This window comes from Mercenaria mercenaria, chromosome 6 (assembly GCF_021730395.1).
Source record: "Mercenaria mercenaria strain notata chromosome 6, MADL_Memer_1, whole genome shotgun sequence".
Taxonomy (NCBI): domain Eukaryota; kingdom Metazoa; phylum Mollusca; class Bivalvia; order Venerida; family Veneridae; genus Mercenaria; species Mercenaria mercenaria.
Window position 1 is genome coordinate 85,626,564 of NC_069366.1, and position 137,107 is coordinate 85,763,670.

Genomic DNA, 137,107 nt, shown 5'->3' on the forward strand with positions numbered 1-137,107 from the left:
AATCAAAATAACAACAACAAAATCAGAAATAAATTTAATTATTTCAATTCCAGAATGATCCAAAAAAATTCTTTTAAGGATCCTAAAGCTTCAACAAAGGTAACTACAATGCCAACTATAGGGATTTCCGATGGTATAAGTCCCAACAAACTGTCTGGAAATGTCGAATAATTTTTCAATTATTCAACCTATAACATTTAAATATGTGTTTTAGACCAAGAACGTAATCGACTAAATTCAATTACGCCTCACCCGGTCCCTTTTCCAACACAAGTCACAACCGTTTTTAGACTAGCAAGTTGGCCAAGCCTAAAAATAGAAGTTCGGTAGCGATTTATTGGTCGGCGAAATATGGGCTCAAAATGAACCGCTGCCACCAATATTGTAACTGTGGGAAACTTACAAGGTGGAATCAGTCTGTACTTTATGCTAATTGGGACTATAGCCAAATAATATTGTCTAGCAACACCAGCAACGTCTTTTCGTGCTGCCCGCGCCAAGGGAAATCACTCTTGCTGTGTTCCGGGTTCAGGCTATCGCCCCGTAGGCTGTACCAGACCGTACGCGAGCACTACATGAGGCACTTCCGTTATACTTTTTGACAACAATAACAACAATAAAGTCACTTATAAACCGACTGCTACTTAAATCAGTGTAAGTAAAGTTGTTGTTACAACATTATACATGTTCGTTACGTTATGAGATAAAGTTTATCTTGAACTGCATAATCCATTAATTACGTTTAGATGATATTGCATTTACAACTTATTTGACCCCATTTTTTTACGTGAATGACAGCATTCTCGTGCAACTCGTGCAAACAGAGTTCTGAAAAGTATGGTGGAGAATTCAAGGACAAATTATAAATGACATTAAAGTGAGGATAACTGTATATTCGTCCAGTTTTGATCATTGACATGCCTACTGTGTATTAGTAACTTTTGTGAACAAGATTAGAATGTTACTTTTGCACATATACACATTGATTGGACCTCTCAACCAAATTTCATACCTTATTTTAGGGATTTTTAAGACAATATATTTTCAAAAGTTTGTTGAATGTGTTTTGATATTTAAGTGCATTGTAGTTCATGAATACAAAGTTAAAAATTAATAATGACAACATTTCTAGGCCCTTATTGTAAGCCACTAGACTTCTGTAACGATAAATGTTTAATGTATTAAGGGGAATATACTCTTTTAGTTTTGGAATGAGGCATTCCTTGACCACCGTATCTTTTCTTATGCACTACTTTGTAAACAAACTAGATAATGTGTTTTAGCTTACATATGCGAAATGAAAAGCATGACAGTGACCATATTTCACATTCTTTCTTTAAATTAGAATCTGTAGGACATTGATAAATGTTTGGACAAGGTGAAGCACTATTATTTTCGCACCAAAAAGTCTTAATTGTTGACTTTGAATGTACACAATAAGTCTTATATAATTCAACAATAACTTTCTTGTTTCAGTTTTCTCATTTTTATTTTAGTGAGCAATCCTTTGTGTACTTATAACAGTTGAAACAGTATCCATTTCATGTACCAAAACCTTGTACTTTTTTGCAGGTAAATTTTATCATACCCCACCCACTTTTTTTCTAATTTCAAAGTATGCGTCCCCTTAAGTTTATCCACCGAGTTGGAGAAAGGTTTATCCACCCGAGGCTTGCCGAGGGAGATAAATCTTTCGGAGACGAGGTGGATAAACCTAAGTTAAGAAAGACAGTAACCTAATATTCTATTTATCCTGCAGTCAATTAAATCTGTGTATAATATATATTTACTTTCAAAATGTTTTTCTCTACAAAAATAATCCAGAATTTCACTCACTTATGAATTCCTACGCCCTTCAACCGTAGTCTGCTTGATCCAGTTACACACGATTCATTACAATAAAACATTTTTTCATGCCTCATACTTTGCCTTCTGAAATTCTGTGTATTATAAATCATCGTTGCTAACAGGGCATTCGCGTACAAAACAAGCAGAATGGTTTTGACTCGGATAAAATACAGCCGAAAACGACGCTTGAGATGAATTCAAATGCCTGCAGTCTTAAATTTACTCCATTTCCGTACAAGACGATGTGACATAATGAAATTCCTTCCACCATGAATAGTTTAGATACAATAATTACAATAAACGACTGCTTAAATCTGGTTATTTGTGTAAATTTCTACCTAAAAATGAGTGAACGCCAGATAAACAAAGTCAAGGTCGATTCACACAGACTTTAAAAACCGTCACCGTACCATCCGTATGGAGGTTTACAAGGACAGAGTGAACCAATTTTTTATTTTTTTACCGTGGCTGTCCTCATAAAATGATGAAATGTTCGAGCTTCGAACTCTTGGCCCAGTTTACATTGCCTAGATCACATATACTTGAAAAAGTAGTCCGTCAGTTGCATTGACGGTATAAACCTGCATTGACTGAATAAACTTCAAGTTTACACGGCAGGCAGATATCGGCCTGATAAATACATAGTGGTAGGATAAAACGTACAGAGTTCCACAGTCGAGTGAAGTGTTTGAGAAAAGTACTGAATGCAAACGTTTTACTTGGAGGAAAGCACTCATTTTGCTGTTTTCCATGCTCAGTATTCAAGTAATAAGGAAATTATAGGCACAATGTCATCTGAATCAGGATATTTTCTCCATGTATACGTCTGAAAAACTCGCGTGGGTTGGCCACCCTGAAGCCTGAAGGGTGTCCATTCAAAAACGGCAACATAAAATCGTGTATTTATATACATTAAACATCCAGGTAGAGCGATACGATGCGTCCTTTTAGATAAACCCAGCTGTTAAGAAGAGTTCATTATTTAGATCGTAGTCATTAAATGACTTTTATCAAGAAATTTGTTTCAATACTTTGATTCAGTGTAAAAAAACAGACATTTGTAACTGATTTTACACCACTTTCTTGTTACACAACTATCTGTGATTTCAACTTTGCAACCATGTTTAATGTTCTTATGGCGGAAAGACTGAAAATGATCACACGTCACGTGATGGAATAGCGACAGTGCATATCACCAATGGAGAGAATCGTTTTCGATTATCGTTTGTTAATGCTTGGATGAAAATATTGGATGAAATAGAAAAGTAAGTACAAGTTAAGTTAGCTACTACATTTAGTCTTCGGCATGTTTTATATTATACTTCTGTTTCTAAAAGATGTGGTATCTTTACCAAATTTAATGTTTGTATTACAAGATTGTTGAGCATGTACAAGTGTTTTTTTTTTCAGGATATTGCATTTTGAAAAATGCATCATCGAATATTTATTTCTGACGAAATGTATGCCAGAACTTAATGGTAAATAATTAAAATATGACTATGTACCATTTAACCAAACAGATTCTACTTGCGAGGAAAATAATTTTACACTTAATTTTTGGTTGGCGTTTGCGTAAAATTGATGTAAGATGTACAATGGGGTAGGGGTCGATATTTCAAATATCTATATTAAGGTAGATCAGGATTGGTTTTGATATTTTTCTGACTGATATTTATAACGATAAGCTACTACTGAAATAAAAGTTTTCAACATAGCACTATATTATCTAGGAAGTATAAAAACTCTTAGATGCATGGTGATCCCAACATTTTTTCTTTCTGTTTTGAAGCATTTATGTTTGTTATTCAAGCAGCAAAATATTTCTAAAATCTCAAAAGCAGAATTTTTGGATGATGTAGTTATGCCAACATGTAAAAATGAAAGAGATTTGTTAGTGATATTTATACTTATATTATACTGATATCACTTTGTATTCATAGTAACCTATAAGACCTGAAATCACTATAACATTAAGTGGGATATTATATTTTTATAAAGTACTCCAATGTTTTTCAGCTTAACTTAATTTCAGAAATACTTAAACAGTGGGTGAAGAACATACCTTCGCTGCATAAAATGAAAACGAGTTCGGTGACCTGTGCTTTGTCTGCCCTTATTTGTCTTCGAAACTAATGTTCTTCAAGCTTTTTGTGATATAGGGAAAAGGCAGAACTATGGGTCTCACTGATTTTATGGTGTGTTTCAACTAGTATTTTTCTTATATTAAATATGGCCTTTTTATTTATTATTGACAATTGTCTTCAAGAAAATATAGGTTAAAGCCATGAAATTTACCTTATCGGTTAGATTGTTTGTGCTATTGAGAGGTAATGCATGGCACTGAATGAACTCCATAATCTCAAAGAACCAGAGTTCAAGTACATAGAGACGTTTAATGCCCGCTAGACAAACTACGGTGTCACATTTCTGTAGTAATTTGTATAAGATGACAACAAAGCTTTAAACATTAAAACCATTGAACTGATGTAACACTATTTTGATTTAATTTTATTTATTGTTTGAACATCGTTTTCGGTTAAATTTTATTTAACATGGACATGACGTATTTTTAATGAATTTCACGTTTTTTATAACTATCTTATTAATTCTTATTTTGATATTGAAAAGTGTAGTGTTCTGAAGTTGTTTAGAGAATCCTTTTCTTTGGCCGTTGTCAATTACTATAGAATTCTTTTTAGGAACAACGATATAAAAGGAGTAATAATAACAGGTAATGAGAAATACTTCAGTCTGGGTCTCGATGTCGCTTATTTTAACACACAGACTGCAGAGTATGTGGAGAAAACGAGAAATAGCCTAGCAAAGTTCAACAGACGACTTACTCTGTTGCCAGTGCCAACTGTTGCCGCAATTAATGGTATGTGATTCTTGTTTAACAAGGTATTTTGTGTCTATTCTTACAGTTTTAAATCACGAATTAATGTTACCAATCTGTCCACCATGTGCATTTTGATGAAATGGACATATTTGGAACTTTAAAGATTTCAATTAAACTGACAGATTGTTTAGGCTTTACACAACTATTTACATTATTATAGTATCTTCTAATATCATATTATCAAAATATATATTAACAATTCAGGCCATTGTTTTGGCGTGGTGCATTCCTTGCATTGGCATGTGACTACAGGGTGAAACGATCAGATCGAGGCTGGCTGTGCTGGCCGGAAGGTGCACTGAACATGCGCATTCGCCCAAATAGAAGTCATTTATTACGGTGTGGTTACATTCAAAGTTTCAATAACATTTAAAATCACTCGTTTCATTCATTCAAGCTGGTAGTTCTTACATTTATTTATTACAATGCCATTTTGATTATTGATATACTGATTATAAATTCAGTAAAACAGGATTTTTTGTTAAATGTCATTAATTCCTATTTTTCTGTGTTTCTTATTAAAAACGGCCACCTTATATTCGTATCTTTATAGAAAATTGCGTTTTTCACGAAAGGTTTTCCTTAAATTGAAGAAAAAGTAGGAAGAGAATAGAGAGTTGAAAAGTTCCTAGAGAAATTCTAGTCAGTTTGCAGTCTGCTTCCCTCAAAATGACGTATATTTGCTCTTGTCCGCACGTTTAACCCCTACTTTTGGTTTCGATCTGCAGACAAAAATTAACATTGTTGAAAACAAAAACAGGAAAACAGTGGAAAAGTATGAAAGTTGTCTATTTTCTTTGGAGTTCTTGAATAGTACTTTTAATAACATCTTACTTTATTACTTATTGCAACTTGATGAAGAGATGTACTAGTATTTCCGCCATTTTGCTTACTTTTAATGGCATACATCTATGACGAAGCATATTATCATATACTCTTTGTATCAGTATGTGTGAATAAACAAAATCTGAAACAAGTTTCTTTTGTGTCTTTTTTCAGCCTTAAGTTTCCAGTAGGAAAAGCAATACGGGATGCGGTAATACTGGGAAAACGGCTTACTGCACGATATTCACATGCTCTGCAGTTAATGGACATAGTTTCATCGCAGGAGAGTTTAAACGATGACGCTACAAAACTGCTTCATGACGTTCTTGGCAAAAACGGTATTGACAGACAATCATTGAAGCAGATGAAGGCTGACATTTACGATTTCCCTTCCTTTTTTTTGCGTTGCTGTTAATGCAGATTTGCGTCGAAGTTGTTACATTATATCAAAATGGCCAGCAATATCAATTAGCGTCTTCATTTTATTGAAACAGATGAAAAATCGGTTTCAAACTTGATTTGATGACTTGCAGCTTATCAACGTTTCTTCGGTCAAACCTACCTGTATCAACGAAATATTTGTTCGTTGTCTCTCATTGATTTTAATCCCCACGAAAGGCAAAGGGGTATGGTAGCGGTCCCTGTCTGCCCATGCAAGCGTGCTGCCGTCCGTGCGGGACATAACTCCAAAACAATCCAAGAGATGTTGTCAATAATTCACACCATGTCAGATGCCGGCGAAAGAAAATACAGTATACAATCTTACTAACTTTTAAAATTGAAATGTTCTCCCTTTTTATAACTTACTCAACCCCCCTTTGTTCGTAGCATAACTCCAAACCTATTGAAGTGTTATCGTTAACAGTTGTCATTAAAAGAAACTGCAGTGTTTTAGAACTATGACCCTACTTTGCTTAGTTTTTTTAAAAATTATCTCCCTTCTTTGATTTCGTCATAACACTTTTGTCCGGATAATAACTTCAAAACTATTGAAGTAATTTTGTTTAAACTTCATCTCATCATAACTCTAATATGAAAGAGTTTCGTTATGACAGAGGCTATTAAGAAAAGTGTGCTGTGTACAGGAACCATAACTCTAATTTGCTTACTTTTTAATTATCTCCCTTTTTAAACTGTTGTCCAAGACATCACTTTTTAAGTCTTGAATATGTTCTACTGAAACTGCATACAAAGATGGGGTACACTATGGGTAAGAGCAGTGTACGAAAACTATACTTCTTCCTTATTTTGGAATTACCTCCCTTTATTCTACTCATAAAGCTTTATCCGGAGCATGACTTTAAAATCATTGAAGAGACTTTTTGCAAGACCTATTCACAATGACAGAGGATATCAACGTCTAAACATAAAAATACTTCGGGGCATGACCGTGTCAAACATGACTCTTATTATTGCTAGAAGGGAGCGGGGTTTGCACCGTGCTAGTTTCCTGAAAACCATATTTAATGTTATTGATAATACATCAACACCTAATAAGCTAAAGGTATTATTAAGGGTGATTAAATTACCGTTGTACACACATGCATCTTATAGCATGCTTCAGCATTACTCTTAACACAGAGACAGTTTAAATTATAAAAGAATATATATATATATATATATATATATATATATATATATATATATATATATATATATATATATATATATTTCTTCCACTTTCTCGTCTTTTTGGATACACCCATTCCTTAGACAAGTAATTCTCTCTAAATGATTTATTCACTTTTGACCTTTATAAATAAACTATCAACGCATTAGTTTTAATTTCAGATTTAACATCAATGAACCCCGTTTAAGAACTTACTACGAACACTATATTAATTAAGTAGAAAAGAAAACCTCTTATTGGCTGAAAACAGAAATACCGGAGATTGTTTTCCTTTTACAAGATAGCTCATATTTATTTCGCTTATATCTTAAGGACGCATTCATTTAATTTTATTATTGTTTACTGAATTTTATTCGAGCCTCATATTTGGGTCAGTACTGGCGAAACGGCAAAGCAATTATACACATTCCTTTTTTACTAAATTATTTTCACTTTTAGATAGAAATTATTATATCACAACCACGCATGTTCCCCCACCCACACTTCCACACCATTTTTTCCTGCTGTTTCTCAGCCATCTCAGACACATTTTTATTTATTATTCAAGTTTACATCCCACCTTAAGTAAAAGTATAAAATCATGAAACCTGCCGTTACTGTCATGTAACAATGATGTATTGTATAAGGCAAGTTTGTAAGTATCTTACATTGCTGAATGTTCCCAGCCCGAGGGACACGATGGAATGAGAAACCGTGTCTTTAACGAAAACCGTGTCTTATTACACAGGCTGACATATTGGGTAGCGCAAACCTTGTCTTTAAATGCAAGCTATGCTTACGTAGCATCAGCGAAATTTATGACGGGCAGTGGAAGGAACGGCTTCACGGAATTTATACCTTTCTGGAACCGGTTTGATCCAGTTCTGTTGAGCGTGGGTTGCATAAACACAAAGGAATTTCTGATTTTACCCCACCACCTACCCCATGTCCACACTCAAATTCAGTTAGAGAGGTATTCAAAGTTTCTATTTGGTCAGTGGGCCATTTCTAAAGAAACCTCCCCATTTTATTTACTTTATTTACTTTTAAAAATTTATTTTCCTTCGTAAAAAAATTCAGAAACCTGTTTCTGTCATACAACAAACATGTTTCATGACCATTAAGCTACATTTTGTGTTTGTTGATTTCTCCCATAACTGGTCATAAAGGTCTTTATAGTTTTACACACATAGAAGGGTACACGAATTATGTTCACTTTAGATAGAAATTATTACATCACAACCTAGCATGCCCCCTCCCCCGTCCCAGATCACTTTTTAATTCATTTTGTTTAAACATGTATTATTTTATTTTCAAATACAATTTCTCGTGTCATATTACCACAATTAATTACTAAAAAAAAATTCCCCACAGATTTTCAAAAAAACATAGGAATGTCCATCCAAATATTACCAATTTTGTCTCAAAACAGTCTTGCGGAGACGGCCATTTTCAGTATGTTGCCATGGCAAAGATATCTAATTTAGATGAAGTTGCGCTAAACATGTCATTTTGGACGGGTTACCATTAAAGTTGCTTTAATTTGGCATTTTTTGTGACCAATAATGTAGGACCATTGTCTTTGCAATTGCTTTAAACATTAGACGTTTCATTGTCTTAGGTTAATTACGTTAAGACGTGTTTTTGACAACTCGTTACTTTAAGGTCTCAACATTGTGTCAAATCAATAAAATCTATATAATATGTCCGAGTCGTTATTGACGCAGACTGAGGTTCAACTTCAAAAGTGCTTTTATGTGTGTTCTCGGAGCATTTGACAAGTGTATATATTATGGTTAAAGATGCAAGTGCACCTGAGTAATTAATATGTTGAAATAAACAGAAAAATATCAAAGCCTGTCTAGGATGAATATGGTGCGAAGTATACACCAGATTTCACATAGTCATATAATATGTTTATTGATATTTTGGTTGTTAAAACATCGGAGCAGATCTAGATCTACGTTAGGATGTTTAATCACTGGAATTCTTTTGCAAAAATACACGACATGGGCAACGATACATAATAGATTAAAATGTACTAAAACATTGTATACGAACAAGCGCAATAAATATCTTACAATGCAAGTAACTGCCTAGTTGTTTAAATGTTCTGACACGTCTCGATTTGTTCCTTAATAAAATACCACTTGGACTACGCTCTAGTGATATTAACCGTTCGGATCTGCATTCGCTTGATGTTCGTGAGTGGAAGTCGTCGTTTTACATTTTTGGTGAATAGCACAGAGTTTGATGTAAAATAACAATGCAAATAGGAAAACTGCTTACTTTTTGCATAAACAGACAGATCAACATCCTTATTTTGCCTATATTATCATTTTTACTTGACCGATTTTCGTAGACTATCTGTGTAGATAACGTACACACTTTCACAGTCGAGAGAAGTGTTTGAGAAAAGTACTGAGAACTGAATGCAGACGTTTTATGTGGAGGGAAGCAGTCGTTTTGCTGTCTTCTACGCTCTTTATTCAAATAATAAGGAAATTATAGGCAAAATGTCACCTGAATCAGGATATTTTCTCCGTGTATACGTCTGCAAAACTCACGTGGGTTGGCCCCCTGCAGCCTGAAGGTTGAATGCAAGTCCATTCAATACCAGCGACATAATATCATGCATTTGCATGCATTAAACTTCTAGGTAGAGCGATACGATGCGTCCTTTTAGATAAAAAGAGTTTATTATTTAGATCGTAGTCAGTAAATATTTATGAAACGCGCTTTTATTGACTTTTATTAAGACATTTGTTTTAATACCTTGATTTAGTTTATATGTAATAACAGACATTTGTAACATTAGCAGATTTTACAGATACTGTCTTGTTATACAACTCTCTGGGATTTAAACTTAGTAGCCATGTTTAATGTTCATATGACGGAAGGATTGAAGATGATCACGTCACATGATGGAATAGCGACAGTGCATATGACCAATGGAGAGAATCGTTTTCGATTATCGTTTGTTAATGCTTGGATGAAAATATTGGAAGAAATAGAAAAGTTAGTATAAGTTAAGTTAGCTATTACATTTAGTCTTCGGTGTGTCTTATATTATACTTCTGTTTCCAAAAGAGTGTGGTATCTTTGCCAAATTTAATGTTTGTATTAGATGATTGTTGAGGATTTACGAGCGTTTTTTTTTAGGGTATCCGCCATTTTGAAAAATGTTTCTTCGAATATTTCTTTCTAAAAAAACTTATGCAAAAAAAATAATGGTAAATACATGTAATTAAAATATGACTTATAATGTATCATTTAACAAAACAGATTCTACTTGTTGCGAAAAAAGAATCACCCTTATATTTTTTGGTTTGCGTTTGCCTAAAATTGATGTAAGATGTACAATGGGGTAGGGGTCGATAATTTCAAATATCTGTTAAAGCAGTTCAGGTTTGGTTTTTTTCATATATTTCTGACTGATATTTATAATAAGCTACTACTACTGAAATAAAAGTTTTCAACATAGCACTTTATATCATCTAGGATGTATAAATTAAAACAAAAAGAACTAAAAATATCAAAAATTCACCAGTGTTTAAATGTTGTTTTTTTTTTTTTGTTTTTTGTTTTTTTTTAATATATCTCATAGATGCACGGTGACCCCAACATTTTTCTTTCTATATTGATATCACCTTGTATTCATTGTGAACTTGAACACCTGAAATCCCTTTAACATTAAGTGGGATATGATACCTTTTATAAAGTACCGGCAACATTTTTTTCAGTTTTACTTCATTTCAGAATGGCTTAAAATGCGGTGCAAAGAAAATACCCTATATAATAAAAAGGAGCTCGGTAACCTGTGCTTTGTCTGCCCTTATTTGTCTGAGAAACTAATGTTCTTCAAGCTCACAGAAAATGAGAAAACTTCTTAACTGCAGAAAAAATTATCCAACATCCTTAAATGTGAAGTCACATATTCGGCGGATTTGAGTATATCTGAGTTTTTTTTGTGATATGGGAAAAATGTGCAACTATGGGTCTCACATTTTATGATGTGTTTTAATTAAGTTCTTTTTTACCTTAAACATGGTCTTTTTATTTATTACTGACAACTGTCTTCAAGAAAATATAAGTTAAAGCCGTCAGAAAATCCTGAGGCCGCACAGAACGCATCCATGAAATTTACCTTATCGGTTAGATTGTTTGTGCTATTGAGAGGTAATGCATGGCACTGAAATAACTCCATAGTCTCAAAGAACCAGAAAATATAAAAGCAACGGGTCCAAATACATAAAGACATTTTATGCCCGCCAGACAAACTACTGTGTCACAGTACTGTAGTAATTTGAATCAGATGACAACAAAGCTTTAAACATTCAAACCATTGAACTGATATTACACTATTCTTACTTTTTTTAACATCGCTTTGTAGTTCGTTTAAATTTCATTTACCATGCTGGGCACGATTGATTCTGCCTTTGCGACCAGTGTAGATCATGATCAGCCTGCACATCCTTGCAGTCTGATCATGATCTGCACTGTTCGCCATTCAGTCAGTATATTTTTGGTAAGCACCCCTTTTAACAGTTAATGGTACTGTCCAAATTGAAAGATGGACAAGTTCATTATAGAAATTTAGCAGGGTAAGAGTTAAATTTCATTTACCATGGAAATGTACGTATTGTTGATAAATCTCAGATTTTTATAATTAACTTTATTACCTTTGTTTATTACTATGGAATTCTTTTTAGGAACAGTGATATAAAAGGAGTAATAATAACAGGAAATGGGAAATACTTCAGTCTGGGTCTCGATCTTGCTTATCTTAGCACACAGACTGCAGAGTATTTAGAGGAAACGAGAATCAGCACAGCAAAGCTCTGCAGACGACTAATTCTGTTGCCAGTGCCAACTGTTGCCGTAATTAATGGTATTTAATCTTATTTAACAAGATATTTTGTGTCTATTGTTACAGTTTTAGATCATGAATTATTGTCCTCAATCTGTCTACTATATGGATTTTGTTTAAATGGACTATTTTGAAAGTTAAAGATTTTGATTAAATTGATACTACTGTTTGCAGATCAAATTGCCCCTCTAACTTTTTTCTTTATCTTTACGTCACACAAAGCGCGCGCCCTGACTCTGTCTTTAACGTATCGCCGCACTTGCATACATTGTAAAGTGCAATAAGGTGATAATGGATATGTTTTAAAAGTAGAATATTGAATATTTCAACTACGTTCAAATGAAATTAGCGTTTTTGTTTGTTATGACAATTATCATTGACGAAATGTCCAACCACGCAAGGTATACAAGGTTTTATAGAAAAGTATCATTGAACCTTCCAGTTACGCAACACTTGTAGATCTAATTGTCATATCCATAAAAACTGATTTATTCAAACTTCTGCAGAGTCTTCCGTTGCTTAACTATCGAAAATCTAACTCCATGATTATAGATTTAGTTTTTTTATTTTATTATTTTTGGTGGGGTTTAGCTTCTACTTGTATATGAATTTATCTACTATTTATTTGAAGTCGTTTAAACACTATTTCAGTTATTTACATACAGGCAGTTGATAAGCCTTGTCTTCGTTCATGGAAAGAACTAGTTATAGACTCAAATAAGTCAAAATAATTCGAAATTTAGTTTGTTGTATATTTGTATCGGTCACTCTAAAAGGACCAAAATAGCTGAGCATAAATAACAGTACACCGTCATGTAAAGTTATTGGTTTTATCGCTTGCACATTATATGTAACGTTAATCGTGTTAAGGGGAATTATGTTAACTTTTACATAAATTAATGAGGAACTGAATCCCATTTTTGATTAGCCTAAATAATGAGACCTGGGGCCTAGATCGATTTTACATTTTGATTAGCCTGGGAAGCCGTTGATAATATTTGTGCTTTGTCAGAAGAAATCATACCTAATATTTATGCATTAAAGATATCTCTTAATTTGCGCTAATTAGTGTTAATTGGCATTCATCGAGTTTCTGATATTATGTCAATTTGCAGGTAGAAAAAAAAGTTAGAAATTGTCAGACTGGATTCCCAGGCTACATTTTGATATATGACGTTGTCTACCTAAAAGGGATATCAACCAGTCAAAAATATAACGATATTCAACTCTTGAGTAAAATTATTTGGACTACCATTTGATACATGTAAGTTTTATTTGAATTTATTTTATATTCGTAACAAAATCAGCATTTAAACCCAAATCTAGCGATGACAATTTCTTTCGATTGGAGAAAACTACTCGTAGCTGTTTCCTAGGATCACACCAAATTAGTTAGACTATAGAGTAGACTCACATACTCCGTAAGAAATTGCCGACTTGTTTTCAATTAACGAAGCCTGGTCAGTTCCGGGAATCGAATTTATGCCCTTCAATCAACGATGAGCGAATACAACAACTCGAGTCAGTCACGTTTTATAATTATTGTGAAAACTAAACACGAGGTACATTATTTAAAAGAAAAGTCTGCAGCAAAAGGTACTGAAATTTAGGCAGAAAAAGGCCTGTAAAGTATAAGAGGGTTTCTTTTTTTTTCACATCCACGCTACCTAAATGTAGTGTGCATTGTGGCAAGATTCATTTAAATTTTAAATGAAGATTAGATCTAGTACATATGTTACAATCCAGTTAAACACCCGTTCCAACAGTATCTAAGTCATGCAACCTATGTAAACAAGTTCATTGAGTATTTTTTACTCGTACCGGAAAGGCGGAGTTACCTGTATAGACGAGATCCAAAAATAGCTTCAGCATCGCTGCTTTTGTGACGTAAAGGTAAAAGTCTGTCGATTTAAGAAAAGGCGAAAGGGCAATTTGATCTGCAAACAGTAGTAGAACATTAAAGTTTTAAACAACTATTTATATCATTAAAACATCTTTTTATAGCATAGTATCAAAATGTATATCAATTTTTACAGGTCATTGTTTTGGCGCTGGTGTATTTCTTGCATTAGCATGTGACTACAGGGTGATGCGATCAGATCGAGGCTGGTTGTGTTGGCCGGAAGTTGCACTGAACATACGCAATCCTCCATACGTTATTCATTTATAACGGTGTGGTATATCTAAAGTTTAAATAACATTTCAAATGACTGATTTTGTTTATTCATTCCAGTTGTTAGTTTTGATAATATTTATTATCGATATCATTTGTATAATTGAAGCTATCAGTTTTAGTGTAAAACAGGCTTTTGCGGTTTAATGTTATTAACTCAAACCATTCTTCGTTTCATATAAAAAGGCCACTTCAGACCTTATTTTCACCTTTTTCTACACCTATGATCCATTAAAGCTCGTCATAAATAGAGGGAATAATACAAAAAGAATGGGGAGATGAACAGTTCCTAGTGAAATGCCAGTCAGTGATGACAAGCTACCCTAAAATGACGTACATTTGCTCTCGTCCGCACATTTAATACTTACTTTAGGTTTAGATCTGAAAAAAATCTGCCATTGTTGAAAAATAAAAACATGAAAGCGTCTCATTTCATGCATAATGCATTCCAGCAGTGAAAAAGTGCATGATATTGCACTATAAATGGAAAGTTAAGAATCTTTTTACTTTGGACTTCTTTCGAATACACCAAGGAAGAACATTTGACCGAATTACTTACCGTATTCGTTGAAACAAAAATGGATATAGTAGCACATATAATAACGTCATACTTCATTGGTCATCGCAACTTGATGAAGAAATCTATTTACATTGTATTTCAATTTTAGCTGCTGTCCATGCTACACATCTGTGACGAAGCATAAAAAACAAAGACAAATATCAAACAGGGAATGCCATGTACCAGAAACGCAGCCTCCCCTAAACGAAACCCACAGCACACAGACGCGTGCACCACAAACACACACATACACACACACACACACACACACACACACACACACACACACACACGCGCGCGCGCGCATACATACTAAGCCAACACATTAGGACAAAACGAACAAACAAAGGAACACAGTGGGGCACCGCCTTGGAACGGTCAGTGGCAAAACCACCACTGGGGAGTTTAACCGGTTTATGGTGCGCACTCAACCTCACTCTTACCCCCACCATGTTCCAAAGACACGGGACAGTGTAAATAAAAATATTCCCCTCCAGATGAATCTCTTTCACACGTAATGGAAACAAAAAGGCATGGCATGTAAAACACAAAAAGGCTCGTGTATAAATATATAAAAGGCAAACCTAAAGAACCAAAAACCTGTGTACTCAATGCCTTTTCAGAAGACAGAGCAACAAGAGAAACACCCTTAAGGGTCCGACGAAACAAGCCAGAAGACAGATATCAAAATAGTTCAGTCCTGGTAGGATTTTAAAACTGCTTATTATAGAGTCCTCCCCCTCTTCCGTCAGACACAATCAAAGAGGGAAGCGTAGTGTCCAACTGTAAACGGGTTGAACACTAAACATGCGGTATGTCTCAAAACAGTTGGGTCGTAACCTCTTTTAATAAAACGTTTTATAATTTACCAAATACATTTGGAAAATTACCATGACCCAAGATCTTACGAAGTTTGTAAACCACATCCCCATAAAAAACGGGTTTAGAAATACCTTCTTGCAGAAGTGTCTTTAAATTACTATTGAATTTTAAAACTAGATCAGAATTACGATAGTAAAATTTAGCAAAATATTTACGCAGTGTGTAATAACGGTAGCCTTGCTGAAGAAGTTTACTTGTAATATATTGATAACGTTCATTGAAATGCTTGACATGATTACACGCTCTGGCAAACCGGATTAATTGAGAAATATATACCCCATAAGATGTAGCCTGAGATACATCCCCATCCAAATGGGGAAAATTTACAATACTAAAATTAAAAACATCCCTCTTGTCATAAATTTTGGTATGTATAATATTGTCATAAATAGAGAGATGTAAATCTAAAAATGAAGCATCAGTCTCAGAATTGTTAGTTTTAATTAACTGAAGCTCCCTAAGATAAATAGTACCCACCAATTGACCAAAAAAACGGATTATTCATATTAAGAATATCATCCAGATAGCGTGAAGTATTATTAAATGCAGTTATAATATCTGTTTGCGTATCTGGAGAAAGGCTCAACATAAAGTCTCTTTCATAACAATATAAAAACAAATCTGCGACAAGGGGTGCACAATTTGTTCCCATGGGAATACCAACAACTTGTCTAAAAACTGCATTCCCAAACCTGATGTAAATGCTGTTCAATAAAAAGGAAATGGCTTTACAAACTTCGTCACAGGTCCACATTGTATCATGTTTAATAATATTGCTAGTAAAAAAAGCTTTATCAAAATTGCAAGCGAGAAATGTAGCATTCTCTCTGGCAAAAGTCTTTTTGAATTAGGGCAGTTAGTTTTTCATTGATTAAGTTATGTGGTAAAGTGGTAAACAAAGTATAAAAATCGTATGTACTGACTGTAGATACCTTGTAATTATTAATTTTAAACTTATCCAGGATTTCGCCAGAGTTTTCTTATACTTTATCGCAGTATCTTTCCACGTGGGCTTTCACAGCAGTTAGACATGATTTTAATAGTTTTGAAATATTTTTGGTGGTACAAGAGGTTGAATTAGCGATGAAGCGAGCTTTATATGGTTGTTTATGCAATTTAGGAATCCAGTACATGGTCGATAGTTTCATTTGTTGATAGTCTATACGAACTTTTAAATTAGAAACTTCAGTGATGTGATCAGTGACAACTTATTTTCAACAGAAGGACTCAATGTATAAGTTTTAGTGCTATTTAGTTCGTTTTGTAAAACATTAATATAATGTAGGCGTCAAATGATGATAATATTGTTGGCCGCCTTGTCTGTTGGAACTAAGACAAAATTAGAATGAAATTCTTGGATTTCCTTTTTCAGATGTCTTAAAGTAAACTTGGGTTTTGGTTGAAGTAGGTGTTCATTAGTTTGATAAAATTTTATTCGAGAATCAACAATGTTAAAAATGTTTCGTTTCCAAGACGTTAATGCATTGGGATCAGCGTTCTCACGACGACACCATTTAACACAAAAAGTTTCGATGGATTCCGCAATCTGACCGCGACAAGCATCAAAATCAATAGTTGAAGAAATTCTATATTTAGGTCCTTTAAAGAATAAATTACGAATACGTTTGTCTTTAATAATATCAAAATTACCAGTGATGACATGACCTGCATCTGAATAGCAAAATTTTGAGATTTTACATTCGCAGTAAGAAGGGGTATTTGTTTGAACATCTAAGTCGGAAACAATTTTATTGTAATTGAATGTAACATTTCTTACAGGTGTTTTATATTCATAACAGATAATAGGAACTTCGGAGTTTCTGAAATATTTAGGCAAAGAATCAATGACACGTTTATCACGAAATATACTGGGTACATCGATGAAGTCAATACCTTTATTCATGAAATAAATTTTAAGAAAATGTCTCTCATGGTCAGATTGGGTGTCAATATGTGGACGGAGAACGTGTTGTGTGTAACTTTGAATAAGATATGATACAGTGTAAAACGGATCTGTTTGAATAACATACTGGTCCGCTTCCTCGTCTAGCTTTTTAAGAGACTGAACAGATAAAGATGTGAGACGAGAAAGCATTGAATGTCTACCAGAGTTTGAAAGGGTATTAGTATTGCCGATTAAAATATAAAAATAGTTTCATTTTTACTCGTTTTTCAGCCTTAAATTTCCAGTAGGAAAAGCAATACGAGATGCGGTAATACTGGGGAAACGGCTTACTGCACGAGATTCACATGATCTGCAGTTAGTGAACATAGTTTCATCACAGGAGACTTTAAACGATGACGCTACAAAACTGCTTCATGAAGTTCTTGGCAAAAACGGTATTGACAGACAATCATTGAAGCAGATGAAAGCTGACATTTACGATTTCCCTCGTCATCTTTATGCCGATAATACAGCAAAACTGTAGTTTAGTTTCAACCATGCAATGTTTTTGTCTTTGGTTTTTACACCGTCCAACGGTAGACTATGTGAGAATATGTGATTTCAAGATTTTTTTATTCAAGAATTTAGCCCACATGGGCTTCAGCCTTGTAAAGGCGACGAACATTTACATGCAAATACATGTACAAAGAACAGTGCGTATACATGTAATAATACATAACAGACACAATAAAATCTTACTGTAGGTTTTTGTGTTTAACCCTTACCCTGTTAAATTTCTATAATGAACTTGTCCATACTTCAATTCAATTTGGACAGTACCATTAACTGTTAAAAGAGGTGCTTTCCAAAAAATACTGACTGAATGGCGAACAGTGCAGGTCATGATCTGACTGCACGGACGTGCAGGCTGTTCATGATCTACACTGGTCGCAAAGGCAGAATCAGTCGTGTTTAGCATGATAAGGGTTAATATCAATGTCATTTACTTGGAGTGTAGCATACCTGTTTACTACAATATAATCACGAAATCGTGTTTGTTCGATTGTTCGAAAATCAATTGCGATTTATACAAGACTTTTACAAACTTGTTTTAGGTCTTTGTTATGTATATGTTTTTGTTATGTATATAAAAATTATAAGCACCTTTTTCCCGGCTGTCCACCAGATTAATCATTTACAAATTTATGGTGGCATATTTCTGCCACGAGATGGCTAGGGAGCTATCGCGATACTTCAAACAATTATCTTGATAAAGCGAAGATTTTTCCAGTAGTCGAAGATTTCCTGGAAATATTATTGTGATAATTTACATTTTTATCTCGATACTTTTCGTATAATTGCCAACAGATGCCAGCCTGATCACGGCTGCTTATCGCCAAATTCGAGCACCACTGGTACTCCGCTTCAGTAGATTTGCGGCACTTCAGGTGAACGATTTGCGCACATAAATTCGACAAATTTACTTTTGGTAGCTCACTTTTCTTTAAACTATTCTGTTCTTGAAATAGGGTATCACAAGTCTGGCTTCGTAGTCCGACCTGTATATAAACAAAGACTTATCCGGGAAACTATGTGCTTGATTAGTGAAAGGACAAGTGAGGTACAATAAAAATTCTACAGACGTACGAATCAAAATATTGTTCAATGATACCTAAATGCTGTACATAAATGTTTTGTTCTTGCTATCCTTTCCATTCCGAAGGAAAATATAGCAAATAAATCACAATTTTATTCATAACTTAAAATCGTGTTTTCCTTACACAAAGTGAAAAGACATGGCTAGAATATTTCAAAATGTACCAAATGCTTCAATGCGGTACCGGAGATAGAATTGCGCAAAATGATCTTAGTTTGTAATGATATATGCTTATTGCTACACGACATTTGACTTACTATGTCAGATTACGAAAGATAATAGGTAAGGGTAGATTTCTCGGAAGCACAGAGCCTCAGAGACACGCATTTGTAAAGTAGGCCCACAACAAAACGAAGCTGTAACGGAAAAGTATTATAGACGGGCTGCTTCAAACCTTCAGTACATTTTAATTTTATTCAAAATACAGAAAAAGGGGAAAGGATGTGGTAGGGGGTAGAAAGGGTGGTGTTTATGGGGAAGTGGAACAAGGACCAATATTCAAAAGGGAATGCTAGGTTCCTTAATCACAGTTACGCTACAACATAAACCACAACAGCGCAGACACTCTCGTGCAAAAGACAAACACACATACACACATAGCTAACTTACATAGATAAACAAACAGATGAGTAAGATATAGCAACACTATAGGGCACCACCCACGGCACACAAGCACACACACGCACACACATAAGCAGAAAATAACTACAATCGGGCACCGCTTAAGGATTCCGACAGCCAAAATTAAGATGGGCACGATAACTTATTCACAGCAAAAGGAGAGGGGATGCCAAAGCAAAGGAGCGCAAATGCAAAGGGAAAGGATGGGAGGGGGCGATATGGGGAGTGAGGAGAAAGAGGAAAGAAACGCCAACAACAAACAAGACAACATACGCAACACAAAATACAAGACGGACAGAAAACAAGTTGAAAATAGGGGCACCGCCTTGGAACGGTCAGTAACATATATAAACCAAACCAAAAGGGGGAAGATGCAGTACGACACGCCTTGAGGTGAGTTACTGGAGCTTACCCATAAATATTTTATAAAACAGGGTTATTGTGGCTTAAATAATATTGACATATTCGAAAGTATGCTGTACACTGCAGTGAATAATGACATAAAAACGATACGACCGAAGTGTTCTAATCACTGTGTACTAAAGGTGACATATATTCTACCTACAACACTTACATATATTAACTAGATCTTGATTTGAGTCTGGATAGCTTGATTGTATACCATTATAATATATATCTATGATTTTATGTTCATATTAAAAATGATAACATACACAAAATGTTCTATGTCCGTAGATGTAAATAAACCTGTTGCAAACTACATGTATGCATGCACATAGTTCTATATTTAATTGTTTATTAAATATCGGAACAAAAAGTCTTACAACAAGCTCTTGTCACGTAAATGCTTAGAACTTTGAAGACATGTAAAGACTTTGCTTTCTTGGTAAAAACCAACGTTCCCTACTGAGTCAACGCCAAGTCCATATGCCAAGTAATACTTCCAAGGACTGGTCATTGAGTTTCATAGATGTATCATGCTTCAAGATGAGGTACTGATTGTAGGTTCTACCTAAAAGAGATAAATGTTATTGTTATTGATCGCGGCCATATTGAATAGGTGAAGTATATGCGCGCTGGGGAAAATATTTCGTGATGGACCTGTGAATTCTTTACTTATGGGTGAAACAGGTCTCATAAGCGTAAATACGACTAGCTTCTATTGATTATAAAACATACCGTACGATTTGTTGTGAATTAACTGTTGTTGTACTTTTAGTAGTTCAACCGCCACCCTTGTTTAAGAGCAACATTTAAAAAACACGTTTTTTTTTCATCCTCAAGTAATAAGACATAGAGCGCCTACTTCACCCGATTTACATTAGGAACATTTTCATGCGTTTTGGGCTTTATCGTATGTTTGACATGGGATTTTTGAACCGTCCAGAGATGTTGGAAATGTTTGTCTCATTGTTTATTTTTTTTTAATAAAAATGTTACTGCTTTCATTGTCTACCACTTTTTTCCACCCTTGCCTGAAAAAACAGTAATGAGTTTGTACACTGTTCAGACAATTGTGCTCTGTTGAAATTTAACCAAACACAAGTTTACCTGCATAAACAGAAAGCATGATATGTCACCATGCGCGCCTCCAGAGGGGTTGGGGACCTGGGGTCCGGACCCCCTCTGGAAAATCTTTAAAAAAGGAAAGAAGACAAGAAGGAAAGAAAATGTTTTTCGAAAAAGGCAACATTAGGACTGCATGTAAAGTATACGCGGTTGCTGCTACATACAACCCCGACATAATTCATATTATTTATCTAAAAGAAACTAAGAATTTTACCTTCAAGAAAGCTTGATTTTATCATTTTCCCAAATTTAACAGAATAGTCCATAAAACTGTCCCAGAATGCAAAAAAAAATGAAGTGCTAAATTTCAAAATTTCCAGGGAGTGGGGGGGGGGGGGCAGGGGATCGGACCCCCTCTGAGAAAATTGGCTGTGTCCGTGCATGGTCACTATACCTGTCCAGTACAGGACATTATGGTAAACGCTTCTTTCCTGCACAAATGACAATTTCGCAACTTCTGTCCGGTTTGTACAAATTTCTGGCCGCGATAAACCATTTGACTTGTATTTATATTTAAAATGATAGGCATAGTTGAATGCCGTTTAACAGTATACGCAAAACTATGTATGCGCAATTCTATCTCCGGTGCCGCAATTTGAGCACTGGATACATTTTGGCCCATTTTTGCAATGTCTTCGCACTTCCTGTGAATTAAACATTATGTAAAATACGATAATATAATAAAATATCTGATGTTTTATTTGCTATATTTTCCTTTTGAATGGATAGTTCATCATGAAAATAACATTTATGTACAGCATTGTGGTTCAGTATAAAACTGCTTTCAGAATTTTCATCATCTCTCACTTGTTCTTTCTCTGTTTAAGAGGATATTTTACATGATATATATTTACATGTATACAGGTCGGACTATGAAGCCGGATTTTTGATATCCTATTCCAAAATTAAATAACACAAAGAAAAAGAAACCATTGACCGTAAATGTGTCTATGTTTCGTGCGCAAATGTTTTTATTTTAGATCAAATAATCAAAGGAAATGTGGTGCCTGAATTGCGCGAAGAGCAGCCGTGCTGATGGACTATTTAGTAGCTGCGTACTATTATATTTTACGCAGAGTGTTTAATACTGATTCAGTATTTTGTGCAATGAGGGATATTCTGGTCGATCACTATTCATATAATAACCCGTTTTGTCTCGACCGTCTCTACTAAATATGACAAAGGATGAAAATACAAAAAAGCAAAGTAAATAGAAAATTGAAATATACCTGTTTTAAGTAATCCAGTATTTTTGAAACTAAGTGTTTTATCTTTCAATAGATTAGAACTGAAATACTTTTAAATATGTGCAAACAATATATAGATATATCACCAACACTGTCGTCTGTTTTTAAAACTATATTGGAATTATGATAAGCCTGATGATTTCGACTACTAAACTAAGAGACCGCAGATTCGAACCCAGCGACTAACAGAAATATCTACATGTAACAAAATAAAGAACTGCTTCGTTTGAACTTGGAATATTGTCACATCTACTCGAAATTGAACGTGGTAGGTGGAAAAAGCCAGTGAGCACCCTGTATACTAATGAAAGAAAATGTCCTTTCTGTATTAGACTGCCTTCATCCATCAGGCTTCAGACTGGCCAAGCCTCATGACTTTTTGATATCGTGCACACGGAGAAAACATCTCGATTCAGGTGACATTTTGCCTATATTTTCCTTTTTACTTGACAGATTTTCGTGGACTGTGTAGCTAACGTACACACTTTCACAGTCGAGCGAAGTGTTTGAGAAAAGTTCGCAGACGTTTTATGTGAAGGAAAGCACACATTTTGCTGTCTTCCACGCTCTTTTTCAAGTTATAAGGGCGAAGGCATGTCCATTCAATACCAATGACATAATATCATGTATTTGTATACATTAAACATCTAGCTAGAGCGATACCATGCGTCCTTTTAGATAAGAAAAGTTCATTATTTAGATCGTAGTCGGTAAATATTTATGAATGCGCTTTTACTGACTTTTATTAAGACATTTGTTTTAATACCTTGATACAGTTTATATGTAATAACAGACACTTGTAACATTAACTGAGTTTACAGACATTGTCTTGTTATACAATTATCTGGGATTTAAACTTAGTAGCCATGTTTAATGTTCTTATGGCGGAAGGATTGAAAATGATCACGTCACGTGATGGAATAGCGACAGTGCACATGACCAATGGAGAGAATCGTTTTCGATTGTCGTTTGTTAATGCATGGATGAAAATACTGGATGAAATAGAAGAGTTAGTATAAGTTAAGTTCGCTACTACATTTAGTTTTCGGCGTGTCTTATATAATACTTCTGTTTCCAAAAGAGCGTGGTATCTTTACCAAATTTATGTTTGTATTAGAAGATTGTTGAGCATTTACGAGTGTTTTTTTCCAGGGTATCCGCCATTCTGGAAAATGTTTCTTCGAATATTTCTTTCTAACAAAACTTATGCCAAAAGCTAATGGTAAATAATTAAAATATGACTAATAATGTACCATTTAAAAAAAATACAGATTCTTCTTGTTGCGAAAAAAATCAACCATATATTTTTTGGCTGGTGTTTGCCTAAAGTTGATGTAAGATGTACAATGGGGTAGGGGTCGATAATTTCAAATATCTATTAAAGCAGTTCAGGTTTGGTTTTGATATTTTTCTGACTGATATTTATAATGATAACCTACTACTACTGAAATAAAAGTTTTCAACATAGCACTTTATATCATCTAGGATGTATAAATTAAAACAAAAAGAACTAAAAATATCAAAAATTCACCAGTTTTTAAATGGGTTTTTTTCTAAATATATCTCATAGATGCACGGTGACCCCCAACATTTTTCTTTCAATACTGATATCACCTTGTATTCATTGTGAACTGTAAGACCTGAGATCCCTGTAACATTAAGTGGGATATGATATGTTTTATAAAGTACCGGCAACATTTTTTTCAGTTTTACTTAATTTCAGAAAGGCTTAAAATGCGGGCGAAGAAAATACCCTATATAATAAAAAGGAGCTCGGTAACCTGTGCTTTGTCTGTCCTTATTTGTCTGAGAAACTAACGTTCTTCAAGCTCACAGAAAATGAGAAAACTTCTTAACTGCAGAAAAAATGATCCAACATCCTTAAATGGGAAGTCACATATTCGGCAGATTCGAGTATATCTGAGTTTTCTTTGTGATATGGGAAAAAGGTGCAACTATGGGTCTCACATTTTATGATGTGTCTTAATTAAATTCTCAAGTGTTTACCTTAAATATGGTCTTTTTATTTATTACTGACAACTGTCTTCAAGAAAATATAAGTTAAAGCCGTCAGAAAATCCTGAGGCCGCATAGAACGCATCCATGAAATTTACCTTATCGGTTAGATTGAGTTTGCTATTGAGAGGTTATGCATGGCACTGAAAGAACTCCATAATTTAAAAGAACCAGAAAATATAACAGCGCCGAGTCCTAAAACGGGGAGATATTTTTATGGCTGCTTGACTAACTACTGTGTCCCAGTTCTGTAGTAATTTGAATCATTAAACATTAAAACCATTGAACTGTTATAACACTATTTTTATTTGATTTTAACATCGTTTTCGTTTAATTTTTATTTATCATTGATATGTTCCTATCTTTAATTAATTTCACATTTTTGTAACTAACTTATTATTCATTTTTATTTTTATTTTGAAAAAAAGTAATGTTCTGAAGTTGTTTAGAGAATCCTTTTCTTTGGCCGTTGTCAATTACTATAGAATTCTTTTTAGGAACAATGATATAAAAGGAGTAATAATAACAGGTAATGAGAAATACTTCAGTCTGGGTCTCGATGTCGCTTATTTTAACACACAGACTGCAGAGTATGTGGACCAAACGAGAAACAGCCTAGCAAAGTTCTACAGACGACTTACTCTGTTGCCGGTGCCAACTGTTGCCGCCATTAATGGTATGTGTTCTTATCTATCAGGGTATTTTGTGACTACACTTAAGTTTTAGATCATACATTAATGTTATCAATCTGTTTAATACATGCATTTTGATAAAAATGAACAATATGGAAGTTTAAAGATTTTAATTAAACTGACAAATTGTTTAGGCTTTATACAACTATTTTACATTATTATAACATCTTATAACATAGTATCAAAATGTATATCGACATTTCAGGTCACTGTTTTGGTGCTGGTGCGTTCCTTGCATTAGCATGTGACTACAGAGTGATGCAATCAGATCGAGGCTGGCTGTGCTGGCCGGAAGTTGCACTTAACATGCGCATTCGTCCACATAGTATACATTTATTACGGTGCGGTAACATTCAAAGTTTCAATAACATTTAAAATTATTCGTTTCATTCATTCAAGCTGTTAGTTCTAACATTTATTTATTTTGATCATTGATATATTGATTATATTTTCAGTAAGTTAAACAGGATTTTTAGGTTAAATGTCATTTATTCCAATTTTTCCTTTTTTCTTTGTTTCTTCTTTAAAACGGTCACTTGACACCTTGTTTTCGTATCTTAGAAAATAAAAACACGAAAACCGTTTTATTTCATGCATAATGCTTTCCAGCAGTAGAAAGTATGAAACTAATATATATTCTTTGGAGTTCTTGAACAGTACTTTTAATAACACCTTGCTTTATTGCTTAGTACAACTTCATGAAGAGATCTACTAGTATTTCCGCCATTTTGCTTACTTTAAATGGCATACATCTATGACGAGGCATATTATCATATACTTTTTGTATCAGTATGTGTAAAGAAACAAAATCTGAAACACGTTTTTTATGTCTTTTTTCAGCCTTAAGTTTCCAGTAGGAAAAGCAATACGAGATGCGGTAATACTGGGAAAACAGCTTACTGCACGAGATTCACATGATCTGCAGTTAGTTGACATAGTTTCACCGCAGGAGAGTTTAAACGATGACGCTACAAAACTGCTTCATGACGTTCTTGGCAAAAACGGTATTGACAGACAATCATTGAAGCAGATGAAAGCTGACATTTACGATTTCCCTGGCCATCTTTATGCCGACAATACAGCAAAACTGTAGTTTAGGTTCAACAGTGCAATTTTTTTGTCCTTCGTTTTTACACCGTCCAGCGGTGGACTTTGTGAGAATATGTGTTTAATTAATAGCAACGACCGACATCTACTTGGAGCGTAGCATACCTATTTTCTTGCACACCGGACTGGCGTTTCCGGTGATTTTACCCTTGCCGGTGTAATGAAGTATTTCGACCCCAATAGAATAACGACCCCCGGTCATTGTTCTATAGAAAATGTGACTCCTTTCCTGTAAAATATTGACTCCCCTTATAAAAAACTGACTCCCTTTGAAAACTCTATAGAATAACGACCCCCCGGTCATTATTCTATAGAAAAACTGACCCCTCCAAGTAAAATACTGACTCCCTAAAGATGACTACCTTCGAATATCAAAGAATAACGACCCGGTTATTATTCTATAGAAAAAGTGACTCCTTCCATGTAAAATACTCACTGCCGAAATTACTACATTCGAACTCTCATACAATATCGATTCCCGGACATTATTCTATTTAAAAAGGTTACTCTTTCCGTGTAAAACACCCGCTCCTAAAAAGACTTTCGACGATAATATCTATTAAAAAGTGATCCCCACCAAACCTAACGGACAATTTTACTAGCTCTACAACTCTAATACCCTCCATTGCGAATAGTTAACATTTTGATTGTACTACTACTACTGGTGCCGCTACTTCTATTGCTATTACTACATGTACTTCTTCTTCTACTACTACTACTACTACTACTTCTACTACTACTACTACAACTGCTACTACTGATACTACTATACCTGCTTCCACTAATACGTCTTGTATATCTACCTCTCCTTCTCCTGCTGCTGTTGTTGCTGTCACTTATTCCTCTGCTGCTGCTGCTGCTGCTGCTGCTGCTGCTGCTGCTGCTGCCACTGCCTCTGCCACTGCAACTACTACTACTACTACTACTACTACTACTTTCTATTGTTGCCGCTACCGTACTTTACTGCCACTGCTAAGTATTGCAACTTCTATTAATACTAAGTTCTATGCTAGCAGTTTCTTGTGCAGTTTTCTTCTGAAGAATTACTTTATACCGAAGTTTGCAGAGATTATTGACACTGGTGTGTTTTGTGAACGTATTGTGAATTGTTATTTTCCTGAAAAAAAATATCTGGGGCTAATGGTCAAACGAAGGACTGACGGACGGACGGACAAGGGCAAATCTATATGCTCCCCTCCCCCGAGTGGGGGCATAAAATGCAGCAATTAGGCCTTAGATACATGAGTTATCACTAAATTTGACCAAATGACCGGGTGTCGTTTTTTTTATGGGAGTCAATATTCTTCGTGAGGTTCAGTTTACTTCACGTGGAGGAGTCATAGTACTATGCTCTGGAGGTCATAATACTATGACCGGGGGGTCACTTTTTCTATAGAATAATGACCGGGGGGTCATTATTCTATGGGGGTCGAAATACTTAATTACACCGGCAAAACCCATCTGGCACCCCCATGCCAGATGACTCTCGCGCTGTTAATGACAACTAGTGGTTCATGCATTGATACTATATTGATTACGTAAAAATACGAAAAAAGCAGGTACCTTGATAGTTTCTCTCCGTTCCTTATAGTATAGTATAATATATTTCTCGATTCAAAATACGTTAGTTTACCGTAAGAACATAACGTTACGCTACAAACGATAAAACTAAAGTGGAACTTTGTTATTGTGCGTAACGCAAAACATCATGACGTCACTTCTGTTTACGGACGTTAATTTCCCGCGCTCTACTATAAGAAAGAGTGCTACAAAGAAAGTATTTCTACCTGTTATTTGTAAAATACGGTATGCAAGAAAAATAATCTGCCAGAATAAAATGATAACATGTATACGATATGCAAGAAAAAATGTCAGTCATGTGTTTACGAAAATCGGATGGAAATATCCTTCCCTCGGCCACCTGAGCATGGGCGGTAATTCGGCAAGCCTCATTACCGCCCAATGCGCAGGTGCCCTCGGGACGGATATCTCTATCCGATTCGTAAACACATGACAGATATTATTAATCTACAATGTTATCACACAATTGTGTTTAGAAATAACTATATTTAGTCAATATTGTTTTTAGGTTATCACATGGCTTTTTGTGGCATTTTTTTTGTGATACATAAGCATTTCATTCTTTTTATTATGCTCTGTAAAGTAAGTGTATGTACACGGCAGATATAACCTATGGTTTGTACCTACCAAAGGATTTTGCGTTGCTGATAATGCAGATTTGCGACTGAATTGTTACTCCAGCAATATAAATAAGCGTCTTTATTTTATGGATACAAAAGGAAAAATTGACACAGATTTCAAACGTAATTAGATGACTGACTGCTAACAAAGGTGTCGTCTGTAAAAGATATCCAATGGGCATCTTTTACTGGAATATTTTATTTCAAATGTATAAAATCCTCATCTATTGTATTTATCTGTACTAAATACATATATGCTACGTTCATATTCAAATGGCATGCAATAACAGTTGATCAAAAAATATCCAGTTTTATAATGGCAATACACATTCATACTGTATTTATTTAAACATGTATATACTGTGTACTATTTTAAACCCACAGTTCGTTTTCGTAAACGTCATGTTTGTAAACATTAAAGATTGCGTTTTGTAACCTTAACTCAGGGTTCCATAATTTAATGTGTCCTGTATAAGAAAAACGTGAGTTCAAGCTAAAACAAAACAAAGTAGAAAGGTCATTTTGCAAGTAGAGAAAATTTGGTTTGAAAACGTGTAAACATGTATTACCTAGTAAATGAACTTGTTGATTTATGTTTACATATTAACTATATGGTTGACCATGTTTTTGAATTACCCTATCCTGTATTAACGAAATATTCGTTCCTAGTCTTGAGTTTATTGTCAATTTTAATTCCACTGCCCCAAAGGCAAAGAGAGTATGGTAGTGGTCTCCGTCTGTTAGATTGCACTTCCTTTTGACAGTCTCTGTCATTGTGTGAAGTGTTGACAAAATCCCTTCAATTGTGTTAGAGATATGTACCGTATAAAATGTGCAATCTATCTATCTATCTATCTTTCTATGGTTACTGCCTCACGCCTCTTGCGAGTATGATGGGCAGGGTGCACGCCGGGTATTAGTGAAGAATAAAAGTAAAAATGGAAGAAGTCTTCCAAGCATAGTGAAACTATGAGACAAAGCATGATTGTTAAAATGTTAAAAACAGTAATAGAGTAAAAGAAGTTTAAAAACAACTGCTATATTTAATACTGGAACAGGGCCACTGCCTGCTTGAAGGATTCAAGATCAGACAGAGTCGCAATATGCGGGGGTAACCTGTTCCACAGAACTGTGGTGTGAGGGAAAAGAGGTCCGAGTTGACATCTGACTGTGCGTCGCTGGACCATTTTCAGCTTATGTATGTTAATCTGTGTTGGAGGGGGGAGGGGGGCGGGACCATATAGATGAGGCGTATTCTAATTGTGGTCTGACCAGTGTTTTGTATGATAGTGATTTGACGTTTTCGTGATTTGATGGATGTTGCGTTTAAGGAAACCTAGTGTACTGTTTGCATTTGTTGTTATTCTGTTGATATGTGTGTTCCAGTTGAGGTCGTGGCTATGTCGACACCAAGGTATTTTGCATCCTTAACTGGGGACAGTGTTTGACCATGTAGCTTATAGGGGAACTGGATGGGCTTTCTGCTACGTGCGATGTGAAGGACCTGGCACTTGCTGGAGTTAAATTCCAGGTCCCACATTTTTCCCCAAGTTTCTAAGTTTAGTAGATCATTTTGTAACCTTTGACAATCTGTGAGGAAGGAAACTGCAAGGTACACGGCTGTGTCAAGACTGCACAACCAAGATAAGGAAGGGGATGTACTTTTCTAACGAATTTTGACTGTGTTAGTCTTTGTCAATTATAGTTCAGTAGTACTTATATTAATGTCATTCCATAAGAAAAGCCTGAATTACTTAATTTATACTTACGTTAAGAATAACTCCATCTCTGATGTGCAACCAGAATATGAGAATGAAATTTTAAAAGTACCGGCAGTGGTAATCTTACTTGTATTAATCAGTCAGTGAGCATGAGTATGTGTAGGTGAGAAGTTACTTGAAGAAAACAATTTCTTGACAAATACCTGATTAACTACCTTTAAAAATGATTACCAACTTTTGAATGTGGATAACGTGATGGACCTGAATATGTACTTTTATCATTATGTAATAATTTACTTTAAGCATGTTGTAAAACTGAATCTACATTATACACTGTATGCACGGAAGGTAAGGTTATATGTGCAATATACAATTGCAAGTTCATGGTTTTATATTGTGTATCTTTTGTACATGGAGAAATGACATACCTGACTAATGTAAAAATATCGTGCTATTGAGTATTGCATGTAATTGCCATCTGTAATTGTATAAATTCGGCACCCTGACCATTCTGAATTCACATGTTGTGAGCAACTCTATTAATATTACTATGTTCATAGATTTGCACGTACGCATACACGTAAACGAATGAAATCATAGCCTCACTATAACTGTAGAGCTTCTAACATACTATAACCGAACATTCATTTATAAACATTCTTATATGCTTGTCTCTGTTAAAACACTCTTACGCTAGAATGACGTCGCGTTTACGTGCGGTGACGTCAAAGTTTTTGTTGCGACCAAGAAAGAGCGCTTCTATATTTTATCTACTGTTTTAGATTAAGGGCATATTAGAATCGAAATAATTGATTGCAAAAGAGTGTTTTAACACTATCTATTATACACTCGGACGGTAATACGTCGTACAAATAATTTCACTCGGGCTGCGCCCTCGTGCAATTATTACGCCCAACGTTTAACCGCCCATCGTGCATAAATAGTGTTAAAGCATTCTTTTGCTATAAATTATTTCTTAAATAAGTAAAAAAAATGGCTGCAGAACTTGAGTACATTATGGATGCTTGAAAGACCTGTCAAAACATCTATGATATGATGTTTTCAGCAAAATGTCTACCTTTGACGTAAACCATGTAGTTTATGTAGAAGAAGCTTTTTTTTTAATTTTTATGTAAATGTATAATATAGTGATAAGGGCCCAATATTTTATACTAATGGAAAAAAAATATTTTAATAAAAAGATCCTTTGGCAGTATAGAATGCAAACAAGCAAAATAATAGCAGACTCGGTTTGACTGAGTCTGTTCATGTGAGGTAATGAAATGTGCAACATAGCACCTAAAGGACCAGAAAATATAACAATACTGAAGATAATATTTAACCCTTACCCTGCTATGTTTCTTAAATGGACTTGTCCATAATTCAATATGGGCAGTACCATTTATTATTCAAAGGGGTGTTCACTGAAAACTTACTGACTGAATAGCGGATGTGCAGGCTAATCTTGGTCTGCACTGGTCGCAAAGGCAGAATAACCTGCCACCAGCAGGCTAAGGGTTAAACATTTCAGTGATATATTGCCATGTATCAGCTATGTAGAGCCAGTGAGCAACTAGTCAGTAACCATTGCTTGCTTGACGTAGGAAGCTGACAACAAGAAAACCGAGTCCACATATTGAACATTTTAAGAGTTATTTTCAATAGCCTCAAGTATAGATTAGATAAACATCTGGTCAGAATTCCTATGGGGTACATTAAGTTCAGTCATAAAATAGAAAGTCACATTCTTCATCAAAAGGAACTCCATGTTTTAGTAGTTTTATTATTAAGTAAAATGTCCTTTTTTTCACTTCTATATAGAGAATCTGACCACTATCAATAAATGGCCGGGGAAATATTGTTCGGATCGTCTTTTCCCTCTTCACATAATTGTCATTTTGAGTTACATTTTGATAAACAAAAAAGAAAAAGTATTTTTCTCGTCCTTTACTCAACGTACACCTTTTCAATTTTATGACCCTCTGGTTTTTCGACATACAGATATTATAAATGACATGTATATTACCAGTTATGACACATAAAAACTCGTATAGTACATATATGTTGGAAAGAAACAATCAACGGAGTTACCTGTGAAACAGACCTCAAAATGAAGAAAATCATATTGGTTTTAGTGTCAAATCACAATTTACAATTTTTTAATCAAACATTACCATATGCTATTTTCAGCTAAATGTAAAACAATTTGATGCAACAATGTTCCACAGGAGACAGTTACTTAACATTTCTTAAAGCACCATATCTGTTGCATACTGTAGGCACTCTTTGTTCACACTACTTTACTGTATGGCGGAGGTGGTGCGCTTGGGCCAGGAAGAGAGGTGTTCGGTGGATATGTTGGATCTTCATATGCCGGAGGCGGAGGATAAACTCCACCTGAAAACTGCTGCTGTTGCTCCTGTTGCTGTTGCTGCATCAACATTTGTTGCTGTAAAGCGAGTCGTTGTTGCAAAAGTTGGTTCTGTTGCTCCAGCTGACTGATATGTTGATGATTTGTATCTGTCGTAAAAACGTTCACATTACTATGTAGTACCATACCCCCAGACCTATCATGAGTCCCTTCACTCGACCTGGAAAAAGCAGTCGAATTGTCAGTTATGATAACAGTTCGTCTGCCTCGTCTGTTTATATGGACCCCAAAATGTTTACCGTACGCACACACTGTGCACATCGAGACTATGGTCACAAAACAGGTCAGAATACATCCCGCCAGTATGATTGCAGCTAGGGTTCGATTTATATCTTCCGCGTCAAGCCCCCAAATTCCAGTTAAAACACCTCCAATAAAACATGCTGGAAGTAACAACATTGACATTGTATATTGGCAGGAAATCTGAAATAAAAATAAATGAAAAACATCTCCTTTTTACTTTTGACTTACGTTAGTGTTGTTGCTGCTGCCGCTGTTGCTGTTACTACTGTAAGTTTGACTGTAGCAAACTACTGTTTGGCTAGCAAACATCACCTAATCTTTATACATTCAGATTAAAAGTATTTAATTAACTCAGGCCAGCAACTTAGATATGGGATATTGGCACCCCTAGAGAAGTAATATAACCGAGGGACCAGCCGAAGGGGATATTACTTTTTCGAAGGCTGACAATATCCGATATAATCATAACATGTAGCGCTATTACATACATGTATATTATACCGAAACACTTTAACACTTTGTATTAAGAATCTCAATGGCAATGCTTTTATTTACATTGAAACAGGGTAAAACAGAAAGTCTCCATCCTGACCTCAAAAAAAATTGTGGAGCAAAATATATACAGATGTTGTCCATTTTACTCGACCTGGCGGGGCAGAGTTTCGCGACGGTCCGACGCATTCTTGTGCAGGATATGTAGTATTCGGCAAACTGATTTCTTATTCAGTGGCCATCAATGTAGCGTTGAAATTTAGTCGTTTGTTACGGAATTAAACAATTATATTGCTCTACATATTCTGCTCATTTGCATAAGTTAAAAATTAACTACGCCTCGCCAGCTCGAATAAAACGCACACTATAGTATTGGTACTTACTTGCGGGGCCAGACGCTTCATTTTATCATCGTCATATGATTTACCCATTGCTCCTATAAAAACACTCATGCACACAAATGCAGTCAGTAGGGCCTGAAATAAGCCATGTTTTTAAACATGTACCGCTACTTTATACACGCAGTAACATAACATTTCCATATTTGCCAAGGCAATCATTCAACGTTTTCGTATTAAACTTCGTGAAAAATTCGAAGTCTAAAAATACACTTTATTTTGAAGAAACAAATAAAAGTTAAATAAATTAAATGAATAAACAATTAAAAGCATTTTCATTACGACAGCCCTGTGATTTACATTGAAATACAAAAGGATTAAAATTTGTTTCGACCATTCTTAATATCTGTTTTCATATTTAGGTTTATCACTGTTTCTACAAAATCTAAATACCAGTGGTAAATCTTGTTCGAAACTCAATAGTTATCAGAGCTTTTTATGTAAAATTATTCTGTCTAACTTTAACATATATTCCATAAATATCTTCGCTAGCAGCTGAGATCGTTATAAAATACCAAACTGAATAGAAAATAAAATATATAAGAAGATCTCAAGGCAACATGGAACGTAACCTAGCAAAACAAATAGCAGACTCGATTTAGCTGAGACTGCTCGTGAAAGGCAATGAAATGTACAACACTCCTCACGCCCCCTTAACACCAGCTAGAGCGGATTTCTATTATAGTAAAGGCCTTTAATACATGTCCATTTTTGTATTGTTCCTGAATTAATGATAAATTTGTCTACCTTTTGATACAAAAGTAGTTAGAATGAATTGTAAATACTCTATGTCGTTAAAACACTGTTGTAAATACGTGATATTGTCAGACCGAAGAAAAAAAGTTGTGTAAGAAGACCCAAGATGTCCCTCCTCATGAGCGGGCAACTGCGTAGAACCACCGATCTTCCGTAAGACAGATGGATGGCTTCCAGAAATGAAATGAGGCAGACATGAAATGAGGCACGAACCCACATCGATGAGAGGCAGGTGATTCGAAGTCCATGACCTTAACCACTCAGCCAATGTGGCACCAAAGGTAAAAAGTGTGTAACATTTACCACTGGTCCAACTATAAAACCGCCAACGTAATACGGTGGTCCAAACGTGTCGGCGTCATGATGTTTGATACCAAGACCCGCGCATGCCAATATAACTATACTTAACACACCAAGCACGCCTGCCAACACCTTAAATCGTAAAAAGGCAGTCCTTCTTTTGTCACCTACAATACATGTTTTTCAGTGAATCATTGGAATAGTAGAATGAAATATACAGTCAAATGTATCTGGTTAAAAAACTATTTAATTGATAAAAACAAGATCGAACTGTAATGTTTATTTTAACAAAAAGAAAACAATTTTAGAAATGTTGTACATGATGCCTGCAAAGACTAGATACATTTCGAGATAGCATTTATATTCATAAATTATATATAATACAGTAAAAACATGTGCATAACATTACTATCATAACTATGATTTAATTTTTGGTGATTTCTCCTATTCATTATCGAAAAGAAATCTAAGGATTGCCAATAATTGCCAATTAACTTTGGTGCGTTATGACCTCTGTCTCTACATTGATTGTTAGGGTAGTCCGACTGTGATGTCGTCATTACTGGCGTGAATGATTTCTAGGTTTGCCAAATGAAATTGATAATTTTCCTAGCTTGAATGGAAAAGAAATCACACATGCCCCTGGACATACATTATTTTGAGACAGACAGGCATCTTTATAGAACCATCGAGCCAAATGAATGGTTGCATCGCATCCCAAGTTCTTGCATGGTTCGGACACACCAGATGTACACGTCAAGAGAATCGCAAGTATAAATTTCATTGCAGATATGATATTTTGTTGTTGTTGTTTTTGTTGTTGTTGTTGTTGTTATTGTTTTGTTTATTTTTGTTTATGTGCTTGTTATGTTTTGTTTTGATTTGATTTGTTTCACCGAAAACGTAGCACAAAATAAAGTTTATCAATAATAAATGTTTATAAATTTAACCTGAGTGACATGTAATTTGAGAAGATCGTCAAAGAATTTATCTGGTTAAAAGAAATAGATATTCACCAACCTTCCGTGCTCATGCCAGTGTTTATCGTCTGCTCTGTATTTTAGTTATATCCTAAACAGTCCGAATATTAAAAGTAAATAACGCCTGAAAATAGGTTCCTTATTTTCATTCCTTTACCATTATCACTTCCTTTATCAAAACAAAATCTTACAAGTATGTGTTCCAAAATCAAAACATTCAAGATAGTCTATATTTAATGCCCTACTACAAAAACAAAAGGTATTGTTATAAATGAAATATGATACTCGATATTATGCCAGTATATAATATATATCTGAGTGTACATATTTAAGTCAATTATAACATAACATAACTTTATTAGCATTATAACGAACATGTACCAGTGTTGGGCCAAAACATTCAATAAAAAGCAAAATTATCTTACATGTGTTCCAAACTGTCAAAATAGTTTGAGAAAGTCGCGCGATTGCTGTTTAGTATTCTTTAAAGGGTGCCTTCATGTTTATGTTTTAAAAGTACTGTCTTAATGTAAAAAAAAAAAAACGAAGTGATTGAATGATATGTATGATATGTAGTCTTTGTAAACTAGCCACTGGACTGAAAATAAAGAATTTGTCTAAAAATTTCAGAGTTTTGAATTTTTTCTTTTATTCTATATAATAGTGACATATGTAAGTCTGTTTTAGAGATGTTTCATAGAACTGATAGTAATACTATATATTTAATATGATAATTGGACATATGATATAGATGCTACATTATTTAAAAAGAAAAAAGAAACAAAGACTAGGAGCTAGTCTAAAAATATGCAATCTCTAATGTTTTATTTCAAAAGTGTAAACATTAAACGTTGCTCAAAAGAGAAACGATATAAACAGTCGATTTCTGATTAATACCTATAAAATAACATTTATTTATCACTTTTTAGATTGCTCGTATCTTGCAAAAAAAAACTGAGGCCTATCCAATGTTATTAACATAAATCTAAAAGTCTTATGCTTCTTGATCCCTTCACTCTGAGACTCCGAACGTATCATACTCCTTAACACTTCTGTTCCTGCTTACAGCTGATAAATCATATTAAATATTTTACAACATCTACGCATTCTAGCACCATCAGTTGCATGTGTATATTTGGGGTATCTGTAGTTCTTATAAATAGAAAAAACTATTTTCCTGTGTAAAAAAAAGAAAAAGAATCGGTTTAGAGCAAATAAACTTCAATAGCAACAATTTACTTTAAGTTCAGTCCCTTTTCGGGATACACGTACATTCCACAAGGGCAGTCTTCTTTTCAGTAACAACATTGAAAACATTAACAATGATTATTTCTTTATACTCAAAGGTTTGTTTTTACGTTTTATAACAAGAGCATGCATGTATTTTTCAGATCTGAATTAAAATTTCCAAACATTTTAAGACAGATAGAACAGCATAAATATATTAGCATATCAAAGTCATAAATGAACATTTAAGAGCATTTCCTGGAGTTGTTACTGCGCAATCTGATCTGTTACCTACCGGTTCTCCTTTGGGGTTAAATATGAATTTGGTTGCAGATGGTATAGGACTACGATGGCATAAAGGGGAAACAATTTGTTTTTTCTATCGCGCGCGCTAATCTTGGTAACAGTTTAAATAAATCAGTATGTAATAATAATGGCTTTAATTACTTCTTAAATACTTCTTAAATATCTTTTTAAAAAATGGTAGTGGTAACGTATTTTAAAATGTGTTACGGAAAAAAATCTCACTGTCGGATAAGTAAAGAAGCATATTGCATTCTTATAATAAAAATAACTAATATTAATTATGTTTCTAGAATAATTTCTAAATAATTGATGCAATAAAACAAGTTTGTATAAATGGTAACGTAACATATGTAATGTATGTTGCATTATTATTCCTCCTTCAATTAAATGTTAACTATAGATCATATAAGATTTTTTTTCATTGATAACGATTAATTATATCATTTTATTCAGTTTTAAAGGTCTCAGTCTTTTTTATTTGTTGTTTGTGGCACTGGTTCGTTTTATGCAAATTAGCTAAACATAGATCTACCTAGTTTGGAGTAAAGAAATTATCATCAGAATATCAAAATACTATTTAACAAAACACTGAGAGACTTTAAGATCAGAACTATTTGGTACATTTTTTAATTAAATTAAAACTTAGAAAATATTATTTTCTAATAAAATTTTGTCATTTTGTAAATTCTCATTAATATTCATGAATATGCAAAATAGTAAATTATTTGCTATTAAAAATCTAATGTCTCAGCCCCATTTTGATACCATTTTTATTGTTTTATCACAAAAACTGACAAAGATATGACTGATTATCATCTATATGGTTGTCCTTTCCAAAAATGAATGGTTTCCATGGAAACAGTGAAATCATACATAGTTTGGAACATCTTTTATTTTGAAAGAGTTGGTCCTGTCGAACAATATGATACCTATGAAAAAAGTCTGGGGGAGGGATGCATGGGTGCATGTAGACGTTTCTGGCCCCCGTACTATTTCATCTGTCCGGATATTTTGCCCACACCGTACATCATAAGACTGGTTACGGGTAATTAGACGTTCCCGGTGCACACTTAAAATTCTTACCCAAAGATAGTCGAAAATGGCTAATTTTACAAAATCGAAAGAAGGCTTTGACAAAAGTCATAAATACGATCGGCAACTGAGGTAATAATACTTATATAGTGAGTTAAACATAAGTCCACTAGGTATAAAACGAATAAATTATTGAATAGAGATCTGGTGTCGGTGGTGCGGTGCCTCGAAAATCAGATTCATCGTCATCGGGTCCTTTCCAGGGGATTTCGTATAATTGTAGAAAATCTGTAAATTGACAGATGACTTCTGAATCTGAATCCGAGTTGATACGACGAAGTAACCAAACGGGGAGGTGTGCGCGAATTTAGACTGATGATGTTAGTTCACGTTTAAAGCTTTCAGTGGTCTTCTGGTTCACAATACTGTGGGAAAGTTGAAACACCGGAAAACACCGAAAAACTGGAAAACACCGGAAAACACCAAAAAACACATAAAAAAACAAAGAGAACTGTAAATAATGATTGATTTTAGGTTAATGTCATGTATTTTAATCATCTGGTGACGAAATAACTGTGTATTGTAAGAGTAATGAGTCACATTGTTGAGCATTTGTGTTTTTACGGGTTTACGTAAATGCGTAGAAAAACCGGAAAACACTCAGAAAACTCATTGGAAATAAAGAAAAGTATCAGATTTCGCCTGACTTTAAATTTTTATAATATTGTAAACATTATTTGAGATTAAAATTGTTTTGGAATTCAGTTTTCACTACATATTAGTAAGTTGAGGAGGTGTTTTTCGGTTCTTCAAAGTGTTTACCGGTGTTACTGTAAAATATGCGAGACGTTCAAATTACTAACCAAGATATCCACTTTTTAATTTGTATCCGAGATGGTGACAATGTAATTATAAAACAGAACATTTTATTATTAAAAAAATATTTATTATCATATATCATGTCAAATAAATACAGTATCAAACATACACAATAAAAACACAATCAAATTTAAAAGCAGAAATACACTCATCGATTTGATTCAACAATACATAGGTAGATCTATAAAATATCACATCTGTAATTTCATGTAAAATGTATATAGGGAAGTTAAACAAACGTAAATATCATTTAATAAAGTGCCATGTAAAAACGTTACAACTTATATAAATCATTGTTAAATTTTAACATGTTAAAAATATAAATCGTTGTTGTATGTAAAGATGTTAATACATAATAAAAGATGACACAGATTCTATATAAATAATTATTGCGATATGTAAAATGTAAACGTATGTAAATAGACTGACATATGTAAAGATGTTAAAAACATATGTATATATATTCATAAAATTATCACATTCGCAAGTAAAAATATGTATATTTTCCCATAATTATACTGTATATTAGTTTAAAAAAGATGTAAATGAACAGACTAAAAACCAACAATATTGTAAAATCAAATCAACAGTTGTATAAAGTCTTTTAAATGTACACAAAAATATATACATGTGAAATCTGATATCATGTTCGGAAGACCATATGTCCAAATGTTAATAAATTAAATTGTACTTTTGTTTCAGGGTAATCAAACTTTTATTGTACCAGCTATACACTACCACCGCAGAAAATGGAGCTCCCAACAAGAGGACAAAGCGTGTGTATAGCAGGACACTTTAAAAGCTGCTGAAAACAAAAATACAATTTAATCACCAACTTTCGTCCGTTTAATTGTCGTAGTTTTTGCATTGACCTTTCGTTTCCTTTGACCTGGTTTTCTACCGTGCGTACGCGGCGCAACGATAGTTGATTTCCCGTCCGATGATGTCATGAAACCTGGTTTTTCAATGGCATGTTGTCTGAATCGTCCATACAGTCGGTTCCTCTGGTCTGACGTCATGTCAGTCCATTGAGTCTTAGTCACCTGAAATTTGGCATGAGATTCAGCCAAACGGAATTCACCGGTACTAAGCAAAGCAGATCTAAGATCCTTGTATTGACCCTCGACAAGGTAGTATAGAGAATCTACCAAGTCTGAGATAGGCTTTGACTTCCAGTCAACTGTCTGTTTAAGTACATGATTGACCGACTCACAGTTGTTATTTGTCCAGTTGTGGTCAATTTTGTCATTTCTAGCAGGCGCATTAACCTTTTCTTTAAGGTGTGGCCGAAGCCTGTCCCTGAAGTATGTGACAAAGTTTTCTGAAATAGCCGTACATTCAGTCTCTAGTTGGTCACACTTTTCGTCAAAGCAGATGCTGTCATCTGCGTCTATGATGCCGTCATTTCCAAAGATTTTGTCAATGATCATATTTCTGTCCCTTAAGTTAACTGCATCGTCAGTTAGCTTTTGCTTGGAATTTTCTCTAAGATGTCGGGTGCAGAGGACATGGGTTGCTTCAGGAAAAGCAGTTGTTACTGCTTTGACTAGAGCACGTTCGTCGTCACTGCCTATGACCAGTTTGTGCAATGTTGAATCAATGACCTTCATTTTAAGATGATGGAAAAAGTGGCAGTACGATTCAAAGTCGCTATTGTCATGTATGTACATCGGACCGAAGAACAAGGGGGGTTGATTTGTGGTATTCCTAACAACAGTTACTTGTTTAAAGCATGTAACAGTCACATGCATATCACATAGGTTGAACGTCTTGTCAACACCTAAAACAGTATGACCTGCACAACACAATTTCTTTAAGTCCGTATAAAGAATAATACATGGTGTTTTTCCATTAGTTCTAACTATTGACCGAACAAATTTGTCATTTTCTGACACCATGTTCTGTAATATATTTATTTGATCGGCTACATTTTTCTTAGGTCCAGACTTCGGATTTTCTTTTTGTGACATATATTTTTTTTTGTCTCTGATCTGTTGTAAACCAGAGGGTCTGGTGACCTCGTCATGCTTATGTTTAAGCGTGTCATAGATCTTCTTTGGTTTTTCTTTTTTTATTAAGTCGGAAACCTCATCCATAACATAAGCAGGAGTCCGTATATACTCTGTCTTTTTCTGGTCTTTGGAGTTACCATGAGGTGCTAGACCGGGGAATTTACCTACATATTCAACAACGGCCATTTTGCTTTCCAAACCCCCCTCTCCTAACCATGTAACTCTTTTTTTGTAAGACTCATCCAACTTCAACGTTGTATAATACCGATGAATTGCCACGACCTGATTTTTATCAGGCTGTGGATTCATTGGTACATACTCGGTTTTCCGTTGGATGCGTTTTTTGGTGCAGTAGTTTCCATTTTTGAAGAAAATGACTGACAGGTCCCCCTGGCTATCCCGAAAATACAATGTTTTTGGCGATGTCCCTTTAGATGTATCCCAAACCCCACAATCATCTGAAAAACAACTATGTTTATTTTTTGCTCTCTTATCCTTATTGCTTGAATTTTCAATTATGTAATATTTATTTTCTTTGGTCCCCCCGGGAATTTTATCCAAACCTACTGTGCTGTTTACTAATAAATCTACTGCACGTTTTGTGTCTAAGAACCCCGAATCTAGCACCCCCATTGATTCAGATTCACTGCATGATTCTGTTTCAGATACATGTGGTGAATCATCTATCGATTCATGTGACTCATTAATCGATAGATCTGATGCATCACGTGTATCTGGAGCGGAATCGTTGACATTGACTGTTTCCTCAACCTCAAAAATATATATTTATAAACATGTACGATAACTGATTGATTGTTTTATTTTGCTGTAATAAATAGGCGTATTCTCGTTTCAGCTGTACAAAACATTCATGTGTTGCCAATCTTTGTTAATCAAAGAAGTTTTCTTACCTTGTCAGCGCAGCTCTGGCGTTGTAGTGTAATCCATCAAAAGCACAACACTTGCACAAATATTTCAAAGATTTAACTGACCAAGATTTCAAGTCATTTGAATTAAGATTTGCACACTCAGAATGTACCCAATTGCGGCAATTAGAACATTGTATGGTGTCATTTTGACACTCATTTGAACATATTACACACGGATATGATTCCATCGTGAAAGATGAAACAAGTGGCAATATTTTACTAATCAATACCAGTTTATATAGTTTTGGGCAAAGAGGCATTATAATTTGAGAAATAATACGTGTCAAAGATTTTTCGCAACTTGCGGCAATGTTCATAAGATTCTATAATCTCCGTTGTTTTATATTGTTGGGTTACAACAATGAATCAAAGTCACCGATTCAGTGCATCGGTCAAACATACCTCTTTAATCTTCTTACATAATTAGCATTAGGGGTCTTCTTTAATCTTTAATTAATAATTTAATTATAGTTTTACTTTAGAATTACTCTTCAAATAACGTGTTTACAACAAACAAGTAATCAAATAATCAAATAACGTGTTAATTAATGTACAACAAACAAGTATCTAGTATGGGGATAATTTATACATTTATTATACACATAATTTATTATTTATTGCATGTCACATCAATTGCACGCACATGTATACACAAATGAAATAGTTCAAATATATATAAAATGTTCATCACTCCTGTTTGTGTTGGAATAACACTCTCCTCACATTATAAAAAAACTTCGACATTCCTGCGGGATGACTGAAATGCACCTTTGTCTTCGTCATAGTCTTTTGGGTACTTCATTTTCATGTCAGCTAGCTTAAGGTCATTATTCCTGCCTAACAGAATGTTTATTTTTTTTCGTTGAGCATTGAAAGATTTCTGTGTTAGGCTAGGGTCTTTCTTAAACAATCCTCTTTCACAAATCTGGAAGACATATACTGTTTTCACACCACTTTCTTTAAGTTGAATCACCAGCGATACAATATTCTGAACGATGTCTGCCGGCTTGGACCTGCTATTTATGTCGTTCCCGCCAATACTTATCAAGACCACATCAGGCTGAAAGGTCATTACCTTTCCAAGTAATCCGGAATCTTGACGTGCCACTGTCATACCGCCTTTCCCGAAAAATTTCACATTGCCTGGTACCTGAAATGACATTAAAATCGTTACATTAGTTGTTTATTTCACAACAATTAAATAAAAAAAAATAAATATAACATACATAGGTATATATTTGAAGTGAATTTATGCTTTGTGAAAACTCTATCACATTTACAACAGAATTTACCTTCAAGTCAAAATCGCAGAAGTATGCTAGACGTGATATATAGCTGTCGCCGTAAAGAGCAATTTTCAAAGTCGACATAGTTGCATTGGAAATGAATATGATTTTTATGTTCGGTTTTCAGTATTTATATATCTTTATTAGCTTGGGTGACACTTTAAATGAACAATGTTTGTAAACTGTTCACTCTGCATTATGGCAGTCGATGGCACTAATTTAATTAATGTATTCACACTTCGATATGACACTTCAATTAGTCAAAGCGCTGCGCTGTTCAGTTACGGGAAATTAACATGTTGCGGTTGTACGCTATAACTGAACAAAAACATTAATACTTCCTTATTTACTTTTCATGTTCATGTTTAAATAATTTTATCAAGGAATAGGACTTAAAAAAAGTATAAGAAATTATATTACGGTAAAAATGATGATACATGAAAATTTTATGTGTCTTTCGGCTGCGGAAGTGTTTTCCGGCTATACGATAATGGAAAAAAAATTAATCAGCTTAAATTTAATTTCAAATCTGAATGAATATAAAAAATATATAATTAACTAAATAACATATCTAAATACGTGTAATGGTAAAAGCATTGGATTATTTGTAATGTGCTGTTGTTTTTTCAGCTTAAATACGGAGTTCCAAAAAAAACAACAACAGTAAAACAGAAATATTCCACCATATGAATCATTATTTAGGTAATATATAGTTCTTTCTTCAAAAGATGAACAGGATATATAAAAATAATGTATTAAACAATCATTCTGTACAGTTTTCTTGACTTTTTAATGTGTTTTTTAGTGTTTTCCGGCTTTTCTACGAATTTAAGAGAAACCGTAAAACACAAGTATTCAACGGTAATAGTCTTAATTACGCTAATAAATAGGTGTTTTTTCACAAAATTATTAATATATACGATAGTAACCTAAAAAATCAATCATTTTATACATTTTTCTTGATTTTTTAATGTGTTTTTCGGCTTTTCTACGAACTTACGGAAGACCGTAAAACACAACTGTCTCACGATATCAGTCTTTAATACGCTAATATATAGTTTTTTTACCAAAATATTATTCATTTATATGACATTAACCTAAAATCAATCATTATTCACAGTTTTCTTAATTTTTTATATGTTTTTTGGTGTTTTCCGGTTTTTTCGGTGTTTTCCGGTGTTTCTATCAACCGCAATACTGTCACTGAGTTTATTCCAATGAAATTGTTCTTGGGAAGAAAGAGTTTTTGAAATTGTCACTTTTTGCCTTACTTAATTGGAAACACTTTGTCTTAGTGTCTAAGGGGTTTCAAATAGTGTTCAATGTTGATGGCTGGTACGTGTGCTTCCACCACCTTGTATAGGAATGTCAGCCTCAAGTGGCGTTGTCTCTCTTGTAGTGGGTCCAGGTCCTTCAGCATAGGGGACACGCATCCATCTTGTCTGGATCTGTAGTCCTTGATGGAGCGTGCAGATGATCACTGTATGTGCTCAAGTTTGTCGATTTCGCCTAGTCAAAATAATTCGACATTCAGATTGTTATATATAAATTTGTGACGGGCAATCTAAACGTCAAAACTTTGAAGGAAATATCTCAATATTTCCTAGGATCGCGTCAAATTAGTTGGACTAGATTTCGCCTTGATGGTAGGGGTCCCAGATTACACACCCATATTCCAGATCAGGCCTAGGTAGGCATTCTTCCGGCAGCTAGGACAGTGCCTAAGGTTTCTTTTTATGAATCCAAGGGTAGTTGGCACGTTTGGTTATTTTGGATATGTGGGTGTTCCATTTCAGGTCATCAGAGAATGTAATGTCGACATAGGGGTTTTCTTGAACTTGTTTTAGGATTTTGCCGTTGATGGTAAAAAAATAGCTGGACTTCTGTTTGGTGCTGAGGAGATAGCATTTCTTGGCATTGAACTTCATGCCCCAGTCTTGCGTCCATTGTTAAAGACTTTTAAGGTCGAGTTGAAGGAGTTCGTGGTCTTTGAAGGAGTTAATAGTTGTGTATTTAATATAACAGACAGTCATTTGCGAACAGGCGTATGTGAGACTTTACTCTCTCGGGCAGGTCGTTGATGTGGCAGAGAAACAGCAGAGGCCCTAACACTGTGCCTTGGGGTACACCGGATCCTACTGGGACATGTCGTGACTTTTCACCAAGCTTGAACTTCTACGTACCACCACGCACATTTCACGCTGTTGGAGGAAGTTGGCAATCCAGTTGAGGAGAGGGCCACGGATACCATAGTTCTCTAGCTTTAGGAGAAATCGTTGGTGGGGGTCGGTGTCAGAAGCCTTGCTGAAATCCCGTATCATTGTGTCGACCTGTTTGTTCTGGTCAAAGTATAGGAGATCGTGAGCAGTGACAGATAGTAACTGTTGTGTTTCGCAGGAATAGCCTGAGCGGAAGCCATTATTAAGGTGAGTGAGGACACTGTGTTTGTCTTGGTGGTCAAGCATATGGTGGTAGATAATATGTTCCAGTAGTTTGGAGAGGACACGGGTGAGGGACACTGGGCGGTAATTTACTGGAGTATGACGATCCCCTTTTTAGCTCGACTGAGCAAAAGGCTCATGGTGGGCTATTGTGACCGCTCAATGTCTGTCGTCCGTCGTGCAGCCGTCAACATTTTCTAAAAAAAATTTCTTGAAAACCACTGGGCAGAATTACACCATTTCACAGGAATGATCCTTGGGTGGCCCCCTTTCAAAATTGTTCAAAGAATTGAATTCCATGCAGAACTCTGGTTGCCATGGCAACCAAAAGGAAAAACTTTAAAAATCTTCTTGTCCAAAACCACAGGGCCTAGGGCTTTGATATCTGGTGTGTAGCATCATACAGTGGTCCTCTACCAAAATTGTTCAAATTATCCCCCTAGGGTCAAATATGGCCCCACCCCGGGGGTCACATGGTTTATATAGACTTATATATATGAAAAAAAGTTTAAAAATCTTCTTGTCTGAAACCTTGTCTGAAATATATTTCAGACAAGGTTTCAGACAAGAAGATTTTTAAACTTTTTTTCATATATATAAGTCTATATAAACCATGTGACCCCCGGGGCGGGGCCATATATATATTTCAGACAAGGTTATATATATATATATATAGGGAATACTTTAAAAATCTTCTTGTACAAAACCACATGACCTAGGGCTTTGATATTTGGTGTGTAGCATCATCTAGTGGTCCTCTACCAAGATTGTTCAAATTATCCCTCTAGGGTCAAATATGGCCCCGCCCCAGGGGTCCCAAGTTTTACATAGACTTATATATATGAAAAAAAGTTTAAAAATCTTCTTGTCTGAAACCAGAACACTTAGACTTTTGATAGTTGGTTTGTAGCATTGTCTTATGGTCCTCAACCAAATTGTTCAAATTGTACCCCTGGGGTAAAAAGAGGCCCTGCCCTGGGGATCCAAAGTTTTATATAGACTAACTTTAAAAATCTTCTTGTCTGAAATCATACGACCTATGCTTTTGATATTGGGTATGATGCATTGTCTAGTAGTCCTCTACCAAAATTGTTCAAATTATGCCCCTGGGGTTAAAAGAGGCCCCGCCCTGGGGTCACTTAGTTACTATGTGAGTTATATAGGAAAAAATACTTAAAAAATCATTTGATCCTATTTCCAAGACTGTTTAATAATAATTACCTGATGACCCCAAGTAATATGATGTCATTTGACTGTGACCTTGACCTACTTTCTTGTTTTTTAAGATACAGCCTTGAAATTTTGATGACATACACAGTTTTGCACATCAATCATAAAACTGAATATTATTGACCATGAATGTGGCCAACTGACTTTCTTAAAATTTTATCATCAGTTTGATCTTTGAAACATGTAGCTCATATTACTCAGGTGAGCGATCCAGGGTCATCATGACCCTCTTGTTTGAAGACTGGTGCAATGTTTGCACTTCTCCAATCCATGGGTAGCTCGCCTGTGTCGACTGGCTTTTGGAAGATGGCGGTGACGGCTGGGGTGGCTTCTGTCGTGCACGCCTGGAGAACTCTGTTGGGGATCTTGTCTCGGCCCATTGCCTTTCTAATGTTAATGTTCTTCAGTAGCTTCAATACCCCTTCTTCCCGGATATGAAGTGTGGGTATGCTCTCGTCTCTGTGGTTGGAGAGTGGAGGGGATGGCTGGTGGTTGTTGTCCTTCATCAATACTGACTGGAATTGGTTTATCAGGATCTCCACTTTACCTTTACCGTCGCTGACTAGGTGGCCGTGGTTCCGTAAAGGGGCGATGCCAATATTGTCTTCCTTCTTGGACTTAACATAGTTGTAGAAGGGCTTGGTGTTGTTGTTTTCTAGGCCTTCATTAATTACTTTGTTGATGTAGTCCCATTCAGCTTTGCGGATGAGGCGTTTAGTTTCTTTCTTGCATTTTCTGTAATTAGTCCAGATGTTTTCATTCTTTCAATATATTTGCCTTCAAAATCTCTGGTTGAATTTGATTAAGATTGTTTATGGTAGCCTTACTTGTTTGGCTAATCAGGATGGCTTATTTTATGATTTGATGTTTATAGTTGTCATCCCTCTAAGCCTTGCCCATATCTGCATTTTACTGTTACGAAAATAAAGACATTAAAATTTTTAAAAAAGTCATAAAGTACTGGTCAGACTTACTTGCTTACAATAAATTAAACATTAATATTCATGTACAAACTTCAGATGGGTTAAATATAACTCATAATTTTAGATAAGAGACTTCAATCTTCGGAAATATGATGTGAACAGATACAAGGAGATCTCTGCCTTGACACCGGTTTCAATACATAGCGGACTTCCGATGACACTAAATTGCAGAAAAAAACACAAATTATACATTCAAAAAATGTCAGCCTGGCAGTTTTATGCTTTAGTGTCAACATAAATTCATTATCAGAGATGTAATCATTACAAATACGTTGTACTATACCAGAAAACGTGCCCAACAGATTTCATCAGGGATTTCCTAACAGAAATATGCAGAATAACTTTGGGTGTGATGGGACAGTGACATTCAAAAGTTATCAAGCTGTCCCAAAACTAGCTAAAAAATTTCAGTCTCAGAGATGTTTATTTGCTGCTACGAATTTCTGAGCTGAAACAAATCCTGTATTGAAACCTAACCAGAAATCATGCCAGAAGTCTGTCACGCTATAATTTCATCAAATGAAATGCAATGGACTCACCTTTTACTTTAAAATATTTCTAATCCATTTTTCTTTTGATCTGACATAAAATAACCCATGCAACTTAATCTGAATACAAGTTATACACACAAGTTTCAAATAGGTACCACTGTCTGCAATATTTTATCTGCCATTGCAGTTGTGACCTGATTAGGGTACTCTTCAATTGAAAACAAATAGGCTGTATAGAATCATTATTTATTGACCTTTTCTGTGAATTTAAACCTTCTAAGGTATGTTTTTCATTAACTTTGTTAAAAATGGTTATATTTATTATGTCTGCCACCACACAGTAGTGTGGGAGACATACTGATTTACTCCAGTCTGTCTATCTGTGTGTCTGTCACAAAGCTTGTCCGCACTCTAAGTCGAACATTTCTCATCCAATCTTCACCAAACTTCAACAAAAGGTGTTTGCCAATAAGTGCTCGGCCAAGTTCGATAACTAGCCAAATCGGCCTAGGCACTTCGGAATTATGGCCCTTGAATTACCAAAGACACTCAGATTTTTTGCGCAGTTTTGCCCCAAAACTGACGCCTATACTACTAGTAGTATAGGCATCCCTTTGGTGTCAAGAAAGCGCATGCACATGTGGATTAAGTAAACAGTATATAAAGACTGAGTTACTATTTAGATGATTAGGCAGTTGTGGGAGACATGCGCTTTTCTCAAAAGCATCTCTAGTATTTAAATTAAATTCATAAATATTAAAAATGTTGATTTTCAAAAATAACAATGTGCTCTGAACTTTGCATGGCGTCATCATATTCTAACGAGAGGCTGTGCAAGATGTTGCGGTTAAACACTGGTTAGTTAACCAAATGGCGTTATGCCGTAACTTAATAGATGCGACCATCAGAAAATAAAAATAGCGTCAGTTAAGTTATGATGATGACAATGAAGAAACATAGCAGTTAATTTACATGTTGTATAATTATATTTTTAGATTATGGGGTGACCATGGACAGACAGCATTAGAAACTTCCAGAGTATGTTTAGTTAATGCAACTGCAACTGGAACAGAAATTCTGAAAAACTTGATTCTTCCAGGTATGTATTAAAAAGACTGTGTCTGTCAAAGAAAGGAGGGCTCGATGGCAGCCCATGTGGTTACTTACTTAAAATCACTTTCCTCTTATTTGTTATGTGGAATTTGAGCTTCACTTGTGTAAATGTGAGAAATCCATCCGGCTGGCTTATGGAAAGTCAATGGTTCTGTCCAGGTCCATGAATTGGTCCATCATTCAATTTGGGCATCACCACTGTTTGAACAAAGGTGTGTTCACTGAAAATTTACTGACTGAATAGCAAACAGTGCAGACTGTCCATGCAGGCTGATCTTGGTCTGCACTGGTTGCAAAGGCAGAATCACTTGCTGCCAGCAGTCTTTAAGGTTAAAAAAATGGCTAATTTATAATTGGTACAGGATGGCAGTCATAAGTGTGCCAGTGCTTCAAGTTGGTGTTGTTGCCTTTTTGTGCTCGCCACCGTTGCTTCGCTTTCTTACAGAATTTTTGGAAACAGACCCAGTGAAAATACTACGCTACTTCTTTTGTGTTTCGGAAATTCTTTTATAAAAATTTAGGATTTGATATGCAGTTATATTTGTTTGCTTGTATGATGCCATTTATTTTTAAAAGTATAATAGCTGCACAACGGCACCATTTTTCTTAAGACTCTGTACCACTATTAACAGAACTGGCCTTTTTCTGAAAGTAACTTACAACTTCCTCACATTTAAAATACATTTCACTGTGTACAGACATTTATATATTTTTACCACGTAGGCTTCTATACTACCCCACCTCAAAAGGGTATCCCTTCTGCTATCCACTTATAAAATGCTATCTTGGAGGGAAGCAAAGGGTATGAAGGAACTATGATGACAAGAAGAAAAATGGAATAAGAACATACCTCGGATTTTCTTTTCCTTTATAATGTCTTTGTATATTTGTTACAAGTCTTTTTATGCCCCTGGTGTTGATAACCCGGGAACAAATAGTGTTTGAACTGTCTGTCCATCAGGCTGTCTGTCACACTCACCATAACTCAACTCCTACAATTTCCATACAGTTGAAATGAAGTGGTCATGTGTATATTTTTGGGACTTTTGTGCCAAATATTTTTTTTTTTGAGTGTTGGCTTTATTTTGGACTCTGGAATATTTCAACTATATTAGAACATTATGTACTCAACTACTTCTACAGTTCCCATCAAACTGAAATGAAACTTGGTATACATCATCAACATGAAGTGAACATAGACCTGTATATACTCCGATAATGTTTTTCGGAGTAATGACCCTATTTTAGACTTGGAAATATTACAACTTCATCAGAACATTGTGTACACAGTTCCCTCATTGACACCCCCCTTCCCCCCAGTTGAAACAAAACTTGGTAATCATCATCAGCATAAAGATGACATGCAGATATAATGTGGGCTTTCATGTCCAGTTATTTTCCAGGAGTAACGGCAGTGTTGTGGACTTTATTTATTATTCTGTCGAGCATTTTCATGAGTTATGTGACAGACAGTGTTGACACTATTCCTGTTAAGAAAATAAATACTAGTACCATGGGAAGAAAAGTGGGATTTTAAAAGATTTATAAGTGTTTGTATGTTTTAGCCATTTTCTTCCTTGTGTGATATTTTCATCAGTCATATACTTAAGCTCTCCGCTAAGTACCTTAAGTGAGGATTACGGTAGGTTTGATATTGATTTTTTCTGGAGTGGAAGGTGGGGGGGGTGCTGAAAAATAAGAGTTCTGAAGGAAGAAACCAAAATATACTTTTAATTATTAAGATATATATGATCTTCTGTTTCAGGTATAGGATCTTTTACTGTGGTGGATGGTAATAAAGTACAGGGAGAGGATGTTGGAAATAAGTAAGTTCTGCTTGATATAAACATACCTTGTACCGCTGTATGAATGTCCCCTTCCCAGTAAACTGTTCCCTTTCTCAGATTTTATTTTCCTTACTTGTCTTTCTGTTTGTCCATCAGTCTTGCCTTTCTGTCAGCCACATTTAATGGTGGATTTTGTCATAACTTAAATAATACAATGTTTTTTCATGAAACTGGGTACATGGATAAATGACAATATGGAGAATATGCTTAACCTTTTATTTTGTTGCTATGGCAATAAATATTGTTGCTATGGCCACAAACTTTCCAAAAATATGACAAAAAGTAGATTCTTTGATAAAAAGTTGAAAATTTTTTTTATGAAACCAGACTTACAGATGGTAGATTATTTGAAGAATATGCAGGTTCTTTAAATAAATTTCAGTATAAAAGATATAAAAGTTTTCATTGCATTGTAGTAATGTAAATACATTGAGGTAGCAGTTTCTCACACTGCCTTGTTAGTATGGAAGCAGCAAGATTTAAGATGCTCCTTTTTAGAATATGTAAAGATTTAAAAAGATATTAATTGGGTTTTCTTTATTACATGTTGACAGGGGTCCTGTTTTGAATGAAGGTTTTCGGCTAAACTATATGAAGTGTATATGGAGATGGAGATAGATCCTCCTCACCCTGACACTAGCATTCACATCCACAGCTTGGTTAATGTTTTTATGCCCCACACTTTATCTCTGTTATTTCTTGAAGGATTTCCTTCAAACTACCATATTCCTCAATTTTTTCACTTGCCTGAATTTATGTTGTCAGTTCATTTAATTCGCATATGAAATGTTAAGTTTCATCTTTGGAAATATTAATGACTCTAGTGATAGTTTCATCAGATATGCCCTATTTCAACATCGAGCTTATAAATAGTCAATCACACTGTCTCCTCTAACAATAATTGTTTTGTTCCATTTCAGTTTCTTTTTGACAAAAGAATCAATTGGACAAGTGAGTATTTTTTTTTTTTTTTTCATGTATAAAAATTAGAACATTAATACTTACAGAACTTGGTCAGACAGATAGAATAGTTGCAGGTTTGTATTTCAGTCCTCTACTGGTTTGTCACTTGAGGAGGCTAATTATGGTTTGTAATTACCGGTACTTCACATTCTAGTATTGAGAGAGGAACTGCTTACTGAACTCAAATTAGTTCAAAATTGCACATAATTTTGAGTTTTAAGGATAAAGGTGTGTCAGAAGTAATGTCCTGAACAATTTTTGTGAAGTGATAAAATGCCCAAAATGTGCATCAGAGAAAGTACAGTTCTAGGAAGCAAACTCGCAAGTTAACCATTAAGCTGCTATCACATCAGGCTTATATAAATTAATATCAGCTAAGTAAAAATTTAGCAACACAACAAAGGCAGCAGCCTTATCCAAAATGATTCTTTATCATGAAGTACCAAGTTTATTAAGTTCATGATTGTTTTCTACAACTGATATTTTTTCTGCATTTCAGTCTCGAGCAAAGTTTGCAACAGAATATCTATCAGAATTAAATGAAGATGTATCTGGGGATTACATGGACGAGGTAAATGATTACTGAATATATGAGCCGCACCATGAGAAAACCAACGTAATGCATTTGCGACCAGCATGGATCCAGACTAACCTGCGCATCCGCTAGTCTGGTCAGGATCCATGCTGTTCGCTTTCAAAGCCTATTTTAATTAGAGAAACCATTAGCGAACAGCATGGATCCTGACCAGACTGCGCGGATGCGCAGGCTGGTCTTGATCCATGCTGGTGGCAAATGCACTATGTTGGTTTTCTCATGGTGCGGCTCAATTATTATTATGATTTATTAGTAGTGGTTCTTGTTCTTGTTTGACCTCTATTGGAGAGTGGTTCCTGTTGGTAACAACATGATGGTTAACCCATATTTGTGTACATCCAAACATCTCTGTTTACGACTTATTTCTTAAGTTTGGGGCCATATCACTTATAATTGTGTTGGTATGATGTTAAATCTCCTAAAAAATTTTCTTTTGTGGACAAAGCAACCCAATAGAAAGTTTGTTGATTAGGAATGAAGATCTTGCCATGGATTTTCCCTATTGAAGGTATATTCCATAATTTTATGGAAAAGCTATCCCACTAAATTCACATTTTCATTGCAAGTATGCAGTAAGTGGCTCCAAAAATTTTGGGACAAGGAGGGCCATTGGTTTACCAAATACTTATGAAATTACATTGCCATGTTCATAAAAGCATGTGGTATTCTAGGTCTTGTAAGTTGATACCGCGGCCTCTGTGGCTGAGTGGTTAAGGCTGCTGACTTTGAATCACTTGCTCCTGACTTACATGGGTTTGAAATCCTACTTGTGTTGTAGAATTCTTTCAATGAAGAATCCATCAAGCTGGCTTACGGATGGTTGCTGGTTCTTACCAGGTGCCCTTCTTAATCTGAAGTAATGCCTGGAAGTGTACTGGGAGTCTGCATTAATTGCTGGACAGTCACCACATGACTTATATTGTTAGTGTTTTTTAGCCTCTTTTCAAACTCTCGCACTCTCTCAATATAACCTCTCTTTTTTTTGACGTTCTAGTAAACAGATATAATAGTTATTGTCTTGCCCACCACTCACCCCTTACACCACTCACCTGATGAACTTACTTAAACCTCTATCAGCTTGGTATTGAATGACAATAGTGGTTAGCATTGAATATTTCACTTGTGTGTTTGATTTAACTGGTAATATCAGTAACAGGCCCTCTGGTTATCAGCGTGTTCTTTTCTTTGGTTCAGTTTTAAGTCTTATCATCACAATGCAGGTTTAATAGCAACTTTCCAGCTATTTTGTAGAAGGTCCCAGGTGCTCCTTTGAACAATTATTTCAGGCATGGATAGGCACTAAGGTTGACCCGCCGACTTTCCACAAGCCCCCTGAATACTATTACTATCTTTCTTACTTTCTACGTCCTAATTAGGGTTTTGAACCCCGCACTTGATTCAAAGTCGAAAACTTTAACTTCTATAACATGGCTGCTTAAAGAAAAAAAGTTGATATTTTTGAAATTAAGGGGATACAAATGTCAGCTTGTTCGTGTTTAATGTTTAGGTGATACAGTATAACAATATGTTCTTTGTTGTTTTTTGCTGGATGAAATATTAAGTTTATTATTGTATCTCATACTTTCCTCAGAATGGTCATAAAATATTTACTACTGTGAAATCCATAATATAAATTACAGTCAAAAGACGAAATTTTAGGGAATGTAACCCTAACCATATCCCTCGAAATGTATTCCCTACATTTATAACAAAAAGTGTAAATTTCCTTTTTTTTTTGTGTATAAACACTGTCCAGTTAACTAATTAGGGATTGCTGAAGGCTGTTAGTGGTCACATGTTTGATTCTGGAGAAAGGCAAATTTCCCCTCTGGTAATGAAATAAGACTGTGTTACAAATGACCTTTTTTCTAATCAATGTGGGAACTTGGATAATAACTAGAATAATCGATACAAAGTCCATGTACTCTCTGTAGGTTAAATAGCCCCTGTATACGATTAAAATACTGTAAAAGATGTGTTAAACACAAATACAATGTGAGCAAATTAACAAATATTGCTTCAGCTGCAAAACAAAAAATATATTTTCATCTCTGCTTACACCATATCAGGTTTTCTGTAATTAAAATGGTTTAAGTTGATACAGATGTCTGAAAATAAGAGCATTAAACAGCTTTCATGGTGAGATCACGCAAGGCTGGGCTCATACAGTATTGTTTCTCGTGAGAACACGCAAGGTCAGGCTCATACAGTATTGTTTTCATGGTGAGATCACGCAAGGCTGGGCTCATACAGTATTGTTTTCATGTTGAGATCACGCAAGGTCAGGCTCATACAGTATTGTTTTCATGGTTAGATCACGCAAGGTCAGGCTCATACAGTATTGTTTTCATGGTGAGATCACGCAAGGCTGGGCTCATACAGTATTGTTTTCATGTTGAGATCACGCAAGGCTGGGCTCATACAGTATTGTTTTCATGGTGAGATCATGCAAGGTCAGGCTCATACAGTATTGTTATCATGGTGAGATCACGCTCATACAGTATTGTTTTCATGGTGAGATCACGCAAGGTCAGGCTCATACAGTATTGTTTTCATGGTGAGATCACGCAAGGCTGGGCTCATATAGTATTGTTTTCATGGTGAGATCACGCAAGGTCAGGCTCATACAGTATTGTTTTCATGGTGAGATCACGCAAGGTCAGGCTCATACAGTATTATTTTCATGGTGAGATCACGCAAGGTCAGGCTCATACAGTATTGTTTTCATGGTGAGATCACGCTCATACAGTATTGTTTTCATGGTGAGGTCACGCAAGGTCAGGCTCATACAGTATTGTTTTCATGGTGAGATCACGCAAGGCTGGGCTCATACAGTATTGTTTTCATGGTGAGATCACACAAGGTCAGGCTCATACAGTATTGTTTTCATGGTGAGATCACGCAAGGTCAGGCTCATACAGTATTGTTTTCATGGTGAGATCACACAAGGTCAGGCTGATACAGTATTGTTTTCATGGTGAGATCACGCAAGGCTGGGCTCATACAGTATTGTTTTCATGGTGAGATCACGCAAGGTCAGGCTCATACAGCATTGTTTTCATGGTGAGATCACGCAAGGTCAGGCTCATACAGTATTGTTTTCATGGTGAGATCACGCAAGGCTGGGCTCATACAGTATTGTTTTCATGGTGAGATCATGCAAGGTCAGGCTCATACAGTATTGTTTTCATGGTGAGATCACGCAAGGTCAGGCTCATACAGTATTGTTTTCATGGTGAGATCACGCAAGATCAGGCTCATACAGTATTATTTTCATAGTGAGATCACGCAAGGTCAGGCTCATACAGTATTGTTTTCATGGTGAGATCACGCTCATACAGTATTGTTTTCATGGTGAGGTCACGCAAGGTCAGGCTCATACAGTATTGTTTTCATGGTGAGATCACGCAAGGCTGGGCTCATACAGTATTGTTTTCATGGTGAGATCACGCAAGGTCAGGCTCATACAGTGTTGTTTTCATGGTGAGATCACGCAAGGTCAGGCTCATACAGTACTGTTTTCATGGTGAGATCACACAAGGTCAGGCTCATACAGTATTGTTTTCATGTTGAGATCACGCAAGGCTGGGCTCATACAGTATTGTTTTCATGGTGAGATCACGCAAGGTCAGGCTCATACAGTATTGTTTTCATGGTGAGATCACGCAAGGTCAGGCTCATACAGTATTGTTTTCATGGTGAGATCACGCAAGGCTGGGCTCATACAGTATTGTTTTCATGGTGAGATCATGCAAGGTCAGGCTCATACAGTATTGTTTTCATGGTGAGATCACGCAAGGTCAGGCTCATACAGTATTGTTTTCATGGTGAGATCACGCAAGGTCAGGCTCATACAGTATTGTTTTCATGGTGAGATCACGCAAGGTCAGGCTCATACAGTATGTTTCATGATAAAATCCCGGATTTAGAGTTTCGGAAGTGTTAATACATTATATAAACTTGATAGTGTATATTGGAATAATTTAAAAGACTAACATGGGATGACAAGCAAACACTGATGCAGACAGACAGAATTTGACCATGTAAGTTTGATTTTCATGTTACAAAAATTACATCTTTATGATGGTTGTAAAATGTGTCACGTGATAAAGCTGTACGGTACATAAACAAGTATGTAGGTCATTGTTATTATGGATGGGTGAAATTAGACAGGTTTTGACAGATTGACAACTGTTCACCTTATCACAACAAATTTTTTTAACACAGAGTTTATGCTGAGCCATTTCTGATGGCCTCAATTGTGTTCAAGTCCTTTATGTGAATTTTCTTCTGTGTTCCTGTAATGGTCTTTGAAGGTATCGTTGCAAAAACTTTACAGCCTGCAACCCAGCACTTTGATAGTTTATTTGCTCGCACGAGCTCACGGGCTTCGAAGGATAGTCTCTCCCTGAAGGGTGTAATGTTCTCTTGAACAAATATTCCCGCACCGAGCTCCTTCCTCGCATCATACAGCCTTTGTCTTGCATTTGCGTTGGTGAACTTAATTATCACCTTGCAATTGTACACAAATTCATCCTTCCATTTTCCTTTGCGGTGACATTTGTCAATGTCGGATGGTTGGAGTGTTAGTTTTTCGCCACTACGGAGGGTGATTTTGTTAACATGGTCGAGAACTTTTTTGGTCACATTCTCATTATGGTTTCCTGAATCACCAGGTATACCTGACACATCAAGACACATTTTGCGCCCATACTGTTCAAGTTCGTCTGCGTGCAAGAAATTTTGATTTAGTGATTCTTGTAGTCGTTTGTTTTCCTCTTTTAGAGTAGATATTTGATCTTGGAATTTCAACGTCTCGGCCTGAACTATTTTATGCACTTCATTTTTAGCTCATCTGATTTTTTTAAAAAAAATGATGAGTTATTGTCATCACTTGAGCGGTTGTCGGCGTCGGCGTCGGCGTTGCCTGGTTAAGTTTTATGTTTAGGTCAGCTTTTCTCCTAAACTATCAAAGCTATTGCTTTGAAACTTGGAATACTTGTTCACCATCATAAGCTGACCCTGTATAGCAAGAAACATAACTCCATTTTGCTTTTTGCAAGATTTATGGCCCCTTTTGTACTTAGAAAAATCAGATTTCTTGGTTAAGTTTTATGTTTAGGTCAACTTTTCTCCTAAACTATCAAAGCTTTTGCTTTGAAACTTGGAATACTTGTTCACCATCATAAGCAGACCCTGTACATCAAGAAACATAACTCCATCTTGCTTTTTGCAAGAATTATTGCCCCTTTTGGACTTAGAAAATCAGTTTTCTTGGTTAAGTTTTATGTTTAGGTCAGCTTTTATCCTAAACTATCAAAGCTATTCCTTTAAAACTTGCAACACTTGTTCACCATCATAAGCTGACCCTGTACAGCAAGAAACATAACTCCATTCTGCTTTTTGCAAGATCTATGGCCCCTTTTGGACTTAGAAAATATCAGATTTCTTGGTTAAGTTTTATGTTTAGGTCAACTTTTTCTCTTAAACTATCAAAGCTATTGCTTTAAAACTTGCAACTCTTGTTCACCATCATAAGCTGACCCTGTACAGCAAGCAACATAACTCCATCCTGCTTTTTGCAGTAATTATTGCCCCTTTTGGACTTAGAAAAATCATTTTCTTGGTTGAATATTATGTTTAAGTCAACTTTTCTCATAAACTATCAAAGCTATTGCTTTAAAACTTGCAACAGTTTTTCACCATCATAAGTGGACACTGTACATCAAGAAACATAACTCTATGGCCCTTTTTAGACTTAGAAAATCATGGGTAGGACAATATTTCTATTATACAAAAAAAATCAGATGAGCGTCAGCACCCGCAAGGCGGTGCTCTTGTTAAATTCTGTTACTAGCTCCTTTTTCAGTTCTTTAATCAAAGTTGATCTGGAGTATAACTTGAAAAGTATTAACACTTGATTGAAACGTCACATAATTATAGAGGCCTTTGAGACAAAGTGCAGTGTCAAAGAATCATAACTCTACCTTACCTAGTTTTTCAATTATCTCCTGTTATTTTACAAAATAAGGCTTGTTTAGAGCATTACTTGAAAAGTATTAATGGCGTTTCATTGAAACTTCATAAAATGATAGAGGCCATTGATGGAAAGTGCAGTGTCAAAGAAACATAACTGCCTTTCCTAGTTTTTGAATTATCTCCCTTTATTATACAAAATAAGGCTTGTCTGGAGCATTATTTGAACAGTATTAATGACATTTCTCCTTTGAAACTTCGCAAAATGATTGAGGCCATTGACGAGAGTGCAGTATCAAAGAACCATAACTCTACCATACATAGTTTTTTAATTATCTCCCTTTATTATACAAAATAATACTAATGGCATTTCATTGAAACTTCACAAAATGATAGAGGCCATTGACGGGAAGTGCAGTGTCAAAGAACCATAACTCTACCGTACCTAGTTTTTGAATTATCTCCCTTTATTATACCAAATAAGGCTTGTCTGGATTATTTAATACTTGAAAAGTATTAATGACATTTCATTGAAACTTTACAAAATGATAAAGGCAAAAATCACACATAATGATATGGCCCTTGCTTTAATATAATCTCCCTTTATTAAATATTTTTCTTTTTATTATCTCCATTTTTTTGTTTTTTTGTTTTTGTTTCTAATTTGTATTCCCCATATTGGGACAAGCACATACATCGGGGAGCATCATTCGGTTTTACAGATTCCTTGTTTATCTTTTTTAGCAGATTTTGAAATCCGGGACTTGTGAGATTTTTCTGGACTACCTACATTTCTGATTTAGTAGGAAGTACATGCATCATATTTGAATAAGATATGAGTTAGACAGATGTTTTAGTCTGTATAGTAACATTATTTATTTGTATATTTTTAAGCACCCAGAGAAGATGTTGGATACAAATGTAGATTTTTTCAACCAGTTTACTATTGTGATTGCTACAAATCTTTGTGAAAGGTAAGTTTACTCATAAAGGAGGCCTTCCTTACAAGTGTTTCTATCAAGGCTCTTCAGAAAAAAATTATATGTCCAGTATCATTAAATCCTAAGTGTACATAAGATACTGAAAGCCTTATCAAGTACTTAAACTGTAATAGTTCTTATAAGCCTATTTTTGAAAAATGCATGTATTATGTCAGGAACATAATCAGTAACCATTCAAGGTATTGACCTTTAACTTTGTATATAGGTAGAAAGCGATAAGACATGTGTGGAGTGCTTGGTTCAGGTCAGTAGGCCAAAGGTCAAGGTCACAAATGGAGTTCAAAGGTCAAATTTGCCCTTCATATTTCGTGTCCATAACATAACAATTATCATTAAGGGTATTGACTTCAGTCTTCCCTTACAGAAGAAAAAGGCCTGCTGCATACTCTTGCTGTGTACATACAGCGTATATGATGCGTACATGATGTGTACTGAAATCAAGGGCTTTAAATAGTACGCAGGATATACACCGCACATACACCGATAGTACGTTTGTAGTACACTTTTGACATTCAAATGAGCTCTGCCGCGTACTACTTGCTGCGTACATGCTGTGGACTACATAGTACACAGGATGTACGCTGGAGGAATTTTGTATGCGGGAAATAGTACGCAGCATGTACGCGGCACATACACTTTTCACATGCAAATGAGCCTGCGGTGTACTACCCCTGCAGCGTACATGCTGTGTACTCCTGTGGCGTACATGCTGTGTACTCCTGGCCCGAGTCCTGCGGCGTACATGCTGTGTACTCCTGCTGCATACATGCTGTGTACCCTTGTGGCGAAACTGCTCTGATGATTTAAATTCCTTACCCCACCAACTTTCGTATGCAAATGCTGATCATTTGGACAGAAAAAAAACAGAAAAAAGATAAGTGACATGCATCAATAAGTATTTACCCTTACCAAAATAATGTAGATTGATGTTATCAAATAAATTAGTATGCTTTTCTTCATCCACTTTTCAATGAAATAAATCAATTTTTAGAGCATGTAATTTGGTAAACATTTGAAGAAAATGGCGTAACTGCATCAAGGGGAAACAACTTTAATGCAACTAAATATAAGTGTTATGATTTATTATAGATGATGTGTGTGAAGTATGTATTTATTTTGATTAAAATCCATCTGGGAACAATCTAGGACCAGAATTATATAAGCATTTATACACTTTTATGTGTATAAATAAAGGAGCGCACCAAAAAATTTTAGATTGATTTTTTCCAATGGGGCGAGCGCAATTAGCCAAAAACGTTCTGAAAATATACGAGCCGCAAATCTGATGAACAACTTTTTAATTTGGTGAGGCCTTAATGAGTTAACATAATGAGCATTAAAGCTTTTATAAAACATGATAGAATGGTGTTTTGCTTAAGAGTATTCAAATAACAGTGAGAGCTATTAATTCTCATTCGGGCGCTGTTGAGGCATTATCTTGGTAATTATTTCATGTATTACAAAATGTAATGCAACGAAGTTCAAATAAGGCTTTTCAATTATCCAAGTTAGAAAGCTCCAGGATTAATTCAAAATGAAAAAGAATATATTTTTACACTGCATGCAAGGTGCAGCTCAGAAATCACTAAGATGTAAGCTTCACAAATGAACATTGCAAATAGTTTGGCAAATTTTCATTCTTCAGAATACCGGTAATCTGAACTATTCTATGCTATTAAGATAAAAGTTACTCGGAAATCAAGTTCTTGTTTCCAAAAAAAAAAAAAAAAATGTACAAATCCTTCCTGCATGAAGTGTACTTCAGACTTTTACCTAAAAAAATTCAAAGTATAAACACCAAAAGAAAATGAACATGTCCCTCCCTCGTATATGAAGTTTACTTCAGACTTTAACTTATAAAAAAAAAAACTAAGTATAAATGCCAAAAGAAATTGTACAAGTCTTTCCCGCATATATGAAGTGTACTGCACAAATTTCAAAGTATCTGCGGTGTACATGCAGTGTACTATTTTCTTGTACAAGTCCCTCCTGCGTACATGCAGTGTACTCCTTAAATTTTCAGAGTCTGTGCTGCGTACTTGAAGTGTACTAGTGACCTCCTGCGTACATGCTGTGTACTCGTCGAAATAGTATGCGGCATGTACGCGGCATGCGGTGTATGTAAAATGTACTCCTCTGGCGTACTACTGTGTTCGCGGCATATACACAGCAAATACACAACATGTACGCCACAAAGGCTTGCTTCTGTAAGGGTTGACAGATAGGATAATAGGTAGGTGGCATTGAAATGATTTGCAGAGGGCATGAACCAGGTCTGTAGATCAAATGCCAAGGTCACAACAAGGTCAGGTCTGTGCATATTTTGTGTTAGAGCATAACTTAATAATCATTCACGGTATGGCCTTTAACTTTGAATATAAGTATGTGGCAGTGAGACTATGTGCAGAAAACATGAACTTAGTCTGTAGGTCAAGTGTCAAGGTCACAAGTTACTGTGAAATCATTAATATTTGTGGGGGACTCATTTTCTTGGTTGAGTCAATCCATGAAATTTAATCCCAACAGACAGGTAAAATTCCCATTCATTTTATGTTGAAAAGTTGAAATCCGTGAATTCATATCCCCACGAAATTACTGTTTTGACCAAAACCACGAAATTTCATGCCCACAAAATAAAATGATTTTGCAGTAATTCAAAAGTCAAATCTGTCCTTTGTATTTTTTGTCCGGAGCATAATTTTAAAGTTATTCAAGGTATTGACTTAAACTTCACAGTTCAGTTTGTATAATGACTTCTCTGCTTTAATGGTGGACCTTTTGCAGAAAATAACCCCAAAATTTCCCATGATTTTATACAGTAAAACATCTCTTAGAGTGAGCACAACATTGAAGACTGAGATATATATGTTATACATTGAAACCTCTCTTGAATGAACACCACGGGGATGTCTGTAATGTATTTGTTATACAGCAAAACCTGTATAGAGTGAACACATCGGGGAAGACTTTACGGTGATACCTCTCTAAAAGGGTTCCAAACATGCGGCTTACAGTTACAAAAATTACGCTTTTTGTGCCCCCCCCCCCCCCCCATGAGTGGTGGGGGCATATAGATTTGGTCTTGTCTGTGCGTCCGTCTGTCCGTCCGTCCTTCCGAGCTCACATTTGCATACTTAGGTGGCTATAGGAACAATAGGTAACTGTACTTTTTCTTTGATGTCATTCATTCCGTAAGGCTTTTATGTGGCTATTTTTCTCTTACGTGGCTAAAAGAACAATAGAGAGAACAAAAGAGTAGCCATATAAGTATCTTTATGTAGGAACGTCCGTCCGTCCGAAGTTCGTGACGCGCCTAGCTAGAGTGTTTATCATGATATGAACTTGTGCACCTCCTATTTTTCGTCTGGCTCCGTCCCCTATTTTCAGAGTTATGGCCCCTGAAATAGTCAAAAATACACATTTTCACCTTGTGACACGCCTAGCTCAAAAAGTATTCGATATAAATTGATGAAACCTTGCATGAGTCTTAATCATGATATGAACTTGCGCACCTCCTATTTTTCATCTGGCTCCGCCCCCTATTTTTAGAGTTATTGCCCCTGAAATAGTCAAAAATGCACATTTTCACCTTGTGACATGCCTAGCTCAAAAAGTATTTGATATCGATACATGAAACCTTGCATGAGTCTTGATTATGATATGAACTTGCGCACCTCCTATTTTCATCTATCTTTGCCCCCTATTTTAGAGTTATGGCCCCTGAAATAGTAAAAAAATGCGCATTTTCACCTTGTGACATGCCTAGCTTAAAAAGTGTTTGATATAGATTCATGAAACCTTGCATGAAGTTTAAGTTTTATATGGCACAAGTGTACATGACATGGCAATATAGCGATAAAACAAATGACAAATCAATGCATAATAAATATTACATAGTGACAAACCAACAAATCATTAGACAGTTATATCATATTATTCAGCAAAGCCATGTAATGCTCACCAATACCAGGGATAACACAAAAAAGATGAAATGATTCTTCTTATTTCCATTGTGGTCCCTGTTATTGGCGGCATGACACAGAAAGTCATGTTTAACTGTTATATTTTGAGTAATAAAGCAAGATACATAATCTTAAATACTGAATAATTTATGAAAGCTAATTGAGATCACATATATGTATCACAGTAAAGGATTTATCACATAATATTTCATGAGGAATGATCAGTGAAGGATAAAATGATCAAAAAATTGTCAGCCAAAATAGAAAACTCACTACTTCTGACGAAAATAAAAATAATTATACTTTAAAAATGTAAGTATAGCTACATTTAAATGAAATCAGTACAGCAGCAAAAATAAAAAATTTAAATGACTGAGATAAGAATTATATTTCTAAGACTTGTCTGTTTAAATCAATTAAAAGATTTTAATATACTACAACTGAAAGACTATTAAAATCAATTAGACATTAAAAAGGATTTGATGGCATGTTTAAATGAATGGAAAGATTCAATATCCCTAAGATGTTGAGGGAGACCATTCCACAAAACAATCCCATTGTAAGCAAAAGACTTTCTACCAAAGCTACCCGTCCTCTCTGGCAAAGAAAACCGACCAGTATCAACAAAGAAATAATAAGAATCAAAAGAATTTGATGATGGAAGTGCAGACACTCTAGATCTGGTAAAATGGTCATGAGCTGGAAAATGGGATGTAAAATGCTCCTTAAGATATTCCGGTGCAGTGCCTGACTTTATTCTATGGACATGACAGAGAGTTATCTGATCTACTCTCTTTGAGACAGGCAACCAATTTAGAGACTTGAATTGCTCTGACCCAACATGAGACCTACTATCCATGTTCAAAACAGATCTGATCATTTTGTTTTGAGTAGTTTGAAGCCTATTTTTCCAATACTTGGTCAAACTTGGATACCAACTAGAGCATACATAATCAAAATGACACTGTATCAGAGACATTACTAAAAGCTTCTTAGTATGAAGATCCAAGAACTGATTCTTTCTATGAAGGAATTTTAACCGGGCATTAGACTTTGTGACCACTGAACGTGCAATTTCATCACCTGAAAGATTTTGGTCTAATGTAGCACCCAGATACTTCACTGAACTGGTTGCTTGAATGTTTGTACCATTACAAGAAACATTTAAAACATTTTGTGTCTTTAACCTAGGCTTAGACCCAAAGAGAATAGACTCTGTTTTACCAAGATGGAGTGAAAGCTTGTCAATAAACCATTCACTTACATTTTCCATTTCCATAGGTAAAATAGACTCAATATCAGCTATACTTTTACCATATACAAGAATTCCAGAGTCATCAGCATACAGTAATAACTTATTTTTGACCATAGCTGACATATCATTGACATAGATTAAAAATAAAAGGGGACCAAGGATTGAACCTTGGGGAACCCCGCAGATTACAGGGGCACAACTGGAATGGACACCTGAAACAGCAACTAACTGGTGTCTATCAGAAAGATATGATTGGAACCAGAGAACAGCATCTGAACTAAGGCCAATTGCATTCAGTTTCATTAACAAATACTATGATTAACTGTATCAAACGCCTTCTGTAAATCCAGCAGAACCATTCCAACCATGTTACCTTTATCCATTTGAAACTTGACAAAATCTGAAAGATGGATAAGACAGGTATCCGTGGAAAATCCACGTCTGAACCCCGACTGAAAACTGTATAAAATTCTTTTCTCATTCAAGTAACCTTCCATTTGATCATAAATGACCCTTTCAAAAATCTTGGAAAGTATACATAAAATAGACACAGGACGATAGTTACCAACATCGGTTTTATCGTTCTTCTTATAAAGAGGGATAACCCGGGCATTCTTAAGATCATCGGGAACAGAACCCTGGATAATTGAAAGATTGATAATATGAGTCATAGGACTGGCTATAACTGAAGCAATGTCCCTTAAACACCTACAGGGGATGCCATCTAAACCAGTAGCCTTATTAGCACTGAGTCTATTAAGATACTTCAGAATCTTGTTTTCAGAAACAATTGAAAATGAAAAACTATTTGGAAAAATACCTTTAGATAAATAAAATTCATTTACAAATGATTTACCATATTTAAAACAACTACTTGGCAGTTTTTCAACTAATTTTGATGCAACGGTTGTATAAAAACTATTGAATTTTTCAGCATCATTTAAAAAATCAAAGCTAACTTCTCCATCAATTTTCAAACCAATGTTGCTAGAAGAACTAACACCTTTCTTAGATGGCAAACCAAGCTGTTATAAACATTTCCAGAGCAATTTAGAGTCATATTTATTGCTTTCTACAATGCTTCACTAACATTATCACTGAGTATAACAGTTGACCAGTCAGATGAAAGTAATGACTGTTGAAAATCTTCTCTATTATAGTTTTTCTGAGATCTGATTTTAACATTGTTGTGTTTACCAATTGAAGAACGAGTAATTTTCCTGGTACAAAATATCATAGAATGGTCACTCAAAGATACATCAACAACACCACTGTTTGAAATTTTATCTTTGTCTGAAACAAGTACGAGGTCAATTGTTGTAGATGATGATTGTGAGATTCTGGTAGGATCCTTATTAACTGCTTGAAATTGAAAAGCTCACAAAAAGATGATAAGTTGGTAAGAAGTGAACATTTAATACCACTAACATTTGTGTTAAAATCACCGAAAATTAAGGTTTCACGTGTAATAAAATCATCACAAGAATGGCACAGTGTTTCCAGGATGTTATAAAAGTTAAGCTGTTTTGGTGGTCTGTAGATGACTCCACAAAGTATGGGTTTGGATTTGGGCAGAAGAATATCCACCCAGGTAGCCTCCAGATCCAGGATGGTTAAATCATGACGGGGGTTAAACGCCAGGTCATTCCTTATGTAAGCGCAAACACCACCTCCTCGACCGTCCGGCCTGTCTCTTCTTTGAACATTATAATTAGAAATATGAATTTCAGAGTCTGGCACAGATGTATCAAGCCAAGTTTCAGATATGAATATAGCTGCAGGATTGTATTTTCTGGCTAGAATACGAATTTCCTCCAATTTTGGTATCAAACTACGTGTATTTAGATGAATGAAATGCAAACCACGCTTTCGATGAATTTTTCACTATTTTCTCTATGAACGGGGCCGGGGCATGGATGAACGTCACCACACAATAGAAGCCACACTGGGGTAGTTTTCTGACTTTTAGTAATGCGAATGTGTGAAGTTCTTTTAGAAACATCAGTAAATGAATTGACAAAGTTCTGGTAAAACGTATTTTGTCCATATGAAATTGTCAGATCACTCGCTGTTACAAAAAAGTGGGTGGGGTACAGCTCATTCTCAGGTTTTTCAGTAAATATAAAGTCACCAGTTTTTCTTCCAATAACTATGATGAATATAATTGATCTCAGCACGTCCATATTGTGTTCTCCAATATCAAAAAGTTGTAAAATAGAGTCTAAAATCATTTAAAATCAATTTTCTATAAAATTTTCTTTTGTTTACAAAAACACAACTTTAGGTATCACACCGGGGCCTCCGTGGCCGAGTGGTTAAGGTCGCTGACTTCAAATCACTTGCCCATCATCGATGTGGATTCGAGCCTCACTCGGGGCGTTGAAATCTTCATGTTAGGAAGCCATCCAGCTGGCTTACAGAAGGTCGGTGGTTCTACCCAGGTGCCCGCTCGTGATGAAATAATGCACGGAGGGGCACCTGGGGTCTTCCTCCACCATTAAAAGCTGGAAAGTCGCCATATGACCTATCATGTGTCGGTGCGACATTAAATCCAACCAAAAAAAAAAAAAAAAATCAGGTATCACACCACCAAATTCCGCATGAGTCTTAATCATGATATGAACTTGTGCACCTCCTATTTTTCATTTGGGTCGGCCCCCTATTTTTAGAGTTATGGCCCCTGAAATAGTCCAAAAACACATTTTCACCTTGTGACATGCCTAGCTCAAAACGTATTTGATGTAGATTCATGAAAAACTTGCATGAGTCTTAATCATGATATGAACTTGCGCACCTCCTATTTTTCATTGGGTCCGCCCCCCATTTTTAGAGTTATGGCCCCTGAAATAGTCCAAAAACACATTTTCACCTTGTGATGCACCTAGCTCAAAAAGTATTTTGTATAAAAGGTTGAAAACTTGCATAAGTCTTTATCATGATATAAACTTGTACACCTCTAATTTTTTGGCTGGCTCCACCCCCTATTTTTAAAGTTATGGCCCCTGAAATAGTAAAAAGTGCACTTTTTCACCTAATTGTGTGCCTAGCTCAAAAAGTATCAGATGTAAATTCCGGAAACCTTGCTGGAGTCTTTATCGTGATGTGAACTTGCACACTTGGCATTCCTCTTGAGAATCTTAGCTCTTATTACAGAGTTATGGCCCGTGAAATAACCAAAATAGTGGATTTTTTGTTTGTGATGCTCATAGCTCAAAAAGTAAAGGGCCTAGAATAATGAATCCTTTTCATAAAATGATTGTTGAGGCTATACCCCATTAAGACTGCAAACATTTGAATTATTGGCCCTCATTTATGACAAATGTACCAGTGGGGGGCACACCCTGTGTCCTACAGACACATTCTAGTTTTTCAACTGGTATGTGAAAGGGTTTCAAATTAGACAGATCTTGTTTTATATTAGAACTATTAAACTCATAAACAAAAGAAATGACTCCTTTTGTTTTGCAACTTCTCCTTTTTAATATTGCAGAACATTGTTGAAACTAGGGAAGTGTCTATGGGAAAAGAATATACCACTACTGGTCTGTCGTTGCTATGGTTTCATTGGGTACATGAGACTCGTTGTGAAAGAACATACAGGTATTTAACATTGTTTGTTTTTTTTTATCAAGTAGTTGAATATGGATTTATTATGTCTCCCCCAGGAGACATATTGTTTTTGCCCTGTCCGTCCGTACGTACGTCACACTTCATTTCCGAGCAATAACTGGAGAACCATTTGACCTAGAACCTTCAAACTTTATAGGGTTGTAGGGCTGCTGGAGTAGACGACCCCTATTGTTTTTGGGGTCACTCTGTCAAAGGTCAAGGTCACAGGGGCCTGAACATTGTAAACCATTTCCGATCAATAACTAGAGAACCACTTGACCCAAAATGTTGAAACTTCATAGGATGATTGGTCATGAAGAGTAGATGACCCCTATCGATTTTGGGGTCACTCCGTCAAAGGTCAAGGTCACAGGGGCCTGAACATTGAAAACCATTTCCGATCAATAACTAGAGAACCACTTGACCCAGAATGTTGAAACTTCATAGGATGATTGGTCATAAAGAGTAGATGACCCCTATTGATTTTGGGGTCACTCCATCAAAGGTCAAGGTCACAGGGGCCTGAACATGGAAAACTATTTCTGGTCAATAACTAGAGAACCACTTGACGCAGAATGTTGAAACTTCATATGATGATTGTACATGCAAAGTAGATGACCCCTATCAATTTTGGGGTCACTCCATTAAAGGTCAAGGTCACAGGGGCCTGAACATACAAAACCATTTCCGTTCAGTAACTTGAGAACCACTTCACCCAGAATGTTGAAACTTAATAGGATGATTGGTCATGCAGAGTAGATGACCCCTAACGATTTTGGGGTCACTCTTTGAAAGGTCAAGGTCACAGGGGCCTGAACATTGAAAACCATTTCCGGTCAGTAACTTGAGAACCACTTGACCCAGAATGTTGAAACTTCATAGGATGATTGTACATGCAAAGTAGATGACCCCTATCGATTTTGGGGTCACTCCATTAAAGGTCAAGGTCACAGGGGCCTGAACATTGAAAACCATTTCCGGTCAGTAACTTGAGAACCACTTCACCCAGAATGTTGAAACTTAATAGGATGATTGGTCATGCAGAGTAGATGACCCCTAACGATTTTGGGGTCACTCTGTGAAAGGTCAAGGTCACAGGGGCCTGAACATTGAAAACCATTTCCGGTCAGTAACTTGAGAACCACTTGACCCAGAATGATGAAACTTCATAGGATGATTGGTCATGCAGAGTAGATGACCCCTAACGATTTTGGGATCACTCTGTTAAAGGTCAAGGCCACAGGGGCCTGAACATGGAAAACCATTTCCAATCAATAACTTGAGAACCTCTCGACCCAGAATGTTGAAACTTCATAGGATGATTGTTCATGCAGAGTAAATGACCCCTATTGTTTTTGGGGTCACTCCGTTAGAGGTCAAGGTCACAGGGGCCTGAACATTGATAACCAGTTCCGAACAATAACTTGAGAACCACTTGACCCAGAATGTTGAAACTTCATAGGATGATTGAACATGCAGAGTAGATGACCCCTATTGATTTTGGGGTCAGTCAATTAAAGTTCAAGGTCACAGTGGCCTGTTCATGTAAAATCATTTTTTGGAAATAACTTGAGAACCACTTGACCTACAATGTTGAAACTTAATAGGATGATTGGACATGCAGAGTAGATGACCCCTATTTATTTTGAGGTCACTTGATCAAAGGTCAAGGTCACAGGAGCCTGAACAGTGACTTGAGAACCACTAGGCCAAGAGTGTTGAAATTTAGCGGGATGACTGGACATTCCAAGTAGATGATCCCTATTGCAGTCAACCATCAGTGTCTCTTTGACTTTCGCTCCTGACCCTATTGACTTCTTGCCTATAGGACTTTGCATTTGGGGAGACATGCGCTTTTTTACAAAAGCATTTTCTAGTTTTTATTTGCCTTTTTCTGTATGTTTTTGTCTGCCTGTTTTTCTGTTACACAAGCATAAATGATTATAACCACTTAAATAAAGTTTTTTTGTAGTTCTTGCATTTCAAAACTTGACACCAAGAATAACCAGAAAGACTCTGTATATAAAATTGATCATTATTTGGTGTGAAGGTTAAAGATTATTCAGTTGTGGATTCCTGCTGATAAAGAACAAAGGAGTTTAAACAGAAAAAGAAATATATATTACAATCAGAAGAAAAATGTTGTGTGTCTTCTACTGTAAAAGACCAGTGCTTATGTTACTGTAGAACCCCTATGTTACAAAATTATTTTCCGTCTTCTAACCTGATTTTGAATTAAACTGTCCCAGGTCAGCGTCCACTGTACTAATGATAAGGACCATCAGAGGTAACAACTTCCTGGTATGAAGGGTAATCGCTTCATTTAAAGGCATTGAACTGCTTATAAGCTACTTTTTTAGTGTTCACCAAATTTGATCTATAGCTTTCTTACATGGACCCTTCTCAAGATTCTGTTCAAATGCCTCATTTTCTATGTCTTTAGCACAAGGCTGTCAGTCTTCAACCTTTCTATATATAAACCTGCCTTGTTAGCCTATCAGTGTCTTAATGCCCACTTCATAAAACTATAGCATAAGCTTGTTGGTGTCTTACCCTCATTTTTAGCTCATCTGATTTTTTGAAAAAAAATGATGAGTTATTGTCATCACTTGAGCGGTTGTCGGCGTCTGCGTCGGCGTTGCCTGGTTAAGTTTTATGTTTAGGTCAGCTTTTCTCCTAAACTATCAAAGCTATTGCTTTTAAACTTGGAATATTTGTTTACCATCATAAGCTGACCCTGTATAGCAAGAAACATAACTCCATCTTGCTTTTTGCAAGATTTATGGCCCCTTTTGGACTTAGAAAATATCAGATTTCTTGGTTAAGTTTTATGTTTAGGTCAACTTTTCTCCTAAACTATAAAAGCTATTGCTTTGAAACCTGCATCACTTGTTCACCATCATAAGCAGACCCTGTACATCAAGAAACATAACTCCATCTTGCTTTTTGCAAGATTTATTGCCCCTTTTGGACTTAGAAAATCAGTTTTCTTGGTTAAGTTTTATGTTTAGGTCAGCTTTTATCCTAAACTATCAAAGCTATTGCTTTAAAACTTGCAACACTTGTTCACCATCATAAGTTGACCCTGTACAGCAAGAAACATAACTCAATCCTGCTTTTTGCAAGATTTATGGCCCCTTTTGGACTTAGAAAGTATCAGATTTCTTGGTTAAGTTTTATGTTTAGGTCAACTTTTTCTCTTAAACTATCAATGCTATTGCTTTGAAACTTGCAACACTTGTTGACCATCATAAGCTGACCCTGTACAGCAAGCAACATAACTCCATCCTTCTTTTTGCAATAATTATTGCCCCTTTTGGACTTAGAAAATCATTTTCTGGTTGAGTATTATGTTTAAGTCAACTTTTCTCATAAACTATCAAAGCTATTGCTTTAAAACTTGCAACAGTTTTTCACCATCAGAAGTGGACACTGAACATCAAGAAACATAACTCTATCCTGCTTTTTGCAAAAATGATGGCCCTTTTTAGACTTAGAAAATCATGGGAAGGACAATATTTCTATAACACAAAAAAAATCAGATGAGCGTCAGCACCCGCAAGGCCGTGCTCTTGTTTGTCTGTAACACAATGCTGTTAATGTCTTACACAGGTTTCTTGTGTCTGTAGCACAAGGCTGTTGGTATCTTGTTCTCATTTTCAGTCTGTAGTACAAGGCTGTTGGTGACTTACACTTATTTCTTGTTTGTAGTACAAGGCTGTTGGTGTTTTACCTTCATTTCTTGTCTGTAGTACAAGGCTGATGATGTCTTACCTACCTTCATTTCTTGTTTGTAGCACAAAGCTGTTGCTGACATACTCTTATTTCCTGTATCTGTAGCACAATGCTTTTGGTGTCTTACCTTCAATTTTTTGTAGCACAAGGCTGTTGGTGTCTTACTCTCATTTCCAGTGTCTATAGCACAAGGCTGTTGGTTTCTTACTCTCATTTCCTGTATCTCTAGCACAATGCTGTTGATGATCACTCTCATTTCCTGTTTGTAGCACAAGGCTGTTGGTTTCTTACTCTCATTTCCTGTATCTGTAGCACAATGCTGTTTATGATCACTCTCATTTCCTGTTTGTAGCACAAGGCTGTTGGTTTCTAACTCTCATTTCCTGTATCTCTAGCACAATGCTGTTTATGATCACTCTCATTTCCTGTTTGTAGCACAAGGCTGTTGGTTTCTTACTCTCATTTCCTGTATCTCTAGCACAATGCTGTTTATGATCACTCTCATTTCCTGTTTGTAGCACAAGGCTGTTGTTGTCTAACCCCTCATTTCCTGTTTGTAGCACAAAGTTGTTGGCGTCTTACAATCCTGTGTCTGTAGTACAAGACTGTTGTGGTCTTGCTCACATTTTCTGTGTCTGTAAACACAAGGCTGTTGGTGTCTTACCTTCATTTTTGGTCTGTAACACGATACTGTAGGTGTCTTACTCACATTTCCTGTGTCTGTAGCACAAGGCTGTTGTTGTCTTACCCCTCATTTCTTGTCTGTAGCACAAGGCTGTTGGTGTCTTACCCTCATTTCCAGTCTATAGCACAAGGCTGTTGTGTCTTACCCACATTTTATGTCTGTAGCACAAGGCTGTTGTTGTCTTTCCCTCATTTCCAATCTGTAGCACAAGGCTGCTGGTGTCCTACCCTCATTTCCAGTCTGTAGACAAGACTGTTGGTGTCTTACCCTCATTTCAAGTCTGTAGCACAAGGCTGTTGGTGTCCTACCCTCATTTCCAGTCTGTAGACAAGGCTGTTGGTGTCTTACCCTCATTTCCAGTCTGTAACACAAGGCTGTTGGTGTCTTATCCTCATTTGTAGTCTGTAGCACAGCTGCAAGGCTGTTGGTGTCTTACCCTCATTTCCAGTCTGTAGCACAAGGCTGTTGGTGTCTTATCCTCATTTGTAGTCTGTAGCACAGCTGCAAGGCTGTTGGTGTCTTACCCTCATTTCCAGTCTGTAGCACAAGGCTGTTGGTGTCTTATCCTCATTTCCAGTCTGTAGCACAGCTGCAAGGCTGTTGGTGTCTTACCATCATTTCCAGTCTGTAGCACAAGGCTGTTGGTGTCTTTCCCTCATTTCCAGTTTGTAGCACAGCTGCAAGGCTGTTGGTGTCTTACCCTCATTTCCAGTCTGTAGCACAAGGATGTTACTGTCTTTCCCTCATTTCTAGTTTGTAGCACAGCTGCAAGGCTGTTAATGTCTTACCCTCATTTCCAGTCTGTAGCACAAGGCTGTTGGTGTCTTATCCTCATTTCCAGTTTGTAGCACAGCTGCAAGGCTGTTGGTGTCTTACCCTCATTTCCAGTCTGTAGCACAAGGCTGTTGGTGTATTTCCCTCATTTCCAGTTTGTAGCACAGCTGCAAGGCTGTTGGTGTCTTACCCTCATTTTCAGTCTGTAGCACAAGGGTGTTGTGTCTTACCCTCATTTGTAGTCTGTAGCACAGCTGCAAGGCTGTTGGTGTCTTACCCTCATTTTCAGTCTGTAGCACAAGGGTGTTGTGTCTTACCCTCATTTGTAGTCTGTAGCACAGCTGCAAGGCTGTTGGTGTCTTACCCTCATTTCCAGTCTGTAGCACAAGGGTGTTGTGTCTTACCCTCATTTCCAGTCTGTAGCACAAGGCTGTTGGTGTCTTATCCTCATTTCTTGTCTGTAGTACAAGGCTGTTGGTGTCTTACCCTCATTTCCAGTCTTTAGCACAAGGCTGTTGGTGTCTTACCATCATTTGTAGTCTGTAGCACAAGGCTGTTGGTGTCTTTCCCTCATTTCCAATTTGTAGCACAGCTGCAAGGCTGTTGGTGTCTTACCCTCATTTCCAGTCTGTAGCACAAGGGTGTTGTGTCTTACCATCATTTGTAGTCTGTAGCACAGCTGCAAGGCTGTTGGTGTCTTACCATCATTTCCAGTCTTTAGCACAAGGCTGTTGGTGTCTTACCATCATTTGTAGTCTGTAGCACATGGCTGTTTGTGTTTTACCCTTGTTTCTTTTCTGTGGCGCAATGCAGTCTCTTTCCCACTACTTCAAAGTCTGTATCATTAGCACATCATTGCCTTTCCTCCCATTTCATATACTTGTAAAGCATGTTTATCAGTATCTTACTACACATTTCCTAAATCTGTCGACGTAGCACATGGCTATCGTGTAATTACATATACATGCAATAACGTAAATAAGAACACACTTACACTGAGAGATTCAGATCGAATGCCAGGGGCTTCTATGGTTGAGTGGTTAAGGTCATTGACTTTGAATTACTTGCCCCCTGACAGAATTTTGGTTCAAATTCAGCTGTTGATATAGACTTCTTCATGTGAGGGAGCCATCCATCTGACTTATGGAAGGTCAGTGGTTCTACCCAGATGATTGCCCATGCCCGAAACAATGCCTGGAATGGCACCTGGGGTCTTCTATCTGAACCAAAATTTTGTCGATGTTACTCTAAACCCAACAGATTAGGTCAAACGTAAGCTTACATGTGAAATGAAAGCACTTACTAATTTTGAAATGACATAAAGATTTTCTGTTCATTTTCCGTTCAGTTTTAATGTATGCTTTAAATGGAAATAACACACGTTTGTCATTCCCCTCTTTTAAATGATAAACACGAGTTTCTTTCCATATTTACCATTTTGTTATTTAAAGTACAGTAATTACATATGTTTTTAAGTTCCAGAAAGTCATGTTGGTAAGCCACTCAGTATATCCTATTTTCTGGGTAATAGCTTAGAAAGGGCTCATGGATGCACAGTTATCTTTAATAGTGAAATTATTTTACAGAAATATGTAAATACAGTTCGATTATTTATGTAGAAATTTAATAAATCAGCCATTATGTTTTTTGTTGCCATGGAAACAAAATAGCGGCCATTTTGATCCAATATTTAAATGTTCATAACTCTCATTATAAAGCTGATTTTAAAAATTCTTCCTCTTCTTTAAATGATTTAAGAAATCATAGCAGACAGAATTAACATAAGATCAACATTGCCTTTCCCTGTAACAGAATACCATAGTATTTATTTTTTATTTTTATTGTATTTATATCATTCCTTAGGCAAAGTATGTTTACTAAATGTATTCTAAAGGGAAAACAACTGTTATCTCATTTGGGCAACTAGTATAAGAAAGTAAAGTTTTAGAAATACATCCAGTCAAAAATGAACTTGTATCAAGTGCTAAGTGAAAACAAAAAAGTATTAATGATCAGATGTGAAATATTACTTTGCCAGAATCTTATTAACTACCTATAAGTCTTGTTGACAGCCCTGTATTCTAGCTTCTATCCTGTTTAAACCAGTTGTAACCAGAAATTTTCCTTAATTTCTGTTTCTACTCATACTTATTGTACCCCCCGACCGAACAACAAAGTTGTAAGCTGGGTATACTGGTTTCAGGTTGTCTGTCTGTCCTTCCATCTGTCTGTCTGTAGACACAATCTTGTGTGCACCAACTCTCCTTATCCCCTTGACACAATTTAATGAAACTTCACACAAGTGATCAGTAACAACAGTAGTTATGCATGGTGCATGTAAGGTTCTTTCAGAAAAAAAAATTGCAAAGTTACTGGACTTTGTTTTTTGTTACTATTCTATATACATAGAGTCTGCATATGCAAATTTGTGCACGCCTAATCTCCTGAACCCATGCACACAGTTTTAATGAAACTTAACACAAATGATCAGTACCAACCCTAGTTGTGAATGGTGCATGTTGTGTTCTTTCAGAAAAAAAAATCTGCACAGTTATGGGACTTTGTTTTTTGTTAATATACTATATTCATACAGTCTGCATATGCAATCTTGTGCGCGCCTAATCTCCCGAACCCTTGCACACAATTTAATGAAACTTCAAACAAGTGATCAGTACCAACCCTACATGTCCATGATGCATGTTAGGTTCTTTCAGAAAAAATGTTCTGCAGAGTTATGGGACTTTGTTTTTGTTACTATACTGTATACATACAGTCTATATACATACAGTCAACATAATTATGCAATCTTTTTTGCATCAAATTGCAATGTACTGTGTCAGTGCGTGCGGGGGGTACATTCATCACCTTCAGTGATAGCTCTAGTTGCTTTTGTATTCAAATTCAAAATTTAAAACATATATAAGATTGCTTGCCAAATAATGATCTAATGACTGAATTAATACACATGAATTTATACTTGAGAGTGAAGAAAGAAAGTTTGAGCTAAGTTATGCCATTATAAAAGCTAACCCTTGCCTTGATGTATTGTTAAATGTCCACCTGCGGTGATGGACCAACATTCTTGCGGCATCCACTAAAGTTATTCACTCTCTATCTTGAGCAATTCTTATCTCAGATTTACCAAACTTTGTTACAATGTTTAGGGGCATAATAGTTTGACCATGGTCGATAATCGCTGGATAATCGAGGCGGACAAAACAGTTGTCCGATATTTTTGCCGGCATCTGTATTTGGGGTAAGTATTTTCGATCCAAGAATCGCTTGGTGCAAAATATGTTAAAGATCTTTATTTCTATAAAAAGAAGCATGAATGAAGAAAATGCCATGTGTTTCTCAGTTAAAAGTAATGTATATTCTGTAAGTTATGGCGAGTTAAAAGCGTGATTTTGTTTTTAAAAAATGCGAAAACAAAAGTTTATCGCGTTATATTTAATTCACTTTTCAAATTAGGGCTATAACATTAACATCAACCTTTAAAATAATGTTTGCTTTGAATATTATCCAAATTTTAACCGACAATGCGCAATATTCAATGAGTTATAGACATTCAAACATGACATGGTCAAAAAAAAGTGTGGCGGCATTGCACAGTTCAAAATTATTTGTGTGGCGAGACAGAGCAATTCTGTGTCTTTTGTGATTCTAATTTAATAACTGGTCTTTAATAGTGATATTGAGCTCGTAACTCTTGTTACGTTGTAATGTTTTTAATCTGACAACAGCATTTTACACTAGCTTTTATTAACAAAGTTTTAACAGATGTAAGTCAATGCATAGTCAATCACACAACCGCCTAGCAATGTTATATATCATCAACACTTCTTCATACATTTCTAAATCACGCAATGCAGTCGTGCGGTAGTTTGATGTGATGCATTCCCGTTTAGGAACGTTCCACTCGAATTATTATGATATTATATGTGATATTTCTTTCAGTAATAGGATGCATATTATACACCTTTGCTAATATTGTAATACAACAGCTGACGTGTATAGGCAGTTAAGCACCTCTGTGAGAGTCTTAGGTTTGACACGTTTAAGTACAAGCAACTTTTTTTCTCCGCAGGAAACACATAAATGTAAAATAGTACCTACTATGGACTGACCATGTATATAATCAGTATATGCCTATTTAACATCAGTGTATGCATAAGAAATACATCAGTTATCCTCGCTGTGCTCTTCAAACATTATAAATACTAAATCCTTAAACAGACACAACGCCTGTTGTTTTACCATGGCTATTTAAAACTATGCAAATGTCTATACATAAAGGTACTAAATCCAAGGCTTACGTTTGTCTAAATTTTTACTCGCTGAGACATTGCTAAGCTAGTACCAATTGCTTTTGTCAGATTTCAATTAGTAACAAGGTCGATATCACTATTTAGACCATTTATTAAACTAAAATAACAAAAGACACAGAATACCGCTCTGTCTCACCAGACAAATATTTTGAACTGTGCAATGCTGCTACACTTTTTTTCGACCATGACATGTTTGAATGTCTGTAACTTGTTGAATATTGCGTTTTGTCGGTGAAAAGTTGGACAATATTCAGAGCAAACATTTTTTTCAAAAGTTGCCGTTAATACTATAGCCCGAAGATGAAAAGTGAATTAAATATATAGTGATAAACTTTCGTTTTCGCATTTTTTCAACAAAATCACACTTTTACTCGCCATAACTTACTCAATATACGCTACTTTTAAATGGGAAACACCTGGCATGTTCTTCATTCATGCTACTTTTTATGGAAATAAAGATCTGTAACATATTTTGCACCAAGCGATTCTTGGATTGAAAATACTTACCCCAATATAGATGCCAGCAAAATATCGGAGAATCGTTTGTCCGCCATAAACCGTTTTGCTCGCAACCGGTTAACGGGTGTGAACTAAGTTAGTCAACCAGACTAGGTCACAGTGTTTATAGGTAAGATATTTCAGCCATTTTTGATAGCAACTAGGTAGTCCCAGTCTCCTTGCAATAATGGCCATTGAATGACTCAAAAGTGTAAAAATTTACAATGTCAGCTCGCTGTGACCATTCACTTCTCATGTTCTGAAGTGCAAAATGGTTTGATTTTGATTGATTTTGTCATTACAGTCCCAGATACAAAGTATATGGGGGGCTGTATTGGAGTCACGCATGTCCGTCCATCCATCCAGTGTTCCACTTCATATCTTCTTAATGGCTTCAAAACTTTTTATTGAATAAACATCATTTGTTCACCTTACCCAGATGACTTGCATAACCCGCAACCCATGTCACAAGGACCAAGGTCAAGCCCATGCTTGCAGGTCACAAAGACCAAATATCTTAACACCCTGTTCACTCCATTTTGTCTAAACCATTTAGAAGACTTTCACAAAAGTTAATTCATTTGTTCAACTCACCAAGACAACTTGCAGAGAACACAACCTAGGTCTATAGGTCCAAAGCCAAAGTCACACTTTGAGGTAAAAAGTCGGTTTGAAATAGCTTGATTTAGTGTTTGTTCCATACTGTGTAAACTGCTTGGAAGGTTTTCATAAAATTAATGTCAGTTGGTTTCCTCAGCAAGATGTCCAAGGTGAAGGTCATGCTTGGAGGTCAGGGATCAAATAGTTCTATTTTGTGTCCTCTCTAAGACAACATGCAGGGTGCTTATCCGTGCTTACTAGGTCCAAGTTAAAGAGCACACTTGAAGGTCAAAGTTCATGATCACAACATTTGACCATCAGAGTGGTGTCTGGCGGTATTAATCTCTATTTTTATGCCCCCGGCATCTACTGATGCGGGAGGCATATAGTGATTGTCCTGTCCTTCCATTCGTCCATCCGTACGAGGTTAACTAAATGGGACCGTTTCGTCTAGCATCAATACCCCTTACTAGAATGACTTGATACTAACGCAGATGTAACCTGTGACCATTCCTCATCTTCAAACATCACCTGACCTCAGTTTGACCTTGACCTTGACCTCGTTTTGGACTTAGGTTGCTTTGTATGGGCCATCTCTTGGTTAACCAAATGGGACCGTTTCGTCTAGCATCAATACCCCTTACTAGAATGACTTGATACTAATGCAGATGTAACCTGTGACCATTCCTCATCTTCAAACATCACCTGACCTCAGTTTGACCTTGAACTTGACCTCGTTTTGGACTTAGGTTGCTTTGTATCGACAAGGATGCCACCGTGGGCATCAAGTGTTTATTGAACGCAGCTTCTTGTTTTTTCTGTTGAGCTGTAATTTAGTAGTCAGGCTACATTTTGTAGTTTTTTTGCCAAATAATAGAAAACTTTTCCACAGAATTTAAGTGACATCTTTTCCACTTTGTCAAGTTGAAGACCAAATGACTTGGGTGTAATATTTTTAATAAAATCATTGTGGGGGATATTAACTTCCCAGGGGATTGATGTCATGATAGATACTCTGTTGTGTGCCAACTTTTCACTGACTTCAAAAAATAAGGTTATTTGTTGTATAAAATGTGCCCTGTATGAAATGATCAATAGGCTGGCCATTATCAGTTTATTTAAAGCAAGCCAGGGCCTGTATATCTGTCTAGCTTCTACCTTTATGTTCCAGGAGCAGGTTCCTTCCTCTCCTCTGTGAACAGTCCACTGGCAGGAGTTATCTCCCCTCTGGAGGAATCTGATGGTATCAATGCATTGAGAATGTTTCCAGTTTTTGTACTAACATAATGTTCTAATCGAATGAGAAAGGAAAGTGTTGCCAGTATCTGAACAGTGTTATTAATGCCTGAAAGTCGACAAAGTGCTATTGCTGCCTGTGAGTGGACATAGCACTATTGCTGTTTGAATGTTGACAGATTGCTTTTTTCGTGTGATAATGGACTGAGTGCTGTTGCCATGGAATGGTCAGTGATATTATTGCCTGTAAGAGTAGAATGCTATCATTGCCAGCAATTTGACAGGGTGTTATGGTGTCTGTGAATGGACAGAATGCCTTTGAAGCCTGTAAGTTGTTAGAATGTTATTGCCTGTAAGTGGAAAGGGTACTCTTGTTGCCTGTAAGTGGACATGGTAGTGTTGCCTATAAGTAGACAGGGTTCTATTTTTGCCTGTAATTGTATATTGTACTAGGTTTGCCTGTAAGTAGACAGGGTGCTATTGTTGCCTGTAAGTGGACAGAGTGTTATTTTTGCCTGTAATTAGACAGGGTGCTATTGTTGCCTGTAAGTGGACAGGATTCTTCTGTTGCCTGTAAGTGGCCAGGGTGCTGTTATTGTCTGTAAGTGGGCAGGATACTTCTGTTGCCTGTAGGTGGATGGGGTGCTATTGTTGCCTGTAAGTGGACAGAGTGTTATTTTTGCCTGTAATTAGACAGGGTGCTATTGTTGCCTGTAAATAGACAGGATTCTTCTGTTGCCTGTAAGTGGCCGGGGTGCTGTTTTTGCTTGTAAGTAGACAGGGTGCTGTTATTGTCTGTAAGTTGGCAGGATACTTCTGTTGCCTGTAGGTGGATGGGGTGCTATTATTGCCTGTAAGTGGACAGGGTGCTATTGTTGCCTGTAAGTGGACAGGGTGCTGTTATTGCCTGTAAGTGGACAGGTAGTAGTGTTACCTGTAAGTGAACAGGGTGCTGTTATTACCTGTAAGTGGACAGGGTGCTATTGTTGGCTGTAAGTGGACAGGGTGCTATTGTTGCCTGTAAGTGGACAGGGTGCTGTTATTGCCTGTAAGTGGACAGGTAGTAGTGTTACCTGTAAGTGAACAGGGTGCTGTTATTACCTGTAAGTGGACAGGGTGCTATTGTTGGCTGTAAGTGGACAGGGTGCTATTGTTGCCTGTAAGTGGACAGGGTGCTGTTGTTGGCTGTAAGTGGACAAGGTGTTATTGTTGGCTGTAAGTGGAAATAGTGTTATAATTTTCAGTAAGACTAGTGGAGAGAACATTATTGTTGCCTGAAAGTAGACAGAGTGTAGTTTTTTCCAGCAGTTTGACAGAGCACTGTAGAATGCTACTTTGGAGAGAGTGCTGGTTTTTCGTGCAAGTGGAGAACATTTTAGCAAGGGGCGAAGCTAATTTAAGTCTAAAAATCTGACATTGCCAGATTTTGAAGTGTTCAAGTTAGAAGTCTTGACAGACTCTTTTTGCTTTCCAGTCTTTCAGTAATCAAATGAACACTATTAATATTCTTTGATGAATGAACCATTGCATTGTTTTTTACTTACAATATCTTATATCTTGAAAGTTAAATGCATGGTGAATATACCACAGTGCATGTACCTCGCCAGTTACTCCAATTTTATAGCATTTCTTCACTGCTTTTGCACAATACTAATGGTATACTTCTCAGTGAGAATGCTGTGGTTAGACTTTTCCATTACTGAATAAAGGATTTTATATTAATGCAGCTCTGTCTAAAGTAACATTGTTTTGTTAGTGCTATGTCTTTTTATTCCCTATCAAATAATTGGAAAGATTTCTTTTTCTATGTATTTGAAAAACTTCTTTAACTGAATGGCTAGATGGATCTTTACCAAATTTGGTCTGTAGCCTTATTGTAGTGTCCTCTGTCAATTCTGTTGAAATGGGAACACTTGGCTCTTTTTAGGGGCCCATAGACCTATAAATAGAAAAATCCTTTAAACAACAACTTCTCCACCCCTCTCTCCTACATTATCCTTTCCACAATATTGTCTGTTAAGTATTTATTCAGTGGAAACTTCTTTAATCAACCTTGTAAGAAACCACTGACTCTATTTCAAGATAATTTCACAGATACTTTCATTGTGTGACCCAATATAAAAACTGTTCAAGCAAGATGTGGGCAATCTTGGGCCAACATTGCCCTCTTGTTTCAAAAGTGTGCATGTCTGGAGAATAAATATCTGATTTGGAGATAGGAGGGACCTGGAAAGTATCGAGATTTTGACCCTCCCATCTTGTAGATCACAGGTTTGGAAGAAATGTTGTAACAGATTTTCACAATTTACTCTGCTTTGAATAATTGAATAATAAAACTAGATGAAAGTAGATTTATGCACTTCAATCATGCAATGTTTGGTTTATTATTTCTCATAATCAAATTCAGTTCCTGGAAGAATCTAATTGCAGAGAATTTAATAATCCATTTTTGTAAAAATTCATTTCCTTCAAAGAGCCTGTCTCAGTAAATGTGTCATACATTCTTGTGACAAAGTCATTTCCATTTTTGAAAAGAAAAACTTGATAGCTGGTTTGTTTCTTTGCATTGAAATTGAATTTCGTTTTCAAAGATTTGGATTGTACAAGTTTTGTACTGAGAGGCAGGATGAATTTTATGTCATATTTCTATTGTATGACCATCAGCCATAGTTGCAATGAAGAAACTTTGTAATCATCAGTGTCACGAATTGGCCAGTGAAATCCGTTGACAAAATAACTTATTCCAGGATTGCATTTAACATGGTCCAACCTGTGGTATGACCACACTTTAGGGCAGTGTCAGATCATCGTAAATCAAAAAGTAACATCTTTACACTTTTATTGCTACTAAAGTCCTGCAGTTTGACCATACTTATTAGACTGAGTTCAGTTGATATCTGTTTATCCAGAACGTAAAAGGTCAAGGTCAAACTTACATTGAGTGGTTATGCCTAGCTTCCTTCCTGTCATGCTTTTAAAGTTGATACAGTGTAAATAGATGGTTGTATGCCTTCCTGAAGTATTAGATATCAAGACTATAGATTTTCTGGATGTAATGCCATCAGTCATATACTTCATGACTTCTGATTATTCTATAGGCTTTTGGACACCTAATTTTTAACATGAAACATTTCTATTTTACAGTGGTAGAGTCCCATCCTGACAATGCACATGAAGACCTCCGATTAGACAGACCATTTGAAGGGCTTGTAAAGTTCATTGATTCTATAGATCTGCAATCCATGAGTAAAAAGGTAATTTCTAGAAGTTTATCAATTAACATTAATTATTGTATTACATGACCTCTATATGACTGGTCTATATTGGATAAATGTTAACTGGGCTAGTAAGCCAAAAAAAAATTTAAAATCTGTGAAAATCTATTTATGATGTCGCGTAATAAAACAATTCTTAATGACTTGCCAGTAAATAGTCAAAACTGTTGGCTGTTGACCTCAGGAAACAGTTTTGACTATGACCAGCAAGCCTTTCAAAAAGTGTATAAAACATAAGCAAGAAGCACTAACACTTTCAGACCATTTTAAAGATATTGGTATTGGCACTGTCTAGCTGTAAACTTGTACAACATTCTAGTATTTTGACAGAACTGGTCGACTGAAATAATGTGAAAGATTTACTGTAATTTTTTTTTATCTCACCTGTCACAAAGTGACAAGGTGAGCTTTTGTGATCGCGCAGCGTCCGTCTTCCATCCTTCCGTAAACTTTTGCTTGTGACCATAATAGAGGTCACATTTTTCATGGGGTCTTTATGAAAATTGGTCAGAATGTTCACCGTGATGATATCTAGGTCAAGTTCCAAACTGGGTCACGTGCGGTCAAAAACTAGGTCAGTAGGTCTAAAAATAGAAAAATCTTGTGACCTCTCTAGAGGCCATATTTTACACAAGATCTTCATGAAAATTGGTCAGAATGTTCACCTTGATGATATCTAGGTCAAGTTTGAAACTGGGTCACGTGCCTTCAAAAACTAGGTCAGTAGGTCAAATAATAGAAAAACCTTGTGACCTCTCTAGAGGCGATATTTTTCATGGGATCTGTATGAAAGTTGGTCTGAATATTCATCTTGATGATATCTAGGTCAGATTTGAAACTGGGTCACGTGCAGTCAAAACTAGGTCAGTAGGTCAAATAATAAAAAAAACCCTGTGACCTCTCCAGAGGCCATATTTTTCATGGGATCTGTATGAAAGTTGGTCTGAATGTTCATCTTGATGATATCTAGGTCAGATTCGAAAATGGGTCAACTGCGATCAAAAACTAGGTCAGTAGGTCTAAAATTAGAAAAACCTTGTGACCTCTCTAGAGGCCATACTTGTGAACGGATCTTCATGAAAATTGGTCAGAATGTTCACCTTGATGATATCTAGATCAAGTTCAAAAGTGGGTCACGTTACTTAAAAAAACTAGGTCAGTAGGTCAAATAATGAAAAAACCCTTGTGACCTCTCTAGAGGCCATATTTTTCATGGGATCTGTATGAAAGTTAGTCTGAATGTTTATCTTGATGATATCTAGGTCAAGTTTGAAACTGGGTCAACTGCGATCAAAAACTAGGTCAGTATATCTAAAAATAGAAAAACCTTGTGACCTCTCTAGAGGCCATACTTTTGCATGGATCTTCATGAAAATTGGTCAGCTTGTTCACCTTAATGATATCTAGGTCAGGTATGAAACTCGGTCACTTGCCTTCAATAACTAAGTCAGTAGGTCAAATAATAAAAAAACCTTGTGACCTCTCTAGAGGTCGTATTTTTCATGGGATCTGTATGCAAGTTGGTCTGAATGTTCATCTTGGTAATATCTAGGTCAAGTTCGAATTGGGTTAACTGTGGTCAAAAACTAGGTCAGTATGTCTAAAAATAGAAAAACCTTGAGACCTCTCTAGAGGCCATACTTTCGAATGGATCTTCATGAAAATTGGTCAGAATGTTCACCTTGATGATATCTAGGTCAAGTTTGAAACTGGGTCACGTGCAATCAATAACTAGGTCAGTAGGTCAAATAATAGAAAACCTTGTCACCTCTCTAGAGGCCATATTTCTCATGGGATCTGTATGAAAGTTGGTCTGAATGTTCATCTTGATGATATCTAGGTCATTTTCGAAACTGGGTCTACTGCGATCAAAAACTAGGTTAGTAGATCTAAAAATAGAAAAACATTGTGACCACTCTAGAGGCCATACTTTTGAATGGATCTTCATGAAAATTGGTCAGAATGTTCATCTTGATGATATCTATGTCAGATTTGAAACTGGGTCATGTGCCGTCAATAACTAGGTCAGTAGGTTAAATAATAAAAAACCTTTTGACCTCTCTTGAGGCCATATTTTTCAATGTATCTTCATGAAAATTGGTCAGAATTTTTATCTTGATGATATCTAGTTCAGGTTCAAAACAGGGTCACATGAACTCAAAAACTAGGACACTATAACAAATAATAGAAAAAACAATGTCATACTCAGTTCAAAACCGGGTCATGTGGGGACAGGTGAGCGATTCAGGACCATCATGGTCCTCTTGTTGCATAATAATGTTAAGAAAAAACATCTATTTCATGCGGATATGAACTCATGGATCTTTTAGTATGTGAAATTAATGGTTATTTATTTGTTTGGATTTGGATTTTGATGTAAGACAATCACAACACAATTCATACATGTTAGTTTCCATTAAATATTTTACAGTATGTGTAAGTAGCATCTGTCTAAATATGTAAAGGAAAGAAAAACATATACTAGGCTATTATGTTGAGATTTAATGGGGTCTGTACAAAAAAACCTCAATGACTACAGGAAAAGATTTTAATTCTGATGGGAACTATTTATATTGTATTGTGTAAGTGTTGTGATCTTGCAAACATCTAGGAAATAAAACAATATTTTATTATGATTTCAGGACCATTCTCACACACCATGGTTGATAATTTTATATAAATACCTCCAAGAATGGAAAGAAAAGGTACATGTATTGTATTAGCAATTACTTCCTTATTTTTACTGACTATAAGTGTATTTATACCCCCAGAACAAAGTGAATGGAGGCTATATTAGAGTCACACTTGAAGGTGCAGCAGCATTACTCAGGCAGAAATATTGCATGAATAATGTCTGTTTTAATTAGAAATTCTGAGTAATGTTTTGATGCACTTTCACTTTTTGCTACTGAATGGATTTGACACAAGCCATTTGTCCCATGTCATCATCCACATTTGGGGTATTGATGGTTGCAGTGATAGCTCTAGTTTCCTTAGATTTGTCATATTTCATTATCAAGCATCAGAATAGTCAAGCATCCTGTCTCCTCTTCACCCCTCTGGCTAACTGGAGGGAATGTTCTGTAGAAGCACAGTCCTCCGTTCATTTGTTTGTCAGCATTATTGTCTTGATGATATATAGTAAACTGTTGAAGGGAATTTGATGAACTTGACAGAAAATGATACACAGCAGTGAGAGAAATAGGAAAATTAGTTTTGATTTAGCTCCTTTTTAGTGCTTAATTTTTAGCTCACCTGTCACAAAGTGACAAGGTGAGCTTTTGTGATCGCGCAGCGTCCGTCGTCCGTGCGTAAACTTTTGCTTGTGACCACTCTAGAGGTCACATTTTTCATGGGGTCTTTATGAAAATTGGTCAGAATGTTCACCTTGATATCTAGGTCAAGTTCGAAACTGGGTTACGTGCCTTCAAAAACTAGGTCAGTAGGTCAAATAATAGAAAAACCTTGTGACCTCTCTAAATGCCATATTTTTCATGGGATCTGTATGAAAGTTGGTCTGAATGTTCATCTTGATGATATCTAGGCCAAGTTCGAAACTGGGTCACGTGCGGTCAAAAGCTAGGTCAGTAGGTCTAAAAATAGAAAAACCTTGTGACCTCTCTAGAGGCCATACTTGTGAATGGATCTTCATAAAATTGGTCAGAATGTTCATCTTGATGATATCTAGGTCAAGTTTGAAAGTGGGTCACGTGCCGTCAAAAAGTATGTCTGTAGGTCAAATAATGAAAAAACCTTGTGACCTCTCTAGAGGCCATATTTTTCATGGGATCTGTATGAAAGTTGGTCTGAATGTTTATCTTGATGATATATAGGTCAAGTTTAAAACTGGGTCAACTGCGATCAAAAACTAGGTCAATAGGTCTTAAAATAGAAAAACCTTGTGACCTCTCTAGAGGTCATACCCTTGAATGGATCTTCATGAAAATCGGTCAGAATGTTTACCTTGATGATATCTAGGTCAAGTTTGAAACTGGGTCACGTGCCGTCAAAAACTAGGTCAGTAGGTCAAATAATAAAAAAACCTTGTGACCTCTCTAGAGGCCATACTTGTCATGGGGTTTGTATGAAAGTTGGTCTGAATGTTCATCTTGATGATATCTAGGTCAAGTTTGAAACTGGGTCAACTGCGGTCAAAAACTAGGTCAGTAGGTATAAAAATAGAAAAACCTTGTTACCTCTCTAGAGGCCATATTTTTCATGAGATCTTCATGAAAATTAGTGAGAATGTTCACCTTGATGATATCTAGGTCAAGTTCAAAACAGGGTCACATACCTTCGAAAACTAGGTCAATAGGTCAAATAATAGAAAAACCTTGTGACCTCTCTAGAGGCCATATTTTTCAATGGATCTTCATGAAAATTGGTCAGAATTTTTATTTTGATGATATCTAGGTCAAGTTCAAAACTGGGTCACATGAGCTCTAAAACTAGGTCACTATGTTAAATAATAGAAAAAACGATGTCATACTCAAAACTGGGTCATGTGGGAACAGGTGAGCGATTCAGGACCATCATGGTCCTCTTGTTGATTGTTGTTACAGTAATGATTATAATTCTACCATAGAATTTAATATGAATACACAAAGGAAAGAGCTGTAACTCTTCCTTGCATAATTTTTAAATAATCTCCCTTTATGTGTTGACTTTTTGTCTCAGAATAATTTATAACTGTTTTGTATTACAGCATAATGGGGAACTTCCTAAAGTGTATCTTGAGAAAACCCAGTTAAAGGATATGATAAGAGAAGGTAATAAGTGTTATTTTACTGAATAAAAATTGCATAATTTCTGATAAGTAGTGATGGTCAAGAGAAAAATGAAACTGACCAAATGTAATTCTCTTTTTGCCATACAGTTGAACCTGCATTAGCAGCCACCTGTAATTAACAGACACTTGCCTTAAGCAACCAGTCAGCTAAATTCCCAAAATGATCTTTTATTATTCCCCGCCGATGAAATCGGGAGGGGGCTATTGAAATGGCGTTGTCCGTCCGCAGCCATATCTCAGTAACTAGCTGGTAGAATTTCATGAAACTTGAAATAAACATGAACCAACATACTGCGATGATGCTCATCAAGTTTTTTTTGATTGGTCAATTTTCCTTAGAGTTATTGCCCTTGATTTAATGAAAAATGCCCAAAAATGTCTGTCCGCAGCCATTTCTCAGTAACTATCATGTAGAATTTCATTAAACTTGAAATAAACATGCACCAACATACTGCGATGATGCCCGTCAAGTTTTTTTTTTGATTGGTCAATTTCTCTTAGAGTTATTGCCCTTGATTTAATGATAAATCCACGTCTGCAGCAATTTCTCAGTAACAAGCTGTTAGAATTTCTTGAAACTTGAAATAAATATGAACCAACATACTTCGATGATGCCTGTCATTTTTTTTTTTTTTTAATTGGTCAATTTTCCTTAGAGTTATTACCCTTTGATTGTTTAAAAATCTACAGATTTGTACATAACAAACCAACCAATTGGTAGAATTTCATTAAACGTCTTTCATTCTTTTCCATGAACATTTATTATAAACATGTGAAGTTGTGTACCCACACCTGGTAACCAGCTTGCCTTGGTCACACCCCCTCCCCCCACCCAAAAAAAAAAAAAAAAAGATAATTTTTCATTCCTGTTTAATTTTTTCTTCAAACCTTCCATGAATATTTATCAAGATGCAAAGTTGTACCATTCCCCCACCTCACTGCTACACCCAGTCATGCCCATCATCCCTCCCACCCCCCACCCCCACCATTTTTTGTTGTTTTTTTTTTTCATTTATAATTTTCCATCAATATTTATAATCAACATATGATGTTTTGTACCCTCACCCAGTCACCCCCGCTGCCCCCATCCCCCCCCCCCCCTCAAAAAAAAAATAGCATTCATTTTCTGTTAAATTGATTTAGACTAATGAAATTATTTGCCTCTTAGTAACACCCTTAACTTTTTGCCGGATAGACTGTTTTGCCGTTACTCACCGCAAACCCTTTCGGCGAGGGATACCAATTCATCGAATTTGCTTGTTGTTCTAATTTCAACTTGCCATGAGCGACCACCTACATTAAGGTGCCAGATTTTGTTACTTCCTTAGATGACTGCTTAAATACAGGTTTGACTATGTATAGTTAGATCAGGGTTGGAAATATGTAACAGATAGACTGTAAGAATTATATGTTTCTGCTTCGAGTTGATGGAGTACCTTTAAAATGTTGCAGGTATAAGAAAAACAGATGAAGGGGTACAGGAAGAAGAGGAAAACTTTGAAGAAGCGATCAAAGCTGTTAACACAGCTCTAAACCCCACGAGGGTAGGTCTTTAAACACATCATATAATAGGTGTTTCAGTGCTGCAGAGAGTTTTTTGGCACTAGGGGTAATTAATTTCAGTTTTGAAAGCATGGGGGTAAATTGGAAAATATGAAAAAGGTTAGTTGAGATGTTTTAAATATGTGCAAGTAGATGACAGACTCACTTCTCTTGGCCCATATATTTTCAACATGGCTTTGCAAATTGCACATTTGAGGCAATGTTGGTCTCACAAATGGGCAGGTCAATCCCAGATGGGCAGATCAAAATTCGATATTTAGCAGGTCCCTAATGTCTACCGATTTGATGTAAATTCTCCCAACAGGTCGAAATTTTAAAAAATCAATTCCTTTGCCACAAGGAATATTGTTTTGATATAAAACTCAATACACAACCTGTCAATAAACATGCTGATCAGCCATGTGTTTCCATGATGTTGGAACCCATCCCTTAGTGACTTGCCATTACATCTTCATTTACATAACACTCTTTCAATCAATCTGTAAATATAAAATTAGCCTAATGTGTTGGATTTGTTTTTCCGCATCCTTTATTTATGGTGATAAAAAATCTCCAGTTTTGATATCCCACTAGCAAACCACCAGTTATGGCATTCAGAACTTACCATGTCTATGGCTAAATAGATGTCAGCTGATGGCCCCTGTCAAGGTCCCTGCAGACCTGAGTCTGAAAACAACAGTTTTACAAATAGTTCTTGATCGTAAGAGGCGACAAATAGGGTCTTAACATTTGGTTTTGCTGTAACTCTGTGATTCCAGCAGGTATGCAAATTTTGATTCCATACCTCATGTTTTTATTTCGATGTAAATGAGATGTGAAACCAAAATTTGTAGTCCTGTTTGGCGCCATATAACCTTTACTGTGTTGGTGCGCCGTAAAACCCAAATAAATAAATAAATAAACAAATGTATGTTTTCAGATTCCATCAGAGGTAGAGAGACTGTTCAGTGATTCAGAATGTCAGAACCTACACTCTGAGGTATGTGTTTGTGCTTTACAGGAAGTTCTTGTGAGTTACCTTTCAATCTCGACAAATTTTCTTATGTAGAGAAGCTTTCCCGATGGCTGTGCCTGTGAACCTGGAGTCTCAGATGAGAAGTCACAATTAGAGCAAGCTGTCATTGTGACTCGCAGTCCAACAAATCAAACAACAAAACTGTTACACTATTTTACAAGAACTTTGTCTCTTAATATACTGTTACATCAAATGTAAAAAATACATCTATGACAGTCAGCTTTTCGAATGATTTAAAAAAAAATGATTGCTTTTTATATGCCCATCTCTGAAAGAGCCAAGTTCGATAACCAGCCAAATCGCCACAGGCACTTGGATTATGGCTCTTGAATTACTCGAAAAACTGCGAATTTAGCCTTGTCCGCTCACTAAGTCAAACAGTTTTCATCCGATCTTCACCAAACTTGCTGACAATGTTTGTGGGCATAATATCTCGGCCAAGTTCTATATCCACCAGAATTGCCCCGGGCACTCTTGGATTATGGCCCTTGAATTACTCGAAATACGGCGAAATTAGCCTTGTCCGCTGTCTGAGTCTAACAGTTTTCATCTGATCTTCACCAAACTTGCTGACAATGTTTGTGGGCATAATATCTCGACCAAGTTTGATAAACACCCATATCGCCCCAGGCACTCTTGGATTATGGCCCTTGAATTAGGCCAAGTTCGATGACAGGCGTATCTTGTGGCACTCTTGTTTTTAAATGCCTTCATTAAATACGTACCAAAACATCATTTAATTTGAACCAAATAGATCAGGTCTAGAGATACATCATTTTCATTTTCCTTTGTTGTAATTCAAACAATATTTATATACTTACTTTAGCTTAGCACTTATGGGTTTTTATGCCTCCGGCATCTACTGAAGCGGGAGGCATATAGTGATTGCCCTGTCCGACCGTTCGTTCGTCCGTCCGTACGAGGTTAACCAAATGGGACCGTTTCGTCTAGCATCAATACCCCTTACTAGAATGACTTGATACTAATGCAGATGTAACCTGTGACCATTCCTCATCTTCAGACATCACCTGACCTCAGTTTGACCTTGACCTTGACCTCATTTTGGACTTAGGTTGCTTTATATGGGCCATCTCTTGGTTAACCAAATGGGGCCGTTTCATCTAGCATCAATACCCCTTACTAGAATGACTTGATACTAAGCAGATGTAACCTGTGACCATTCCTCATCTTCAGACATCACCTGACCTCAGTTTGACCTTGAACTTGACCTCGTTTTAGACTTAGGTTGCTTTGTATCGACAAGGATGCCACCGTGGGCATCAAGCGTTTATTGAACGCAGCTTCTTGTTTTCACCTTATTTTTATTACAGAGCTCGAATTTCTGGATTCTAGTCAGAGCCATTAAAGAGTTTGTTGACAGTGAAGGGAAAGGTAGGTCAAATGTTGTTATGTTACATGTCAGAACAGTCATACCTGCCACAATTTCTGAGCATAATGTTTACCTGCTCATTTTTGCAGTGACAGAATAACCCATCTCTGTTCAAAACAGGGGCTGAGAGGTTAATGTCGCCAACTTTGATAAACTTGCCCTTCACCATTGCGAGTTCGAGATTGGGTCATCTTATGAGTAGGCCTTCCAGCTCAGCTAGCTGACATGGTTGGTGGTTCAACCCAGATGCTGCCATGTGCCGGAAATCTAATGCCCAGCCCAGTTGGGGTGCCTGGAGTGTCGCCCACCTATAAAATCTGGAAATTTGCTTTATGACCTGATTTGTGGAAGTTTAAACCAAAATAAAGTGCAAGGAGTTGGAGGATATTGTCTATTCAGTATGGAACAAATCTATGAGGTCCTATTATAATGGTGTGAAACAGTCACGAAAGGTATTCAGATTTCCTTTTATTAATTTTGTAAAGTTTTGACATTTAGTACTGTATCATGGCATAAATATAAATTGTAGGTGCTCTTCCATTGCGAGGGACCATTCCAGACATGACAGCTGATTCAGAGAGATATATACAACTACAAAATGTTTATCATGAACAAGCAGAACTTGATGTTTCTACGGTAACCCAGAGAGTTCATGACCTTCTACAAAATATTGGAAGGGTGAGTAAATGTGTTGGTGCTTTCATGTTTATGTTACTTATTCGCAATTAAAACTCAGATGTGACACCTCTGATTACAGAAAAAACTTTTATAAATGCCGCTGTTACTATGGCAACCATATCACTTTCTCAAGACGCTTTTCACAGTGGTTTCTCACTTTGGTTAACGTCACATGATCACATTCTGTATATTTTATAGTTGCAGGAAAACCTACTTTAGCAACATCTAAAAAAGTCAAACTTTGATTTGAAATTTGATAATTTATTAACAATTTATACCACTTGAGGTCTGTGGTTTAGAATAATGGACATTACAGATAAAACTGAAGAAAGAATGTAATTTCTCTTGAGTTTATGACAAACCTTCAAATCTGTTTTATTTAAATTAAAAAGTTTTTCAAGAAAATTGCTTTCTAATAATATTTTAGCACGCTGCTAAACTTGGTAAGCTGATCTTATATCTAACTGAGAACTGATAAATATATAAACAAAGTTGCATACCACATGTTTGCTGTAAGTTTTTAGCTCACCTGAGCCAAAGGCTCATGGTTAGCTTTTGTGACCACTCAATGTGCGTTGTCTGTCATCTGTCCGTCAACATTTTCTTAAAAAATCTTCTTCTTGAAAACCACTGGGCAGATTTACACCAAACTTTACAGGAATGATCCTTGGTTGGCCCCCTTTCAAAGCTATTCAAGAAATTGAATTCCACACAGAACTCTGGTTGCCATGGCAATCAAAAGGAAAAACTTTAAAAATCTTGTCCAAAACCACAAGGCGTAGAGCCTTGATATTTTGCATGTGACATCATCTAATGATCCTCTATGAAAATTCTTCAAATTATGCCCCTGGGCTGAAAGGAAGCCCCACCCTGGGGGTCCCAAGTTTTACATAGAATTATATAGGAAAAAACTTTAAAAATCTACTTGTCAAAAACTGCAAGGCATAGAGCCTTAATATTTGGCATGTGACATCATCAAATGGTCCTCTATGAAGTGTTCAAATTATGCCCCTGGGGTGGAAAGAGGCCCCACCCCGGGGGTCCCAAGTTTTACATAGACTTGTATAGGAAAAAACTTTAAAAATCTTCTTGTCTGAAACCACAAGACCTAAGCCTTTGATATTTGGTATGTAGCATTGCCTTGTGGTCCTCTACCAAGATTGTTCAAATTGTTACCCTGGGGTTAAAAGAGGCCCTGCCCCGGGGGTCCCAAGTTTTACATAGACATATAGGGGAAAAAAAATCTTCTTCTCTGAAAGTTCAAGGCCTAGGCCTTTGATATTTGGTATGTAGCATTGCCTAGTGGATCTCTAACAAGATTGTTCAAATCATGCCCCTGGGGTGAAAAGAGGCCCCGCCCGGGGGTCGCTTGTTATATGAGTTATGTAGGAAAAAATACTTCTAAAATTATCAGATCTTATTTCCTAGACTGTTAAATTATAATTACCTGATGACCCCAAGTGATAAGGGTCATCTAACTATGACCTTGACCTACTGACTTACTTTCTTGTTTTTTTAAGATACAGCCTTGAAATTTGGGTGACATGCACAGTTTTGCACATCGATCTTAAAACTGACTTTCAGTGACCATAAATATGACCTACTGACCTACTTTCTTAATATTTTAGCATCAATTTGGCTTTTGAAACATGTAGCTCATATTACTCAGGTGAGCGATCCAGGGTCATCATGACCCTCTTGTTAATTACTTCTGTAACAGAACAGTATGCTGAATTTCATTTTTTGTCTTATTTGTGGATTTATGAACAAAATGAACATGTTTGAATTGTTGATTATCTCTGTATGATATTTTACACTTTCTGTCTAATGGTTTTTGGTCTGATTTAAGCTTTATTGTTCCATTTAAGTCATTAGCAAAAAGCTGTTAACATTAAGCTTTTTGTTACTAAGTGTTGTACCATTTTCTTATCTTTATTTAATAATACCATTTGTCAACTCAACAGAGTGAAAAGCTTGGATGAGCTACTAGTATTGGTGGGTATTCCATCCTTAAACAGCTTCCTCTCCTAAACTCTCTAACTGATCACCAAAGAACAGCGCTTGGTGTTAAGGGCTGCCCGATTGCCCGAGACAGTGTAAAAAGTCGTAGTTGATTTACCATGGGAAATCCTGTTATGTCCTTTTATTAAACTGCCCATTCTTTCAAAGGATTATTTTATTTCACAAATGTTATCATCCTATTCACAGAGTTTGATGAAACATCTCTGCATAAACATCTTGCAGATTTGATAAGTGGTTACGATTCTCTGCTTATAGCGGTCATAGAAGAATTACTTTGCTGATTAGTCACTTGATGGATATAAAAAAAACTGTTGTAGCATATTTATTATACATGCTAAAGGGCTGCTGTGGTTGCCTGGTAGAACCTCCTGCACATTTCATCATTCTATTTAGAAATGTATACAAAAATTTAAGAGCTAATCAATGGTATTTCTCAACAGTTCTTCAGGATAGACATATGTCAATGAAAATCTTCTGTAAAAAGCTGGTCAGCTGACATTTAAAGGGACTGGACTTCAGATTTGGGCTAAAAATGACCTTTCTTTAAAATTGAAGTTTGGTCATATTATGAACATTAGAACATGAGTTTTTGTTTCTAAATTATCTTAAAAAATTCGAAATCAAGAAAAACAAAATGGTTTGATTTGGGAATCAAACTCAGGCCGTCTCTGCAATAAAAACTTTCCTACCTTCTTGACTGATATTTAGCAGTTGTTAAATATAAAGCTTTATGATAAAGGCAGTTTACCTCCACCCTGTCTGTCCAGCTGTAGGTGGTGAGCGACTAAGGGCCAGCCTGACGCTCTTGTTTTAATTCCCCTACCATGTTTCATCGCAGGCGACTTACAGTTTGCACCCAGTCTGTCTGACTGTCAGTCTGTAAGTTGCACAAAGTGGGATCCTGCTATAACTTGAAAAGTACAAGGTCTTTTTCATGAAACTTGTTACATGAACAGATGACAGTGTGCAGAATATACACATCATTTTATTTTATAAATAAGCAGTTGCTATGGTAAATCAAAAACATAACAAAAAAAGTGCTGAATTTGATCTTGTAGTAACTTAAAGAATACAAGATATCTTTAGTGAGACTTGATATACATGGATAGATAGCTATAAGTAGAATATGCACTACTTTATATTTCATTGCTTTAGCATCAAATATGGTTACTGTGACACAAAATAGATAAAAATATGACAAAAAGTGCAAGATTTTTTTCCTGAAATCTGACTACCCAGATAGGTTATTTCGAGAATATGGAAGTTCTTCATTTAAATTTCAGTATAAAACAATGGCTCCTTTAGCAGTAAATATGATAAATGCTTCTGCCAGTAGGGTACTTTTATTGCTGGGCAACAGTTAAGTTACATTTGATTGAACAGTAAACTTTATAAAGGATACTCATTCTTTAGGAAATACTGTTGTTTAATTGTTGTTGAAATATTATCATGGTCATAGGTAATGATAACAAAAAGGAGAAGTTACCAGCTATCATAAGGACTAAATTTCAATGTAGTGATGTATTAATAGGTTTACATGTATATGAAAAAAAGGTCTGAAGCTTGTTTTGCTTGAGTAAGTTCAGAAAAAAAAGGAAAGAAACAGTAAAAATCACCATTTTCCATACTTTGGACTTCATCATAGCAAGACAAGAGTTTCTAATGTTAATAGATCATATTGTAAGATTGATAAGGAGTTACTGAAAGACACAAAATGTTAGGGTGTTTGTTAGTTTTGAATTTCTGTATTTCTAGGATGAGCCGTTAGACCCACTGTCTGAGTCATGGAAAAGTCTATTGGCACGTAGAAAAGTTCTGTATTTAGTTCATTTCTTAACCTTTATCTTATACTGAACAAGGAAATGTTCAAAGTCACAAAAATATTTTCGTCAAGAGTGAATAATTGATTAGTTTCTTTTTGGTAATTCGGAAAATTGAGTTTGACATTACTTTGAAAAAGAAGTTGGTTGTATTTTAGCTTAAGCTTGGGTATGAGTTTCTTTTTATAGAATAGTGCTTGGTTTTTAGTGCCATTTATGTTAATTTGCTATTTACATGTAGTAAATTATGTTGAAATTTCCTTAAGTCACTTAAATGTGACTTTCCTGTGGGGTAAAGTCAGGTTATGTTGGGGCCATGGATCGAACTTTTGCAGGAAAGTTTGCTCCATGTTAAGCAGTTTCTATTGTCATAAGATACAAAATGTAAAGAACTATTATTTGACCATCAATTTCTGTATAAATGCTAAATTAAATAAGTTTAATGTAAAATAGTTAAGGTTGCTGTGTTGGACCTAGAAGCCGCTTGCGACTGTGTGTTTGAAACCTCTGACTAGGTTGTAGAATTCTGCATGGAGAGAAAACTTCCTAGCTGGATTGCAGATTGTTAGTGACTGTCCTATTTGGCCACTAAGATTGCATGGAGAGGTACTTAGGGTGGCAGGGATGGTTAATCTGCCAATGTCTGAAAGAATGTCTTGAGAGGAGCTAAGTGGTGAACTTCCTCCAGTGTCAGAAATAATATCTGGAGAAGTAATCCAGGAATCTTTCTCCAGATGGCTGCCAGTGCCTAAAATAATGCATGGAGAGGTACCCCAGGGATCTTTCTCCAGACAGTCCCTGGTGCCTGAGATAATGCATGGGAGTACCCTGGAGATCTTCCTCAAAATGGCCTCCATTGTCGGAGAGGTACTCTTTCTTAAGCTCTTTCTCAAGCTGCCATTGTCTTAATTAATGTCTGGAGAGGTACTCATGGAATCTTCCTCCAGATGGTTGCCATTGTCTGAAAAGGTGCTCAGGGGATCGACCTTCAGGTGGCTGCCATTGTTGGAATAATGTCTGAAGAGGAATTTGGGTGGGTGTAGAGGGGATCTTCCTCTGGATGGCTGACATTGTCAGAAATGATGTCTGGAGAGGAACTGGGTGTATCTTCCTCCAGATGGCTGCCTTTGTCTGAAATGATGTCTGGAGAGAAGCTGAATGGGAATCTTCCTCTAGATGGCTGCCTTTGTCTGAAATAATTTCTGGAGATGAACTGCGGGGAACTTCCCCCAGATGGCTGCAAGTGCCTAAAATGATGCACGGAGACGTACTTCAGGAATCTTTCTCTAGACAGTCGCCGGTGCCTGAAATAATACATTAGATAACTCAGGAGATCTTCCTCAAGATGGCCTCCATTGCCAAAGAGGTACTCAGGGGATCTTTCCTAAGCTCTTCCTTAAGCTGCCATTGTCTTAATTAATGTCTGCAGAGGTACTCATGAAATCTTCCTCCTGATGGCTGACATTGTCTGAAATTATGTCTGAAGAGGTACTCAGAGGATCGGCCTTCAGGTGGCTGCCATTGTTGAAGTAAAGTCTGGAGAGGAAGTGGGGGGAATCTTCTTCCAGATGGCTGGCTTTGTCTGAAATAATGTCTGGAGAGGAACTGGACATACCTTTCTCAAGATGGCTGCCTTTGTCTGAAATAATGTCTGGACAGGAACTGGGGGATCTTCCTCCAGATGGCTGCCTTTGTCTGAAATAATGTCTGGAGAGGAACTGGGGGGGATCTTCCTCCATATGGCTGCCTTTGTTTGAAATAATGTCTTCAGAGGAACTGGGGGGGATCTTCCTCCATATGGCTGCCTTTGTTTGAAATAATGTCTTCAGAGGAACTGGGGGGATCTTCCTCCAGATGGCTGCCTTTGTCTGAAATAATGTCTGGAGAGGAACTGGGGGGGATCTTCCTCCATATGGCTGCCTTTGTTTGAAATAATGTCTTCAGAGGAACTGGGGGGATCTTCCTCCAGATGGCTGCCTTTGTCTGAAATAATGTCTTCAGAGGAACTGGGGGGGATCTTCCTCCAGATGGCTGCCTTTGTCTGAAATAATTTCTGGAGAGGAACTGGGGGGATCTTCCCGCAGATGGCTGACATTGTCTGAAATGATGTCTTCAGAGGAACTGGGAGTGTGGGATCTTCCTCCAGATGGCTGCCTTTTTCTGAAATAATGTCTGGAGAGGAACTGGGGGGATCTTCCTCCAGATGGCTGCCTTTGTCTGAAATAATGTCTGGAGAGGAACTGGGGGGATCTTCCTCCAGATGGCTGCCTTTGTCTGAAATAATTTCTGGAGAGGAACTGGGGGATCTTCCTGCAGATGGCTGACACTGTCTGAAATGATGTCTTCAGAGGAACTGGGAGTGGGGGATCTTCCTCCAGATGGCTGCCTTTGTCTGAAATAATGTCTTCAGAGGAACTGGGGGGATCTTTCTACAGATGGTTGGCTTTGTCTAAAATAATGTCTTCAGAGGAACTGAGCGTATCTTCCTCCAGATGGCTGCCTTTGTCTGTGATATTGTCTGGAGGGGCTGGGGGGATCTTGATAGGGTAGGATGGGTTTGGGTGTGGGGAGGGAATCTTCCTCTAGATTGCTGCCTTTGTCTAGAATAATGTAGGAAGAGGAACTATGGGGATCTTCCTCCAAACTACTACCAATGCCTGAAATAATGTCTGGAAGAATACTTGGGGAAAGGGGGAAGAGGGTCTGGGGATCTTTTTCCAGATTGCTGCTGCACCTGAAATAATGTTTGGAGATTTTTACCAGCCATTAAAGCTGGAAATTAACCATATAAACAAAACTGTGTTAGAAGTGTGGCTTTAAAACTCAACAATTAAACAAAAATTAACAGAAATAGCAAATCTTTGTCACAGATCTGTGATATAATTAGTAATACAGACTGTGACGTTTCCCTGTTCAGTATAGATTTATATATAGTTTGGACAAACTGTTGTATTTATGCAGATAAGGAGCAGCATTTTTTATGTTTCAATTTGTTGGTTTTATTATTTGTTTTAATGCCATCAGTACAAGGCTCTTGTTAGAAGCTGTTGCTTTATATCACATATGTTTCAGAAAAGATGTGTTATTAGCCAAGAAAATCAGACCATATTCCATTAGACAAAGTACCTTTAATACTCAGCAGAACTTATTTGCATAAATATCGAAGCATGCTCGTTTTTGGACCAAATCAGTGATCTTGTACTATTTATTTAGGGGAAGTATATTGTTTTGCTCTTGTCGTTCGGTAGGTGCATCTGACCATAGGTAGACTGCTATCAGTAGATGACTCTTTTTGTTTCAAGGGTCAGGGTCACTGTCACCATTAAACTTTATACTTTGATTGCCTGTTGTCAGGAGATGACCCTTTTTAGATCAACTTTTCGAAAAAAAAGTAGAGCTATTGCACACGTCACCGTCGCCATTGGTTAAAGTTTTTGATAAAGTAAAATATCTCTGTTACTATCAAAGCTATTGACTTGAAACTTAAAATAGTTATTTACTATCGAAGTCTTCACCAGGAAAAACAATCCCCATAACTCTGATTTGAATTTTGACAGAGTTATGCCCCTTTTTATCTAAGAATTTTTTGGTTAAAGGTTTTGATATAGTCAAATATCTCTGTTACTATCAAAGCTTTTGACTTGAAACTTTAAAATAGTTATATTTACTATCGAAGTCTACACTAGGAAAACACAATCCCCATAACTCTAATTTGAATTTTGACAGAGTTATGCCCCTTTTTAACTTAAAATTATTTGGTTAAAATTTTTGATATAGTCAAATATCTCTGTTACTATTACTATCAAAGTCAACACCAGGAGAATATAAGAATTTCTCACTGGTTGTAGGTGCAGATGGGAATTTCCAGCCTCGAGGGTACCTGTTTAGGTGGTTACGAGGCTCTGCCATCCATCTGCACCTATTACCAGTGCATACCATATTGAAGGAATAATAATAAAAATAAAAGCAATCAAAAGGTTTTCTTTTAAGAACTATTTCTTATGGCAGCGTATTTAAACAAAGTGCGGGAAACCAACGTCCATAAACAGGAAATACATCCTAACGTTTCAAAGACAAATAACAATGTTTAGTTCCAGTTTTGTTTTATCAGTTGCAGCGTAACTTTATGAATTTTTGATAAAATAACGTTTTTTGAATCGAGAAATATACTATCAGGAACAAAGAGGAACTGTCAAGGTATTAGATTTTTATTCCGTTTTATGAAATAAAATATAATTACTACATAAATCTTCTACATATATGTAGTTTGTAATACGTCATTTACAGCAGGAGAGTCATTTTTTCAGCACCGGTAAATATACTGGAAATCCCCGTCCGGTATGCAAGAAACAATCACCATAACTCTGATTTGAATTTTGACAGAATTATGCACCTTTTTAACTTAGAATTTTTTGGTTAAAGTTTTTACTGGCAAAGCTCTAATTCAGAGTCAAGCACTAAGAAAAGTTGAGCATGCTGTCTTATGGACAGCTCTTGTTATTTTGGCCATCTGTAAGTCAAAGGTCAAGGTCATGGCAAACTCAGACTAGAAAACAGTTGCTGATCGATAATTAGAGAGAATGCTTAGGCTTACAGCCATCAAATTTCATAATTGCGTGTGATCGTAGCCGTTTTTATTTTTAGGGTTAGTAGATGCTTTCCTTGTGGCAGTTTTTGTTAATTGGTCAAAGGTAAAGGTCCTACTGACCTTTAGACTGAAACACTTTATGATCAATAATCAGAGAGTGCTTTGGCTTTCAATAATACTAGGGTGATTGCCTGTTGTAAGTAATGACTTGCAGATCAGTAGGTCAACAGATTAAGGTCATGGAGGCTTTCAGTGGTTTCCTGCAAATAACTTTGAGTAAATTAGAATACTGTAATGTGTCATTGGTCATTTAAGCCATTATGATGTGTTGGGGGGTGCAGGCGGTAGGGAATAGGAGGGCATATGTGTTTTAAAAATGACTTTTGTTGTTAATATAATAGTACTTTATCAGTAAATGTTGTTTAACATAATAATTACGAAAAGCATAATGAAAATACAGCTCAGTGATGAAATAAAAAAATGAGTTTCGAATACAAGATTTCTGATTATTATTTGTATATTGTTTATTTGTTTGGCTTGTATTCCATGATACCTACTCGCATACTCCTGCTAATCAAACCTATCCATTACATCGGCTGTGTTTAAAGTAATCAGACTTTTCAGCTCACCTGTGTACAGTGTTCAAGGTAAGCAATTGGATCACCCTTCGTCTGTTCCTTTCTTCAGACTAATGGCAGCAGGATTTCAGTCAAGTTTAATAATATCAAGAAAAATTGTAAAATACCACTAGGGTCCCTTGAATAAGTCAAATTGCCATATATCTGTTCTTTGTAACACTTTATCAGTCAAATTTAGTAGGAAATCTCCATGAAACTGACATAGAATATATGTAGCCACAGGATATTAGTCAGATATACTATAACAAATAGCACCTTAAAGAAAAACCTTCGTTTTTCTTTATATCTTCTACAAATTGAAGAATAAGGCATGCAAGAAAAAGGATCAATCACTGGCAGCGGGTAAAGATGGGAATATCTGGCACTCAGGTAACTGTTTAGGCGGTCACTCAACAGGAGCCTCTTTACCGCCTAAGCAGTTACCCTCAGGCCGGATATTCCCATCTTTACCCGCAACCAGTGAAAGATTCTTATAAGTAACACCAGAGTTTTTTGCTTGATTAATGAAAAAATACACAGTTGACACATTAGGAGCCGCATTTCTTTAGCAAACTTACAACTAACACAATATAAACACAAGCTTGATACTGAGCTTTTTCATTTATTATACAAAAGAATTAGGTCACTAGGGAGAAATGTTTTTTCACCAGACTTACCCTGTATCAATCATAGTCAGGTGAGCGACTCAGGGCCTTTATGGTCTCCAATTTGAGTTAACAAAACTTATATTCATTTTATGGCTTATCCCAGGTATTTCAAGCTTTTGTATTTTATTAATGAGTTGCAAAGAATCAAAGAATTAGTCACAAATTTAGGTATAAAATGCAGTTGCTATATATCCCACCACACAGTGGTGTGGGAGACATATTGATTTACTCTTGTCAGACTCTGTGTGTGTGTCTGTCACAAATCTTGTCCGCACTCTAAGTCGAACATTTCTCATCCAATCTTCACCAAACTTGAACAAAATGTGTTTGCCAATAAGTCCTCAGCCAAGTTCGATAACTAGCCAAATGGCCCAGGCACTTCGGAATTATGGCCCTTGAAACTTGTTTTTGATAATCAAAGCACTGAAAGTCTGATAAGGCAGTTGTGGTCTTGGTGCATGGTTGACTCATATACTACTATTCAGATGATAAGGCAGTTGTGGGAGACATGCGCTTTTCTCAAAAGCAGCTCTAGTTTCCAGATATTTAGCTACTGTTTTGATCTACCTTTTCTGTAACAAGGTTTTCCTTACTTTCTGATTGAAAAAGACAATACCATTGATATAATACACCATTCTAAATTACTGTGAGAGTGGTAATAGGAACTTCTTAAATTCATGAAATATCTTTGTTAGTTTTGAAGTTATTGTCAAAGAGCTTTTTGATGGGGTATTTTCTTTGTAAATTTCAACTATTTTTGACACCAAAAAATTTTGAATACCAAATTTTAAATTCATTTGTTTATGGATTGTTTTAAAACTTTAAAGACCCGCCACAAAATAATTGTATTCTTTTGTATTTCTATGATGGTAATTATACAGGATTTGCATGAAAAAAGTGAGAAGTACAAGCCACTACTAACAAATTTACTTTGACATATATAAGGCCGAGACAATGTGTTTAATGTCTAAAAATGTAGCATAAAGAACATTATTTTATATATTAAGCTAAGTTTAGATCAAACTTTGTTTCTACAGGGTAAGATAGTTATTTATCTACGTTTTTAAACCTACACTGAAAAGCGATTGACTGAATAAGTTTGTAGATGAAGTTATGAAAACATATTAATTCAGGGCGGGCCTAAATTGTCCACCTGTCATCATGTAATATATCTGTATTATACTAGTATTCACGAAGTTCTTGTGGGAGAAAAAAGTAGGTCACTAGGTTGTGGTAGGTCTCTAAGGATATTTTAGTTTGCTTTTTCAGGGAAAGATGCTTTTTTTTTGTTATAAAACTAACATTATTAAAGATACTGTAAAACTTCAAATTCAACCCCAAGAGACTTTTATAATGATATATTTGTGGCCAAGTGGTTAAGGTTGTTGACTTCGAATCAATTGACCCTCACCAGTGTAGGTTCGAGCCTCACTTGGGGCGTTGAATTCTTCAGGAGGAAGCCATCCAGCTGGCTTAGGGAAAGTCTGTGGATCATCATTTATATATAATTAAGTAAATATCAAAGGTGGGTGTTGCTGGGAAGCGGGTGGGGGGAATGGGATTGTGTCAGCCTTTGTCAAATTTAGCAGGGGGTCTTAGAATGTGTTAGGGGTGTTCACCAGATGGCATTATCTGTTACCTCATCAAAAATCTTAAGTTTTTGAATTTTTAAAAACCATAAATAGAAATTAATTGTATACTTTACTTCAAGTACTCTTTATTAAACTTTTCATTTTAGTGACATTATCATGTAAGTTTATTGCAACAGTTTGTAAGTTCTATCATATCATGTTATGAAATGTCCATAAAAACAAGTTTTAAATTAATGGATCATATCAGTTTCCCATTTTTCTGTAACCCTTACCCTGCTAAATTTCTATAATGAACTTGTCCATCTTTCAATTTGGACAGTACCATTGACTGTTAAAAGGGGTGAATACCAAAATAATACTGACTGAATGGCAAACAGTGCAGATCATGATCAGACTTGACAGATGTGCAGGCTGATCATGATCTACACTGGTCACAAAGGCAAAATTGATCATGTCCAGCATGATAAGAGTTAACCTAAATTTGTCCAAATGAAAAATCAATATGGCTAAAGAATAGGTTATTGCCTGTTAATCACGAATCCCTTATTATCGGTTATAATAGGCATTAGTCAAAGCAAGGCAGTTGCAGATCTGCAAAGGATTACATCATTATTTTTTTCTTTGTCCTGCACTTGTAATTTATTATGATTCAGAAAAACGTATAGACCAAATTGATTGAAATGAGATGTAACTTTTAATGTATTCTACATTCTGCAGTCATGTCTTTTTGCCATACGTAGAGTGCATATGCACGAAATTTTACTTCTGTTACTAAAGAACAGGCCGAGTAAATTCCTGTATAATTGAACTTTTAGATCTTGTGCCAGTTTTACTTTCTATAAAATATGATTAAGATTCATATATAATTTATAGGATATTCTGAACATCTGTATTGTTTTTATTGTCAAGTGTTTTTTGGGTTTTTTTAAATGAGAGAGAAAAGGAGGTTACTTTTAATTGAGACCTGTTTGAGCAGTGGTAGGAATAGAGATTACAGTTTTGCAATGAATTTTTCTCTCTTTTATTTCAGGCTGGTGGAATATCAGAGCATGAAATCAAAACATTTTGTAAGTATGCAGACTTCTCAAGGTAGTTCTGCATGTTTGATAGACCAGAAGTAATGGTGTAACTGGATAATGTAGAAGAATAAAGCCTGACTTTAGTACATGAAAATTAAAATTATTTAAGAATTTTAAAATAGCAGCCTGTGAGTAAATTTATTAAAACAGCATTGTTTTTATCTTTCTAAAGATTAAATATGATATTAAAACGTTTTACATTGTAAATAATTCCAAATAATGTCTTATGTGCCAAGCTCTTTAATCCTGGCCAAACATCTCAAAAACAAGCACATAGACCTATACATTTTATATTAACATATTATAGACAACATATTTATTTACAAGTGCGAGAAGTTTCCTGAAAATCCAGATTATAGAAAAAAAATTATTCGCGAAAATGTTATCAAAATTGTGATTTTTCCCAAAGATGCCTTTTATGAAAACTTGTGTGAGGTCCAAATTTTTCAAATCAGTTTAGTGAAAATTAAGCACACAACCCTATCTTTTTTATTTTGACAGATTTACTAAGTATATTCTAAAGTTTTGAAAAATTAGGGTTTTATTATGCCCCCGAAGGGAGGCATATAGTTTTTGAACCGTCTGTCGGTCTGTCAGTCTGTCGGTCTGTCAGTCTGTCCGCAATTTTCGTGTCCGGTCCATATCTTTGTCATCGATGGATGGATTTTCAAATAACTTGGCATGAATGTGTACCACAGTAAGACGACGTGTCGCGCGCAAGACCCAGGTCCGTAGCTCAAAGGTCAAGGTCACACTTAGACATTAAAGGATAGTGCATTGATGGGCGTGTCCGGTCCATATCTTTGTCATCGATGGATGGATTTTCAAATAACTTGGCATGAATGTGTACCACAGTAAGACGACGTGTCGCGCGCAAGACCCAGGTCCATAGCTCAAAGGTCAAGGTCACACTTAGACATTAAAGGATAGTGCATTGATGGGCGTGTCCGGTCCATATCTTTGTCATCGATGGATGGATTTTCAAATAACTTGGCATGAATATGTACCACAGTAAGACGACGTGTCACGCGCAAGACCCAGGTCCGTAGCTCAAAGGTCAAGGTCACACTTAGACGTTAAAGGTCATTTTTCATGATAGTGCATTGATGGGCGTGTCCGGTCCATATCTTTGTCATTCATGCATGGATTTTAAAATAACTACGCATGAATGTGTGACTCAGTAAGACGACGTGTCGCGCGCAAGACCCAGCTCCGTAGGTCAAAGGTCCTAAACTCTAACATCGGCCATAACTACTCATTCAAAGTGCCATCGGGGGCATATGTCATCCTATGGAGACAGCTCTTGTTAAATTTTTCATTGTAGAGAAAATTGTGTTCCAAATGTGCAAATCTATCTTAAGCAGATCTTTTATATCTAAAATGAATTACTGGAATGAATATTAGGACACAAGAACAAATTAGTGTGTGTCTATCCATCTATCTATATCGTGTTTGGCAAAGAGCCACTGGCTCAATTTCAAAATTATTTCAATGAAATTTCCCTTGGGTGACTCTCTGCCTTATGTTGATAGTTGAAAAACATGGACTCCAGGGAGTGGGGCAAGTCTAAATGGAAAACTTTAAAATTCTTTTCTGATGCTTCTGGCTTGATTACAAAACATTTCCCTCAAATATGCCTTGTGTGTCCTTCTACAAAGTTCCTGTTCCCCTGCATTAAAAACCTTGCCACCAGGTGGCAGATTTTTGCTTTTATTCCTTATATGGCATAGTGGAAACTTTGAGAAACTTGTCAGAAACTGATAGTTTGATTAATTTCACACATAATTATGCAAGTTGTGTGACCCTGTAACAGATTCCTTCAGATCATTCTACTTGTTTAAAGAACATGCCTGCCAGGGGACTAGACAAGTTTTCTTTATTTATGTATATTGTAAAGTTTGTGTCTACTTAGAGAAACTGCTACCCTGACTTCAAAATATTTAATGAAATGTTCTTTATACCTTCTACAAAGAGTGTTCTTATAATTTTAATATTTCAAAAACAGGCCTCCAGAGAACGAGATTACTTTTTCCTTTTTGTATATATAGTAGAAGCTTTCTAATAATCTATTCTGCAGAAGTTGTTGTCCAGATTTTGAAATAATGCCACTAAAATGTTCATTTTGTGTCTGTCTACCAAGGCTATTCAACCTGTGTCCACTTGTAGAAAAACATGACTGGCAATAGCCGCTAAAGCTAAAAATAGAAATGTCTTTAAAAGATATATTCTTCAAACTCGCTGTTTTGAGTTTGAAATAATTTCACAGAAATGTTTCTTGGGGGACCCTCTGCCAGAAAATGTTCAATTTGGTGTGATACATCAGAAAAACGTGGCTGCTGGAGTTATAAAAGAGGAGTATCTTCAAATGTCTTTGTTGAATCTTTAGTCTAACCGCAGAAATGTTTTAAAGAGATTTTATTATAATTTCTGGATTATTAAAAAATTTGACCACCAGAGTGAATAGTTGTTTTTTGCTGTGTGTCTGTGAAGTGGTTCCTGTATGTATATAATGATAACTTTTCTTTTTACAGACATACATATTTTCAGTGCTTGACTCTTTGCTAAAACCATTCAAGTCAACTGTGAAATTTAGGTGAACTATCTAGTGCCATTATGGCCCTCTTGTTATGAATTTCATACTTCCTTGTTATGTATCTTGTACGTCTATATGGATAGTCACAGCAGTTACATAGAAAGTAAAGCAATTCTGTGTTTGTATTACAGGTAAAAATGCTGCATTTATTCGAATGGTTAGATGTAGAAGTTTAGAACAAGAATACTGTGATCAATCAGAAAAGATCAAGGACATTGGTATGATATACCCTCATTTATGTTATATTTACTATCGTAATACATTCCTTTTCATAAGCCCATCTATAGTGACTGTAATTCAGTTGCCAGTTAATTGTGTTTACCTTTATCGGTGAATATTGTGCAAGGTCATGAATGCTGAATTGATATTGTTTAGCTAACGCCACTTTGTTTTCCAAAAATGCACTTTGATGTAGATTTTGCCCATGGGAATTTAGTATTATGGAGCAATACAGGATAGGATTTTGCCAACGGAAAGTAAGTATTATGGGGCAATATTAAGTGGATTTCGCCCATGGGAATTTAGTATTATAGGGCATTATTAGTCGATTTTGCCCATGGGAATTTAATATTATAGGGCAATACTAGAGTCAGTGTGGGAGACATATTGGTTTACTCCTGTCTGGCACAAAGCTTGTCCACACTCTGAGTCGAACATCTCTCATCCCATCTTCACCAAACTTGAACAAAGTATGTTTGCCAATAAGTCCTCGGCCAAGTTCGATAACTAGCCAAATCGGCCCAGGCACTTCGGAATTATGGCCCTTGAAACTTGTTTTTAATAATCAAGGCACTCGAAGTCTAATAAGGCAGTTGAGGCCTTGGTGCATGGTTGACTCATATACTACTATTTAGATGATGAGGCAGTTGTGGGAGACATGCGCTTTTCTCAAAAGCAGCTCTAGTTAGAGTGGATTTTGAATGTATTGTGCTCTTGGTATCTTGTATTGGATTTCAGTCAGCCAAACCAGAGTTATGGTCCTGTACTTAATGAAAAATACACAATTGCTTTAAAGTTTATGTTACAGTTTTCTAAAAATATTTCACCTACAGTCATGAAACCATGAACTGTCGCTGGAATGTGGAACAGCAGTGTCCTGTGGACACACTTTTAATTTTTTTTTTACTTGATTCGAATTTTTACCAGTTGCTTTTTTATGGTAATGGTTTTTAACTGTGATATGTAAAATACAGGTCAACATATTGATGATGAGGAGCCTGATGATGTGGTATTTTATATCTTACTCCGAGCAGTAGATAGATTCTATGAGCAATATAACACATACCCTGGATGGTACACAGATCAAGTCGAATCTGATGTTGTTAAACTTAAGGTAACAGACACTGCCTTTTATTTTTACAATTATGTTTTTACATAAAAAAGAATTGACATTGTGATTTAAAATCAAGCTGCTGTAGGTGATTGATTAAGGTCACTGACTTTAAATCACTTACCTATTACTGCTGTGGGTGCAGAAATTGTCTTTGGATATAGAATTCTTTAATGTGAGGAAGCCATCCAGTTGAGTTATGATACGTCTTTGCTTCTACCTAGGAACCTGCCTGTGATTGAAATATTATCCATAAGGACACCTGACCTGGGGTCTTCCTCCACCAGGAAGAGCTGAGAGGTCACCGAATGACCTTCAGTTGAGTTGATATGGTGAAAAGTTAAAAACAAAAACACAGTCATTACAATAATTTTAGGTAACTTATATCATGACATAAACTGTGAAATCCTTATTTTTTGTTAGGGGATAATTTTTGGAGGTTACATGGTTGAGTCAATCCACAAAATTTAATTCCAGCTAACAAGCAAAACTTCTATCTATTTTATATCTACATATTCAGATCCCCATGAAAGTACTGGTTTGGCCAAAACCATGAAATTTCAATCCCACAAAATTGACTTAGATTGATATTCTAGGATGCTGAATCTTGAAAGAAAATAGTTACATGTGGCTCTGAGATGACAAATTGTGTTCGAAAAGAATTTGAACCACTGCCTTACCAATTAGTGATTGTAGGAGGTGACTTGTAGTTCCAGAACACTGTGTTTAGCTGTATCTCTGTGAATTCAGCAGTTATAAAAGTTTATATTCCATATGTTTTATTTTATTTCAATGTAAATAAGATGTGAAACCAAAATTTTTTGTCATGTTTGATGCCTTATAACCTGTACTGTGTTGGTGTGCACAAAAGCCCAAATGAAAAAAGAAATACTCTGTTTTAATATATATGTGTCACCACTTCAAATATCATCTGCAGAGCGTATTCTGTCCATTCAAAACAGGTTTGAAATGCTTAATTTTGTTTTCAGTCCTGCCTTAGCAAGCTCCTTCATGACTGGGGACTATCATTCTCTATTAAAGATGACTTTGTGCATGAAATGTAAGTGCTTTTTCTGGTTGTTTTGTAAGTTTAAACTTCAGTATAAATATTTGTTAAAAGAAAAATCATTCAAACTTGTTAAATGTCATGATATTTTTAAGAAATTGGAAAGATATTTTCATTTTCTTTATTGTTTTATTTGAATTAATCATACATATTTGAAAATGCATATACAATGAACAAGGCTGGCTCAGAAATTGATGGCTTAACCCTTACCATGCTGGACACGATTGATTCTGCCTTTGTGACCAGTGTAGATCATGATCAGCCTGCACTTTCATGCAGTCTGATCATGATTTGCACTATTCACCATTCAGTCAGTATCTTTTTGGTATGCACCCCTTTTGACAGTTTATGGTGCTGTCCAAATTGAAAGATGGGCAAGTTCATTATAGAAGTTTAGCAGGCTAAGGGTTAAATACCTGGGCTGACTAAAGCAATTCATTTAGTCATTTTTCATATACCTTTATGTTATCTGCTAAAAATCCTGGATGGTCTATTCGTAAGTACCGGTACTGATTTAACATACACAGGGGAAAAAAGAGTTTCTCTCATTTGCGATTTATGTAAGTTTGCTTTGCTTCTAACTATTTTTTATTTTAATCTTATAGGTGTCGTTACGGAGCATCAGAATTACACACAATGGCATCGTTTATAGGTGGCTCTGCAGCGCAGGAAGCTATCAAGATAATTACGCAACAGTTTGTGCCGTTTAACAACACTTACATTTACAATGCGATGAAACAGACATCTGTTACTGTTGAATTATGATGATTAATTTGATCAAGATATTATATGCTGATTTCTGTTCACTCAGGCACTGCCATTTTGGATATAAATGCTATTGCACAGGAAATTGGAATGCCGCCAGTAAAATATAACAAATCTGCACATCTTTTTTCCACCAATTTAAGATATTCATCAGCTGATTAAAAGTTATTTTTCAGTTTTTGTAGCAAATATATAAATGTAAACTCATTTCATTGTTGAAGTATGTATAAATGTAAAAATATGTATAGAGTTGCTATGTTCAGCCGAATGGCTGCATTTGCTGATGGTCCATTTGCCACATTGGTCAGACCCAATCATAGTTTTTTATCTGTGGCTTTTACATGCAATTCAAACTAAAAATAAAAATAATAGAGAAAAAAAAATAGTAAGAGCTAAAAAATGAAAAATCTTCAAACAACATCTCCCAAATCACTGGTCCAATTTTATATGTCCGGTTTGGAAAAATGAACTTGATGGTACTTGCATCTGTTTGTCCATCATAATTTTAAATAAAACTACCAAATCATGTCTTAGAAAGTTCATTATTTCGCTGTCTTTTTATGCCCCTGGGCATATAGCGATTAAACTGTCAGTTTGTCCATCCATTTGTCTATTCATACAAACCAGATCACCTACAGCCCACACTAATTACCCAATTCAGTTCATACTCACAACGATTCTTGTGGCAAGACCTACAAACTGACCTCTATATATAATGACCTTGACCCTCATATGACCTTCACCTTCAAACTTAAAACCTTAATTAACCACAATTTTTGGTCCTGCAGACAACATAAATGACCCAGTTTAGTTCATAATCACACAGTTTATTCTGACAATGCCTACTAACTATAATTATTGAGGTGACCTTGATCTTCATATGATCATCACCTTTATAAAACTAAAACCTCACAAAACAATGTCTTTGGTCATGTATCCCATAATGAGATGAAGTGTCATGCAAAACACCCAGACCCCTAGCCCAGATGTCAAGGTCACACTCAAAGGTCCAAGTTCAGTAGGGATTTTTTGTGTGGTCCATAACTCTGCTATTCATCAAGGGATTTTAATGTTTTTGGCACAAACGTTTCCCAAAATCAGACAACTTGTCATGCACAATGTCCAGATCCCTAGCTCAAATATCGAGGTCACACTGAGGTCAAAGGTTAATTGCGTTTTTTTCCCAGTCCAGTCCATTACATGTGGGTTATGAAAAAATTCGACCAAACATTTACCCAGATATTACATGTCAGTTACCACATCCATTCAAATGAAGCAGTATTGCACTGATTCAAAAGTAGTTTCTTGTTTATTCAGAGGTATGAGTTCACGAAACAGCTGCTCTGGCCAAAACCACAAAATTGAATGATTTCCCAGTATCTCATTATAAGGCATGCTGAATGACAGGTTTTGCAGTAAATGTGATATACCTCACAAATTGTAAGCAGTTTAACCCTTATCATGCTGGACACGATAGATTCTGCCTTTGCAACAAGTGTAGATCGTGATCAGCCTGAACATCCGTGCAGTCTGATCAAAATCTGCACTGTTCACCATTCAGTCAGTATCTGTTTGATGATCACCCCTTTTATCAGCTAATGGTAGTGTCCAAATTGAAAGATGGAGAAATTCATTATAGAAATTTAGCATTAGTATTGACTGGTATGGAATAGTACTGAAATTGTCCTGCCTGTGGGCATACTTAGTTTTAGAAATATTATCACAAAAACAACTGCCAAACAAATTGCTGTGTGTTACACATCGTGTATGCAAGAAGAATATGAAACTTGGACCATACAAACAATATGCCAGTATTTACAAGTGTTCACAACAACTTTTTCATCTTATCTGAATATTAAATTTCAGTAGTAAAATGTTCAGTATCATTGATAACACAGAGAGACATACAGATTCTTGGTAAAATAAGTTAAATACTGAAAAAGTATGTATTGATTTACAATGCAACATGCCCGTGATGAGACTTGACAAAGTGGTGTCAGCATCTTTGACTGACTGCTCTTTACCTGTAATTTGACTTGGGTTGGTAGCCCTCTTGTGCAATATGTGTCTTGACTAGCTCTTTATACATAATTGAAAAATAATGAATAAATGTGGATTTAAAAGTAAAATATTGTACAATTCGCATACTTTTATACCACGCCAAAGGCAGAGGGATATTGTTTTGGCAATGTCTGTCTGACTGTTTGTCCTTGTGTGGGTGCGTCCGTCCGTCCGAAATTGAAAATGCTTATAATTGCTAGAATCACCAGACCTCACATAATTGTTAATGATTAATTAATATGAACTTTGCTCATATATAGTATTATCCCCCTTGCCTCAATAAAGGCAGAGTTTTTCCCCTTGATTTGTTGGAGAAAAAAAACCCTGAAAATACATATAATTCAGAATTATTAATTAGCACATGATCTTTGCTGACATATAGTATCATTCCCATTGACTCAGTAAAAGTTTTTCCCCCTTGATTTGTTTGAAAAAAATAGAAAATGCTAATAATTCAAAAAACATTTCAGCTAGAACCACCAAAGCTCACATAATTATTAATTACAGTAGTAAATGACCTTAGTTCACATACTGTATTGTTCCCCTTGACCTAGTAAAAGCAGAGTTTTTTCCCCTTGATTTGGTAAAGTTGGAAATGCTTATAATTCAAAAAGTATTTTAGTTAGAATCATCGAATCTCACATAATGACTAATTAGCACATGACCTTTGCTTATATGTAGTGTTATCCCCCTTGACCCAGTAAAAGCAGAGTTTTTCCCCTTGATTTGATAAAAAGTAGTACAGTTGTATGCATGAGTTCTAGTAAAAGGGACCAGGAAGAGTATTGGTATTAAGGTTCACCAAGCTAAACATTTGTTTGAGATGTTTGTAAAGCATGTCTCAAGGTCTGTTACTTACTACCTAACTACTAAGAACAGTGACTAAAACATAATTCATGAGGACATCATATATATTTTTCATGCATTCAGTTCAACATTCTTAAATGATACATATGTATTGGAAAACTTTGTTGAATAACTGCACACAGTGAAATAACCTGTTATTTATCATCTGCCTAACTGAGCACAATTTTGTTTGCCTAACTGTTGTTAAAACTATGATTAGATATATATCACATCATTTTTTATTCGTTAGAAAATTAGACATCATTTATTAAGATTGATGTCTATTCGACAAATGAGCCGTGCCATGGGAAAACCAACATAGTGGGTGTGCGACCAGCATGGATCAGACCAGCCTGCGCATCCGCGCAGTCTGGTCAGGCTCCATGCTATTCGCTTTTAAAGCCTATTGGAATTGGAGAAACTGTTAGCGAACAGCATGGATCCTGACCAGACTGCGCGGATGCGCAGGCTGGTCTGGATCCATGTTGGTCGCACACCCACTATGTTGGTTTTCCCATGGCACGGCTCAAATGATGCCATATTGTTTGTAACCCTCCTGATGATAATTTTTGTAATCGGTTGAGGAATGAATCAAATATACAAATACCAAAAAAGATTTGGCTGTTTCCTTAAAAACTTGTTAATATTTCCACTCATACCGTTGACTTTTTCAAGAATATATATATGAATTTAAAAAAAAAAAAAATTTAAGCAGTTGCCTGCTATATATAGTCAGACTGGCTGTTACAGTACAGAATTGTTCATGTAAAGGAAGATTAGTCTGAAGTAAATATTTTTTGTCCCACAAGAAATCTTTCTTAAACAAACCTTTACAAGCTGTATTAAATTATTTTGTTTTTACCAATCATTCTTACATTGGTGCAGATTTAACTGCAAAACTTGGTAGCAATACATATACCCTGGATTGCTGACATGTCCTGGAGGAATGTAATAAAAACAGTCGTCAGATTTTACAAAAATGGTCCAGAACTTTTTTTTCAAAGTGATGCTAAATGAACGACACTTCAATGTCTTGATTAGTTTGCCAGTTCTGTTCTTCATTTTGCACAGACTCTGAAAAAAGTAATTTTATTTATTATATTTACATTATATCTCCTTTCCAGTTGTTAACAAGTTTTTTATTAGTTGCACATATTTTGTTGTAGATTCTATTTAACATTAGAATAAGTTCCTTGGTCATTCAGTTCACCAGAGAGAAGAACTGTGTCGTCATCTAAGGACAGGCATGATAAAAAATCCGCACATAATCACTTAAGTGTAAAATGAAACAAATATGAAGAATGCAGGTATTCTTGTATTTCATGTAAGTGTGCAATAAACTTCTTACATTTCTGCTAAAAAAGTTATTTGGAAATATTTTGCATTTTAAATAGCTTTAATGTTGTATTGAAAGCTGCTCAATATAATATAATGATTATAATTTGAATAAAAATGTCTTGTCTGGTATTGTTCTGTGACTATTGTAAGGTTTTTGTCTTGTATATTTAACTGTTAATGATATTAGTGCAGGTATACAGAAGTTCTGCTGTAGTAAATTATGCTTTCCTCATGTCTAGTACAGAATGCATTATTTACAATTATTAGCCTGGACATGTTGTAAAGATGGGCATTTTGTGTGCTTTACTGAAAAAATGTTTGAGAATTGTAGACATTATTAACCTTTAGCCTGCTGGCGGCAGGTGCAGGCTGATCATGGTCTGCACTGTTCCCTATTCAGTCAGTAAATTTTCAGTGAACACCACTTTGGAATGATTAGTGGTACTGCCCAAATTGAAAGATGGACCGGTCCATTTTAGAAATTTAGGGCTGTGCCAAGATTTTTCAATTTTATTCAACAAGTTTAATAAATTCAGTGTGGAAAGTCACGTATGTAATATTCTTTTTATCACATGTAAGAGTTTCCTGGCGAAACATAAAAAATTATGCTTTCTTTGACTATGATAACAAGTCAATTAAATTTTGATCAACATCTCCTATACTATAAACAACGACGATGTCAAAGCTTTATTACACTAGTGTATTATCAATTTTATGTAATGGCTTTATTTCATTCCCGTGACGTCAAACCTATTAAAAGATTTTAAGTATATCTACATGTAATTTGGCCTTTGGAATTCAACGCAAACTCAGTGTAGCAGCTGGGAGACTTTTTTATAGAGGTTGTTGTTGTGGAGATGTTTTAAGTGTAAAATTGTTTACAGAGGTTGATATGGAGAGTTTCTGACTGAAAGAGGTAGATGTTAAGGAGAGGTTACATCTGTTTTATAGAGGTAGATGTTAAGGAGAGGTAACATCTGTTTTATAGAGGTAGATGTTAAGGAGAGGTTACGTCTGTTTTATAGAGGTAGATGTTAAGGAGAGGTAACATCTGTTTTATAGAGGTAGATGTTAAGGAGAGGTTACGTCTGTTTTATAGAGGTAGATGTTAAGGAGAGGTAACATCTGTTTTATAGAGGTAGATGTTAAGGAGAGGTTACGTCTGTTTTATAGAGGTAGATGTTAAGGAGAGGTAACATCTGTTTTATAGAGGTAGATATTAAGGAGAGGTAACGTCTGTTTTATAGAGGTAGATGTTAACTCGAATAAATCACATCTGTAGTATAGCTAAGGATGCAGTCTAAGATTACTTGCTTTTCTCCTCTTTTGACTTGAGCCCTGCTTGGGTTGTCATAGCTACTTAGATGGGTTGAGGAAGGTCTTGGATCCATGTGCCTGCCTTTGCCTGAAATCATGTCTAGACGAGCTCCTGTCGTGTTCGTCCAACATTAGAAGTTTAAAAGTCGCCATATGACTGAAATTGTGTTGCTGTGACTTAAAACTCTACAAAAATATTATATTCATCTACACAAGTAGTCAAGTAAGTTGTAAACTTCCATTTACCGAAATGTTTCAGTTTCCAAAAGTGTTACCTACATAGGAAGTGTTCTTCCAGCTAGGGCTGGAAGAATTTACAGGGTCTGAATATGATTATCCCATTAACAAGGACTAATTATGATTATTCCATTAACAAGGACTAATTATGATTATCCCATTAACAGGTACTGATTATGATTACTCCATTTACAGGGACTGATTATGATTATTCCATTAACAGGGACTGAGTATGATTATTCCATTAACAAGGACTAATTATGATTATTCCATTAACAGGGACTGATCATGATTACTCCATTTACAGGGTCTGATTATGATTATTCCATTAACAGAACTGATTATGATTATTCCATTTAAGGCTTAAAATTTCACTTAAATGATGAAATTTGTCAGTCAGAAGATTAAGACCTATAATCATATAAACGTTGAACAAGCATAGCCAAAAACAGACTCAGAATTGTTTTTGTTTTGCAATAATAGTATTTTTTGTATGTGCACCAGTTTTGTTAAACTTGATTTGAATAAAACAATAGAATGAGTCTTCTACTTTTTGTTGATTTTTTGTTCATTTTGCCTTTTCTCCTGTTTTATGGGGTCCACCTCAGATGTGAATTTAGTAAAGTTTATCAAAGTTACATAAAGCATATATACATTTGAATTTAGAAAGAATGCAGGAAACTAAAATTCACCAGGCTAGTCTGCAAAAATAGGGTGTTTCCTAGACATACGATTCAAAACTCTAATGTTTGTATTGTTGAGCAAGTTCTTCAATGGCAAATGGAAAGAAATTCAAGCTAAGTGTTGACTTGGCATCAAGATCCCCAGATATAATGATCATCTACCAAGCACTAGCAAGTCATCTGTCTAGCACCGGCATTGATCATATAGCCACAAACCCAGCACTGGAAATGTGCTGAGAAATGGCAATGGCAAGTGATCAACTACACAGCACTGTTAATGATACTTTCTACAATTTGAAGCTATTTTAGCTTGCCTAAACATCTCTGAAACTGTTGATCAGACTTATGTCAAATTTGGACCTCTCATAATTTTGCTCCTATTGTTCCATTTGACCACTTTTAATCGATCTCTTGATGGATCTTCACAAAACTTGGTTGAATGCATCCTTTTATGGTCCTCTGTTAAATTTGTTGAAACTGTTCTGTTTGGTCTGTTAGGGGTCATCAGAGCTAAAAGTAAAAACCTTTAAACAACTGCTACTTATAAACCACTCGATGGAGCTTCACCAAACTTGGTTTTTAGCATCCTTGTATGGTCCTCTCTCACATTCACATTTCTTTGCTCCTTTTGGGAGCTTTTCAGAGCTCGATATTAAAAACCTTTAAACACTTTAAACAACTTCTTATGTACCACTTTACAGATTATCACAAGTTGGGTCTATAGCAGATGTTTTTGCTTGGTTGAGCTTGACGTCTTAGGGACCACAAGGGCTAAAAATAGAAACTTTTCATGTACCACACCTAACTTGGTTTCTAGCATTCATGCATGGTCCTCTCAGTTGTGTTCAAATGATTCTGCTGGGTCACCAGAGCTATAAAAGGGAAAACTTTAAACAAGTTTCTCATGAATCACTTGCTAGATCTTCATCAAACTTGGTCTGTTACATCTTTTATGGTCTTGTATCAAATTTGTCGAATGTTTTTGCTTGGAAGGGGGAGGCTTATAGTAATCAGACCATCTGTTCCTTCAGTTTCCAGTTGATAAATGAACAATGTTTTACCGCAGGAACCTAAAACTTGGAAGGCTGGTTGATCGTGACTGCCAGATGAACCTTGTTGATATTTAAGTTGCTTACTCAAAATTTAAGGTCACAATGATCTTAGCTGAAAATTTGATTTCCGATTCTTATCTGAAGTAATCTTTGGCCTGGTCATCAACTTCATTGGTAAAAGGTGAAGGTCATGCTGACCTTAAGCTGAAAATCTGTTTCCTGCCAATAAATGAAGACCGTTTTGGCCTATAGTCATCAATCTTCATAGGATGATTGCCTGTAATCAGTAGATGACCCCTATTGTTTTGGGGTCATTAGATAAAAGGTGATGGTCACAGTGACCTTGGGTGGAAAATCAATTTCTGATCAATAACTAAAAATGCTTCAAAGGATGACTGCCTTTAGTCAGTAGATGACCCCTAGTTTTTTTGTGGGGGAGGTCAAAGATCAATGTCACCTTGAGCTGAGAATCACTTTCTAATTAATAACTGAAGAATGTTTTGGCCTACAGTTGTCAAACTTCAGAGGATGATTGCCCATGGTCAACAAATGAACCATATTATTTTTAAGGTCAGTTGGCCAAAGGTCAAGGTCACACTGATCTTAAGACTGACAACAGTTTCAACTCTAATAAAACCACATTGGCATCAGGGTCACGGTGACCTTGATACTGAAAGCGATTTTGGCTCGATAACTAAAGAACGTTTTTGCCTATTGTTAGGATGGCTGCCTTTGGTTGATAAATGCCCCTTTTTGTCTTGGGGTCAGTAGGTCACTTATTGTTTAGGAGGTCAGTAGTTCAAACGTCTAGGTCACGATGACAGAGACTTGAAACGGTTTCTGCTCAAAAACTAAAGAAGAACTTTGCCTACAGTTGTCAATCTTCACGATGATTGCCTTTGGTTAGTAGATATCCTTTATAGTTTCGGGAGTCAGTAGGTCAAAGGTCAAGGTCACAGTGACGTTGAGGCTGAAATCGGGTTCCGTTCAAGAACTTTGCCTATAGTTGCCAATCTTCACAGTATGATTGCCTTTAGTTAGTAGATATCCTTTATTGGTTTGGGAGTCAGTAGGTCAAAGGTCACAATGACCTTTTTCCGCTCAGTAACTAGTCAAGGTCTGGGCTTACAGTTGTACAAAGGTTGGTCCAAAAGTAATGTCACTGGAGCCATAATGTGTAACGAAAAGAAAACAGCAGAAATTCATATTCAAGTACCTTGATCTATTTGGAATATTTTGAAGATATACAAAATTATTGCTTACTTTTCAAAAAAACGACATGCACAGAAAGCATGGTAACGAAATCGCCGCACGTCAATGACGTTATTGACGTCTGAAATTAGTATGTTTGTCAGTTATAGCGCTACATAACGAAGTAACCCGCCCGCGTAGCTCAATAGGGAGAGCGCCGATCTACGTATCGCGGGGTCGTATGTTCTCCGTGACGTTTTGATAAAAGACATTGTGTCTGAAATCATTCGTCCTCCACCTCAGATTCATTTGGGGAAGTTGGCAGTCACTTGCGGAGGACAGGATGGTACAGAATCCAGGAACGCTGGTTAGGTTAACTGCCCGCCGTCACCACTGAAAAACTGTTGAAAAACGGCGTTAAACCCAAAACAAACAAACATAACGAAGTTTAATCCGCGAGGATGCCACTATATATTTCAAGCTTGACTACTAATAGACGTAACTACACATCATTATAATTTCAAATAAGTAGGGGTGTTGTTTTGGTGTCAATTGGTTATTGTTTTCGTTTGGTTCTATTCTACTGTTTATGAAAGAAACGCTACTTTTGCGTGCGGCGAAATGTCGTCAGGGGTGAACTTTGAAGTTCTATATATTCAAAACGAAATACCATAGAAAAGAATATTTGTCCATGTAACCATTCTTGAATTTAGCTTACATCTTGATCTAATTTCTGTAACAAGAAGTCGATGAATAAATGCTTATAGCGGACGAAGTGACATTACATCTGGATCAACCCTCGTACTAGGATCGATGCCTGTGATCAGTATACGGCCCCACTTGTTTTGGGGGTCAATAAGTCATATGTCTAGAAGTGGTGAGCTGGTGTGATCGCTGGATGTCCGTCAGACCGTCCTCCATATTGTTTTAAACAATATCTCTTCCGAAATCACCAAGTCAGTTTCAACCAAACTTCAAGGGCCTCCGTGACAACGTGAAAATAGCAAAATAACGAAATAATATTTGAAAACAGCATTTTTATCTTTACTTTGTGTTTTCAGTTTTGATCAGACGATATCATAAATAATTATGAGAAATTAAGTTCAAATTAGTCTTGTGACAGAAAATATTATACAACACAGCATTAAGACTGGTCTATAACTTGTGATAATTGTGCTACTTGTAATTGTGGTGTTGTCTTCCAACGCCTCTAGCTTTCTTGAAAACAAATCACTGCAAATCTGTGCATACATCACGAGAGTGTCGTTCACTGGCTGCAGGCGAACCAAATATTCTGATGGTTTGAATTTCAATGCATTTATTACAAGCATTCCTTCGCTGTCTCTTTGATCCGAAATTATACGGAACATAACGGCATCACAAAATTGTAGATCTACCATTGCAATGCCTTCCGGACATTCGTTCACGGATTCCATACCTTTGAAACGTATAAAATCAATTTGCCCAAGAGGTAAAAACTCATAACCACTGTGGTCTATGTTTAGTTCAATTTTTTCACTGCGATTTACTACAGATTCGTACCTCTGTTTGAAACCACTAAACTCGTTCTCAATATGTGTCATCTCCGTTATCAGACGTGATAGTAACGTATCGTATGTTACATGGTAGTCTCGTAGTGACGCTGTGGTCTTGATTTTTCTGCGACATATGTTGACAATATTGTTGTTAGTCATCATTTTAATTGTTTTATCCTCATACAGGTACTTTTCGTAGCTAACAGTCCCAACAATAAACCTATACGTTACCTTGTAGTCGAAAGCGACATTTTTCAGACTTTTTATAACAGACAAACATTGGCCACTGACGTTCACTTTGCTAGGTGCACACACGTAGGTCAGGCATTGATTCTAAAAAAGATAAATTGTAAACGGTAATATATTTTGGAAAACAAGGTTTCTACATCTTATGCATCGGGTGAAGCCTGGAACAATATTCATATAAGTAACATCATCAAGAATTTAAATCATGAGTTTGACAATGAAAAATATATCAGACAGAGCTATTACATAGCAATGTCATTAGATCAAAAGGATTTAAAAATACCAAGACAACACATTTTGACTAGTTTCGACCTTTGTCTTCGTCAGAATAACACTTACAAACAAACGACGTCACGTCCGTTTGGACGCGAACGTCAACGTGCAAAAAGGCAATATAGAATATATTTGTATTAAATGTACATATAGATACGGTCATAATGATACGGCGGTATTTATCGAAAACATATTTCTTCAATATGAAGCAGAGAAAAAATAAAACCCAACATATCTACATGACAAATTTTGAAGTATACATGTGAAGCATAAGCGAGAATTAACGATTGATCTACTTATAATTATATAAATAGCAATGTCATCGTATTTTAATAATGAACAATGTCGTTATTACAAGTGTCAGATTAAGTGTACACCTGTCTCGTTAAATTTCCTCAACAAAACTGAAGAAAAAAAAAGATTACCTACCATGTATCGATTGTAAATAAAACCTTCCTCTCCAGCACACATTTTGTCCAAAACCATTTCAGATTTATTTTGGGATTGCTTAAGTAAACCTTCTTCTAATGCATTGACATCAATTTCTGCCTCAGGATTTCCAAAATCATAACCGTAACCGGAAGTATAACTCTCACATGCAAAATCATGAATGTTTCCCTTAAATTCATTACATCCGAAACAAAATACGTTTTTATATAGATTACCACCTCGTCCGAACGGGATTGTTATATTTTTACAATAGTCTCGTATTTTCGGCTTGAAGAGGAAAGAAAAATTATCGTCACAGTCTGATATCAACGCGTCCTGGTGTAAACATTCTACACTGTTGTGATTAGGTGAGTGGAATTCCATTATGCATCCAGTCTGTTTTAAATTTTGTAGGAAAGACTCAATGCTGGTAGAAAAATCAAATAATTGCACGAATAACCAAGTGAAATGACAAGTTAAAGTAGTCCGATTCCATGGAACCAAAGATTGTGAAGCAGCATTGCACATAGCGCAGTGTTGATTTGTATAGCTCACTAGTTTCTCAGAACTATAAACAGGGGCTAAGTCCAGGATACTAAGAATTCCAGCAAGTCCCGAATACTCGCATGAACTTTCTGACAAGCTTTGGTTGCCCTGTTGTCCATGTGCGTCTTTCTCCTTCGGGCAATGGTCAATCATTAAAACTGACTTTTTATTGAAGTCGAGTAAGGCTTGTATGTTTGAATGCCCATACGTCGGAAAAACACACGACTCGTTTAAAGAAGACATTGGAGTTTTTTGATAATTCATATGCATTGGCATTTCTTTGTCATAGCAACAGTTGCCCTTAGCGAAACACTCATCGGAACAGTCACATTTTGAACAACAACTGTCATATGTTTCAATAACGTTGGCCTTGTTTTCTTCACGACAAGACTTCGTATATGGACAAACACTTTTTATGAAATCAACGAGATCGAAGTTTTCATCAAATAAGTATGGTCTGTCTATCCATAAAATAGGAGCATTTGTGGTGATCTTATAATACATATTTTGAGTTGTTTTTGGAGCATCAGACGTATTCTTTGGATTCCGATTATAAATCAATGTGAATCCAGTTGTCGCAATCGGGCCAGCTGCGGGTGGTCCATGTGTTTGTGACGAATTGTTAGGACCTTGTAAACCCATTAAGCCCGTAGGAGCGAAAGCAGGTGGGCCATGTGCTTGCGACGAATTGCTATAACCTTGTGGACCCGTCAAACCCGGAGGAGTGAACGCAGGCGGGCCAGCTGCTGGAGGTGATTGGTTAGAAACCGTAAACACAGGAGAACCGGAAGATTCTAATGATTTAGACGAACCAGACGAAATTTCCGATGTTGTATGTTTGTTGGAACTAACTGGGTCCGGGGAACCAGAAGTCGGAGGTCCGTGTGCTCCCTGTGTCCCTGTGAACAACCCTGGTAATGTATTTGTTGTCAAATAATATGTATGCATTGTCGCAGTTTCAGTAATTTCTCCTTGAACCGTTTTAGATGAACTTTGCGTCTCTGTTGATTTTCGACGTCCGTCTGCGTGTGTAGATGTTCGGGAACCAGGAGGTTCGACTGAGTTGTGGTTACTGGCCCCAGTAGTCGAAATAAGCTCTTCCCCTTTCGGTGTTTGTGTTTCCGAGAAGTACAGTGGTGATCCGTTTGCAGTTTTAACAATAGAAGACATTGTTGTTGACGGTTTTGAAGTTGTGACGGGTGGCCCGACGGCGTCTGAAATTGCATTATCCGCAGAGCATAGTCCATTTATGTTCATCAGTAGATATGAAACGAAAATAAGGTTCCTCATGATATGATTGCTCATCTTCGGTGAAAAATAGAATTCTTCCTTTTTAATTTGATATTGTTTATTCTAAAATTACAAATTATGCATATATAAATGTGAACAAGATCTTATATATAAACCCACTAAAAAGAATCAAACTTGCTTCCTGACTTTTTCACCGATCAATCCAAACTAAGTCTGTCCGTTGATATGACATTATATCCAATCTCATTAACATGAAAAATGCTGTCGGCCATTAACCGGCAAACTCAGGGGTATTACTGCCAACGCTGTTTTTATTAATCATTGAAGATTTTTATATTCAATATAAATTATTTATGAAATAAATTATATCAAATGGTTATGGTTCCCTTTGGAGTTGTAAACTGTCCATCAGAAAAATGCTCGAGGCGTCCCAGAAGACAGATTTGTTGTCATTCGATAATTTGTGATGATGGTACACTGAAGGTACATGTATTGAAAAATGGTATAGAACCATCAGCTACATCACTTTGAATCATACACACAAAAAATAATGATACGGTACGGTGTTCCGTTTGGACAATTGTGAATTTTTATTTAATACTAAACCGCGATGCACGATGGTACGATGACGTAAACGCGATGGCGCGATGGCACGATGATGAAACAACGATGGTACGATGGTGAAAACGCGATGGCACGATGATGAAATCGCGATGGTACGATGGTGAAATGTCGATGTAATATCGCGTTTTCATCATCGTATCATCGCGTTTTCACCATCGTATCATCATACCATCGCGTTTTCATCATCGTACCATCGCGTTTTCACCATCGTGTCATCGCGTTTTCATCATCGTATCTTCAAATTTTTACCATCGTACCATCGCGTTATCACACTCGTACCATCGCATTTTCACCATCGTACCATCGCCTTCCGGTGGTCATGCGCAGTGGTACAGTATATGTGTCAGTAAAATACAGGCTTGATACAATCTTATTTTCACATTGCACTATGTACCTTCTAGGTTACACTCTACCAATTCAAGTCCTTATTTATTTCATATTAATAACAAAACATTCAGACCTCATTTTCAGCACTTTAGAGCATTTCAATGATATGAAAACCATATATGGTCATTTAGTATAACATGTCTTCTTATCAAAAATAGAAAAATATTGACATGTTATGTTGAATATAAGAAAAATAATCTGTTCTGAGAAACATCACCCTCTAAAAATGCCCCCATGAAAACAGCCGTTTAGCAGTTACGCGTAGGTAGACATTTTTCGCAAAGAATAAATCTTATTCCAAGAAATTTACAATGAAAATGGTCTAGATCTATTCTCAATACTATAAGCAATAAACATAAGCCAAAAATTTAACTGTCACCTCCTCATGTCACTCATTATACCAGATTTCATCCATAGCATGGAACTACATTTTGGACTACTTCACATGTAACACTGAGTAGTCACTTCCGGTTTGGTGTAATCCGTCCTTAAAGAAACATTTTTCATACTCAAAATGTGTTATTTTCACTTAAATTGTACCAGTAACCTAAATGCATGAAAAAAATACCAGTTTCAGTTTGATACAATCAATTTTCAAGGTTTTATGGCTTTTTCAGTAACGTATGCTAGCGCGCCAAATTTCCTGAAAAAAAGCTGTCGCGACATCATTTTTGACCACTTTTCCTTGCTTGAGCTTATTTTTGCCATATTTTATCAAGTTTTACCATAAACTGCACTCAAATCACACACTGTTACTGTAAAATATACCCAAACTCACCCCTGACACCTAAAACATACCAATATTTAGTCAATAAATATGCATTTTTTGAAAAAAAATACACCCAAAACAGTGATTTTGAAATATTTTTAGTTTTCTTCTTTTTCTCTGCTAAATTGCACTGAAATTGTCATCTTCTATCATAATCTGGCCAAACTAGCCTGTTTACAGCCACATCTAAACAAGTTTAAATTTTTACCCCTGCACAACTTATAGGTTACACTCTACCAATTCAAGTCCTTATTTATTTCATATTAATAACAAAACATTCAGACCTCATTTTCAGCACTTTAGAGCATTTCAATGATATGAAAAACATATATGGTCATTTAGTATAACATGTCTTCTTATCAAAAATAGAAAAATATTGACATGTTATGTTGAATATAAGAAAAATAATCTGTTCTGAGAAACATCACCCTCTTAGCCGTTTAGCAGTTACGCGTAGGTAGACATTTTTCGCAAAGAATAAAACTTATTCCAAGAAATTTCAATGAAAATGGTCTAGATCTATTCTCAATACTATAAACAATAAACATAAGTCAAAAATTTAACTGTCACCTCCTCATGTCACTCATTATACCAGATTTCATCCATAGCATGGAACTACATTTTGGACTACTTCACATGTAACACTGAGTAGTCACTTCCGGTTTGGTGTAATCCGTCCTTAAAGAAACATTTTTCATACTCAAAATGTGTTATTTTCACTTAAATTGTACCAGTAACCTAAATGCATGAAAAAAATACCAGTTTCAGTTTGATACAATCAATTTTCAAGGTTTTATGGCTTTTTCAGTAACGTATGCTAGCGCGCCAAATTTCCTGAAAAAAAGCTGTCGCGACATCATTTTTGACCACTTTTCCTTGCTTGAGCTTATTTTTGCCATATTTTATCAAGTTTTACCATAAACTGCACTCAAATCACACACTGTTACTGTAAAATATACCCAAACTCACCCCTGACACCTAAAACATACCAATATTTAGTCAATAAATATGCATTTTTTGAAAAAAATACACCCAAAACAGTGATTTTGAAATATTTTTAGTTTTTCTTCTTTTTCTCTGCTAAATTGCACTGAAATTGTCATCTTCTATCATAATCTGGCCAAACTAGCCTGTTTACAGCCACATCTAAACAAGTTTAAATTTTTACCCCTGCACAACTTATAGGTTACACTCTACCAATTCAAGTCCTTATTTATTTCATATTAATAACAAAACATTCAGACCTCATTTTCAGCACTTTAGAGCATTTCAATGATATGAAAAACATATATGGTCATTTAGTATAACATGTCTTCTTATCAAAAATAGAAAAATATTGACATGTTATGTTGAATATAAGAAAAATAATCTGTTCTGAGAAACATCACCCTCTTAGCCGTTTAGCAGTTACGCGTAGGTAGACATTTTTCGCAAAGAATAAAACTTATTCCAAGAAATTTACAATGAAAATGGTCTAGATCTATTCTCAATACTATAAACAATAAACATAAGTCAAAAATTTAACTGTCACCTCCTCATGTCACTCATTATACCAGATTTCATCCATAGCATGGAACTACATTTTGGACTACTTCACATGTAACACTGAGTAGTCACTTCCGGTTTGGTGTAATCCGTCCTTAAAGAAACATTTTTCATACTCAAAATGTGTTATTTTCACTTAAATTGTACCAGTAACCTAAATGCATGAAAAAAATACCAGTTTCAGTTTGATACAATCAATTTTCAAGGTTTTATGGCTTTTTCAGTAACGTATGCTAGCGCGCCAAATTTCCTGAAAAAAAGCTGTCGCGACATCATTTTTGACCACTTTTCCTTGCTTGAGCTTATTTTTGCCATATTTTATCAAGTTTTACCATAAACTGCACTCAAATCACACACTGTTACTGTAAAATATACCCAAACGCACCCCTGACACCTAAAACATACCAATATTTAGTCAATAAATATGCATTTTTTGAAAAAAATACACCCAAAACAGTGATTTTGAAATATTTTTAGTTTTTCTTCTTTTTCTCTGCTAAATTGCACTGAAATTGTCATCTTCTATCATAATCTGGCCAAACTAGCCTGTTTACAGCCACATCTAAACAAGTTTAAATTTTTACCCCTGCACAACTTATAGGTTACACTCTACCAATTCAAGTCCTTATTTATTTCATATTAATAACAAAACATTCAGACCTCATTTTCAGCACTTTAGAGCATTTCAATGATATGAAAAACATATATGGTCATTTAGTATAACATGTCTTCTTATCAAAAATAGAAAAATATTGACATGTTATGTTGAATATAAGAAAAATAATCTGTTCTGAGAAACATCACCCTCTTAGCCGTTTAGCAGTTACGCGTAGGTAGACATTTTTCGCAAAGAATAAAACTTATTCCAAGAAATTTACAATGAAAATGGTCTAGATCTATTCTCAATACTATAAACAATAAACATAAGTCAAAAATTTAACTGTCACCTCCTCATGTCACTCATTATACCAGATTTCATCCATAGCATGGAACTACATTTTGGACTACTTCACATGTAACACTGAGTAGTCACTTCCGGTTTGGTGTAATCCGTCCTCTACACCCTAACAAGAATAAGCTGAGTTTGAATAATACCATGTGACCAAGCTTTTTATTTACTTTCATGCATGCATAAAATACAAAGGACGTGACCTTGAAGATTTTACAGTTTTAATGAATTGAGCACTGAACATTTTGTAAAACATATTGCAAAACAGCAGAATCTAAATGGTAAATTTCTTCTCACAAAATACATTGAGATACATTCATCTATTGTTGACAAAAATACAAGTGTACGGAACTACGCATTTCTAACTGGAAGGCGATGGTACGATGGTGAAAACGTGATGGTATGATGGTGAAGCCACGATGGTACGATGATGATAACGCGATGGCACGATGCACACTGGCCATAGCTTTATCAGATCAAGTGGTTCCAACGTTGTTTGAGCGGTGAATTTTACGCCGATCAGATGGAGAAATATGGCCGATACTACAAATTTCCGGTATTGTAAGTATGATTTTAAGGAATTTCTACCTGTTTTATAACTAATCAAATGAAAACGATGGGTGCACCGGGAGCGCAAATATGTCTATGTTTTAGCACATATGTCCATTTAGCTGAGATGTGTGCCGTTTATTCAAACACTTCTGTACAGTTCGGCGGGGAAAGGAGATTTTTGACAGTTTTTGACAATATCGTATGAAATACAGTGTTAATCGGGAATAAGTAACTGTTAAAACACTTTTTATGTAAAGGGCTATCTCTTTAAACAAAACGTGTGTATTTTCATAGAATTATTCAGCGTTATTTCTGAAAAATCGGCTGAAAACCTAATGCAACGCCGTTTCGAGTGGGTCGTTATGCAACGCAATCAAGTGGATACCGTTCTATGTCTTAACTTGCGAAGTATTATCCGTCTTAAAAACAGTCATTCAAGCCTAACAATGAATACATTTAGTGAGATTTATAGCATTTTAATATCCCGCCATTTCTAATATATTGTACATCGAACAATATCGTTAAGTAAATAATAGTAATAGTTCGTAAAAACAAGAACCAGTTCACGGATATCTATCTTCTCCGCGAATGGTACTGAACAGCATACCAAAATCGGGTTGACTCTTTAAATCAGTATAGTTAAAGTTGGTTACTTTTTACTCCCTTAAAACCAATACATTGAGATTTCGTTACTAATTTGTTGTGCATTTAAGCTGTTCATTCAAAATAAATAAACTTTGGTCCTTGATATAAGTATTGATCAGTTGTTTGTACATATTTCATTCATATTGCTGTGGTAGTTTTCGTTTATTTTCAGAGAAATTAATCACAGAGAACGTTAAAATTGGCCTGGGAAAAGACAAGATTTTATTAATTTTGTCCTCCATAAAACAGAAACGACGTAATAAACATCTATGGTCGCCGTTCAAAAATGAAAATACAAATGAAATACAGACACCAATGAAAGAAAATAAACCGGATTAGCAATACTAATAGAGATGTACCACAGTTGTACTATTTAACTTTCTGTAACCAAAGAAGAAAAGCCAATAGGTACTAATTCGATTTGATAACAGTTAGAAATATTGCAAAATAATGTGTCTTTTGCTTTATTCACTTTGACTGAAGACCAGAGGCCACCATTTCATACCTGTATTTCAAAATTTTCCAGGGGGAGAACCCCTTGACCCCCCCCCCCCCCCCACCCCCACGATCAAGAGGGGAATTGTCCCCTCCAATATCTCCAAATTTAGACCTAAAATGCACCAGAGGCCACCATTTTATGCCTATATTAAAAAATTTCCAGGGGAGTTAACCGTACCCGCCCCTGACCCCCTACCTAACATGGGCAAAGGCGCCCCCTCTAAAATATTGCGCCTCGGCGTTGATGTCTTTGTTCAAGACTGGTGAACAAAGACTGGTGCCCCCCCCCCCCCCCAGTCAAAAATGTCTGGATCCGGCCCTGCATTGGTGTCTGTATTTCATTTGTATTTTCATTTTTGAACGGCGACCATAGAGGTTTATTACGTTGTTTCTGTTTTATGGAGGCCAAATAAAATCTTGTCTTTTCCCTGGCCAGTTTTAAGGTTCTCTGTGATTTATCTCTCTGAAAATAAATGAACGCTACACCAACAATATGAATGAAAATATATACAAACAACTGAATAATACTTTTATCATGGATCAACATTTTTTTTATTTTGTATGACTGGCTTAAATGCACAGTAAATCAGTGGAAATCGCAATGTATTGGTTTTAAGGGACTAAAAAGTTACCAACTGTAACTATACTGATTTAAAGAGTCAACCCGCTTTTGGTATGCAGTTCAGTACCATTCGTGGAGGAGAAAAATATCCGTGAAATGGTACTTGTTTTTACGAACTATTACTATTGTTTACTTAATGATATTGTTTGATGTTCGTCCTTGCATTATGTTTTTGTGTTGATGTGTTTTGACAATGTCCACAAAAATATGTTAAATGTTAAGCTAACATAAAAATGTAAAAGTACAATATATTAGAAATGGCGGGATATTATAATGCTGTATAACTCACTAATTTTATTCATTGTTAGGCTTGAATGACTGTTTTTGAGACGGATAATACTTCGCAAGTAAGACACAGAACGGTATCCACTTGATCGCGTTGCATGGCGACCCACTCGAAACGGCGTTGCATTAGGTTTTCGGCCAATTTTTCAGAAATAACCCTAAATAATTCTATGAAAATACATATACTCTGTTTTAAGAGGTAGCCCTTTACATAAAAAGTGTTTTTTCAGTTACTTGTTCCCGATTAATACTATACTTTATGCGATATTGTCAAAAACTGTCAAAAATCTCCTACCCCCACCGAACTGTACAGAAGTGTTTGAATAAACGGCACATATCTCAGCTAAACGGACACATGTGCTAAAACAAAGACACATTTGCGCTCCAGGTGCACCCATCGTTTTCATTTTATTAGTTATTAAACAGGTAGAAATTCCTTTAAATCACACTTACAATACCGGAAACTTGTAGTATCAGCCATATTTCTCCATCTGATCGACGTAAAATTCACCGCTCAAACAACGTTGGAACCACTTGATCTGATAAAGCTATGGCCAGTGTGCGATGGTGAAAACGCGATGGTACGATGGTGAAAACGCGATGGCACGATGGTACGATGAAAACGCGATGGCACGATGGTGAAAACGCGATGGTACGATGATGATTACGTGATGGCACGATGGTGAAAACGCGATGGTACGATGGTGAAAACGCGATGGCACAATGGTACGATGATGAAAACGCGATGGCACGATGGTGAAAACGCGATGGTACTATGATGAAAACGCGATATTACATCGACATTTCACCATCGTGCCATCGCGATTTCATCATCGTGCCATCGCGTTTTCACCATCGTGTCATCGCGTTTTCATCATCGTACTCCATGAAAATTCAATTACGTTGAGGGACAATATATTCATTTATTAGTTTTTGCACGTTTTATGCTAGAAAACCGTTTGCGTATGTTCATTTCGTGTTGTAACGTTATACCTTGATTTTAAGGTTGAAATAACGTTAATTCAACATTGTTTCAACGTTGATTTAACATTGTATGCAGGTTGAAGTAAACCGAGTATTGTTTAATTTACGTTGAATAATTATTGCTTATTGTTCGAGCATGTATTGTAAATGGTTGATATCTATACTTATTCTGGCATAAAACTGCTGTTCTTGTAATTTTTCGGGGATGTTTTAACAGGAGAGAAAACGTCCCGCGCTCACGTGCTGTTAAAACATTTTTTTTATATATGCGTGTTCCGTGGCAAAGCGTAAACACTTTACGGCCCCTAAACGGATAATTCAAAAGGAAATGACGTCAACGTAAAAAAATGGAAATTTAATGACGTTGAGGGAAACTTAGTCGTTTATTAGTTTTTACGCGTTTCTTGCTAGAATAGCGTTAATGCATGTTCATTTTGTGTTGTAACATCATCAGAATCTCTCGGGAAACATTAGCGTACCCTCGCCCTCCCGGGCTCGGGCACCAACCAATCCTCGGGATTCTTCAGATGTTATAACACGAAAATACATGCGTTATCCCTACAATATTGACAGATAGTCAAGGATTTGACTAAATTGAGATAGATCAAACATTGAAATAACGTTGATAAATGGCTGAGGACTTATTCACTTCATATTTCATGATTTAAAAAATTGAAATTGCAAGGTCCAAATTTATGTCCAGTCATTCTCCATTTGATTTAGCATTCAGTACCTCATAATCATGTGCACCATTTTCCTGAAAGTATAAAGTAATTTGGCTAAGTGTTGCTAAATCATTACAACTATACTTCAAATTTTACGAAGTGTTCATTTAATATTTAAAATAGCATTTATAGTATATTTTGTATATTTAATTTGCTAGTCAGATTTTTTAAATACTATTCTATTGCCATTATAAATAGAAACAGTAACTATGTTACTATCTATTATTCTATCTCAGAATAATATGTAGTGTACTTACTAGTTAAAAAAAGCACGAACAGTCCTTTATTTTCCTTCTCACCAATTGCTAGAACTTTGATATTAAAGATGTGTAAAGCAGTTATCAACAGGATTGTGTGCAAGAGGAATAATAACGTATAGGAGTAGGAAAACATGATAGGCACAAAGGGAATGCAAGCAATCCTTTAAAATGCCATACTAAAATGTTACATACTAATCCCATTTGTAAAGAGCTTATGGTAGATGCATCATGCACTATCGTGCTTATAACATTTACCTCCAGAATCCACGACTTGATTTAGTGATCGTTAGAATGCAATCATTTTTCGGTGTTTGTCATTTTATGTAGACTAGTTCGCGCACTTTTTCAACTTGGAATTGTATTTAATTTACGCGTGTTATTTTGAACTTAGAAATTTGATACTGAGCGGCCTGACATGCCCATACGACTTTATTACACGTTATTTATTGTGACGCCTGTACATGCGACATGATACATTTTAATCTCTTAGTTAAGTGCGTGCATCTTGTTATTTTAGAGGTGTTATATATGTCTGTACGTATGAATTTTATTTACATCTGTAAAATAACTAGAGTCATTCTAGAATATACCTTTCTTTTATTAGATCGCTTCTTGAATACGCTGACTACACTCAGTATGAGAAACAATAACTCGACAAAATCCAGAATGAAGCATCCCGTATTATATCTGGAGCTACACAGCTATAGTATCTTTTCATGAACTGCATAAAGAAGTTCCTTGGGAATCCCTAGAAACCCGGAGACGAAACCATAAACTCATACTACTGTACAAAATGAAAAATGGCCTTTCTCCTGGCTACCTTTCAGCTCTAATTCCTCCGTCTGTTGGTGAAGCCACCCGAATGACCCGATACAACCTACGCAATGTTGATGATATACAGGGTATACACACTCGAACTTCTCTTTACTACAACTCCTTTCTACCATCAGCTCTAAGAGAATGGAATAGATTACCGTCAGAAATACAAAATTCACCAACTCTGATTCCTTTAAGGTTTCGATGGAGGCCTTGAGAAACAAAAACCAGACAACACCAAAACATAGAAAGAAAGAGTTGTTTGACATGAAAATTGAACAGCATGTAAAACATGTATATTACTTTACCAAACAAGTGTCAGTATACTGATATAAACATTGAATTCCGGAAAAGGGCTGCCTAAAGGGGCTCCACTTCCGGACAGTTAAACGCCTTTAAAAACTCACCATTTTCAAAGAACTGTTACACATGTTTGTTTTGATGCATTTGTAATAGCGTGCGAGTGGTGAAATTTCACGTAACAAGGTGGAACATAGTTTTCAGCAATTGTTTATCTTTATTTCTTTACAAATGGCATTCATTTTCAAAGGGAGACAACTTTTTCTCAAAGATTACTTAAAATAATCGGAAAAAGTTGTTTCCCTTTGAAAATAAATGCCATTTGTACTTAAAATAATCGGGAACAGTTGTTTCCCTTTGAAAATGAATGCCATTTGTAAAGAAATAAAGATAAACAATTGCTGAAAACTGTGTTCCACCTTGTTATGCGAAATTTTACCACTCGCACGCTATTGCAAATGCATCAAAACGAACATGTGTAACTGTTCTTTGAAAATAGTGAGTTTTTAGAGTCGTTTAACTGTCCGGAAGTGGAGCCCCTTTAGGCAGCCCTTTTCCAGAATTCAATGTTTATATCAGTACACTGACACTTGTTTCTTAAAGTAATATACATGTTTTACATGCTGTTCAATTTTCATGTCAAACAACTCTTTCTTTCTATGATTTGGTGTTGTTTGATTTTTGTTTCTCAAGGCCTCCATCGAAACCTTAAACCACAGCTAAAGCGGAACACCTTTACATGTCCAAAATACTTCTATATTGGTGCACGGAAATGGCAAATTTATCATGCCTGGCTGCGTACTGAGTGTAGACCTCTGAATCAATATCTTTACAAGAGTGTGGAAGCACTGAGAGCAATCGTCATTTCTTTTTCAAAGTTGAATGTCACGATTACAATGATATTCGTAGACGACTCCTCCAAACGACATCCAGCTTCTGCACAGTCTTCTGTATGGGGACCAGAATCTTGACGTCGACATCAACATCAGCTTATTCCTAGCAGTTTAAAACTACACCAGGGAAAGTAAAAGCTTAACACTATAGTAACGAACACTCCAATTTGCTACAAATCTTCATCAGTCCAAACCTTATACATTTATTTCTTTTTCTTTTCATTCCTGTAGGGACGCTTTTTCATTTGACCAATATTATCTATTTGTCTATGCAGTTCGTATTACTGGACGGATTCTTCTTATACATGTAATTATTATCGATTCGTAATTATCATTTATACGGTACCTGTTGTTTTGGTAAATACGGTAGTGATTGATTTGGCTGAACGGGAATAATTCATGATTTTCACGTGTTATATGTCATGGTATATAAGATTCACAGGCACTTGGTTGCACTGATAGTATTTTTCTTATATTGGCCTGTACCTACAGTTTGTTGGTTTTAATACGTGCACCAGTGCTCCCTGTATTCAAAAACATTACTTACTGTAAGTGAATCCCTTTTATTAAAAAGGTTAAAATTTTAGGTTTTGGTATATTATATTTTACTTGATACTAATTTTTGTTTCATGTCATTTGTTCTGTTCAGTGCATATTCGCTAAATGTTTGTTCTATAACACATTTCAAACAAATTATGTAATACCGCTAACTTTACTGTAATTTATCTCATATAGGAGAATACCTTTATAAGCCTAGCTTTCGGATCTTATCCTTTTTCAACATGTATAAAATCAATATTGTAAATCGTAAAATGTAATATGCACATATGTTTGAAATAAAATATGTTTAAACTATTAAACTAGAGTCACGCACTGAGATGTAAAAAATGTCATGTCACATGCACAAGCGTAACAAAAAATAACGTGTCCTTCAAGGCCATACGGGCATGTCTGAGCTAGTGTACGGGTTTGGCCACCAGTGTTGTTCAGAGCACTTCTTTTTTTTTATCTTGCAAGAAGGTTGAAACATGACCAATATCATAGTCAACGTTGATTCAACGTCTGTTATCGACAAGACTGCAGTAAAGCATCTCCAATGGTTGCTGATGGTTGAAATAAGGATGATCAACGTCACGACCAAGTCTCAACGTTGATTCAAAGATGTGTGCCTGCTGGGTTTCGACTTGGCCGCGCTCCAAACGCCTTTGATGATTCGTAACTGTGATCTGAATGTCCTTTCATTAATTAGTATATGTATCGACCGTTGTTTCAGTTCTTACTATGGGCTGAGATAACGGTTTATTAAGGCCCAGATCGAATTTGAATTTCAGTCCTTTAATTCGGGTAGGTGTATTCTTCACCATTCTTTGGGCTGTGCGTTGTTGCATATGGGATATTTAAGAATAAATAAGTTGTGTTAGATTATTTAAATAAGTTATACTGGTGCATTGTACGCTAATATT

At 36.0% G+C, this 137,107-nt stretch overlaps 4 protein-coding genes, 1 long non-coding RNA gene and 1 pseudogene across 9 annotated transcripts; 4 read left to right on the top strand and 2 right to left on the bottom strand.

Annotated features, from left to right (window-relative positions):
• The first annotated feature begins 2,316 nt into the window (after positions 1-2,316).
• LOC128558107 (uncharacterized) lies at positions 2,317-5,987 on the top strand (annotated as a pseudogene).
• Positions 5,988-7,276: 1,289 nt separating this feature from the next.
• On the top strand, positions 7,277-18,314 carry LOC123548330 (uncharacterized). The gene is made up of 4 exons (XR_008371488.1): positions 7,277-10,199; positions 11,894-12,072; positions 14,088-14,223; positions 17,842-18,314. It is a non-coding gene; the product is annotated as an uncharacterized LOC123548330 (long non-coding RNA).
• Positions 18,315-23,306: 4,992 nt separating this feature from the next.
• Positions 23,307-29,308, top strand: LOC123549961 (uncharacterized). The gene is made up of 4 exons (XM_045338403.2): positions 23,307-23,614; positions 25,119-25,297; positions 25,519-25,654; positions 26,154-29,308. Exons 1-4 carry the CDS (start codon positions 23,472-23,474, stop codon positions 26,404-26,406), a joined length of 711 nt encoding a protein of 236 aa, XP_045194338.2. The 5' UTR covers positions 23,307-23,471; the 3' UTR covers positions 26,407-29,308.
• A 2,965-nt stretch (positions 29,309-32,273) lies between these two features.
• LOC123549960 (uncharacterized) lies at positions 32,274-36,176 on the bottom strand. Its single transcript, XM_045338402.2, has 4 exons — positions 35,983-36,176; positions 34,966-35,129; positions 33,892-33,984; positions 32,274-33,196 (listed from the first exon to the last, which is right to left on the bottom strand). The coding sequence occupies exons 1-4, from the start codon at positions 35,993-35,995 to the stop codon at positions 32,633-32,635; spliced, it is 834 nt and encodes a 277-aa protein (XP_045194337.2). The 5' UTR covers positions 35,996-36,176; the 3' UTR covers positions 32,274-32,632.
• Positions 36,177-38,523: 2,347 nt separating this feature from the next.
• Positions 38,524-118,126, top strand: LOC123548327 (NEDD8-activating enzyme E1 regulatory subunit-like). 5 transcript variants are annotated; one of them, XM_045335502.2, is made up of 21 exons: positions 38,524-38,639; positions 49,754-49,857; positions 51,637-51,697; positions 52,639-52,669; positions 53,181-53,252; positions 60,147-60,226; positions 68,961-69,070; positions 80,871-80,942; positions 84,080-84,189; positions 86,853-86,915; positions 88,916-88,979; positions 90,452-90,543; positions 91,482-91,541; positions 92,909-92,969; positions 93,497-93,645; positions 97,423-97,479; positions 105,983-106,019; positions 108,756-108,842; positions 109,818-109,957; positions 110,944-111,014; positions 111,626-118,126. In XM_045335502.2, exons 1-21 carry the CDS (start codon positions 38,575-38,577, stop codon positions 111,783-111,785), a joined length of 1,746 nt encoding a protein of 581 aa, XP_045191437.2. In that variant the 5' UTR covers positions 38,524-38,574; the 3' UTR covers positions 111,786-118,126. The 5 variants fall into 5 exon arrangements, with proteins under 5 accessions (XP_045191437.2, XP_045191438.2, XP_045191439.2 ...); XM_045335503.2 differs by having other exon boundaries at positions 97,423-97,467; XM_045335504.2 differs by lacking the exon at positions 97,423-97,479.
• A 3,424-nt stretch (positions 118,127-121,550) lies between these two features.
• LOC123549959 (uncharacterized) lies at positions 121,551-124,968 on the bottom strand. The gene is made up of 2 exons (XM_045338401.2): positions 122,994-124,968; positions 121,551-122,378 (listed from the first exon to the last, which is right to left on the bottom strand). The coding sequence occupies exons 1-2, from the start codon at positions 124,842-124,844 to the stop codon at positions 121,614-121,616; spliced, it is 2,616 nt and encodes an 871-aa protein (XP_045194336.2). The 5' UTR covers positions 124,845-124,968; the 3' UTR covers positions 121,551-121,613.
• Positions 124,969-137,107: the final 12,139 nt, after the last annotated feature.

Excerpts from the sequence above, each read along its gene's own strand:
- LOC123549961 (XM_045338403.2), top strand. The coding sequence starts at position 23,472 with ATGTTTAATGTTCTTATGGCGGAAGGATTGAAAATGATCACGTCACGT. Across the intron at positions 25,298-25,518 it reads AACTGTTGCCGCCATTAATG|GTCACTGTTTTGGTGCTGGT; the intron begins GTATGTGTTCTT and ends TCGACATTTCAG. Across the intron at positions 25,655-26,153 it reads CATAGTATACATTTATTACG|CCTTAAGTTTCCAGTAGGAA; the intron begins GTGCGGTAACAT and ends GTCTTTTTTCAG.
- LOC123549960 (XM_045338402.2), bottom strand. Across the intron at positions 33,985-34,965 it reads GTTTTATAGTTGGACCAGTG|GCCCTACTGACTGCATTTGT; the intron begins GTAAATGTTACA and ends GGCTTATTTCAG. Across the intron at positions 33,197-33,891 it reads TGAAGCGTCTGGCCCCGCAA|ATTTCCTGCCAATATACAAT; the intron begins GTAAGTACCAAT and ends TTTTTATTTCAG.
- LOC123548327 (XM_045335502.2), top strand. The coding sequence starts at position 38,575 with ATGGCTAATTTTACAAAATCGAAAGAAGGCTTTGACAAAAGTCATAAA. Across the intron at positions 49,858-51,636 it reads GAAAAACTTGATTCTTCCAG|GTATAGGATCTTTTACTGTG; the intron begins GTATGTATTAAA and ends CTTCTGTTTCAG. Across the intron at positions 93,646-97,422 it reads TTCTACAAAATATTGGAAGG|GATGAGCCGTTAGACCCACT; the intron begins GTGAGTAAATGT and ends CTGTATTTCTAG.
- LOC123549959 (XM_045338401.2), bottom strand. The coding sequence starts at position 124,844 with ATGAGCAATCATATCATGAGGAACCTTATTTTCGTTTCATATCTACTG. Across the intron at positions 122,379-122,993 it reads TTATTTACAATCGATACATG|AATCAATGCCTGACCTACGT; the intron begins GTAGGTAATCTT and ends TATCTTTTTTAG.